The sequence below is a fragment of the Pinus tabuliformis genome, chromosome 9 (assembly GCF_031772625.1).
Source record: "Pinus tabuliformis cultivar Carrire ecotype Pingquan chromosome 9, CPIR1, whole genome shotgun sequence".
NCBI classification, from domain to species: domain Eukaryota; kingdom Viridiplantae; phylum Streptophyta; class Pinopsida; order Pinales; family Pinaceae; genus Pinus; species Pinus tabuliformis.
Window position 1 is genome coordinate 1,842,617,596 of NC_142307.1, and position 144,179 is coordinate 1,842,761,774.

At 38.5% G+C, this 144,179-nt stretch overlaps 2 protein-coding genes across 2 annotated transcripts; one reads left to right on the plus strand and one right to left on the minus strand.

Moving 5' to 3' along the window:
- The first annotated feature begins 26,810 nt into the window (after nucleotides 1-26,810).
- On the plus strand, nucleotides 26,811-109,281 carry RRP4 (ribosomal RNA processing 4). The gene is made up of 8 exons (XM_089437973.1): nucleotides 26,811-27,429; nucleotides 27,758-28,004; nucleotides 28,105-28,206; nucleotides 63,497-63,542; nucleotides 63,954-64,043; nucleotides 107,707-107,772; nucleotides 107,912-107,980; nucleotides 108,567-109,281. The coding sequence occupies exons 2-8, from the start codon at nucleotides 27,850-27,852 to the stop codon at nucleotides 109,032-109,034; spliced, it is 996 nt and encodes a 331-aa protein (XP_089294099.1). The 5' UTR covers nucleotides 26,811-27,429; nucleotides 27,758-27,849; the 3' UTR covers nucleotides 109,035-109,281.
- LOC149156190 (uncharacterized) lies at nucleotides 54,985-57,674 on the minus strand. Its single transcript, XM_089442169.1, has 3 exons — nucleotides 55,840-57,674; nucleotides 55,615-55,756; nucleotides 54,985-55,510 (listed from the first exon to the last, which is right to left on the minus strand). The coding sequence occupies exons 1-3, from the start codon at nucleotides 57,563-57,565 to the stop codon at nucleotides 55,027-55,029; spliced, it is 2,352 nt and encodes a 783-aa protein (XP_089298295.1). The 5' UTR covers nucleotides 57,566-57,674; the 3' UTR covers nucleotides 54,985-55,026.
- Nucleotides 109,282-144,179: the final 34,898 nt, after the last annotated feature.

Below are 144,179 nucleotides of genomic sequence, written 5' to 3' on the forward strand. Positions count from 1 at the left end.
GGTGCTCGCGATATATGGGAATGCACTCTGATATTGCATCCTTGGCACTGTGCTTGCTGGGATGGTTATATTATGTTGTCAAAGGAAATATTGTGCTTGGCACTGTCCAGTTCTTCTGTTGACAAGTTTTTCGACGTTATAATCCATCAATTCTCGTTTCTCTTGTTGCAGATGGCATAATAGAGCTTGGAAAATGTGAACCGCTTCTTAGCACTATGAACTGTGAGTCGGATTCCAACGGAATTGATTGCCCAACTTTGTGTCCCGCCACATGGATCAATTGCTGGACATGATGATGTGTCGTTGTGCATTCAATGGTTGCTCTTGATGTTCGTTTCGTTCTCTATGAGCATGGATTTTCATATGTTAATTTATTATTTGATCTTTCATCGAGTTACAATGGTGGTGATTTATATGTGTTAGTAGTGAGTGTATTGTTTTAGAGTGGAGTCATATGTTATGTGTAAAATTTGTTGGATCTATGAAGGAGGGTGTTTCACATTTCTAGATTTGTGAGATGGTCAAATATGCAGAACCACAAAGAACATACCAACTGTTCAACAGACTAATGTGACTCGTCGTGCTCCGAGAGAATTAGTCACAGGTAGTTCTTAATAAGGTCAAGCTGGTGTGACTCGTCATGCTCCGAGAGTGTCAGTGCATGTTATTTTATAAGGTCAAGTTGTAGAATTGTCTGTTGCAGACATTATGTACCCAGAATGTTATCCTAGATAATTGGTGAATATAGCAAAAGATCATATATTCAATAGATGATGGTAGTTCCATAGGATGGTCCAGTATTGAGAGTGACCCATTTCACTTTGGGAGGTTGAGAAGCATCAATTCTGCAAAGCACATCAACGATGGTCTGAAGTGCTTACGTTTTAAATGGAGATCAAGTGACAACTCGAAGATGTGGTTGTGAAAGTGTGGTGTTTGCAAGATTCTAAGGTGGATGTGAGTATTGATGAAGACCAGCTAGACAAAGATTCATTCATTGTTGTAATAACTATTTTCTATATTTGCTACATGTAAGCATTAAGGGAGGGTGTCAAAAGTAATTCTTCCATGCCATTTGTGGTTGTCTTCGTGAGTCCTTAGGCGCCAACCTATAAGTATTTGTTTTCCAATGTGTGAGTTGTAATAGTTATCTAAATCTGTCATAATAAGTAATCTATATGCTATAAATATGTACCCATTGAAACCGATAAAAGATAAAAGTGTGATTTGTTGTGTGCAATCAATCACTCTCTCTCATTTTTTTTTTCTAACATAAAGAATGGAGGATTGGACAAGCATCTGGAATTCAATACTCTATAATGATGTGGCAGGGCATCAAAGATAAGAGTAATTGTAGAGGATCGATATTATTTGAGGATTGGGAATCCAAGATAAGAATAGTCTTGGAAGGACATACCCTGTGAACACCCGGGTGGAGTATGCTCCTTGAGAGACATTGATGAAGGTGTTTATAAATCATTGGTCTCACCATCATTGTGCTCTGATATTGTGGAGATATAGAGTTGTTAGTCAAGGCCTTGATATGTGACAATGTTGGAAGATATGATGCTATACAGATGGGTTACCAATCTGACTCTTCTTATGAAAATTCTTCTCATCAAGAATGTCCAAGTACTTTGTATGGATTATGAATACCTCCTTAGTTAAGAGGGAGTGTTGAAATATGTAACTAGGTTCAGTCTTCATAATGACATATGTAATCATGATTTTATGTATTTGACGTAATGAGAAAAATAAATTTATTTTTGTTTTCTTGAGGCATGGGTTTCATGCTCAAAAGGAATTTATTTTATAGGTCAAAGCTCCCATTGAGATATTTTAGGGCTTATGAGTCACTATCATGTATGGAAGACCCTTTTAGCGCATGTTACATGTTGTAAGAAAACTTATTTGAGTCAAAGTCAAGTCAAAGGACCCTCCAAGACCTTGTCAAATTGTAATGATCAAGTCAGCCTATAGACAGTTGCAAGTTGACCTCAAATCAAGGACAAGAAAGCATATATAAGGAATGAATCGACCTCATCCAAGGACACACTTCACTCACTAAAGTTCGATCACAAGAAAGAAAAGAAGAGCGAAAAACAAGAGCACGAAGGAGGAAGAAAAAGTCAAATTTTTGGGATTGTTTCTGGGCTAATTCTCTCCACACATGCGAAGGAATTAGGGTTCATTTTGCTGCCGTAAATCCGAGTTGTAGAAGTGAAGTTAGGTCATCAAAAAGAGTTGTTTTGAAAGCTGAATTCTCTAGGAGAGAGAATCTACCTAAGCAAATGAGAAAGGAACAATATCTAAGGTTTCTATAGGATATTTTTCTAGCTAGGTTGAAATTACAGAACAAACTGCTAGAAGTCAAAATTTGCAGAAGTTGCGAGAAGCAAGGTTTTACTTGGTCTTGGAGGGTCTAGGTCTTGGAATTGGTCAATTGAAGATTTTATAAGAAGAAGAATTCTTTTTGGTTTTCCTCTCAATTGGAAAGGTTTTGGCCCTGCCTGATAGCCTACATATTGTGTCCTATTGTCTCATTGTTCTTTATGCTTTGGTAGTTGCTTGATGATAGAGAACACTAATAATAATCAAGTGAAAGAAGAAGCTAATCAAGTTAAGTAAAAATACATCACAAGTAGTTATTAAATGTAAGAGAAATCACCCAATCTAGTTGCCCCTAGATTTCTCAGCAAATTACACCTTCATTACCAAGAAAGTTTGCAAGAAAGACAAAAAAATCGATATCAACATTACCAAGGAGAAATATGGAACAATGAATGTTATTCATCAATAAAGCATCATAAAACGATTATGCAATTGTATGTAATCAATGACTAAACTACAACTAATTTGAGAGGTTACAACAACAATTCATGGAATCAAAGCAAATAAAATTATGCATCAACCAATTATTGAGTATTAAGACAAAAAATGTTTGAATTTGTATGGATGGATCATCACTAATGGCAGCAAGGGAATGAGGATATAAGAAATCACATTACTTGGTTTCATCATGCATAAGGCCTTTTTTTGTAAGGTAAAAAATTGATTTAAAACTTTAGGAGGAGCATTCAAGTAGTTTGTTATCTGTCATGGTTTACCACTTGGAAAACTAGACCAATGATAGAACCATAGTTTTTGCAACATCCACACTTAGAGTTTTTAAAGTTCAACAAAACAACTAGAAAACCATACTGACATCCTAGACAATGTAAGCTAGATTATGGCTTAAAAAACAAAATAGGAGATAAACAAATGAAGAAACTAGATTGATAAAAAAGTATCATTTGGACTTGGAAGAATCTAAGGCTTCCACGACTATTAGCTCTTTTCCAATATTGTGAGAGCATCTAGAATCTAGGGGAATGCCCAAGTGAACTTTAACACACCCTAACATAATGTCCAAATTCTTCATGGTAAGTTGTAGCTCATCCAACATTAGGAGAATTTCCTCCTTGGCCTTATTTCAGTCAATCAATACTCATAAAATTAGGAATTTAAAATCCCAATATATATCAAAGGTGTGCATATATTGATTGTAATCTCTGTTAGCACCTTATAGTCTATCAAGAATTCTCTCTCCCTAGCTATTCACCTTCGACCTAGGAAAATTGCTTCCATATTCCATAAGGAGTGTTGGGCCGATACTTCTATGTCAAGCTATCCCCCCTCTATTGGGCTTGAGAGCCTCCCCATTCCCATAAATATGAAACCCCCTACCTACTCTTAGCATGCTTATGCGACATTGCAAATTACGATTAACAAAAAAACTATTTACATGTGAGAGAGAGCACTCCACAAGCGACAGAAAGGAATGGAACAACAAGCCAATATGGAAAAGGATTGAGGGAACTAGGATAGTGGGCGTGAAGGGGCCTAACATGGAGAGAGATACCCTCAGAGAAACTAGAAATGGATGGAATCCACAAGAGAGTTACTGGCTTCAAAAATCTAGTTAAGCTAGAATTTGGACAACAGACCAGTGAAAAATCAATGCTGAGGGTGGCAAAAGCAAAAGTGACTTGTCATAGAGGAAGCACAAATTAATAGGGTAAACAATAATGGAAAAAATTGAGAACGATGAGATTTAAAGGAATCATATAGAACATGCCCAGAAGAGTGAGTTGAATGGATAGGCAAGGATCCATGAAGATTGATAATGCACCAACTTGCCGACCTAGGCACCTGTAAAGTGCTATGCTCTTTTGATGAAATCATGCACTACACAACATGAATGATCATCCCTGTGAGAAATGACTACATGCATTGGAGGGCTGGTAAGCATTGGACACTTCAGCGGCTGTAGCCTCCCAAATTTGTGAATAATTGAGATGATAACGCCCCACTCACACATTATCATATAATGGATCAACAAACCAACATTAATTGAGATGACAAGCTCGATCGATATTGTGAAGGCATTTAAGGATAGTTATATCTCGATGATGGTCTTGAGGGGTGAGCGCGTGTGGACATGTACTCAACCCGAATGGTAAGCACTGGACACTTTAGTAGCTGCAACCTCCCAAATTTACAAATAATTAAGATGATAATCCCCCACTCACACCTTATCGTTGCATGAATTAACATACCGACATTACTTGATATCACAAGTTCGATCGATCTTACGAAGTAATGAAGTGATAGTTATAGCTTGATGATGGTCCTGACGAGTGGGCTCATGTGGCCATGTACTCTGTACTTAACCTTTAATACTTGGTGGGATGGAGGCCATGACCCCCCCTTCCCCCAAGTCACAACTCTAATACCCCATCGAGGGGAGGAAGATATTTTAGAGCAAACTCTACACACTTTTTCTTGATATTGGAATAAATCAAGGAGTGCCAATAGTAATTGAGTAACGATGTTTGTGCTTTGTAGCCTTTGTTGGAGAAATAGTCAAAAAAATTATTACCTGATATTTGGACATGAAAGGGGATAAAAACAAGGATATGATGAAGGACAATGACTACCCATTCCAAGATGCTTGCTAGATGCTAGATATTGGAGACTTTATTGGGTGTGGTGTCGTGGAGGATTTTAGTGATCATATTCATGATAAGTTGAGAGTCCCCTTCAATTAATTATTTGGAGAAGACTTGAGTTTGGGAAACCAGGAGGCCCATCTCCAAAGCTTTGACTTCCATCGCATTATTTCTATTGTGGCCCATGGGACCAGAGAAGATAAAGTGAATCTTGCCGTGATGATCCCAAAAAACTCCTCCAAAACCAGTGTTCCCATGGTTTTTATTAGACACCCCATCAAAATTCAATTTAAGGAATAATAGAGGATGGGGTTGTCATACCATAGAGCTAGAGGGAGAGAAGGGAGGTGGTGTGTATTGGAAGGATGAAGAACAACGACTCAAATTATAGTCTTTAAGGATTGATGCTTAAGAATCAATGGCCTACTAATCTTGTTCTGACCATTATCCAGAGAAAATTAATACTTGTCCTTAATGTGACTTTGAAGGGAGTCATGAGGGAGTGAGAGATTTAAAAAACATGGTGATTTCTTTCTTTCCATAGAGTCCATAAGATAAGTTTACTAAGGTCCAACCAATGACCAAAATTAGGTCAATCGGACTATTCTATACAAAAGTGTCAATACAAAGTGGGAGAGCTAATGCCATTACTATGAAAGGAAAAGCAAAAGCAAGGCTAATATATAAGAGCTAATCTCCAATGACTCAAATCTAAAGTCTAATATAATGCTTTGAGAGATGGTAAAAATAGAGCTCCATGGCTCAAAATGTTTGTCACATGAAGGAGAGAGAAGGTTGTTCTCCTTTGGATACTTTGAAGTATCCATTGTCAATTATGAAACTCTCATACCATCTAAGATCCAATAGAATAAGCTTTAGATAAAAGATGAGCAAGGAGGGTTGGAGCAAGTATGATAAATGTCTCTCAATTTAGAAGAGGTGGTTGCCCTCTACTTGAATCTAGAGGAGGAGGATTGTTTACTAGTCTAGCATAAATTGTTCTAGGATCTAAGAGAATGACTTAGAAAGGGTCTCACTAGGGGCTGAACTACCTCTCAGGGTTTAATAGATATAGGAGTTGGAACAATATTACTCTCTAATTGTCTCTGAATACCACTATCCCTTAGGAGCAATAAAAAGAAATAAGTGCTCCTTTGTTTTGAGCTCCTATCCATGGAAAAGATGATATAATCTATCCTCTCGTTAATTTGGTACTCAATGTTCTTGTTAAAGTTGTTGAGAGCCCACCCAACAATAGCCTAGGAGGAGCTTGAGCCCATGAATCCAATGCTGGATATTGTAATGGGGGCAAATGATGAAGTAATCCCTTAGATCCATGAAGTGCTTTACATAAAAGGCCATCATGGGCTTCAAGCCCCTTGAAGGGTCGTTCCAAGTGACTTGCATATATTGCATGTAAATATCCTCCTAGCTAATCCCATTCATATCTTTCTTATTATAAAAGAGGTTACCAAGAGTACCAAGCCACACAAAACTACGGGCCTAATGATGAGTCCATGAGATCCAACTCAAACAAGATGCCTTGAAAAATCTCTTAGGAGAATTGCTTCTCTAAAAGGACAAGGGATCTAGATTCCATACCCCTTTTAAACTTAGAGTTGGAGCACTTATCTCAATCCAAACTTGGGTCCTAAAAGCTAGAACCCCAAATATCTCCATATTGTGGTAATCTCAACTTCCACCCCCATGAAGTATAAATGGAAGTCCAGTAGTGCCTTCTTCAAGTAATTATAATTCATGACATTATTTTCCTAATGTTGATTATCAATTGTCAAAGGTCACAAATTCTTAAAATTGCATCCAAATTTCTCTATGAAACCTCAAAGTAGAGGCTAATAGAACCACATCATCATAAAAACAAATATGGAGATCAAGACACAAGGAAGGAAGAACAAATCTGTTGCCTAGATGTGCTCATGTAAGAATGACTCTAACTTGTCAATGAAGAGACCTAAAGAAGGTCATGAGAAGAGGCATCCTTGCATTACCCTGTTGATTTTGTAGCTTTGACAGGTCTTTTACATAGGCTGGGGATTTGCATGCAGGCGAGGAAGTCCTCTTTAAGTGATTGTTCAAGAGAAGCAACTAATATGGTTTCCTTCCTTAGTTTAAGTTAGGAAAACCCAGATTGATTACTTATTTAATTAATGTTGACTTTGGGCTAATGTTTTCCTAAGGAAAATTAATTAATTATTGAGTGACCTAGATCTAATCTTTGCCCTTAATAAAAGAAAGCAATCACTTTGGAGATTATGAATTTGGCCCATGGAGAAATTATAAAGAGAACCTATGGGCAAGGATGAAGAAATGATTACAGTGATATTGTTGAAAGAGTGATTTTTTCAAGGAGTGAGAGACCCCAAGACTGAAGAGAATGGAATATGATTGCAACAGGGGAATTTCGAGAGAATTTTTTTAGTGAGGTTGTGTTAGCTGAAGAGTAGGGCAAAATTTTGGAGGAGGGCTAAAATATCCAGGGGTCGAATCTCTTAAATTCGTAGGGGTTGTATAGGAGGAAAAGGAATGTCTGAGTTGCTAGTGAGGAAGGCTAAATTATCTAGGGATCAAATTCTTCCAGAAGTGTCAATTTCGAGTGGGTTAAATTCCTGAAGGCCAATTTTTTGCGGTGTCAATTTTAGGTTCTTGCAGTTGCAATTTTTTGTGTGTGTATTCTATGTGGGTCTGGGCCCTAATTTTCTCGAGTAATTTAAAGTGAAGGAATATTGCATTGGGAAAAAAAATTCTCTTATGGCATGAATGATTTCCCTATTTTATTTTTATTGCATTTTAATTCCAAAAATTAAAATACTAGCGATTTTATTTTCCAACATTTATGGGTATAAAAGAATTGTCGAGGTATAAATAAATTAGATATGGTATCGGAAAATTAACATGGTATTAGAGCAATATAAATTTTGTGGCAAAGATTATACAACACAAGTGTTTTATGACAATAAATTATTTTACCAACTGGAATTTTTATTTTGTAGCAAGGGTTTTGTGGCTAAAATCAATCTCGTGAAATGACATCATAAAGTTTGAGATTTGAAGACAAGTTAGAGTGGGCTGCAAACTTCAACCCATGGAAGGAGAGGGTCACCATGGTTATGATGGCAAATAGCCCATGGAAACTTGTAGAAAAAGAGACCCATGTTCCTTTGGATTCTACACAAGTTGTTGAACACAATCTGAAAGATGCGTAGACTAGAGGGATCATATTGGACATTTTGAAGGATCACATAATACCTCACATATCATGGAAGCATACAACTCACCAAATATTCTCAACGTTGCTGAACCTGTATCAAGGTAACAACAAAAACATGAAGATGGTGCTAAGAGAGAAACTAAGAAACATAAGAATTAACATATCTAAAACTGTAGCCTCACACTTCACAAGAATCTGATAAGTTCGTGATGAGATGTCAGCTATTGGGGAAGTTGTGAATGAAGGTGAACTTGTTCCAATAATTGCAGTTTTTTATGCGTTCTTTGTGGGTCTAGGCCCTAATTTAACTAAGTAATTTAAAATGAAGGCAAAAGGTATAATGAACTGGAAGTAATAAGTGTCCTTGTGGATCAAGCCGAATCTTGGTCTCGAATCCATGTTTGCCCTCACTTTTTCACTTTAGGATGTCTAATGGAAATCCCTTGTCCTAGTCAAGCCCCCATGTCCTCCCCCCAACCCCCTCTTCCAACCATCTTGCCACATGTTCTACTACACATATTCAACAAAAAATCGAGGGATGGACACTTATAGGGTTAAAGGTGAGTGGGGGTTGCAGGTGGAGCTCTTCAAGCATAAATGTGAACATTAATAAGGTTGCAAATGAGCAAGGTTTATAGGTGGAACTCTTCAAACATGCAATAGACTCATTGGTGGGTCACATTATTGATTATTTAACCATGATGTGTGGTGAGGGTTTCCAATCGCTTGGTCACACCATATTACACACCTGATTCATAAATCAGATTCTAATGTCTAGAGGATGATATGGTGGGATGCACATTCACAAATCTTTATGCCAATATCCTTATTTGAAACTTTTTGAGGAGCTTAAGATGAGAAGCCTTTAAGGTAGAGGATAGACAAGTTTTAGACTAGTGCATCAAGCTATATGTTATATCATCACCTTGTGGACCATGATTGAGGATGCAAAGCACTGTGCTTGGGAAGTATTCTATTGCTTTGTAAAGTTTTGGAAATATTTTGACTCGGTTCCAAGAGACGTCATGTCCTAGAGTCTTGGAGACATTGGTATCACAAAGATTCTCATCGTTACTATTATGCATTTTTGCGGTTGTCCCTCGTCACCTCAATAAAACATATAGGTTTTTAGATTTCTTTAAGAACACCATTGGGGTGTGTTAATTTATAATACCAAATATGATTTATTTACATCTAACCAATTCTTTTATACCCATAAATTATTTACTCAAACAAATACGAAAACTGTTGGAAAATAAAATCTTCCTTGTTAGTCTTTTATCCAAAGCTTCTTCTATTGGACTTCAGATGGTAAGAGAGTTGCATAACTAACCGTGGATACTTCAAAGGAAGAAAACCTCCCCTTTTCTTCATGTGACAAACATTTCGAGACATGAAGCTCTACTTTTACCATCTCTTATTCTTTGAGTTTGAGTAATTGGAGATTAGCTCTCATAGATTAGCCTTGTTTTTGCTTTTGATTTTATAATAGTGGCCTTAGCACCCCCACTTCGTATTGACACTTTTGTACAAAGTAGTCCCATTAACCTAATTTTGGTTATTTGTTGGACATTAATAAACCTATCTTACCTTATCTTATATTTTAATAAACCTATTTTACCTTATCTTATATATTGATGACTCCGTGAAAATCGCATAAATGACTTATGGTTTTTTGGGCAAGCCCCTTTTAATTAAAAAAAACCTGTCACATGAATATGTGTCATATGGAGTAAGTTGTGATTTTCTGGGCACGTGGTATTGATAAATCATGGTATTATAACAAAGCCTATTCCCATATTAAAAATCTCCATGGTAAAGTGGAAGTAAATCTTGATGATTAAGAATCTTGTTTTTTTTTTTTTTTTTCCCGTAGAAAAAAGTCGTAATTTTATTCATAATATGAAAAAATTACATTTTGTAGATGCTTAAGCATATGCAGATGACTGTCTCTGTATTTTCAGGCGAACAGAGATTACACAGTAATAAAAATAAAAGAAAAAGAATGTCAGCTGGTCTATGCTTTCCTGCCCTTCTTCTTCTCCACCCTTCGCCAGCCATCAGAGTTGGAGTTTGGTGCAGTGATAGCCAGCTGATTTTCTGTTGTGGTTATTGGTTGTTCCTTGTCGGATTCCGAGCCTTCAGATCCATGAGTTCGTTTGATGCCACTTGTTGCTGTTTCATATTTTCTATTGGACTTCAGATGGTAAGAGAGTTGCATAACTAACCGTGGATACTTCAAAGGAAGAAAACCTCCCCTTTTCTTCATGTGACAAACATTTCGAGACATGAAGCTCTACTTTTACCATCTCTTATTCTTTGAGTTTGAGTAATTGGAGATTAGCTCTCATAGATTAGCCTTGTTTTTGCTTTTGATTTTATAATAGTGGCCTTAGCACCCCCACTTCGTATTGACACTTTTGTACAAAGTAGTCCCATTAACCTAATTTTGGTTATTTGTTGGACATTAATAAACCTATCTTACCTTATCTTATATTTTAATAAACCTATTTTACCTTATCTTATATATTGATGACTCCGTGAAAATCGCATAAATGACTTATGGTTTTTTGGGCAAGCCCCTTTTAATTAAAAAAAACCTGTCACATGAATATGTGTCATATGGAGTAAGTTGTGATTTTCTGGGCACGTGGTATTGATAAATCATGGTATTATAACAAAGCCTATTCCCATATTAAAAATCTCCATGGTAAAGTGGAAGTAAATCTTGATGATTAAGAATCTTGTTTTTTTTTTTTTTTCCCGTAGAAAAAAGTCGTAATTTTATTCATAATATGAAAAAATTACATTTTGTAGATGCTTAAGCATATGCAGATGACTGTCTCTGTATTTTCAGGCGAACAGAGATTACACAGTAATAAAAATAAAAGAAAAAGAATGTCAGCTGGTCTATGCTTTCCTGCCCTTCTTCTTCTCCACCCTTCGCCAGCCATCAGAGTTGGAGTTTGGTGCAGTGATAGCCAGCTGATTTTCTGTTGTGGTTATTGGTTGTTCCTTGTCGGATTCCGAGCCTTCAGATCCATGAGTTCGTTTGATGCCACTTGTTGCTGTTTCATATTTTCTATTGGACTTCAGATGGTAAGAGAGTTGCATAACTAACCGTGGATACTTCAAAGGAAGAAAACCTCCCCTTTTCTTCATGTGACAAACATTTCGAGACATGAAGCTCTACTTTTACCATCTCTTATTCTTTGAGTTTGAGTAATTGGAGATTAGCTCTCATAGATTAGCCTTGTTTTTGCTTTTGATTTTATAATAGTGGCCTTAGCACCCCCACTTCGTATTGACACTTTTGTACAAAGTAGTCCCATTAACCTAATTTTGGTTATTTGTTGGACATTAATAAACCTATCTTACCTTATCTTATATTTTAATAAACCTATTTTACCTTATCTTATATATTGATGACTCCGTGAAAATCGCATAAATGACTTATGGTTTTTTGGGCAAGCCCCTTTTAATTAAAAAAAACCTGTCACATGAATATGTGTCATATGGAGTAAGTTGTGATTTTCTGGGCACGTGGTATTGATAAATCATGGTATTATAACAAAGCCTATTCCCATATTAAAAATCTCCATGGTAAAGTGGAAGTAAATCTTGATGATTAAGAATCTTGTTTTTTTTTTTTTTTTTTTCCCGTAGAAAAAAGTCGTAATTTTATTCATAATATGAAAAAATTACATTTTGTAGATGCTTAAGCATATGCAGATGACTGTCTCTGTATTTTCAGGCGAACAGAGATTACACAGTAATAAAAATAAAAGAAAAAGAATGTCAGCTGGTCTATGCTTTCCTGCCCTTCTTCTTCTCCACCCTTCGCCAGCCATCAGAGTTGGAGTTTGGTGCAGTGATAGCCAGCTGATTTTCTGTTGTGGTTATTGGTTGTTCCTTGTCGGATTCCGAGCCTTCAGATCCATGAGTTCGTTTGATGCCACTTGTTGCTGTTTCATATTTTCTATTGGACTTCAGATGGTAAGAGAGTTGCATAACTAACCGTGGATACTTCAAAGGAAGAAAACCTCCCCTTTTCTTCATGTGACAAACATTTCGAGACATGAAGCTCTACTTTTACCATCTCTTATTCTTTGAGTTTGAGTAATTGGAGATTAGCTCTCATAGATTAGCCTTGTTTTTGCTTTTGATTTTATAATAGTGGCCTTAGCACCCCCACTTCGTATTGACACTTTTGTACAAAGTAGTCCCATTAACCTAATTTTGGTTATTTGTTGGACATTAATAAACCTATCTTACCTTATCTTATATTTTAATAAACCTATTTTACCTTATCTTATATATTGATGACTCCGTGAAAATCGCATAAATGACTTATGGTTTTTTGGGCAAGCCCCTTTTAATTAAAAAAAACCTGTCACATGAATATGTGTCATATGGAGTAAGTTGTGATTTTCTGGGCACGTGGTATTGATAAATCATGGTATTATAACAAAGCCTATTCCCATATTAAAAATCTCCATGGTAAAGTGGAAGTAAATCTTGATGATTAAGAATCTTGTTTTTTTTTTTTTTTTTCCCGTAGAAAAAAGTCGTAATTTTATTCATAATATGAAAAAATTACATTTTGTAGATGCTTAAGCATATGCAGATGACTGTCTCTGTATTTTCAGGCGAACAGAGATTACACAGTAATAAAAATAAAAGAAAAAGAATGTCAGCTGGTCTATGCTTTCCTGCCCTTCTTCTTCTCCACCCTTCGCCAGCCATCAGAGTTGGAGTTTGGTGCAGTGATAGCCAGCTGATTTTCTGTTGTGGTTATTGGTTGTTCCTTGTCGGATTCCGAGCCTTCAGATCCATGAGTTCGTTTGATGCCACTTGTTGCTGTTTCATATTTTCTATTGGACTTCAGATGGTAAGAGAGTTGCATAACTAACCGTGGATACTTCAAAGGAAGAAAACCTCCCCTTTTCTTCATGTGACAAACATTTCGAGACATGAAGCTCTACTTTTACCATCTCTTATTCTTTGAGTTTGAGTAATTGGAGATTAGCTCTCATAGATTAGCCTTGTTTTTGCTTTTGATTTTATAATAGTGGCCTTAGCACCCCCACTTCGTATTGACACTTTTGTACAAAGTAGTCCCATTAACCTAATTTTGGTTATTTGTTGGACATTAATAAACCTATCTTACCTTATCTTATATTTTAATAAACCTATTTTACCTTATCTTATATATTGATGACTCCGTGAAAATCGCATAAATGACTTATGGTTTTTTGGGCAAGCCCCTTTTAATTAAAAAAAACCTGTCACATGAATATGTGTCATATGGAGTAAGTTGTGATTTTCTGGGCACGTGGTATTGATAAATCATGGTATTATAACAAAGCCTATTCCCATATTAAAAATCTCCATGGTAAAGTGGAAGTAAATCTTGATGATTAAGAATCTTGTTTTTTTTTTTTTTTTTCCCGTAGAAAAAAGTCGTAATTTTATTCATAATATGAAAAAATTACATTTTGTAGATGCTTAAGCATATGCAGATGACTGTCTCTGTATTTTCAGGCGAACAGAGATTACACAGTAATAAAAATAAAAGAAAAAGAATGTCAGCTGGTCTATGCTTTCCTGCCCTTCTTCTTCTCCACCCTTCGCCAGCCATCAGAGTTGGAGTTTGGTGCAGTGATAGCCAGCTGATTTTCTGTTGTGGTTATTGGTTGTTCCTTGTCGGATTCCGAGCCTTCAGATCCATGAGTTCGTTTGATGCCACTTGTTGCTGTTTCATATTTTCTATTGGACTTCAGATGGTAAGAGAGTTGCATAACTAACCGTGGATACTTCAAAGGAAGAAAACCTCCCCTTTTCTTCATGTGACAAACATTTCGAGACATGAAGCTCTACTTTTACCATCTCTTATTCTTTGAGTTTGAGTAATTGGAGATTAGCTCTCATAGATTAGCCTTGTTTTTGCTTTTGATTTTATAATAGTGGCCTTAGCACCCCCACTTCGTATTGACACTTTTGTACAAAGTAGTCCCATTAACCTAATTTTGGTTATTTGTTGGACATTAATAAACCTATCTTACCTTATCTTATATTTTAATAAACCTATTTTACCTTATCTTATATATTGATGACTCCGTGAAAATCGCATAAATGACTTATGGTTTTTTGGGCAAGCCCCTTTTAATTAAAAAAAACCTGTCACATGAATATGTGTCATATGGAGTAAGTTGTGATTTTCTGGGCACGTGGTATTGATAAATCATGGTATTATAACAAAGCCTATTCCCATATTAAAAATCTCCATGGTAAAGTGGAAGTAAATCTTGATGATTAAGAATCTTGTTTTTTTTTTTTTTTTTCCCGTAGAAAAAAGTCGTAATTTTATTCATAATATGAAAAAATTACATTTTGTAGATGCTTAAGCATATGCAGATGACTGTCTCTGTATTTTCAGGCGAACAGAGATTACACAGTAATAAAAATAAAAGAAAAAGAATGTCAGCTGGTCTATGCTTTCCTGCCCTTCTTCTTCTCCACCCTTCGCCAGCCATCAGAGTTGGAGTTTGGTGCAGTGATAGCCAGCTGATTTTCTGTTGTGGTTATTGGTTGTTCCTTGTCGGATTCCGAGCCTTCAGATCCATGAGTTCGTTTGATGCCACTTGTTGCTGTTTCATATTTTCTATTGGACTTCAGATGGTAAGAGAGTTGCATAACTAACCGTGGATACTTCAAAGGAAGAAAACCTCCCCTTTTCTTCATGTGACAAACATTTCGAGACATGAAGCTCTACTTTTACCATCTCTTATTCTTTGAGTTTGAGTAATTGGAGATTAGCTCTCATAGATTAGCCTTGTTTTTGCTTTTGATTTTATAATAGTGGCCTTAGCACCCCCACTTCGTATTGACACTTTTGTACAAAGTAGTCCCATTAACCTAATTTTGGTTATTTGTTGGACATTAATAAACCTATCTTACCTTATCTTATATTTTAATAAACCTATTTTACCTTATCTTATATATTGATGACTCCGTGAAAATCGCATAAATGACTTATGGTTTTTTGGGCAAGCCCCTTTTAATTAAAAAAAACTTGTCACATGAATATGTGTCATATGGAGTAAGTTGTGATTTTCTGGGCACGTGGTATTGATAAATCATGGTATTATAACAAAGCCTATTCCCATATTAAAAATCTCCATGGTAAAGTGGAAGTAAATCTTGATGATTAAGAATCTTGTTTTTTTTTTTTTTTTTTTCCCGTAGAAAAAAGTCGTAATTTTATTCATAATATGAAAAAATTACATTTTGTAGATGCTTAAGCATATGCAGATGACTGTCTCTGTATTTTCAGGCGAACAGAGATTACACAGTAATAAAAATAAAAGAAAAAGAATGTCAGATGGTCTATGCTTTCCTGCCCTTCTTCTTCTCCACCCTTCGCCAGCCATCAGAGTTGGAGTTTGGTGCAGTGATAGCCAGCTGATTTTCTGTTGTGGTTATTGGTTGTTCCTTGTCGGATTCCGAGCCTTCAGATCCATGAGTTCGTTTGATGCCACTTGTTGCTGTTTCATATTTTCTATTGGACTTCAGATGGTAAGAGAGTTGCATAACTAACCGTGGATACTTCAAAGGAAGAAAACCTCCCCTTTTCTTCATGTGACAAACATTTCGAGACATGAAGCTCTACTTTTACCATCTCTTATTCTTTGAGTTTGAGTAATTGGAGATTAGCTCTCATAGATTAGCCTTGTTTTTGCTTTTGATTTTATAATAGTGGCCTTAGCACCCCCACTTCGTATTGACACTTTTGTACAAAGTAGTCCCATTAACCTAATTTTGGTTATTTGTTGGACATTAATAAACCTATCTTACCTTATCTTATATTTTAATAAACCTATTTTACCTTATCTTATATATTGATGACTCCGTGAAAATCGCATAAATGACTTATGGTTTTTTGGGCAAGCCCCTTTTAATTAAAAAAAACCTGTCACATGAATATGTGTCATATGGAGTAAGTTGTGATTTTCTGGGCACGTGGTATTGATAAATCATGGTATTATAACAAAGCCTATTCCCATATTAAAAATCTCCATGGTAAAGTGGAAGTAAATCTTGATGATTAAGAATCTTGTTTTTTTTTTTTTTTTTCCCGTAGAAAAAAGTCGTAATTTTATTCATAATATGAAAAAATTACATTTTGTAGATGCTTAAGCATATGCAGATGACTGTCTCTGTATTTTCAGGCGAACAGAGATTACACAGTAATAAAAATAAAAGAAAAAGAATGTCAGCTGGTCTATGCTTTCCTGCCCTTCTTCTTCTCCACCCTTCGCCAGCCATCAGAGTTGGAGTTTGGTGCAGTGATAGCCAGCTGATTTTCTGCTGTGGTTATTGGTTGTTCCTTGTCGGATTCCGAGCCTTCAGATCCATGAGTTCGTTTGATGCCACTTGTTGCTGTTTCATATTTTCTATTGGACTTCAGATGGTAAGAGAGTTGCATAACTAACCGTGGATACTTCAAAGAAAGAAAACCTCCCCTTTTCTTCATGTGACAAACATTTCGAGACATGAAGCTCTACTTTTACCATCTCTTATTCTTTGAGTTTGAGTAATTGGAGATTAGCTCTCATAGATTAGCCTTGTTTTTGCTTTTGATTTTATAATAGTGGCCTTAGCACCCCCACTTCGTATTGACACTTTTGTACAAAGTAGTCCCATTAACCTAATTTTGGTTATTTGTTGGACATTAATAAACCTATCTTACCTTATCTTATATTTTAATAAACCTATTTTACCTTATCTTATATATTGATGACTCCGTGAAAATCGCATAAATGACTTATGGTTTTTTGGGCAAGCCCCTTTTAATTAAAAAAAACCTGTCACATGAATATGTGTCATATGGAGTAAGTTGTGATTTTCTAGGCACGTGGTATTGATAAATCATGGTATTATAACAAAGCCTATTCCCATATTAAAAATCTCCATGGTAAAGTGGAAGTAAATCTTGATGATTAAGAATCTTGTTTTTTTTTTTTTTTTTTTTTTTTTTTTTTTTTTTTTTCCGTAGAAAAAAGTCGTAATTTTATTCATAATATGAAAAAATTACATTTTGTAGATGCTTAAGCATATGCAGATGACTGTCTCTGTATTTTCAGGCGAACAGAGATTACACAGTAATAAAAATAAAAGAAAAAGAATGTCAGCTGGTCTATGCTTTCCTGCCCTTCTTCTTCTCCACCCTTCGCCAGCCATCAGAGTTGGAGTTTGGTGCAGTGATAGCCAGCTGATTTTCTGTTGTGGTTATTGGTTGTTCCTTGTCGGATTCCGAGCCTTCAGATCCATGAGTTCGTTTGATGCCACTTGTTGCTGTTTCATATTTTCATGCCCCAATTGTGTGTCTGGGGCATTTCCTTCCTGTGTGTATTCCTGTTCCATTGGTGCATCAGGTTTTGATTGTTTTCCTGTAGGTTCTGTCTGCATTTCCTCTTTTTCCCTCCAATTGGTGTGCTGCCATCCTTTCGGCTTTTTCTGTTGTTTCTTGTTCTCTTTGGGGTCCTTCTTTCCCAGTGGGCAGGTGTTTTGGAGATGTCCTGTTTGCATACATCTTAGGCACCTGAATGCTGTGTTTTCATAATCAAGCGGTTGTATCCTCTGTGTATTATTATAGTTCAATGTAATGTGATCCGGTAGCCCCTGACTTAGATCCACTTCTACGCAGATTCTAGCATAGGTGAATATTCCTTGGTTTACTCTTTCTTCATCTATTTTGAGGAATTTCCCCAAAGAATTTCCAATGGCTGATAAAACTTTGTAGTGCCAGAAATGGAGAGGGAGGTTGTGTAGCTTTACCCAAACAGGTACTGTTGTTACCTTCATAGTATTTGCATCAAATTCAGGGAACCAGGGGGTGGTAAAGAGGCCAGCATTGCCCCAGAACCAAGGCCCCTGATTTATAATATTGTCGCGTTCTTGTTCTGTTTTAAAACAGACTATGAAGAACCCCTTTGAAACAAGGTAAATTTCACAGTCAGGTGTCCATGTTGAGAAGATCCAGTGATGCAGTGCATCTGTTTTTGGCCAGAAACCATTAAATCTACATATAACAGCGCGTTTGGCTAGATCAGTGTGTAGATCAGGTACCTCTGGCGTAGTTATTTGGATCGTTGGGGATTCCAGTGTTTGTTCCACTATGTAGGGACCTGGTAGCTCTGGTGCTGGACCTGGTTTTGGTTTACTGTTTTCCCCTTTTCCTTTCACCACGTCCCTAAAGGAGCCTGTATTCTTTGAGCTGGATCCAGTGCTTCCTCCTCTCAGACGAAGGTTTATGATGATTGTTGAATCTGTAGTTATATTGTATTCCTGGAGGGTGTAGTGGTCCCTTAGACTGCGTCCCTTGTAGATCAGATTTTGCCCTTGTTCGGGGATGCCAAGAAGGGTTTGTATTCTGTTTCGTAGTTCTGGGATACTGCTGCCCTTCCATAATCTTATGCAGTAACTTCTTCCTTCCGGTGCTTTTAGAAAGAGTTGTGTGAAGTCTGCTTCCCTAAGGTCCGAGCCCTTCTGAGGTCGCTGTAGAACGGTTGCATGTCCACAGATCTGGGTTCTTTTTAGGCTCCCTGTTCTTCTGGGCGCCTGATCTGGTGATTTAATGTCAGATCTGGGTATCTGATAATCTGCCATGGATGTAATGCCTGATCCAGTTCTTTGCATTGACCCTTGTAATTTTCGTGCTCTGTCTTCATCTGCGTCCGCTTCCTTCAGTGTTTGCCGGCTTCCAGAGCCCTCGCTGCCACCTGTTATCAGTAACCCATAAAAATTGCGAGGCCGCTTGGGCATAGGGGCTAGGTTCACATCTGCGAAGCAGATCTGACCAACCCTTTCGGCGCCGTGGACAACAAACAGTTTTTGGACGGCGGCCATGGTTCGATTTTGCCTTCTCATGAAATTCTTCTCATGTTCTTTAAAATCTTGTAAACCGTATCCAAGAAATACTGATTCTATTTTGGGATTTATAGCTGTAAAATACCAAAGCTCAGAATCATGATAAAGAATATAAAACCCCACCTTCTTGCAAGCCTCGTCGTATCCCAAATCTGCAACTGGGGTTTTCATGGGGTCTTTGGCATCGGCAGTCTTGTATTCTCTGCGTTTCAGCAGAGTTTCTTCTGCGTCTGCTTCTTCGGTGGGTGAAAGGTAGACGAAGGCAGCTGTGGCGCCTTCCCAAGCGAAATGGTAACACACTCTCCCAATGCCCGAATCCCCGTCCGTCGCCACAGCCACTTTTCCTTTCAGTTTTCCTGCAGGTTTGTAAAGCAGAGCCACTGATACGGGGCTCGGCTCCATCAAGTGCGCTGAACCTGCTTGTGTCTCCTGGTGCTGGGGAGGGAACGCCATGGCGAAAATCCACAGTTCTTCGTTTCCCGATTCTTCCGGAGCGTCCAGCTCGCTCTTCCTCGATTAAGAATCTTGTTATATATATATATATATATATATATATATATATATATATATATATATATATATTTCCATTGTTTATAATCATAGTAGTGTTGTTTTTGGTTGTCATTACTGTGTGCATGGTGCGAGGAGTGTCACCCAAAACATTGGACACAATCCTTGCACGATGCACACAGTGATGACCTCCATTAATAAATTACTATATAATTTATATAACTTGTATATATATGTTTAACTTATATATCAATTAATAATAATAATTCAAAACAAAATAAAATTATATATATATATATATATATATATATTAAAGATGTGAAATATATCATAAAGTAAGTGTTTTGAGGTTTTATTATGAATTGATGTCTACCAACCATTTAATTTATATATCTACACTAATTATGATTATATATAAATTTAACTATATGTACAATTACATATAAATTTAATAATTTAAACTATAGTTGTAGGTTTATATACATAAAAATAATAATTCTTATTGAAGTTGACACTGTGAAGATTAAAACGACTTTCATGTATATTGTTTTATGATAATGTATATTATATATCAAATCATGCATAACCAACGTTGGCCCAAGATAGCTATGGAAGATGGATTGGATCATAAGAAGAAAATTTGGATGAAGCAAAACAAAAAGTGGTTGAGTAAGTAGAATATCAAGCTGCATGAATGCCCTAGCACCAACGAAGAAATACAAAAATTTAGGACTGCCATGTGGACCAATCACAATGGTTGGTTAAAAAATACTACGTCAAAGAGTTCAACCCAACTTGTGACCATGGTGAGAAAACATATTTAGGAGCAACTATCAAAGGAAAGAAAGAAAGAAAGAAAGAAATTATTTTAACGTCCACGAGGCTAAAGATAGCCTATGGGACAGATTGCTTCTTCATCTGCTTGATGTATTCGGCCCTTTTTTTGTGAAGCTTCACAATAAATGCTCCCATCTTCTCGACAAACCCCTCGTTAAATAGATTATCCCAAGAGCTAGCTGTCAGCGTATCTGCATAACTTTCCCTGTTGTCTTTGAAGGCCTCACATTCTAAAATGAAATGTTTTTCTGTTTCCACTTTTCCGGAAGAACAAAAAATGCATACCCTTTCCTCCCACACTTCCTTTGGCCTTTTCCAGCGCCCTGTTTCACAACGGAGTTGATGAGAATTAGTCCTTAACTGAGCAATAAGAATTTTTGGCTCTCCAAGAAATATTGGCCTCTATGTATGCTTTTGGTTGACGATTATGAGTGGGATTAAACACTTCAATATAGTAATTTTTCTTTCTTCCTAGCTCCTTCTCCCAAATACATTTGTGGAACTTTTCCATAACAAAAGCTTTTATCCCTTTGCTGTTTATGGGGCACGCGTTCAAGCAAATATCCCATTTACTAAACCATTTGTTATTTTGTTGCATCCAAGTTTTTTTGCTCTTGCACAATCTATCATTAAAGACAACCTTAGGCCATCTACCCTCTTCCATTTGCTCAATTTTTTTTAAATACCTTATGACTCGCACCATAGCAATTGCTTCAATAGGAGCAGTCCCTGTTTCACTTAACAAGATATCATAAGGAACTGCACTTTTAATCTTAAATTTGTTTGTAATCAAACGCTTCTGAATTTTCTCAATTTGTCTCCACTGCATGTCGGAAGTACTGCTAGCCCACAGTTCACAACCATATAGAATCACTGGAATCACTAGAAGCCCAAAAAGAGTTTGAGTGGTCTTCCAGTCCCATAACTCTGCCTCTCTACACCTATTTTGAAAAGCATAAAATGCTTTCCAACCCCCCAAAGTTCTTTTCTTTCTACAACCATTCCAGCTTAGATTTTTGTTGAAGTCAATTCCGAGATATTTGTAATCCGCAACTTCTTCCAAAATGTTGCCTTCAAAGTAGAACTTATGTTGGTTATGTTTTCTTTTCTTAGAGAAGACCACTACTTTCGTTTTGCTGATATTGACTTGCATCCCCACACTTCTACAAAAATGCTCAAGAGATAGTAAGTGCTCTTGCAAACCAAGAGCCGATTTAGCAATCAGAATAAGGTCATCTGCATACAAAAGAAGCCTTATAACAAACTTGCACAAATAGATACCATCACCCCCTTGCGAATTTAACCACTCCTCAAGGTTGTCGATATATAAACCAAAAAGGGTAGGAGACAGTGGGCAACCTTGCTTGACCCCGATATCGCTTCTAAAACTTTCAAAAATGCCTGCTGAAGTTCTAATTTTGACTTTCACCTCTTCATACAGCCTATGCACAGCTGCTCTCAAATGTTTAGGAACCCCAAGTTCCTCCATTCTTTGCCAAAGTTTATCCCTAGGAACCGAGTCAAATGCTTTTCTGAAATCAACAAAAGACTTCTTCCTTCTTCTCCCAAACTTTTTCAATGATGTGCCTTAAAGTTATGCAATGATCAACTGTGGAATGCTTAGGTCTAAAACCTGCTTGCCCTTTAGCACGCTTATTTCTTTCTTCTGCCCACTTGCTAATTTTGTTTTCTAGCATGCTTCCAAATAGTTTTGCAAACAAAGGGTTTATCATGATGGTCCTATAATTGGAGGGATTATTGATGTCGCCGCTCTTGAAAAGAGGTATTGCCAGACTAGTTGTCCAATCTGTGGGGAACCCTTGTTGTATGCTGTTGTTGAAGATTTTTGTAATGTGAGGTGCAAGAATCTTTGAGCCCCACTTTAGATATTCTGCTTGGAATTCAGCTAAGTCTTTTGCTTTTCCAACACCCAACTTCTTGATACCCATCTCTACCTCTTGTACCGTGAAGAGTTTAGTATCATTGTTGACCAAGGGGGGAGGGTCAACCTCGGGAACCTGCTCATAGAGTTGTCTTGCATAGTCAAACCATTTAGAAGCTGTAATATTATTTCCAATTTGTATCTTTTTCGGTTGGAGCTCCTTCCAAAATAATTTGGGAATATTTTTCCCAAGGAAGATTAGTTCTTCCCTGCTTGAAACCATGAAATCAACCTTTTTCTTGTTTAATAAATGCTTGTAAGATTTGAACTTTATGTTATCCTTGTTTGACTCTTTCCACATTCTCCTTGCCTTTTTGCATTCCTCATCAAACCAAGCATTAACCGGAAAGCAATTTGTTTCAGACTTCTTAATTTTTGTTCTTTTGCACTTTGCAAGTGCGCATTGAATTAAATGTGTTAATTCATGACTATGAAGGCTGTGAGTTGTAATTTTCTCCTTCTCAAAGAGTCTCTCTAGCGTCATTTTGAAGGTATTACAATTTTCTGGGGTCAAAAGAATTCTGCCCTGTGGGAGATTTTGTTGGACATGCTGAATTTTTGACTCTAATTGTTTCTTTCCAATCCAAGAGAAACATAAATAAATTGGCTTGTGATCTGATTTCAAATCCCACAGCTGATCTCCAACCAAAACTTCTTCCATTTTCTCACACAAACCATGCGAGCAAATTACATAATCTACCACACTTGCTCCATTGTAAGTATTGCAAGTGAAATTACCAGACTTTGCCCATCTAGTCAAGCCATTACAAATGACTAAATCAAAGGCCCCACATAGAGTAAGCAATTGTTCACCAAAGAGATTGCAGCCCTTGTCCTCTGAAATTCTTTCCCACTGATGATTACTTTCTTCTGTAAGCCAAATAGGGTCACAATCATCTTTACAACAAAGAATGCTAGCTTGCTCACTTGCAGTCCTAGCATTGAAATCACCCACTATAAGGACTTCACCTAGCTGAGAATATGTTGCAATATCCGCTTTTAACGCTGCAAATGGATCTTTGTGGTCAAGCCCTCTACCTTTGTAAATTTTTGAAACCTGTGGCGCAAAATAACATGCTGCAATTCTGATGTGGTTTCCATTTTCTGATATTTTAAACCAAATGAATTGCTTATTTGAGTCTTCTTTTTCTAACTGAATGAGATGACTTTCTTTCTCCCTGACTAAAACCATGATACCCCCGTGTCCTTTGCCATTCCCTGCTGCCTTGTTCCACATTGCCATCTTCTAGTATCCTTCAAACAAAGGTGTCTTGCACCCTTCATGCTCATGTGTTTCTATGAGGCAAATTATGTCTCTATTTTCCGCAATAGGCCCTAACCCAAGTCCTCGTCTCCATGGGTAACCTCTGCAGTTCCAACAAACTAATCTCAAGGAAACCTGGGTATGGCTTGATTGCTATTTATTTTGACATGCAAGACTCACATTTGAGTCTTTGTCCCTGTTTTCCCATACTGACCTTGCTTTCTGATTTCCTGTTGAAGAGTTTGTTGCCTCTTCTTTATTACCAACTTGCTGCTCTGTTCTGGAAGGAGGTCCAAATTGCGCTATCACAGCTTTGCCTTTATAAATCCATGCTCTCTTTCCTTCATCTCTTGCTGCCCTAACCTTTAAAATTTCCTCTCTTCTTTCCTCCTGTTATTTTACAGTTAAATCTTCTTCTAGGAAAAAACGAGAACACCTCAAGAGATGCTTCTTGCTTAGAATAATATATTTATCATGCAAGCTAGGCATAATGACTTTTATGGGCCTGGCTCTCTCCCCGTTAAACTTACCCACCCTCCATGCTTGGCATACTTGTCCTTGCCATAGCAACTTGTCTTTCAAGAAGTCTCTTGCAAGGTCAAGAGTACATTCATTTTTTCCATAGTCTTTCACCCCTTTAATAATTATGTTTGCTGCCCTATTTTGTCTTTCCTTGCCTTCACTATCTTGCATGTTGTCGACCTGAATATTTGTTTCTCCTTCCTTATTAGCAAAATTGCTAATACTTTGAGCCCAAGTTTTGGAAACTTTGGTGGAATCTTCTTTCATTTCTTCTCTTGCGTTCTCTTCATGGTTGTTTATTTGGACAATCATTTTCCCTTTATCCTGGGATGATTTCACATTCACCACCTCTGTACTTTCCACTACAGATTTCTTTACATTTTGCACATCCGCCTTCATGCGTTGCCATTCTGTCTTCCCTATCAGGAGAGCTTCCTGTAGCAATGCCACTTGTTCTTCTAAAATTTTATTGCTTTCTGCTAACGCCTTGTTCTCAGCCGTTATTATATGAATTTTATGATCTCTTTCCTGCCCTTTAGCTTCTAAAACCTCCGACCTTTGTTTTGCATTTAACAATTCTTTCACATAAAGATCAGATGACTAGGTGAGAGGTGTGGATGTGGGACTATATAAGGCCAAATCATCAATGGTTTTTCCTTTGGACTTCTTGTTGCCACGTGCTTGTGGAGGAGACTTGTTTGGGTGCTTTTTGCGAAGGAGTTTCTTCCTTGTTTGCTCCCATTTTAGACGAGCTATTCTTCGTTTTAAAATGCCCCGATATTGTTTGGCATTGACCCAAACCCACTTCCCAACTTTGGCGGATGAGGCAATTTTCACTTGTCCTAAATCATTTGTCTCCACATGTTCTGAAATTTCTAGTTCCTTTGTCATGTTTGAATGCATTTGTTGTTGCTTGCTCGCTGCTCAATACTTCCGCTGCATAAAAACTCCCTGCTTTCACACTGCTCACTGTTCGCTGCTCGCTGCTCTCACTGCTGCCCAAATTGCTCTGCTTATATCGCTGACCACACTGCTCACCACATTGCTCTGCTCATAAATGCCCTGAATATATGTTTGTCAGAGGTGACGCCAGTGTGAGTGCAACCATTTTTCAGAAGTGAATGCCTTATGGGAACTAGGATAGCACATCCCCTTGAGCAATAGGTAATTTTCTTAGGAAAAGTTCTGTTGGAGAAGGATTAGCTCAACCCCTGCTACTGTTCCTGGAAATGAATTTGACCTGTTAACAATAACTTCAATTTCAACAGGAGCACAGATTTGTCCAATTGAGGACAAAGTCACACCGCCTTAGATGTGAGATTGGTATGTGGAAGATCCCCAAAAAAGTTTGGGAAGAGAGAACTTGCATTTTTTGAGATAAGGGTGTGGTGGAGACAAAATGACACTGTGTCATAGAGTGTGCAACATATAAGGATATCCGCATTCAGTATGAAGATAATCTAAAAATTGACAACATGCACCATCTACTTAACAAAAATAAAATCAATTAGATTACTAGCCTTTTAGTCAATACTAATAATAGAAAATCTGACATCGAAAAAAAATTATAAACATATTGTTACATTGTTATTTCCTTTAGTCCCTTAAACTACTGCCCTCTGAAAAAAAATATAATCATATTGTTATTTTCTTAGGTCCTTAAGCTACCAGCCCTGTGGACGTCATTAAAATCATTCATTTAATTTCATTGAAACGGCGCGAGGGCCTAAATGAGAGCAATTTACTTTCATACAATTTTGGTGTTTTAAAATCTCCAAACACTAGTTAATGAGACTCAGTGAAGCGGTGGGAGGGCCAAAATGAGGGGAGTTCACTTTCATCTGAGCGACAGCCAGCAAGGTAGACTCACTAGAGCCCAAAAGCAACTGCTACATCCAACCTCGAAGCTCCCTCCCTCAGTCTGTGTCAATGTGGGCGACACCATTCCCGGCTACCAAGAAGAGGGAATTCTTAAGTAAGTTTAGCAGTATTTCCCCAAGTTCCCCATTTTGATCATTATCTTTGGACATATAGTGAAAAAAGAGGGCAAATTCATTCTATATGTAAACCTGCAGAGGCCATGGAACCGCCGACCTGAATGGTGAAGTGGTGGGCACGCTTTGCGGTGTGGTTGAGGACAAAGTCACATCGCCTTAGATGTGAGATTGGTATGTGGAAGATCCCCAAAAAAGTTTGGGAAGAGAGAACTTGCATTTTCTGCGATAAGGGTGTGGTGGAGACAAAATGACACTGTGTCATAGAGTGTGCAACATATAAGGATATCCGCATTCAATATGAAGATAATCTAAAAATTGACAACATGCACCATCTACTTAACAAAAATAAAATCAATTAGATTACTAGCCTTTTAGTCAATACTAATAATAGAAAATCCAACATCGAAAAAAATTATAAACATATTGTTACATTGTTATTTCCTTTAGTCCCTTAAACTACTCCTCTGAAAAAAAAAAAAATATATATAATCATATTGTTATTTTCTTAGAGGTCATTAAAATCATTCATTTAATTTCATTGAAACGGCGAGCATTTCCATAATCAGTTTCACCGGGATTAAGGAGCTATTATAGCGATATCGTGGCTAGAGCAGTAGGGAATAGAGGAGCCTCTCTAGCTAGTAAGAAATGAAATAGTAAGGGGGGGCTCCGGTGCAGGGGCTTGCATTCTTGTACGCTAGTGATGCTCTCGTGCTGGTTGTTCTTGCTAGTTATTATTCCCGCCAGTGATGCCCGTATGCTCGTGGGTGATGTGGGCCTTCTCACTCGGTTCTGTTGAACGGGGGACTTCTCTTTCGTTCGGTGGATCAACAGGATTCAGAGCAGCATTGGCGGCATTCATAGGAGCCTGAAGCAACACTCGGTTCTGTTGAACGGGGGACTTCTCTTTCGTTCGGTGGATCAACAGGATTCAGAGCAGCATTGGCGGCATTCATAGGAGCCTGAAGCAACACTCGGTTCTGTTGAACGGGGGACTTCTCTTTTGTTCGGTGGATCAACAGGATTCAGAGCAGCATTGGCGGCATTCATAGGAGCCTGAAGCAACTGATCGAGTTCACCCAGTCAGAGCAACTTTGACTCTTCGGCGCAAAATGAGTTTTCATCCTCTAAACCCCAGCCCATTCTTATAGCATCCGAGGAAAGAAAAATGCCCATGGCAGCTCTTAAAAAGATAGGAGAGGAGTGTGAGTCAGTCGAGTCGAGAAGCAACTCATTTATAAGTTAAAAAAATAGGGTTCATTGAAACGGCGCGAGGGCCTAAATGAGAGCAATTCACTTTCATATAATTTTATGCTTTCAAAGTGAAATTCGGTCCAAGGGAAATCGAATATAATAACTCCATAGTAAAACAATAGAAGCCGGATATTTATCGAAGCTATATGGTTCATCTTTGATAAATAGAAGCACACATTTTCGGTTCCTCATTGGTAGGTTACGGCTGCAATTGGTAGACAGACCGAAATAATAAAATTAGTACAGTGATTCGGTTAGGGTTTGGTGCGGTGCTTGCAGGACGCCATAAAAGCAGAATATTTGCTCTGAAGGTGTTTTAAAATCTCCAAACACTAGTTAATGAGACTCAGTGAAGCGGTGGGAGGGCCAAAATGAGGGGAGTTCACTTTCATCTGAGCGACAGCCAGCAAGGTAGACTCGCTAGAGCCCAACAGCAACTGCTACATCCAACCTCGAAGCTCCCTCCCTCAGTCTGTGTCAATGTGGGCGACACCATTCCCGGCTACCAAGAAGAGGGAATTCTTAAGTAAGTTTAGCAGTATTTCCCCAAGTTCCCCATTTTGATCATTATCTTTGGACATATAGTGAAAAAAGAGGGCAAATTCATTCTATATGTAAACCTGCAGAGGCCATGGAACCGCCGACCTGAATGGTGAAGTGGTGGCCACGCTTTGCGGTGTGGTTGAACGTGTCAATAAACTCGTTCTTGTTCGTACGCTCAGAGCCAGGTTGACATATTTTCTTCTTTGCTCCTTTTATTATTTTTGTTTTGTTTTGTTTTGGAATTTATGTTAACGTTAGCTAAACCAAAATCTCTATTTCTTTGTAGCGCTGATTACAGCCAAGGAAAACTTAAAACGACCGGAATGCTTTAGTGAATAGAGTTCATTTAGGTTTTTATTTTTAAAATTTTGGCGAATGTTTTTGGGTTTTTCTTTGAGTGACCAATTTAATTGTGGAGAAAATATATAAAATATGGCTATTGTCGTATAAGCTTTTAGAGTTTTGTCTGCCCTAAACTAGCTCGTTGTACTATTTAAAGAGCTCATTTTACTGGTTGTGTGGCTCCATTTACTACATTTTGTACTTAATTCTATATTATTATCAATTTTTTTTTTGCAAATTTGGGAAAAACTGTTTTACATTAAGTTACAGCTGCTCCTTGTGCTAAGCTAACGTGATATGGCGGACATTTCTGTGCTGTCTAATCAGACAGAACTTGCACCCGGCCTTATCAACACCCACTTGGGAGTTTTGTACACCAGTTTCCGTGACAATACAAGCTCAATTGCCTTGCTGCTTACTGCTAGAGCACACTTCCATGGCGCTATTCATTATTTATTATTTTCAAAGTGTCAACTTTGATTGAAAGCAGTATATTACGAGGAGATTGTGGGATTTTACAATTAAAATGGTTATGCTGCATTGGAGTTTTGAGTACACACGGGCAATCATTTTCAGTTTCATTCTACACCTCCACATTCCTACATAATGGCATCTATGTCATTCAAGCAATTATGATGATGACAAAACTAAGTGATATTGGGTATCTTGTAGGAATCTCGAAAATTGGGCGATTCATGCAAATCCCAACATTCACCTCAACCTCAAGGTTTCCGGGATATATTCCTTGTGAACTTTCAGCCTCAGGGCTGATTTGGATTGTTAAATTACATTGATAATATTTCTCTTCACTTGAACCAAATTTCACCTGGCAGCCAAAGAGAATTAACACCATATGAGTTTACTTCAATACCATAATGCTACATCCCTCAGGGCATACTTATCAAGGCATATATCAGGTCTAGAATGGTTTATTACAACAGATTATAACAGCAGTGAATCTGCTCCTTTTATGTTTTCGTTGTATTAAATTGCTTAATCAATTCAGCTATATGTTATGTCAAATCAGCATGACCAACAAGGACTGAAATCACTGAATCATTAAGATACATATGTTGAAAATCAATCCTGCAAGTACACAATTTTGACAGCCATAAACTTCACACACACACACACATAAAAGATGAAGTACAACTACATACAACCTCTTAATCACAAAGTTGGTACAAGTCATTCTCTCCAAACCCTAGCTAAGGAAACTGTAATAAGAAGGCACCAACCCTCCCAAGTAGGAATTGCTTTCAAGTTTCAACCAAAGATCCTCAAGCTAGGCACTTCAACATTGACAAATCCTCGTTGGCATATACACCAAGGTTGTATAACACAAGCTCTCCACACTAGTGTTCTTGTCTTCCTTAGGGTTTATAAACCCTAGCCATGGTGCATCCACAAGTGCATGGCAAGACAACCTAAATGCTAACCTCCAAATCTAAATGTTTATACTAGGGTTTGAGTCCTCAAACTCTAGGCTTCAGCTCTTGCATCAATGCAATTTCTAAGACCTCGATGGAACATCAAGGATACAAATAACTCAACCTTCTTCCAAGCAAGCCATCACACCAAAGCTCAAGTTTCATTAAGTTAGTCTCTCCATGATTTTTCCCTTGCTTCACATCTCTCAAAGATAAGTCTATAAATCACATAAGGTGTTAGCTATACCCTTCATGCTTTCTACCATGGTATAAATCCTAGTGCTACAAAAAGAGCCATATGAACCATCATCACCTCCAATGTCATGTTCTTCTCTAGGATTTACATGCATAGCTCAAGCTTGAGCATTTCACAGGTGCAAATCCTAACATCTCACAAGAGAGATCTCTCCAAGAACATCAAGATGTCACTCTCTCTCCTTGCCTTCTCCCAGGGTTTCCTCACACGACGTCTTATTCCCTTAATGATTTCTCCAAGGCAATGCAATGATAGAATATAGTATAATGAATGATAGTGATTATTACAAGAGCTCTCTCCTCCCTTTATATATATAATTTGGTGAGGGGGAGAACTTAGAAGGACAAAAGACCATTATCCATACAAGTAAGCAAAAAGGCAAAGCCACATGGAGTGCTTTACAATACAAGAATATACATGTGTTAAACTAGGGTTTATCCAACTCCCAAGGTGGAAATGCCCTCCAAGCATGCTACTCCTTGGGCTCAATGCCCCTTCTCCAACATGGTGCACTCTCCAATAAGATGTTAGTCCAACACTCTCTCTTCCATTGGGCTCTGTTATCCAAGTGTCCTCATGTAAGGCACTTCTACTTTGTGTGCCACATGCACTCTCATGTTCCCAATGTTGCTCTCATGTCTGCTAATGTAATTACCATGCACCAATGCTCCTCAACATATGTGTTGGTCTCCACAACCAATCCACATGAAGCATGCTCCTCAACCCAAGAGTTCTCAAATCAAGTGTCCAACCTCCAAAGTGTATATTACATGGTCTTCAATTGGTAGGGCTAAGTGCACTCCTCCAAATGCCTAATGCCCCTCCTTTTAGGTAGGAACCTCTCTTTATTGAGCAAGTGACCCTCCCATTGTGTGCACCCAATGTATTAGTGATCATACTAATTAGGATAATGACCTCCTAGGTGAGGGTACTATGCTCGCACTTCGACCAAGGTCAAGCATCCACCCAAAATAAGCCCCATCTATATGTCCATGAAGCTTTGCTAAGGGGTGAGGAGAAATAACATTCTCTTAGCAAGGTGAAAACTTTTTTGGAGTAACCCCAAAAGTCAACATTTCCTCTTTATGAGAAAAGTGTTTTTTTGTGAGATCAATTAGCTCCCTTTGAATTTGTAGCTTGTAACATTGGTGCCATCATAAGGTTGAAAGAATACTCCTCCATAATGGTAAAACATCATTATACGCTGCAAGAGTCATACCCACAAGTATGGGTTCATAACTTCATGTACCTTAACATCCAAGCAATTATTGCTTGCAAACATGTGTTTCTATCGAAGCAATTAACCAAGCAATCTGCAATTTGGCCTTTAGATGGTGAACATGCAAAGAGTATACAATAAAGCAATTTGATTAATGCCACCAAACTAAGCTACCCCCTTTCCGCTTTGGTAGGGGCTTTAAAAGAATAATGATCATTTGTGAAACTAAAAGTACATAACCTTGGATCATTGCTTGTCGATGAACTTTGGAATCATTTCAAAATGAGGAAGACATCGATAGTAACATATTAAGAGCAGTGTTCCATGGGGATACATCTCCCAGCGTGGGGGGCATGCTCCACACATTTCCCACACTCCTAGGATGGGGGGATGTTTAGGGAAATATTTCCCTGTGACCCCTTTTGGGGGAACTCAAGGAATTGTAGGGGGGAATGTTTCCCCAATGCGAGAAACCTGTTCCCCCAAAAGGGGTGCTTGTGGGCATCCCCCCTCAAAAAAATAGGAACATTTGGGCATCCCCCTTGAATTTTGCCTAAAAACATTATTTTATGAGTGGGGAAGTCTAATATGTAACCCTAGGGCCCCACTAATGCTACATAACTAATGATAACGTTAAATTTAAGTAAAAGTGGCATTCTCCTTTAACTTTCATTTTCATCCTTTTACTTAAATTTTTAACTTTACCATTAATTGTTTCAAGATGTTTGAGAGTAGTTCCAACCTCATCGGATCTCATATGGAGAAGGTAGAGTTTTAGATCCCACTCAAAATTTAGCAGACTTAACAGTTTTCAGGATTTCAGGATTAGGAGGAGTAATTTCAACGTTTCCATTAGATTCTATCATGTATGAGGGTATGGAACTAGCATTTAATCAAGAGCATGAAGCCCTCTATGTACCTCGATGTTGGTGGCATTGATTGTTGAACTTCTCTAGCATGAACTTAGTAAAAATGTACCCATCACTCAAACAAAATTTCGATTTGACATGTTAAGCTTTTTTTATCTTGTTTTAATGCTTAGAGGGTGATATTGATGATGAGGATCCTAATATAGGCAATGATTTTGATGATACATGAGTATTTGTTGTAGTATTATTTATTTGGATTGTAGAGGCCATTTAGAGCCTCATTTTTTGATGTATTTTTGGTTCAAAGATGGATTGCGCTTTGTACTGTTTTGGTTATATGCACCCTTAATTGTTATATATATGAGAACTTTGCATATTTGTGTATAACGGTATGGATTTATCTGGATATACATGAATATTTATGTATTTTTTCAAAATTAGAGTATTTATTTATTTTTTGTTCGATTGGTTTTTTGCTCTGTTTTTTTTTTTTTTTTGGTTCTCGGTTTTGGGGTCAACCTAAGTAACATGACACATCCCCCCCTTGTGTCACGTAGTTCATGTGTTGGACACGACATGTGTGTGACACGTGTCAAACACTAGCCTTACTGGTGTCTTGGAAATTTGTACACATGTCTAATGAAAAAGCATCTTAAAATCGATTTATTGCCTCATTCTCACGCAATTCAGTCATAGATTTGGAGCTCTCAAAGGTTTTGGAGCGCAACTAAGGGCGATTAAGCATGTTAGAAGGGATTCCAAGTGTTGGGAAGTAGATTTGTCAAGGCCCTACTAATGTTATGCAATTAATGGTGATGTTAAATTCAAAGTAAAAGTGACATGATCCTTTATCTTTCATTTTCATCCTTTTACTTAAATTTTTAACATTACCATTAAATTGATTGAGGATTTTTGAGAGTGGTTCCAACCTCATTGGATTTCATATGGAGAAAGTAGAATTTTAGATCCCACTCAAAATCCAACAGACTTAACAATTTTCAGGATTGGGGGGATTGCAACATTTCCATTAGAGTCTAACATGTATGAGGGTATGGAACTAGCATCTAATTAAGAAGACCAAGTCCTCTATGTACCTCGATGTTGGTGGCATTGATTGTTGAACTCCTCTATCATGACATAGTACCCATAACTCAAACAAAATCTCGATTTGACATGTTAAGCTTTTTTGGTCTTATTTTAATGCTTAGAGGGTGATATTGATGATGAGGATCCCAATATAGGTAATGATTTTGATGATATGCAGTACTAGTTATTTGTTGTAGTTCTTTCTTTTGGGGACTCTAAAGGCCATTTACAACCTCATTGTTGATGTATTTTTGGTTTAAAGATAGATTGCACTCAATGCTTTTTTGGTTATATGTGTTAGTTGTATGATTGAATTTGTATCATCATCATGTAAATGTTTTATATATTTCACATTTTATGTGTAATTCACTAATTTGTTATGTTTTTAAATATATATTATATTTTTTAATTTATAATATATAATGGGTCATCGGTGTCATGTTCAGGGGCATCATAGTGTCATGTGTTGGATAATTGTATTTTTTTGTCCTCTCTGTACCATGTCCTTGTGTCATGTGACTTAGGGGTCAACTAGTTCGATGACTAGTCTGATTTTGATAACATTGGTTCATTGTCCATTGTTCATTTTTAGTTTTAACTTTTGAGTCTTGACTCTAGATATTGATGACTTCAGATTGAGTCTTTGAATTGTCACTCTTTATGATTTTTGAGTTTGAGCAATTTCAATTTACTATTCCAGTATTCAGGCTTTAGTATCTACTATTTTGCTTAGTACTAATTAGATTTTAGAAAAATGAATGATGAATTTAAATCTATGTATACAATATTTTACTATTTCTATTTCAGTGAATCATTTATGATGTATGAATCAATGTATTTCATTATTGCATTTGAATTGGACATGTTTATAATCTCTCTCTCTCTCTCTCTTTCTTTCTACACACACACACATATACACACCTCGACATTCCCCATCACCTTTGAATATATATATATGTGTGTGTGTGTGTACACGCACACACCCTGACGTCCCCTCATACCCCCTGAATTTTCCTAAAATTTGGAGTTACACTCGCATGTTCCCCTTGTGCGCCTCCCCGTTCCAACCCTCGCTGTCCTAGAAACTTGGTGTAACATTTATTACAAGTTTAAAACTCTAACTTCTCTAAAGTAATTATCTTGGGCCAAAATCTTTTGGCAGCACATCAAAAGCTGTTTAGGGCATCTTGCAAAGATAATCACATCTCCAACAAGATCAACACAAGTGGATCAAATCCATCAATAGAACAATACACTTTGTATACACATCAACTCGTTGATCTTGAAAGACCAAGCTCATGGCGAGAGTAACATCAACCCATGAGGGTTATCATTAACAACGAGTGTGAGAATCCTTCTCATCTACCTCATTAACTACGAGTGTGAGAATCCTTCTCATCTACCTCAAAACCTTCGACAATTGTAGTAACCTCAACAAAGTCACCTACCTCTTTCTCAGAGGCTCCTGAAGCAAGAGTATCATCACAATTAGCTCCTTTTGCTTGAGAGTATACAACAACCTCATCACTAGTACTCATCACTATTCCATTTGCCACAAGATTCCAAGAATGGAATTAATCGTTGATACCTCCATGGCCTTTGAACCTATCTCCAAGTTAAGTTTACCACACCCTTCTTCAATGCCAAATGCTCCAAGAAAAATGTACACATATATGTATATAGCCTTTGTGAAGTAAAGGCAAAACAACCCAATTGAAATGAGAGATGCACAAATGAGCTATAGGAGTAAGTAAATCTACATGCTAAACCAATTGCATGGAAATGAAAGTTGCACAAAGGAAATTGAATGTAAAGTCAAATTAGCAAGCAAAGGGAAACTAAACTAATGAGATTATGCAATGGAGATATTGCATAAGTAAAGAAAATCACATTAGACTAAATCGCATGAAGTAGATGGCATAGATGCAAGTAGGAAATTAGGTGCACTAGTTTGATTATCTACTCTACTTTAGTTAATAGATAATGCAAGCAAAAGAACCACTCAAGCAACACACAAGGGTCTTCCCCAAATGGGGAAGGGGATGTGTTAATTTTAGGTATGTTATATGCTTAGAGCAATTTATTTCAATTTTCACAGCTAGCTTAATATCTTTTCCAGATTAGCAATCACACCAGCATAATAGTAAATTGCAGATAGAACGTAAACATGAATCACAGAAGACAAGCCAAGACAAGAAGACACAAGATGTGGCGCTAGCCAGGGACAAACCCCAATGTGGGGAAACCCTTGATCAATTCTTCTTATATGTTCTTCAATAGTTTGCCACAGAGAGAGATAGTACATATACATCAAAAGTCAACATTTTGACTTATCTAAATAAGATCAGAGATCATCTCTAAGAAGATGACACATGAGGTAGCTTAACTGAACTCAGTTGAAGGCATGCTGCTTCAATTGATCCTCCAAGGTGACTCCATCACCATGTGGCACTTGTCATTGTGTTGTGCCATGCTGCAACATGTCCAGCGTCACAACGCTGCACCCTGCTACACCATCATTGTGTCTCACTGAGCTACATCTTTCATACTGCTGCACTATGCATACCATGTTTAGCATCACAGATCTGCACCATGCTGCACCATCATTGTGTCTCACTGAGCTACATCTTTCATAATGCTGCACTATGCATATCGCTGTTATATACTTACAACATTCATCCTAAGATATCAAGGTTGCTTGCTATGATGCTATGGTCCGCGACCTAGCACATAGCAATGCCAATGTAATTGATTTGAGATATGATTGCTGCAACAGTCCTAATAGATTCATCGATTAGGCCCGCTGCCTATCACAGTTCAACTGTCATCTACAACTCACCCAAAAACAGATTTCCTTACCTTGATTGCTGTCCAAACAACCTTGATTAGGCTCCTATAGATACTTGGCCTAACAACCCTACACACAGCTCCTACGCAACCTCTTTTCCCACGCAGTAGTAGCCTCTCTCTGCGGCTCAAATAGAAGTGCCCTAATTGTCTTTACTCTAGCATCTCGGTGCTCTTGAATTGCCTTCAAGATAGGCCTGCGAGGAGCCTCCTTGACTCTGCCTAATCTCCAGCTCCTTGTCCCTTGAGACAACCTTGTTCTTGAGCCTGTTTACATCCTCAAACAACCCTCAAACCAATCCGCATCCTCATAGCAACTCGACCTCTAATCTAGGCTCTCCACGCTGTCCTCACGTTGTCTCTTCTTGCTGCGGCTAGGGCATTTCTCTTTGCTGCGGCTAGGTCTACTAGATCTGCGACTAGGGATTTTTAAGGCCTCCACATGACAACGGATCTTGCTACGTATAGAAGCTCTCCTAAACAGTGGTACATCTCCCTTCTTTGCTGTGGCTAAGTAGCCTCCTTTGACTGCGGTTAGGGCATCCTTTAGGCAGCGTATAAGGCAGGTTTGGGCAGCGTATAGGAGCCTCTTTAGGTTGTGTTTAGGAGCCCTTTTATTGCGGCCAGATCTCCTTCATGACTGCGTTTAGGCTTCCTCTGGACAACATATAGCTAGGGCATCATTATCATCTTCATGTCTGCGTTTTAGACCTTTCTCTAGACAATGTATGGCTTTCATGAGCTAGGGCATCATCCTCTAGGATTGCTTTTTTTCCTTAGAGATTCTTCTTTCCACTAAAACCCAAAACAAGTGGAGAAGAAGAAATCTCAAGAGAGTTGTGTGTACAAATGACTTGCAAGGCACTTGTATTTATACTAAAACGTGGAGCACAAGTTGGGGCAGATGGGTTGCTGGCCGACGTTGACGAATGTCCCATAACACAAATAAATCCATAGCTCCATGAATACTTATCGGAATCAGATGATCTTTAGCTCCCCAAACCCTAAGTCTTTAGCTCCTTACTTTCAAGGCCTTTCTTGAATAGCGTTTTAGCTTCTTTGAAGCATTGAGCCAGAGTTGTGTCTCTCCTTGAATGGGCTTTGTGGAATCACCTCACACCTAAATCATTGATCTATTCATTATAGGTGAATCTCTTCCCGCCGGGACTCCTCCCATCAGTGAAATTCCGTAAAGAGCAAGGGACTTTGATTGAGGTAACAGTGGGTCATTGTCTCAACTCCCATTGTCACTTAGTTTAGTGGTTGCCCCTTAGGTTTCTCCTTGCTGACGGCCTAGCTAGATTGTGTGGTAACATGAACCAAAAGTGAACCCAATGTAGATTAGCTAAAGTTGGTAGTTTAGAGAGAGAGTGTATGTAAGGGTGATGCTCTGTTTTCATTAGGCTAGGGATCCTTTATTAGAGAATTAAATATCACGTGTGTTAGACACCTAGGGATTTGGTGAAATGTAAATATGAAAATTTGACTTTTAGAATAGGAAGAGACATTGTACCTTGGAAGTTGAAGCCAAAGGTTACAACATCTTGTATATATGTGTTTGCTTGATTAATGGAACATCAATGAAATCTGGGAGTTACTGTGCCTGCCCTGTTATGGTATTAGAGCACATGTTTTCTTCTCGTTTGCCTTGCTGAGTAACTCCTTCGTCAGCTCTGGTGTTACTTTCTTAGAGTTGAGCTTTTTTTTTTCCACTTCTACTTGGTTGTTTGCTTTAGTTTTTTTCCTAGCGCGAGATCCAATCTGAGCATTTTTTCACACTCTAGCGCTCACCAAGGCCTATCCCTCTGTCTTTGTGTTAGGTATCTCAAAGAAACCTAACTGTTTTGTCTTGCTTCTATTCTTGGTTCTAGGAAAAAAAACCCTAATTCCCATGTCGTCGTGACGTTCTGGCGATTTCTATTGTCTCTTGTGCCCGCAACTCCGAGACGTCGATCTTCGACTCAGTCTCAACCTTGAAACTTGTCGACAACCTGTTATCTTGGTCTAAGAGATTCTAGTACTTGCATTGACTTGAGAGACTTGAGCACTGGTCCAACCTGAGAGATTCAAGCTCTTGCCATTAGTTGTTGAACCAACGACGCGTTTGCTCAACCTTCCTTATGTTTGAGCTTGGTGATAGTCGACAAAACTTCAATTTAGAAACCTTTGCATATTTAAATGATCGTCACACTTTACATACAATTTATTTTAGAGCATGGAAAGGAATTTTTTTTATAAAGACATTATAACATATAAAATGTTCTTTGGAGAATCTAAAATGATTTTGATTTAAGGTCAAATTCTTTGATGGAATCGACCATCTGTGTTTGTGTTTGAGATATATCCGAGTCTGACAGGGTTTGGTGATGTTGTATGCTTCTTGTCATATGCATATCATATGCTTGTTTAAATACAATAAAAAGTCATTGACGCTTTATGCTTTTTGTTGTGTTAGAGGACGCTATATTTTTGGTGCACAATGGTCATATATTCTTTCCTTAAGAACCTCTCGAGTTTTATGATGAGTTCTCATAGAGGGGGTGGAGCTCACCAAATTGTTGGATTTGCATTTGAGTTTCCATGGAATTATTGGTACCTTGATTCTTGGATTGAAGGGGTAGGCTGTGTCTTGAAGATCAATTTCTGGTCAGTCACTTGAAGTAGCTTGCTTATGCCTGCTTCAGCAAGCGATTATTTTCTCCAAGTAAATTCCTTGTGTTGTAAGGAGTTGTATTATCAAGAGGATGTCTTATTCTCGCATGCAAATATTTTTCATCTAATTTGAATCCCTTCAATGGTTTGTGGTGGGAAGAAACCTCAACTTAGAGCTTTGTTGAAAATGCATTCCCTCGTCTCTATTTTCGTCATCATGTTAACTGGCAAGGAGACTACTAAGAGTGGTCCAGATCCCTTGGGTTTGATTAGTGCCTTTTCATCTTGGAATGCTACACAAAGCCCCTTCTTCTCCATCATAGAGATTGAGAGCAAACTCCACTTGAGTTTTGGCACCCATAGCACAACTTTCACTTCCATCCCACCTCTTGACTCAAGTTGAAATACCACTATTCCAACCCCCTTTACTGCATGTTTGGCATCATCACCAAACTCCACATCCAATTCTAAATCCCACTCGGTCAAGCTGTTGAACTGTTCTTGTGCTCTTGTCATGTCTTGTGGCTCCATTATCTAGTAGCCACACACCATCTGGTAAGGTGCTCGAGGAAAGGTGGGAAACAAGTGATAACTTTGTTTCAAACTTCTTGATAAATTTCCCTTGAGCTTTTGCCGACACAACTACAATTGACTGCATGGCTTTTCCTCCTTTGTTCCCCTCTGGACATTGTGAAGCATAGTGTCCGGTCTTATGACATGAGAAACATTTGACCTTAGTCAAGTTCTTCTTTGGCTGTGAGGTTGACTCCTCACTATTGGTTACGTTTTTTCCTTTGCCCTTTGCCATTACAACCACGTCCTTGTCATCTTTTTGCTTGTTGATCTTGCCCTTTGACAATACCTGATTTACTCTTGTACATAATCATACTTTAGCCTATCAAATATGGGTAGTTTGTCTTGAGCACAAACTCCTCTGATGAATGAATCCAAATCCTCTGAGAACCCATTCAACACCACATTTACTACTCCTGAGTCTTCCACTTTTTCTTCCATTGGTGCAAGTTGATCACGAATTTGTGCGATCTTCATCATGTAACTCATCACTGAGTCAAACTGGGTCATTTGTGTAGTCCAGAGCATATCTTTCAGTATCTCTTCCTATTTATGGTCTTGATTTGGTATAATCCTACCAAGGCTTTGAACATCTCCTTGGCTGTCTGCGTCTCGTTTAAGTGAGAGATCAAATGATCCTTCATGGCATCCAAGAGTACCCTTTATGCCTTTATTTCATTATATGCTAAGATGGCCTTCTCCTGAGTATTTGATGGCTTCAGGATCTCGATCTCAACAATCTCCCAAAGATTGTTTTCCTTGAAAACCAAGGTGACCTTGTCTTTCCATGGTAGGAAGTTTGAAGCTCTGTCTAACTCCTCTTCAAACAAAAGGCATACCGTAGCCATCTTGCCAAATCTTGTCGAAGAATTTGTAAAGATTTTTTACTTTCTCACCCCTGATTGATACGGTCTCCCTCTCTCCCTTTGAGGGATAATCTTCGCTAATTGCACTATCTATGTTAAATTGATGTTTTATGACTCTTTTGGGCGATGCAATCTATTCCTGCAATTTCTTGCTCTGCTTGGCCTATCCTTTGCTTTGTCAATGCCTAGCTTCATGTTTGTTGACCAGTGCACTGACATCCATGCAAGCTTTGTGGACCTAACACCACTTTGCAATCATTGCACTTACCATTGATCTTGTGTTGGTCGGCTACTTGATTGACATATAGCTTACGACTTGTGCATGATCAACAACCTCACTTGGTTGCGACTCGCGATTAACAACTTGGCTCCAATTGCACACTGTGTGCGCCTGCTTCTTTTTACAACACTGAGAACTGCTGGTGGGTACGCCGACCATAAATGTCATGGCTAATGTTTGTTGCCATTGTTGCCTCCATGGTAGTCACACGAACCATTGCTGCCACCACCACCGCCTTTCCCTTGCTCGCGGCATACATAGCCTTGATCTGGTTTGCTTTTATGCGTTCTTGGTTGGCGACTCGACTCACTGACCTATTCACTTGTGCAGGGGATAGCTCTGATAATCTTGTCACGATCGCTGACCACAACCCCTTTTTTCCCCGTTTTAATTTATTTTTATTATTCACTTGTAACAAAAATTTGAATTTGGCCCCTTGTGTTAAAAATAAATTTTCGTGTTTGTACAGTGGCATGGATTTATACAGCCAAGATTATTTTGGCCTTTTAATTTTTTTTTGCCTAATATGCTTGTAGTTGAACCTGGCCTTGACAAATCCTGTACAAACTTGGCACGTTGAAATCGGTTCTTAGATTTATCGCTCTAATACCATGTTAATTCTCCTGTGAACCTAGCACTCGACAATCCATTGACCTTGTAGATTACCAATCTAATGAATGAATGCACAACTAGGTTCTTAACATTAATTAGTGGAAGCAAAAACATAAGCAATCTCACAAAAATGACACAACAAATTTTGTCCAATCAAACCAATTCATCAGAACCTACTTGGTTTCCCGTCTTGGGATAACGACCTGATCGAGGAAATACGTGTACAACAATTGGATCTAATCCAATTGATCAAACCCTCCTTGGCCAATTTGGATCTTCTTGTTGCCCCCTTCCTCACACCCAACACACTAGATCATCACACTTTTCACTGAGATGCCTTTATCAATCTTTTGCTGCTGTATGGTGTGTTTTTTCCTTCTCCTTAGCCTTGGTTTTACAACTTTTCGTCGAGCTAAATCCCTAACCCTAATCACCAAAGTGATTGACGACCAAGATTAGATCTTGCCTCACTTGAGATCAAGGGCCAAGATTAAAACATAATTACTAAACTAAATACTTTACTTTTTCTAATGTTTCTTTAGCTCAATTAGTCAACATAATAATTGTGTGCTTTTCCTAAGTGAAACTTAGGTTAAGTTACAAATGCAACTCGCTCACACTAGAGCAAATGTCTAAGGAGACTTTGGGTGACTCCTGCATTCCTAAACACTTAGGCCTATGCAGGAGTACTTGTGTGAGCTACAAACCTCAACAACCTTAGCCACCAACTCCTCCTAGGTAGGAATCATTCACAATCAAAGCTGGGTACCCCACTGGAGATCCTCAACATGGTAGTACCAAATCTAGTGAATCCTCCTTAGCACATACACCAAGCTTGTATCATGTAAGATCTCCACACTAACACTCTGGTCTTCCTTAGGGTTTACAAACCCTAGCCATGTTCCATACAAAAAGTATAAGGCAAGACAACTCTAGTGCTATTTTCTAAATTGACGTGTCCATCCTAGGGTTTGCCTCAAACCCTAGGTCTTTTACTATTACATCAATGTCAATATCTCCGTGGATCATCAAGGATACATTAGCCAAGTCTTCTTCCAAGGAAGACATCACACCAAGCTCAAGACTTATCAAGCTAGTCTGTCCCTGATCTTTCCCTAGCCTCACATTCCACAAGTATAAGGCTACAAAGTCATACAAGGTGTTAGTTCTACTCTTCATGCTTTCTATTAGCGTATAAACCCTAGCACTACAAAAAGAGGCATAAGAACCATCATCACCTCTAATGTCATGTTCTTCTCTAAGGTTGACATGCATAGCTCATACCTTAGTGTCTCACAAGAGAAAACCTTAGCATTTAACAAAAGTAGACCTTAGCATTTAACACAATGTTATAGGAATTGTTTCTCTCCCACCCACAACATACCAAACCTTGGAAATGTGCGTCGTGCATAACTGTGGCAGAAGCGTCCCGGAATCGCGCTTCCATAAAATGGAATCATGCTTCAGGCTCAATTTGCATGGTTCTTGCAAATTTAGAATTGCCACGTGCTGAACTATTCTCCCATGTGCTAATTTGTGCTCTTGTCATGCTTCCAGGACACTCTAGGTGCTCCCTAGATGCTCACTAATGGTAATGTTAAATTCTTAAAGTAAAAGTGGCATTCTACTTTATCCTTCATTTTCATTCTTTTACTTAAATTTTTAACATTACCATTAATTGACTTAGGATGTTTGAGAGTGGTTCTGACCTGATTGGATTTTGTATGGAGAAAGTAGAATTTTAGATTCTACACAAAATCCAGTAGACTTAATGATTTTCAGGATTTCGTGATACATGTACCTCAGTGTTGGTGGCATTGATTTTTGAACTCCTTTGTCACGACCTTTGCAAAAATGTAACCCTCATTCAAACCAAAATCATTGATCAGGCATGTTAAGCTTTTTCTACTATATTTTAAGGCTTGGATTAGGCAGTTTGATCAAAATTGGGGGGTGTTGATTGATGTCCTCAGAGAATCGACGTAGAGACAAAGGCTAGACAAGAGAAGAATGAAGGGTGATACTAGTGATGGGGATCCCGATATAAGTGATGGTGGAGCATTGTTTGTCAAGGAGTGGTCAAAATGCATGGCGGTGCTACCCCACATAGACAACATTTGGCAACATGGGTGCTTTCACAGTTGGTAAACACTTATTTTGTAGAGAACTGACCCTTTTGGGATGCGTTGCTTCTCGAGGATTTTTGGAAAATGACGGTTCTGATGCTTTGCTTCTCAAAAACACATCCACTTTGTCCCTGCTTCATGCAACATTGATATAACAAGAGCAAACCTTGACATCTCTCAAGATCAATCTCTCCAAAAACATTCAAGATGTCTATATCTCTCTTCTTGTCTTCTCCTAGGGTTTCCTCATTAACCGTAGTGCCCTGCTGTCTAAAGACAATACAAAACTAGAATAGAGTATAGTGAATGATAATAATTATGACAAGAGCTTTATCCTCCCTCTATATATATAATAGGTGAGGGATGCTAACATAAAATAAGGATTTAAGTCCATACAAGTAACCAATATGGAAACCCCTGATGGAGTGCTCTACAATACAGGATATACATGTCTCAATCTAGGGTTTATTTAGCCCCCAAGTTGAATGTCGTCCAAGCACGCTGCTCCTTGGTTTCAACACCCTGCGTCTAAGATGGTGCACTCTCTAATAAGAAATTGGTTTAGCTCACCCTCTTGCATGGTGGTTTGCTATCCAAGTGTCCTCATGCATGGTGCTACTCCTCTAATTGTGTGTCGCATATCATCTCATGTGCGCTAGTGTGCCACTGCCTACCATGCTCCAATGCTTCATCCTCAACAAATGTGGTTTGAGTCCACAACCAACCTACATGAAGTATGCCACTCAACCTAAGAGTCCTTGAGTCATGTGTCAATCTAGGGTTTATTTAGCCCCCAAGTTGAATGTCGTCCAAGCATGCTGCTCCTTGGTTTCAACACCCTGCGCCTAAGATGGTGCACTCTCTAATAAGAAATTGGTTTAGCTCACCCTCTTGCATGGTGGTTTGCTATCCAAGTGTCCTCATGCATGGTGCTACTCCTCTAATTGTGTGTCACATATCATCTCATGTGCACTAGTGTGCCTACCATGCTCCAATGCTTCATCCTCAACAAATGTGGTTTGAGTCCACAACCAACCTACATGAAGTATGCCACTCAACCTAAGAGTCCTCAAGTCAAGTGTCCAACCTCCAAAGTGTATATCACATGGTCCCAAGGTCCTCCTCTAGGTAGGCACCTCTCCTGATCGAGAGATTAGTCATCATGCTGATCAGGGTAACAACATCCTAGGTAAGGGTGCTATACGAGGACTCTAACCAAGGTCAAGCATACACCCAAATTAAGCCATCCATGTGTCCATGAAGTGTCACAAAGGGGTAATGAGACATAGCTTTGTAATGTCCATTTTTCGAAGGTTCACATGTCACATAGGAAAAAAGGGGAGCAAGTAGAAGTGATTGTGGACAATTAAATTAAAAAGTGACTATGGAGAAAAATAAGAAAATTTAATAAAGTCACTTTATATTATTAAAGGGAAATATGAGAAAAATCCATGGTATTTTATGACCCATGGTATTCGACCCAAGGTATTTTGTATGGGGAAAACTTATAAAAAGAAAGAGGAGAGTTCATTTGTGGTTGTGATTGAGTATTGATATTTTGATAATTATTCCGAGAGCCCTAGTAGCTTACGGTGTGGGAGAGAAACCCTCGATATTTTTCCCAGTTTTGGTGTTGAAATACACACCCTAGCTTGTGGCAGTTGGTTTTGGTGGTTGTAAAGCCACCCTAGCTAATCATTGATCTTACAAGGAGTTTGAATTGTTCCACCAGCCGAAGAGCCAAGCTATTCCATCCAAAGAATGAATTTATTGGTCTCAAAGGAGGGTGAAATTATCTCAATTAGAGGGTCGAGCTTGTACCAGCAAGGAGTGCCAAATTGCCATCTGCAAGAAGGCCGATTTATTTAGTTGGAGGACCGAATTACCAAGAAGTCCGAGGACCAACGTTTCTCAAGGTTCATTCACAAGGTTCCATCTACAAAATTTTATGTAAATTTTCTTCTGAGAATTCATTAATAAAAATTGTCGGAGCAACAACATTTTATTTAATTTCTGAGTTTTTACATTGCAAATTTTATTTAATTGCTAGCAATTTCTATCATGTGAAATTGAACAATTTTTATGGTATCTTGGATTAGAAATTCATGATATAATTTTTCTGAAGCAAATCCCCTAATATTTAGTGAAAATAATACTAAGGATACCATAGTGGTATCAGAGCCGGTTTTCCTGCTAGCCTGAAGGGTTATTTAAAAAATGCTTTTGAATTAGCAAGAGACATTGTTAGGAAAATTATTTTAAAAAATTGAAGAATCTAATAGGAATCTCACAAGAATAGTAGAAAGGACGAACACATGATTTTTGTGCATTTGTGAAGACTCTAACAAGAACCTGACAAAGGTATTTAAAGATTACAATAGAAAATTTGCAGATTATACCAAAAATTTCACGAGGGTGATAGGGTAGGTTGGAGCATGGGTATCATTAGAGGTAGTGGAAGAAAAAGGTATTTGCAAATATGTATGAAAAAGCAACTATAGAAGACAAAAGGATCAACTTCACTAGCACCATTGTTGAACAAAATTCCAACACCCATGTCACAAATGCAAGAGAGAGGACTCTTGTTGTCGAAGGTGAAAACCGTGGTCAAACTACCTAGGACAAATTTGGAGAGGTTGCACTAGTTGAGGAGAAATATGGGGTAGAAAGCAACAAAAGTGACCCAACATATTTAGCCAAAAATAATTTGACATCGTTATTGGTTGATGGTTGTATTCAGGAGTTTTATGGCGACTCAGAGTCAAGGCTTCTATGAGAAGAGCAACTTTGATTTGATATTTCCGGATCCATCACATTAATATTTTCAGTCAAAATTTTAATGTGATGTATCTGGAAATATTAGATCAACAAAGTCTTATGGTGACTTGTATAGATACACTTGTAGGGATCAAGACGTTGCCCAAGGAGTATTCATTGTGGAGAAAGTTCAACATAAGAATAGAGACCAGTTTATTGGAACTTGCTTCAAGCCACCAAATTCGTGCATGGTAACAAATAATTCAAAATTGTTAATTGGATAGGGTTCTTATGGTCCAGTGTATCGTGGGATCTTAAAAAATGGCCATGCTTCAACTATTAAATAATTAGATGTCAGAAAACAACCAAATCATGAATTACTTGCACCAGTTTCCATGGGTTCGAGGTTGAAGCATGAAAATCTGGTGGAACTAGTTGGGCATTGTGTTGATGGGAGCATGCGAGAGCTTGCTTATGAGTTTTGCACCTATGGGATCACCTCATGGTAAAAAAGGAGTGAAAGGAGCACAACTAGGTCCTATTCTCACTTGGCTGCAGAAAGTAAAGATTGCAATAGATGCTTCCTCAAAGGCACTATGCATGAAATTGTGGATGAAAAGGTTTGACTGACTTATGCCTTGCAAATTGCAGAGTAAGGGCGATCAATTTTTGTATCGTTCCTATTACCTCTATTGGCAGAATATGAATTCCAACCTTCGGTTAATGATGTTCAATCAAATGTTAACAATGTCAAGGTTTTAATACAACATCTGCATGAAACGCTGAGAGATTCACAGTATCCTTTGGCATCATGGCGAGTAAACCATCAGTAGAAGCGCGAGAATAGTGAGAGAAAGAAAGCAATGGTATATCCACAAGTATGGCATAAATGATTGCTTTTATTTTGTTGTTTTTAAATGTTGTGTAGAGTCTAGTAGGGAAGGTGGAAGCAGGAGCAATGGAAGTATTTGTGCGTTCTGATCCGAATCTCATCATGAATTCTAGTGATTGGGGCAAGGTCGTGTTACAAAGCAAGCATTAGGCAAACTTCTTAATATCCAGATTGCTCGTCGCAAATGTAGTAACAATTGAATCAACCTATGACTCCAAGTAGCTATGCAATCCTAAAACTACCATGGACGCGAGAGCCGCCTCAGGAGGAGGACTCTTGAACGACATCGTGAAAGGCTATGATGTGGAGATCTGTATTCTCTTGTGTAGGGTGAAAGAGGCGATTATTGATATCAAGAGAATCCGAGATTTGAATCCAGAGGCCTTGTGCGAGCTCGAGGTTGTGGAGGGAATCAGTATGCGCACTGTCAAAAAATCGAAAGCATATTTGGGGCATTCCGAGGATGTAATTACGTTTGAATTCGAGTATTTGAGACCTCGGGACGCAGAGACACCAAAATGGAATATGGATGTTTATGAAGAGATTCAGCAAATGTTGGTGGAGAAGTATGGGGCGACACTCCACTAGGGAAAGTTAGGGCGATATCTGTTTCAAGGAATCAACAAGATGGCTATGAATTTGGAGACGGTTCTTCGACGACAAACTGAATCAAAGGCTGCAATGGCAAAGGTGCTAGCCAAACTAAAGCAAGATAGTGAAACAAGTAATGTACTCCTTCGATGTTTCGAAGTGCAAGGCATTCAAGGATTGGGTTACTAGAAACCATGTTGAACACCTCCTTGTGGCCAGGGCACCACAACTATCTAAAGTAGAGAAACGTGAGTGTGCTTTTAGTGGATGTGGCTGTTGGAATCAACTGTGATCAAGGGGTGACGCGGAAAGTTTACTTGGTTTTTTGTTTAACGTTATGACATATTCAAGGTGCCAGTTGTGAGACAAATAACTAGAGGTCAGGGAGATGAAAGAAAATGTTTGTAAGCCTGGTTCTTTATTAAGACATAGTGAAACACAAAGGAATGAATAGGAGAAACAACGATGATTGGAGCAGGTTCATTCACATAATCCAATCAAGAGAAAAACACAAGTGAATTCCGTCGAATCTTATTTAATTGGCAATGTTGCATCAAAACAACCACAAAATGGCATTAACTTTTTAAACATTTCAAATATCTCAAACACACGGAATGACAACTTTCTTGATGATTTATGAAAGGCTTCATGTGGTGCCCAAAATTACAGTTATGCCTATATAGTGATGAGATTGACATCTTAGAGGGGAGGATATGGACATATCAGATGGTGGTCCGTTAGATGTGGAATCAGATGAGGATTGGGCTGAAGATTGGGAAAAACAACAAAGGCACACAATTAAAAGGAATATGGTCCCTTTGGTGGCTGGAGCCCCAAAGCAAGCACCAAACCTTTAAAGAAGAAGTCAAGTGGTAGCTTTGTAAATGAAGGATTGGGTAATGGGTCTACAAGTCATTTCTTAGGTGAGATTCTATGTGAGGAAAATGAAAATAAATGAAAGTCATCGGAGGCAGAGGGTTGTTGTTCATGTAGTGTCAATTTTGTTGAATTTTCCTTACACCCTGTTGTTGCCCAAACTGTACAAGCAAGATGTGACAACGCTCATGGCGGGGACCGTCACTCTGATCCACACCCTCTCCGTTCTAGCTGTCTCCCTACAACAAGCTATGGGGGGTAGTTCCTATGAAATGTGAAGATGAGAGCTGTTAGCAACCAACAAGTTATATGCCTATTCTAGGTGTGTCCTTCCTCTTAACTGTTTTGAAGCTAGTCTCTAGAGTAAGTTGTGAGAGAGAAATTGGGGGAAGCAAGCTGAGGCTTGGTTAACGATACCTCCTCTGGGGTTCTAACCACCCAATGCCTCCGACGCTGCAAAGATTATGGCTTTGATGACTGCAAGGTCAACGTGTTAACTACTTAAAAGTTTCTAGACTCTTCAAGCTAGATGAGAAAAGTGGGCCTATCTCTCTATCGACCAAGCTTATGCTTGGAAGTTAATTAATTAATGCAAGAGGGTAGCCCTAAGATGCAAATGCAAGATTTGAGTGCTCTTAAGGTGAGATTATTTGGTTACTTAAGTACTCAATTACAATGATCTTTAGTTATAAACAACGAAATACTTAAACAACAAACAATCTCAACCACGAGAAAAAGTGCTCAAATTAAATGGTGCCAGAAAATGTTGTGAGTAATATTATTAGACAATTAGCTCGAAAGATAAACAAGACGAGATCAATGCTACTTAATACAATTAGTAATTTTCAAGTGCAATCACCAATATGCGAATTAGATACACAATTAGATCTCTTATCGCAATTAGAATTTAACTTGATTATGAAATCCACAAGAGATATCCAATTTAACAATGAGCAATAAATCCACTTATCCAATGACAATAATGGCAATGAGAAATTAAGAGCATTAATCCACAATGTCACTTAGAGCAAATCTCATCAACAATTACCAATCCAATTAGGGCACTTATGTGTGCGAGTGTGAGAGTGTAACTAGATGCAATGACACAGAAAGAAATATGGATCAGCCAATAACATATGATTGCAGCAATAAGAAAATCATCCAACTACTCAATTTAACACTTATCTAAGATCCACAAAATATAAGAAACAAGAGCTAAATGAGACTAGATGACTTTCAACCACTTTATATCACTGTTATAATTTTTATATCAGACCTTATGCAGTAAATTTCAGACCCTGAAATATTATTACAGCCTTCAGAAAATGATCAAATATGCATAGAGGAGAAAGCCCAATGAGTGCTAGTGACAATATAATGATGAAATATGATTACCAATGAGTTATGCCGTTGTTATGAAAATTTATCACTGCTGTAAGTTTTTTTATGTGGCTGTAGCAAACATATCAGATCTGAAATTAACCAATCAGCCCACAAGAAAACCACTTATATGCACTCAAATTTAATTAGGATTACTTCTTAATGCATTAGATGAATTAGTAATGAATTTAAGCTTATTAAGAATGTGTTTAAGGCCTTGAATATGTTGTTGTCATAAACTATTTCAGAATTCAATTTTAGGACAGTGATGAAACAAGAGGGTTAGAGAGAAAACCAAGAAGCCTTGAGGCCTTGTAGATGGCAATGGAGTTTCTGATGGACTTGGCTACTTGCAATCACCAAGTTAGCTCTAATATTGCTGCAAATCACAATGTTAGATAAAAAATTTAAACCAATGACTGAATAATGGCTGAATGAGGGCTAGAAGGCTTGGAAACCCCAAGACTAGGGCTAGAAGAAACACAAGGCAAGGCTAGAGGCCAAAGAAAGGCAAAGGAAGGGCCAAAGAGCTCGGAAAATGTCACAACAAGGGAGGAGAAGCCCCTTAGGGCTTATGTCAAGCCCAGAAGGGCTGACGCTGGGCAAGAAAAGGCCCTAGGGGCCCTGCAGCTAGGGTTTCAACGGGTTCGAGGGCTCCTAAGGGCAACCCAAGGCTGCGGCCAAGCTGGAAGAGGGGGGCCGATGCCTCTAAAAGGATAGATGACTCCCCTAAAGGGAGGACGAGGCCCTTGGAGGCCTGCAACTAGGCCAAAGAAGAGGGCCGAAGGACCTAAGGGTGATGACAAGCCTAGAATGGGCCACGACTAGGCTAGAGAAGGGGGTTGAGGGCCCTAGGAGACTCCTAGACCTCACGACTATGCCAAGAGCTTAAAAAAATTCCAGAATTGAGAAACCTACAAAAATGCTAGAAAATCACTGCCAAATTGCTAGACGCTGGACTTGGAGGATGAATGGAGGCAAGATATTGCCTTCCGAGGCCTAGATCTCTTGATTAACTTGAACTTCACCTGCACAAATGAATAAAAAAATGCCAAAACCCCAAATATATATGCAAAATATAAAATCTCAAGTGCTGCAAAACAAATGGGTTAGAAATAATTTACAACTTATTTACGAATAATTTACAAATTATTTACAAATATACAATATTTACAAAATTTAAAATCTTTGGAGAAAATAAGTTTGGATAAATAACAATGGAAGAGTATATTTTTGAAAAATAGATATTGGCCAAACCCTCCTGTAAAATTAAATACCATATATAAATCTTGGAGCCCAAACATAGTTAGCTCTTCTCCACAGTTTGTGAACTTGGAGCCCAAGGGCTAGCGTACATGTAAATTTTTATTATATTCTCAAGGAAATTGTTAGATCTATAGTGAATCAGACCACCTAAGATAGAATATATCAATCGAATGTTCTTATCACTGACAAATGAAATTACAATTATTAATCAGTATTCAATGCAAAATAGGATCATACATAGCTAACACATACCACATATCAGCTGAAGAAAAACACCATGAACTGAACCCCAAAGTCTTTCTATTATGATACAAAATGTTCCCAGCAGAGCAACAACTCAATACCAACGTTCAAGAATTTACATCATCCAAAGATATCTCATAGAAGCAAAATGACTTATATTTATAGAGAAATCCCTCTAAGTGGAAACTAACGGCTAGTTGGCTTGATCCCCATCAAAGTAATCTCGAGTGTTGAAAATAGCTTGATCATCTTTTAATCCCCATCGTCGAATTTTTAATTTTGGGGAAAAATGCGAATAAGGATTTTTCTTAAAACCCAGTTTTAATTAATCCAAAAATTAATATTTTGGACTAATCTCTTCAAAAAATTGACTTCGACTTAACCACAAAGGTCCAAGGACTCAAATTTTCTTAAAATATCCATTTTTTCCTTGGTGGGGGACCTCCAAAATTTGAATTTCCTTTGACCCACGAATTTTTGGTTATTTTCCACTTGGAGAGAATTTAATATCTCTATAATTATTTTTTGACTCAAAATTAATTAATTTCTTGGCTTAGGATTTTTATTTAATTTAGCCGCAAAAATTAATTAATTGACAGTAGAGGGGATTAATATTTTTTCCACCCTCAAATATTTTAGCCATGGTGTCTAAGTATGAGGGACCATGCACTAAAATATTTTTTACATCAGATATTACAAATTATTCTACTCTCAAAGGGGGAATACACATTTACACATAAACCGTTATGACATTACCCAATTCTACGACACAATATGATCTAGTATAGACCAAGTGGTTTGTAATAAAATAATTTAGCCAAATGTGCTTAAATTATTCCCAAACACACTTTTACAAAAGACTCGATATAACACTAGGACTCACCTAAGACTGGGGAGGTTAGAAGACTTCCTAGGATGAAATCCGTTGCCAAAATTAGAGGCTTATCTAGGTGTTGTTACATAAACAAACGTTCATACTAGCATCTTTTAATATATATAACTTGCAAAAATTGGGTTTACAATGATAAAACTGTGTTGGCTGATGACTTTGAATTCTGAAAAATATCTTCATGTCTTTGCGTGTTGCTTCCTCGGACTATTGACAAGTGTGGTCAACACACCCTAGGTCTGGTCTATGGCTAGATAACACACAAACACACTAGGAGTGCTCAACCAAAACAACTTTACACAACAAAAATGTAACAACAGTGAAACAATAAAGTACACAAATTTATATGGCCCAAAACTTGTTATTATTAGTCCATCAATAAAACAAACATAGGGCTCTCGTATAAGGGATCATGGCCCTTTATGAACTTGATACAAGACTAGTATACAACAATATACAACTAGGGCTGGAGGTCAACATGGCCCTTTATGAACTTGATACAAGACTAGTATACAACAATATACAACTAGAGCTGGAGGTCAACTCCCTTTGACCTTCAACCTGCCCAAAACAATGAGAAAACAATCTTACTTACTTGTTCATGTAGCCCATCACAATAAATCCTGTTAGTTCTTCTTTGTCATTGCTACTTGGTTGTCCTTTGTCTCCTTCACACAAAGATTTGGCTCCTGTCAAATCTCTGTACAAGTAGCTACCCACAACAAATTCGGTCCTTCAAATTCACTGTATAACTAGCCTCCAATACTGCTATCCAATCCTCCTTTGATATCACTCAATAATAATCTACTCAGCAGAACAACAACCCTTTCATCCTTCATTGGCCTCTACTTAGGCCTGAGGCGCCTCGACCCTGTGCCACAAGTTTCCTGAGGCTTCTCGACCCTCAATTCCTCTGCCTGCGGCCTCCTTAACTCAACTGCAACCCTATTTTCTTCTTGAGCTTGGTCTTGAGGCATTTCGGCCCTTCTCCATAGCCACTTCAGAGGCCTTCCGACCTACCTGTAACAGAAAACTAAGGCTTTGTCCCTCTCTCAAGACAGAGAATAGAACTCGGCCTAGATAGCCTTTCTTCAATAGCAGACAAAGATGCTCCACGACTTTCCTTCTAGCACAAAACCTTACGTCCAATAAACAGACCTAGGAGGATACTCGACCTCCTTCACAAGACAAAGCTCTTCTTTAGATCACAAAAAGCCCTCCTCATTCAGATCTGCGACTTCTCTTCTTGGCTTGTGCTCTTCACAAGATAAGTTGATATGATGTGAAATGACCTCCAAGGTCTCTCAAATATAGAGTTCTCCAATTGATTCTCTTAGGAGCCCTTAACTCCATTAAGGTGTCTCCTCCACAATAATTAGACTAAACAAATAATTTCTTTTGGTTCTAAGCCCACGACTTTGGGTTTAAAACCCACTGGCTTGGGTACTTTGCCCACAAAGTGGGTTTTCTCCTCACAAGTCAAACACCCTAGACTTGTGGGAGTACCTCCCAAGCTACACGATTTTCAACACTCACTATTAGCGAGGGAGGTACTTCCATTCTTTAGAAGTAACTTGTCAGGGACACCATCCCAATCTCTGACATCCATCACTGCAGCATACCCTGTAGAATGAACAACACTTTCCTTGGAAGTGTCCCTGCCACCAGAAGCCTCTTGCTTCTTCTTCTCTTGATAGGCCTTCAGGCCATTCCAAGGTTCCTTCTTGCTAACTATAAAAGTCTCCTTACTTCCCACTATGTGCTCTTCTTAGGTTGTTGAATCTCCCTCCGAGTCTCAGGAACCTGCTTCTTCCCTTGATCTATAGGCTTGCCCTTCAGCTTGTATAAACCACTCTCCCTAACTCTAATAACTGCTCCGATGGAGTTAGAGCCTTTGGGCTTGAGCATCACCTTTCCATCATGAAACAATACTTCAAACCCTTTAGCCTCAATCACTGAGACAAACAACATGCTGCACTTGAGCTCCAGTACCCACAGTACATATTGGACTCGTAGCAGCCCTCTTGACTCCATCCTGAATGGCACCATACCCGACCCTCTGACAGTCTTTTGACTCTTATTGCCAACCTCCACGTGCAATTTAGAGCCCCATTTAGTTAGTCTCAAATACTTCCCATGATTCTGTCATATGCTTCAATGCTCTAGTATCATTGAACCATGCATCCTCATTAATGGTGGCCTCATAGAGTTGAGAGACTAGAGCAAAGTCCTCTTTGAACCTTCTTGCGAAGTCATCCTTCTTGCGCTAGCTGTAGTAGCCATTGCAATCTCTTTTTTCTTCTCATTATCTCCTGTCTTTCAACGCAGACACTTACTAGCATAATGACCATGCTCACCACATGTGAAACACTTCACCTTGTTCAAGTCCTTCTTAGCTATGCCCTTCATCTTACTTGCGAGAGCCATGTTCTCTCCAAATTTCTTCTTATGAAGATCCCGCAATTCATATTGAATGAAGTCATTCCATAATCTGTTCCAATCTGGCAACTTATCTCGAGCATCTGTTCCTTTCATAAATGGCTTCAATTCCTCGATGAAGTCTTTCAAGGCAGTCCTCACCAATGTGGAAAAAGTCGCTGTCGGGATTAATTCGGCAAGGGTCCAAAAGTTGAAAAACTCGGCAAAGTCGGGAGTTTTTCGAAAAAGTCGGCAAAATTAAAAAAACACAAAATTATTCATTTTTTTTAATTTTTTTTAACATCTAGAGTATCCACAACATCAAATAAATGCATTTCCACATAAACATGTAAAGAAAGCTAATATATAATATGTATATGAAGTCTAGTGCTGCATCACATATCAAAATAGTGAATCCACTCCTGAATTTTGAGTCCTGTCTGAGTTTCAACTCTCAAGAGTCAAAATATCAGCAAAAAATATAATAAATGTACATCATGAGTCATCTAAAAGTCATCAAGTAATCACTAATCAGTCACTGAGATCCTCTTCCCCTTTTACGGGAATAGGGAATGGCTTTGCCTTTTCCTCTAGAGGAAGAAGACCCTGCCCCTGGGGATACAAAAGGAAATGGACTCAATCGTCCTCTAGAAGCTGATGGAAGAGGTGGCCTCTGTGCTACGCTGCCGCTGCTGCTGCCCACCCTAGATGGTGTCACCTCCTCCTCAGCATCCTCATCCAGCTCTGCTACTGCCTCCTGACCCTGATGTTGCTCCGCCTCCTCCTCCTCTATCTCTAGCTCTCCCTCCTCTGCAACTGCTACATCCTCTAGATCCACACCTAACCAATCCGGGATCGTGTCCAAGATTGGCCTCTCAGTCTCGACTCTCCATGCAGCGGTGGTATCGATATTGTCCAATGAGATGGCTTCCACATCAGTAGGTTTCTGAAGCTGTCTCACCCACAATCGAAGATTGTAGTAGACGTATACCATGTCATTGAGGCGTTTGGATTCCAATCTGTATTAGGGTCATAGATTGTAAATTAGTACTTAGAAAATTTAAATATTAAAATTAATCAAATGAATTCAAAAAATTTAATTTGAAATCTTTTTAGTTTTTACCTGTTGCGCTTTTTGGAGTGTATTTTGTCAAATACACTCCAGTTGCGCTCACACCCAGAGGAACTGCATGTTTGGCTGAGCACTCGAATGGCAAGCTTTTGGAGATGTGGTACTCTGGCACCATAGCTTGTCCACCAAGCATCTACAAGTTAAAAGAAAAATGAGAAACATGAAAAAAAACATTGAAATTCTAAACTTGAAAATTTGAAACAAACTGAAACTTACCTGGCATTTTGGTCGTCCTATTCTTAATAGCCATGTCAAAACAAAATGTGCCACCTGCCATCCTATAGACCTCCATTTCTTTAGAAATCTCCTCACGTTCTCGCCCAGATGACACCATCCTCTCGACACAAGAGAAGAATCCATCCATCACCTCGGCATCAAATCTGAAACCACAAGCATAAGAAAATGCAGGGTTGAGGTAGACACCTGCAGCATGAATGGGGCGATGGAGGGTATTGTTCCATCGCTGATCAATCACTCCCCATATGACCTGTTGTTTCTCCAACCCCTCGTCTCCCTTATCTGCATAATAAGCACGGATGGCTTCTTTGGCCCTATCCATGGCCTCATACAAGTAGCCCATTGCGGGCTTCTCTCCATCAACCAACCGAAGAACCTTTACCAAAGGTTCTGAAATGGCACACACCTCCTCTACTCCTGCCCAAAAGCTCTGATCATATGAAACTAGTCTGCATATGCCCTCTCCCTCCGGTTTGCGGCTAATAGATAAAGAACGCCATTCCGCTGAGAGAAACATGCTCTTCACCTCCCACATAGAATTCAACAGAGACTGAAGAGATATGAAAGAAGTGGCAAATCGTGTAATGGCAGGCCGCACCAACTCTTTTTTGTTGGTGAATTTTCTCATCAAGCTAAGCACAGATGAATGATTATAAATAAATTTTGTTATGCTCTTGGATGATTCAACAATATCCCTCACAGTAGGAATTTTACCTATATCCTCCAACATCAAGTCAATGCAATGAGCAGCACAAGGTGTCCAAAACAAGTTAGGATACCTCTCCATAAGCATCTTGCCAGCTGCAACATAATTTGCAGCGTTGTCCGTTATGACTTGGACAACATTGCTTGGGCCTACTTCCTGAATGAAGAGGTCCAACAACTCACATAATAAACGTGCATCTTTAATGTGGTCAGATGCATCAACAGATTTCATAAACATTGTCCCCTTGGGACAACTAACCAAGAAGTTAAGAAGGGTCCTACCCTTCTGGTCAGTCCAACCATCTGACATGACTGTGCATCCAATGTGCTCCCATGATGCCCTAAACTCTGCAAATCTAGCAGTGCACTCAGTGTTTTCATCTTGAAGAAGAGGCCCTCTCAACTCTGCAAAGGTGGGGGCTTTGTACCCCGGGCCAACGACAGCAACAACATCAAACATAGGCTGGTAGAATGGGTTTGTCTTGGCAATGTTGAAGGGAACATCACTCCATAGAAGACACCTACTGACCAACTTGTCAGCTTCTGCCTTTTCCTTTTTTTTCATTGATGATCTAATCCCAGGTTGTGAACCAGCTGCTGTTCTAGGAACAAAAAAAGATGAGATAGAAGGATGAGTACCACTACCCAATGTACCCATGGGTGAGGAAGGTGATGCTGCTGTAGAAACATTGCCACTCTCAATTCCCCCCACTCTTGAGCCCCCTGCAATTTGGTTTCTTAGTGTTGCCCTGGTGTCTTTTCCTTCCTCTTTATCCATCAATGATTGAATGGCCCGTCGGATGATTTCTGGAGTTGTCTCTTTGCAAAGTTCAATATTTTGGCCTGGAATTTGCCCCAAATGGAATTTTAATCTGTTGATGCCTCCTGACATATGCTTTCCACACAATTTGCAAGTCAAATACATTCTATTGACCGCCCCAGTTTCAGGTATAACATCAGGCTCACCAAACTCCCACATAGAATCCAAAATCCTCGGCATTTTGTTTTAAACTTTGAGCTGGAATTTAAAGTTTAAACCTGGGCACAAAAAGAATGGAAACAAATTCAAATCAGCAAATTATAATTAGTAATTTACTAATTTGTATTGCACTCAGAATTTAGAAACAAATTAGTAAATATTAAATAATAAATCATAAATGTATGTACAGTGAACATACTCTGAGCGGCTGTTTTGAAGTTTTGAACAGTTATATAAAATTATAAATATTAAATAACAACATACATAATACATATATAACATACATATATAAATATTAAATACATATTACATACATATTACATAAATATAACATATAACATACATTATTATTACAGTCATAAATATTAAATAATAACAATAAAATAAATATAAATAAATGTAAATAAAAAATTAACAATTTAACATACATATTACAAATTTAAATTTTACATATTATAATTATATAACAGCCGCTGTTTTGAATTTGACTGTTGAACAGTTATATAAAATTTAAATAATAACAATGTAACTGTAACATACAATTACATGTAACGTAACAGTTATAAACTTATAATTTATAAACTTATATATAATCGATAATGGGCAGTGGGATCATAATAATCACTGTCTCTCAAATTTCAATTCAATATATCTTTCGGTGGAAGCACTAAACGGCAACGCAGTCAATGAAACTATGAAATACGCACTGTAATAACTGTCTCTCAGTGAAAAAATGTTTCACATACAAACTCGGGTTTCTAGCTATCAATTGCTTGCATCATTGACAACTCTTCGAAGATCTTTAAAGTTTAAAGTTTATAGTTTATACACAGTCAAGTAAAGGAGTGAGCGGCTGCCGCTGGCGGCTCAACAGTTATAAACTAAAATATATATATAATATACAATATTACAATGTACATAAAGTTTAAACCATGGAGTTATAATATACAATGGAGCCGGAGGTAACAAATGGCAAATGCCAAATACATGGAGCCGGAGGTACCAAATGGCAAATACATACCTTGTCACCTTGACGGCGGACGCTTGCGGCTAGCAAATGCACACCCACAACTTCTTCGAACTCGAAACCCTCGTTTCTCCTCCACAGCGAACAAGCCAAAACACAATTAAAAAATAAAACGACGATTTCCAGTTTTTATGCCCGCGGATGAATTTTTTTTAACGCAGCCGATTTTTTGCCATCGACTCCCGATTTAATCGGGATTAATTCGATTTAATCCCGATTTTTTCGTTTTTTAAAAAGTCGGCAAAAAATCGGCCGATTTAATCCTTTTCTTGAAAAAATCGCGTTTTGGGGAATAAATCCCGATTTTATCGGGACTTTTTCCACACTGGTCCTCACTAATTCAGATTCTGGAAGGTTATCACTAATGGAAGCAAGCTCATCACGAACTTGAGAAACCCTTGTGAGATACGAAGCCACAACATCGCCATCCAACATCTTGGTGTTCTTGAGCTTCTCTCTCAATACCAACTGGTTCTCGTTCTTATCTTAGAACAAACCCTGAAGAGCCTTCCACATATCATGTCCAATATTCATCCTGGTAAGATGAGGTATCAAGTGATCCTTTACTCCATCTAGGATGATCAGCTTGGCCTTCGCATCCAACTCTTCAAAGTCAGCCAACTCTTTAAGATCTGTTGGCTTAGCAGTCTTCTTGTCAGCAAACTCCCATATCTTGTTCACCAACAAGACCAGCCTGATCCTTTCTTTCCAAGGACTATAGTTGGACAGCCCATCCAACCTGTCCTTATACCTCAGAATAACAATCAACTTTGCCATGCTGTTAGTTCTTCAACAACAAATCAACCAGCTCCCTCTTTGGCTGCTTCTTGTGCACACTCTGTTTCGGCTGTCCCTTCAAAATAGCTCTGATTCCATGTTGATTTCACTTACACCCTAGGTCTGGTCTATGGCTTGACTAGCACATAAACACACTAGCAGTGCTCAACCAAAACAACTTTGCACAACGGAAATATAACAACAATGAAGCATTAAAGCACACAGATTTATATGGCCCAAAACTTGTTATTGTTAGTCCATCAATAACACAAACATAGGGCTCCTGTTCCATGGATCATAGCCCCTTTATGAACCTGATACAAGACTTGTATACAACAGTATACAGCTAGTGTTTGAGGTCAGCTCCCTTTGACCTTCAATCTGCCCAAAACAATGACAAAACAGTCTTACTTGCGATGTAGCCCTTCACAATCACTCCTTTCAGTTCTTTGTCAATGTTACCTGGCTGTCATTTGCCTCCTTCACACAGATTTGGCTCCTTTCAGATCTCTGTACAAACAGCTACTCACAGCAAATTAGGTCCTTCGAATTCACTGTTTAACTAGCCTCCAATACTGCTGTGCAACCCTCGTTTGATGAACAGACTTCAAGATATCACTTAGCAACCATCTACTCAGCAGAACAGCAGCCCTTTTGTCCTTTGCTGGCCTCTACTTAGGCCTGAAGCACCTTGGCCCTGTGCCACAAGTTTCCTGAGGCTTCTCAGCCCTCAATTCCTCTGCCTGTGGCCTCCTTAACTTAGCTGCGGCCCTCTTTTCTTCCTGTGCTTGGTCTTGAGGCCTTCCGGCCCTTTTCCACAGCCACTTCAGGGGCCTTTCGGCCTATCTGTAACAGAAAACTAGGGCTTTGGCCCTCTCTCAAGACACAGAACGGAACTTGGCCCAGATAGCCTTTCTTCAACAGCAGACAGAGATGCTCCATGGCTTTCCTTCTAGCACAGGACCTTATGTCCAGCAGACAGACTGAGGAGGATACTCTGCCTCCTTCACAAGACAGAGCTCTTCTTTAGATCACAGAAATTCGTCCTCCTTGAGATCTGTGGCTTCTCTTCTTGGCTTGTGCTCTTCACAAGATGAGTTGCGATGATGTGAAATGACCTCCAAGGTCTCTCAAATATATAGCTGTCCAATTGATTGTCTTAGGAGCCCTTATCTCCATTATACAGGTAGTGGAAAAATAGGAAGAGTTGTGATGGCTGCAGCTGCAAAGCACCTTATTCCTGTAACTTTAGAACTTGGGGGAAGTGATAATGGACAAGCATGCATTTCGCTAGATTACATTATAACACTGGAGTCATTTGCTCCTAAACTGATAGATGCTCTTGTTGGGAATTACGATTCCCGTTAAACCAAAACCCGCAGGTGTTAGTCAAAGATCACATCGCCAGAGATAAGGATCCATGAGAGGCAGTTAGTCCATGTTGTGAAACACATGGCGAGCGTTGGTTTATCCAATGTCCAACAATCTCCCCCCAATGCGAGTCGGGTGTGTATCAAACTCATAATCAAAACCTGCAGGTGTTAGTCAACAATCACATCGCCAGAGATAAGAATCCATTAGAGGCGGTTAGTCCATGTCCCGAAACACATGGGGAGCGTTGGTTTGTCCAATGTCCAACAGCTCTAAAGGTTACTTTATAAAAATTCTTTGGAAATGATCCTTTTCAGTTAGCCAGGCTTTTGGATGATCCAAAGGTGTCCAATAAAATGATATATGAGAGTCAGTGAGATGGAAAGCGATTAATTATTGCACCTGAGCTCTTGCTAGATGCTCCAATGGATTCCTTAAGTATGACAGAAGAAATATTTGGTCCCTTGCTTCCAATAATCATGGTGCACAAAATGGAGGAAGCTTTGGAAGTCTTAAGTTCTTTGCCAAAGCCCCTGGTAGCATATCTGTTTACAAAGAACAAAACGTTTGAGCTACAAGTGGTGGCAAGCATTTCTGCTGGAGGAATGGTTTTCAATGACACTGCTTTACATCTTGCAAATCATCATTTACCGTTTGGAGGTGTTGGAGAAAGTAGGACTGAAACATTACAGCTGTATTACAGGGTTCTGGCTTCCATGTGCAGAGCAGAGTCGAACAGATGGCGAAGCTGTAACTTGATTTCTCGATTGACAAATGAAAGGTTCCTTAGGTGCATGCTTGCTTGCTCTGCAGAACTTGTTTTGGCAACCCGTAAGACAGTTACAATGATGTTCCCACAATTCTTGAGCAATCTGGGTTAACTGTAGTTAATTTGAGTAAGAAGCTTGCTACTAGTGGAGTTATGGGAGAACATAACAGCTTTGTTTCGCCAGTGAAGGAGCGATCCTCTGCTTTTTCAGCCTTCCATGTAAAATCAAGACAACAGCCTCCTTTACAATCAGCTTTTGTGAATCCTACACGACCAAATCCTTATGGAGGTGGGGAGACTTGTGCAAAGGACAAAATCAACAAGCTGTTCGAGGAAATTTGAGATAGGAGGAGGTATTGGGGAAACATGTCAATATATTCAGGATCTTATATGCTATTATTTCACCATGGGGTTGTTAAGGAAGCTTTGCTTATGGCAATAGAGAAGAGAAATGACAGGCTGTTGAAATTACTGCAGGCTGGGTTCAGTTGTGTGGAGTTAGTACAATAGCTCTATGCAGGAGCATTCTATAGGAACATTTGGGATCATTCATCGTTGTATTGGTATGCAGGTTTCAATTGCTTGAGGACAAGCAATGGAAGGGAGGACTGTAATGTCCCTTTTCCGAAAGTTCAAATGTCACACAGGAAGAAAGGGGAGCAGGTAGAAGTGACTGGAGAATTAAATTAAAAAGTGACTATGGAGAAAAATAACAAAACTTAATAAAGTCACTTTATATTATTAAAGGGAAATACGAGAAAATCCATGGTATTTTATGACCCATAGTATTGACCATGGTATTTTTGTGACCCATGGTATTTAGATGGAGATAAATTATAAAAAGAAAGATGAGAGTTCACTTGGGGTATGATTGAGTATTAATATTTTGATGATTATTCTAAGAGCTCTAGTAGCTTACGGTGTGAGAGAGAAACCCTCTATATATTTATCGGATTGGGTGTTGAAATACACATCCTAGCTGGTGGCAGTTGGCTTCGGTGGTTGTAAAGCCACCCTAGCTAATCATTGATCTTACAGGGAGTTTGAATTGTTCCATCAGCCGAGGAGCCAAGCTATTCCAGCCAGTGATCGAATTTTTTGGTCTCCACAGAGGGCTGCCTTATCTCAATTAGAGGGCTGAGTTTGTACCAGCAAGGAGGGCTGAATTGCCATCTGCAAGAAGGCCGATTTATTCAGTTGGAGGGCCAAATTACCCAGAAGTCTGAGGACCAGCATTTTTCAGGGTTCATTTACCAGGTTCCATCTCCAGAATTTTATGTAAATTTTCTTCTATGAACCCATTAATAAACTTTGCCGCAGTGGCAGCATTTGGTTTAATTACTGAGTTTTTACATTGCAAATTTTATTTAATTTGCTGGCAATTTCTAGCATGTGAAATTGAACAATTTTTATGGTGTCTTGGATTAGGAATTCATGATATAATTTTTCTGAAGCAAATCCCCTAATATTTAGTGAAAATAATACTAAGGGATACTACAAGCTTTCTTTTAGCAAGGTGAAAACGCTTTTGGGGTAACCTCAAAAGCCAACACTTTGTCGAATACCCCAGTTTGATATTTTGGTCAAGGTTCCACATCCACATGTAAGAGTTTTCAAGTTTCTGCATTCTCTTAAATTATGTCCAGAGTCAAGTGATTCTTGTAGGAACTTATATTTTGTGCTTTTCGGAACTGTACTGTTTTTTTCCCATTTAAAGATGGCGAGAAGCTTTAGTTGCTTTTATAATGTCTAAACACTATCTTTGGGTCTTATACAATCCTCAGGGAATTATAACGCATGCAATGAAGTGATTTTACATCATTAGTAGTTCCAGGAATTCTTCTTTTTTATCTATTTCTGCATTCAGTATTGTACTGAAGTTATACTGACTGGGATTTTTAAATCTTGAGATTTCTTGCTTTCCCCCCTCCTAGTTGTTGAAAATGTTTTTAATTTCAGTTTATGTTGTGTTATATGTTTTTTAAGGCATTTGATTTCTTCTTTGCAGATATAAGCCAGAGAATGGTGACATTATAGTTGGTCGAGTGCTCGAGGTAGGTAGGCTTAGTTCCATTGCTTTACCATCGTTGTAGTCAAAGTAATGACAACTGTATTATAGTAACTGTAAGATTACTATCCAATCAATGGTTTTTGCTCTTCCCATTTTAGAGTATTTGTTTAAGTTGATGCACAGGCCCATTTCCTTTTTAAGTCCTACCAAGACTGGTAGTGTTTAGGTATGTAGACTTGTTCTATAACTTCAAAGTTTTCATTTCACTGTGCATTTCCGGCTTTATAGTTGGTTGTTGGTTGATTGGTTCTTATTGTTGTGCTCTCGATGCTTCATCTAACAGAACCATATTAAGTCTCACAACTTGGATTTAACTGATTCAAATTTGTAATTTGTAGCAATATACATTTACTTTTTTAATATGATCTTTACCTCAGTTTATTTCAAATTTCAGGTTGCTTCAAAACGATGGCTAGTGGACATCAACTTTAATCAGCATGCTCTGCTAATGCTCTCTTCTATGAATATGCCAGATGGCATTCAGGTAAAGAAATTTTGCACACGGAGAAATGGTCATACAAGTTTTTGTTATCCCCAGTGGTTAGGCTTATCTGTAGGATATATGGAACAAGCTGCTAACGGTGTTCTAGAAATTAGAGATAATAATCAAAGTGGTAAAAATGACATCTTTTAAATATCTCTATGAAAGCCCATTCAAAAAATGATGGCAGATTAAGTTGCACATATTAAATTTTTCTTGTGGCAGAGAAGTGTCAGAACCAATTTAGGCTGTATAGAGTCATGTACGAGACTTATTGGAGGCACTGAGGATAAGAAAGATGGTCTGGGCTCTGTATAACTTGATATCATCACAATTGTTGTTTTAGCTTTCCTTAAGAAACTAACTCATTTGAGAGGATCAGAACCACTCTTCAAGTTGAATCTCCAAATTAAGAAACTAAGCACAGTTATATTGCAACAAAATATAAAAATAAGTTTAATGCTTAAGCAAGGCACTTATCTTTCATAAGCAGGAAGAAACTAATAGTCCGTTGAAGATGAGTCGCTAGTTTGTAAAGTTATGTTGTAGTGTTTACAGAATTAATGTACTAAGAGTTGTGCTTCCCCAGATTTTCATTTAGTGCAAAGTGTTGAAGCTTTTGTAACTTTGGAAGGTCTTCCACACTGGCTTGGCTTGGTGTCTTAGCATGTAGAAGATATTTGATTGCCTCTTTAGGTGCTTGCTTGGTGGAGTAAGTGATTTAATAATTTCTTTCCCAAGGTTAACTTAGGAAAAATACAATAATTAATCTAATTAATTATTGTGGACTATGAGGTCAAAGTTCTAATGAGTAATAATAAAGTTATTTAAGTGACTTGGATATAATCTCAAATGTTGATCTCAAGTGAGGCTAAGGATTTAATCCTAGCCATTGATCCCTTAGGAGATTAGGGTTAGGGATTTTGGCTGAATGAAAATATAAAATGAGCTTAAGGGAGAGGTGAAGACACACAATTGTGGAGGAAGCGATTTTCTCTAGAGCAAGAGGTTCAACTAGATTAAAGAGAAGTGGAGCAGGGAATTTCAGGGGTAATTCAAGGAGGCTGATTTTCCTAGTGGGGCCAAGTTTCCAAGTGCCTAGTAACTATATTTTTTTCTATGTATTCTTTGTTGGTCTAACCCAGAATTTTCCCGAGAAATTTAATAAGGAAGACTGTGTTGGGTGTAAATTTGCTATTGTGGTGTGATTGATGTTTTCATTTTATTTCTGTTTCATTGCAATTTTAAGTTAATATACCAGTGTATTTATTTTCGGCAAATGCAGAAATATTTGAGATAAATATTTTCTAGGGTCTTAATAAATTGTTGAAGTAAAATAAATAAGATCTAGTATGAGAAAAAATTAACATGGTATCAGAGCAATACAAACTCCATGGGAGACGTTAGATATCACAAAGGTTTTATGGCAGTAGAATTTTTATTTTGCAGCGAGGGTTTTGTGGCTCAAGTCGATATGGTAATAATCAAGTCTGAGGTATGAAAACAGGCTGGAGGGGGTTGTAAACTTTAGTTCATGGAGGGAACAAATCACCCTCGTCTTAATGGCAAATGGTTTGTGGGAAATTGCAAGCCAAGCGATTCATGTTTCTCAGCATGCTGGCCAAGTGGCTAAACGCAAGTTGAAAGATATAAGAGCCCGGAGCATCATTTTCGATGGTGTAAAGGATCACATAATCCTTCATATACGAAAAAAGATTTAGCCTATTAGATGTGGTTGTTCTTGACTAAGTTGTACGAGAGTGACAACCAAAATAGAAAGACAGTGTTATGGGAGAAGCTAGATAACATCAAGATGAATAAATCCAAGACTGTGGCCTCATACTTCACAAGGATTCTGTAGGTTTGTGATGAACTTTTAGCTGTGGGGAAGAGTTGGTTGAGGTGGATCTTGGCAAAGTAGCACTAAAAGGGTGTACCAAGCAATGGGTTGCATTTGTGACAAGTATCCTAGCAAGAGATGAACTTTTTGATTCAGCCAAATTATGGGATGATTTCACCCAAGAGGAGATTTGGGAGGAATCCATAATTGGTGGACAACGCAAGGGTGGATATGAGGAGAACCTTACTTTCGCTAGGTAACAAAGAAGGGCAAGGGTAAAGCCAAACAAAACCAAATGCTAGGTAACAAAGAAGGGCAAGGGTAAAGCCAAACAAAACCAAACTGGAGGAGTATTTTTACAAGGGAAGAAAGAAATGAGCAAAGTCAAGTGCTTTGCATGTCACAAATTCGGTCATTATGACGGAAAATGTCCAAACAGAAAAGAAAATCAAGGGGGAGATAACAACATCCACATATGGATAAATGGATGAGTTGGCTGACAAATTCGAGAAGGAATTTGCTCTAGTATCCTGTCTTTTTGTCACCATTACAACAGGGGTTTGGTTTGTGGACAATGGAACATCTTGTCACATGATAGGATCTCGTGATAACTTCACTAGTATGGCCAAAGAAAACAAATATCTACATGTGGAGATTGGTGACAATACTGGTATGTAGTAGAGGGCATTGGAAACATACAGTTCCAGTTAGACTAAGAGAGTCTTATGGAGGTGAAGGAGGTGATGTATGTACCTGGGTTGGAGAAGGACTTACTCTTAGTTTCGGTCATGGAGGACAAAGGACTTGAGGTCAGTTTCACGAGAGGTGAGGTAACTGTTAGGATGAAGGGGGATGATCCTAGCGTGAGGCAAGTCATAGGCATGAGGGAGAATAATCTATATCTATTGAGAGGATAGCCAGTGAAAGCCCTAGTACATAGCATTAACAACGAGAGCGAGATTTGGCACAGGAGGATGGGACATCTACACTACAAGGCTCTATCACTATTACATGAGATAGTCATTGGTTTTCCAGAGTTCAATATAGAGTATGATGATGTGTGCAATGGATGTGCACTTGGCAAGCAGGCCAAGACAACATTTCCTAGCAGTAAGACCAAGCCCAAGGGTGTGTTGGATTTGGTATATTTCGACATCTGTGGTCCTATTTGAGTGGAGTCTATCTCAGGGAGCAATTATTTTGTGACATTCATAAATGACTATTCTAGGAGGACATGGATTTACTTCATGAAGACCAAGGTTGGTTTCAATAGTCCAGAGCTCTTATGGAGAACCAGATTGGGAAGAAGATTAAGGTCCTGAGATCAGATAATGGGGGCACATATACCTCCAGTGAGTTTAAGGATTTCTTGCAGGGAAGTAGGAATGAAGAAAGAGCTGATAATATCCTACAATCTATAGCAAAATGGAGTGGCATAGAGGAAGAACAATAGTATAGTGATTAGTCAGAGCAACGAAGGCCATGATCTATGATCATGATCTGCTTATGTTCTTGTGGGCAAAGGCTTGTAATATGGCTGCATACTGGCAGAGCATAAGTCTATTGGGAAATGTAACTAGTGTCAATCTTCATAATTAAATAATGATGTAATATATTTAAAGAATTTTTTATTGACTTATTAAAGCATGGGTTTCATGCTTGGGTCATTGGTCAATAGGTCAAAGTACCCATTGTGTGCTCTAGGATTTTTGTGTTAAGTCAAAGTTAAAATCATTAAGTAAAAGACCCTTCTTGGGGCTCGTTATGTCAAAGAAAGAAAATGTATTAATGTCAAAAATTAGGTCTTGTTTCTCCTCCATTAAGTCGTCCTTGTCTCCTATCAAGTCGGCTTCCTCAAACAGTCAAGTCGATCTCATGAAAGAACATGTCGTCTTTGCAAAGACTATCCGACTTGACTATTTGAGGAAGCCGACTTGATAGGAGACAATGACAATAGGGAAACAATTAGACCTTGTGAGAAAGCACTACGAATCATCCAATCAATCTGCAGAATGAGGAATACGAAGAAGCTTAAAGGAAGAGAAGAAATAAATGAAGAGGATTGAAACTTGCTAACTATCTGTAGGACCGAAGTCTAGAAAATTGCAAGACCGAATTCTAGAAAATTGTAGGATCAAAGTCTAGAAAGTTGCAAGACCGAAGTTTAGATAATTGCAGGATCGAAGTCTAGAAAGTTGCTGGACCGAAGTTTAGAAAAATTGCAGAACTGAAGCTTAGTATAGGACTGAAGTTTTGGTTTAGAATGACAGAGAAAGTCGAGACTCTTGACGAAGAAGATGATTTATCTCTTGAAAGGCTAACTTGATGGATGGAGGGAGTCCTTAGTCTAAGTCAAAAGGGTTTTGGATTGTCTCAACTTGATTTAATTCTGCTGAAGGAAGAGTTTCACTGGGTTTTCCCCTTCATAGGGGTTTTGCCTTGGCTTGGAGTCTGTCTTCGGTGTTTTTGTGATCTTCTTGTTTGGCATTTGTCTTGATGATGAAAATAATATAGTAATAATGATGAAAAACTAATAAATCATAAGAACTTGTTAAAAGTATTAGAGAAATCATGATAAGAAAATCAGTCTACATACTACCCTAGATTTCTCAACATGGTATTAGAGCTTGGTTCATTGGCATAAGGGAAGTTAGAAGGTCACTAAAATGATAGAAGGCTCCAAGACAAAGGAGAAAAATTAGTTACCAAGGACCGAGCTCCTAAAGAAAAGAAAAACAAAATTCTGGGCACATTTGTGAGCTAATACTACAGTGACTAGGCCGTAGGCCTAAGCAAGGAGAGGAAAATAATTTAAAGAGTTAATTAGCATCATTCTTGAAGACCGATAGGCTAGTTTACTAGCCTAGACAAAGCCGAAATCCTTGAAAGGAAAATCACAATTTTGTGGTCACATATAGAGGTTTGAAATCACTATTAAAAATCTAAACATTGTGTCATCTCATAGATCCGAAAAACTTCAGAAGTCTGTGCATATTTGTGAAGAAAAAAAAGAGTGTCTTATTGTGGACAAGAAGAAACCTTTTCAAGCTGACAAAAAGTTCACTTGTTGATTAGTGAGGACCGATATGTTTAGAAGTCTTATAAGCTTAGCTAAAAGGTCGAAATCGAAACTACAGTAACCTAGAAGAAGGAGCCGAAACTTCTATGAAATGCTGGGCATAATTGTACATAAAAGACCCAAGAACGATCATTTAAAGTCTATTTTGGAAGGTCTGTCACTATACTTAAAGAAGCTGAGTCTCTTATGGAAGAAGAACCTAAGCGTATATATGTAGTCAGAACTTGATAAGCTGATCTTTGAAAGACTGCTCAAGCAAGTATCAGATATTGACAAAGCCTATATCAGTCTCCTTCTCCTCCTGGTTGTGTAAGGAAAGTTGAATCTTATGAGTAGCAAAAGAAGAAAGCTGAATCCTTGAATTCTGTGAGAGTAACCAAATTACAAGATTGGAATGTTTCTCACTTGTTAGAAGCTACTATCATAAGGACTATAGTCAACATTGGAAGGAGACCTTTGCACAAGAGAAAGGCAAGCCTTCATAGTATTATAAAAATCAATCTAAATGATTCTCAAATATAGAACTTGTTGAGCAAGCTTGGCATCTTTGTCTTAAGGAAAGAAGTCCACAACAGGATAAAGAATTTGTTCAATTTGACTTGCGCCATCTTGTTGAAGAATCATTGAAGATCTCATCAAAATGAGATAAGTATTATCTCTATTCTTTATATCTCAAATATTTAATGATATGTTTTTAGTTTACTAGAATAAGCAAAAAGCTCTACGGAACACCAATCCTTCATCATGAAAAACAGAGGTGTAATTTTGAGATTGTTTATTAAAGTGTTTGAGAGTTCAGTTCTTGCAAGTTTTCATTGTAATAAGACTTGTTAATATCTAGGAGTGTAAACCTTAGATGGAAATTCTTTTGTTCCTAACTTATGATATCTTGGGTTTGTAGATATATAGAATTGAACGATTTCTAGATTTTCATATAATGCCCTTAGAGCTAGTTAAGGTTTGTATTCAAAATCCCTTGAAATTCATTCTCCAAAAGGTAATGGAAACCCTAGATAATCATTACACTATTGTACTCATATATTTTGGATATGATTGTCAATAAATATTGCAGGTATATATTAAGAATGGTGACTTGTTAAATCGAGTTGGATCCCTGGGCACAAGTTGACTCACATAAAAATGAACCATGAAGATGTTGTTATAATTAAGAGGGAGCCATTTAAAGTTTGTAAAAGAAACAACTCAAGGTATGTATAAAAGTACAATATTTGTAGTAGGTCTTCTCAATTAAAAGGTGCAATCTTTTTGAAATTTTCTTTGTATTACTAACTATTTCATGTCTAGGGTTTGCTATAGAATCATTAAGATTCTATTTTGTTAGGGTGATTATTCGCTAGATTTAATCTACCCTTTGTCATACTATTCTTTGCTATTTGTTCATTTTGGTAAAACCCTAATCTTTAGGGTTTGCTACAAAACCCTAGTCTTTTGGTGTTTAGGGTATGATAATGTTAATGATGAAACCCTAGTCTTCTTAGGCTGTAGATCTCATAATGAAATCCTTCTCTCATGATATTTAGGGTTTTTGGTACTGTTATGGTTAAAACTTGGCCTCTTGGGGTTTGTTGTTGGTACCCTAGATCTTTAGGGTTTGGTAAATTAGGGTTTACGACAAAACCCCTATTTTTTCCTAAGATTGATACCCTAGATGTAAAATGATTTCGCTATGATTAAATTTAGTTGCTGATATCTAAAGTTTAAGTTTTGATAAAAGATTTTAGGGTTTGTAACAAAACCTTAGCATAGATTGCTATGAAAGTTTAGGACATGAAATGTAGAACCCTTCTTGATTGTAAACCTATCTAGATTTAGGTTTTGATATCTAGTGTCTAATTTATTGTGCTCCCATTATGATAACATGCTAACTCTATTTTGTTAACTTCATGCTCCTGTATATTTGTACTTGGTTGCACTCGTTGTTGAGATTTGCAAATACATAATCTTCAAAATGTTGAAGATGTTCACTTACTAATGATTATGTTGAGCATGATGGAAAGAGGGAGTTGTAAGAATCCGATAACATGATTGATAGATGCCCTTGGTAACATAGAAGAAATGATGGTTAATTCTTTGATGATATGATATGGCAAGAAGAATAAAGTTGTTGATGAATTTGTCTTTAGTTGAGAGGAAGCTTGATTAAAGAAAGTGTATATCTCTCCAGTTAAGAGGGAGGGCATTTTGTGACGACTATAATGAAGACCTTGAAGAAAGAATGAGATCAAACATGGATAAAACACTACAGATGGATGTTCTTGATTCATGAAGTTGCAAACAAATACTTGTTTGTGTTGAAAAGTGTTGAGGTTGAGTTTGGTGCTGCTAAAGAAGTTAAAGAAGAAAAACTTCCAACGAATGTGTTTGGATAATATGATAATGATCTAAGCAACATTAGAATGATTGAGGACCCTGAAGGTTTGTGCTATATATATATATATAAAGTTTATTACTAATTGGGGTTGTGATTGTGCAAGATCTCTCCCTAAGAAGGTTGAACATTTTGAAGCATGCTTGAATTGGTGGATATATATGATTTAGTTGATAGGGAGAGATGAAGCATCTTGGGGCGACAAGATACTTGAGAGGACATCTGGTTGACCTATGATGATGACTAGATCCCGAAGGTTGGTCTTGTGGAGCTCTGACCTTGGATACAATACCTAGATCCCTGGGTTGGTGTTAGAGCTGAAGCTTGATGGTACCTGTAATGGCTAAAGCTTGGAACACACCTTAGTCCCAATTGGTTAGATACCTTGGTCAAGTATCTAATCTGTAGCACTGTGTGTGCTGTGACTCTTCGCAAAACATATCATTTTGAGTTCATTCATGTACCTATGCATATGTGTAATTCTGAATACCTCCCTAGTTAAGAGGGAGTGTTGAGAAATGTAACTAGTGTTGGTCTTCATAATTAAATAATGATGTAATATACTTAGAGAAATTTTTATTGACTTATTAAAGCATGGGTTTCATGCTTGGGTCATTGGTCAATAGGTCAAAGCACCCATTGTGTGCTCTAGGATTTTTGTATTAAGTCAAAGTCAAAATCATTATGTAAAAAACCCTTCTTGGGGCTCATTATGTCAAAGAAAGAAAATGTATTAATGTCAAAAATTAAGTTTTGTTTCTCCTCCATCAAGTCGGCCTTGTCTCCTATCAAGTTGTTCTGATGAAAGAACATTGCAAAGACTATATATATATATATATAGGAGCATTCGACCGTGTGAGAAAGCACTACGAATCATCCAATCAATTTGCAGAATGAGGAGTACGAAGAAGCTTAAGGGAAGAGAAGAAATAAGTGAAGAGGTTTGAAACTTGCTAACTAACTGTAGGACCGAAGTCTAGAAAGTTGCAAGACCAAATTCTATAAAATTGTAGGATCGAAGTCTAGAAAGTTGCAGGACCAAAGTCTAGATAATTGCAGGATCGAAGTCTAGAAAGTCGCTGGACCAAAGCCTAGAAAAATTGCAGAAGCGAAGCTTAGTACAAGACTGAAGTTTTGGTATAGAATGACAGAGACAATCGAGACCCTTGACGAAGAAGATGATTTGTCTCTTGAAAGGCTGACTTGATGGATGGGGGGAGGCCTTAGTCTAAGTCAAAAGGGTTTTGGATTGTCTCAACTTGATTTAATTCTGCTGAAGGAAGAGTTTGACTGGGTTTTCCCCTTCATAGGGTTTTGCCCTGGCTTGGAGCTATCTCTGGTGTCTTTGTGATCTTCTTGTTTAGCATTTGTCTTGATGATGAAAATAGTATAATAATAATGATTTAAAACTAATAAATCACAAGAACTTGTCAAAACTATAAGAGAAATCATGATAAGAAAATCAATCTACATACTGCCCTAGATTTCTCAACAAAGTCCTCATAGGGCAGTGGAGGACATGATTCTTAAGGAAGCTTTTACATGAGTGAAACTAGAGGTGAGTCATATGCGCATCTTTGATAGTCCAATGTATGTCCACATTCCTTTAGAGAAGAGGACTAAGTTGGAACCCTCATCAAAGAGGGGCATTTTTTTTGGATATAGTGAGTCTTCAAAGGCATACATGGTCTACTTTCCAGGATAGAGGAAAATAGTGGTCAGGAGGGACATTAGAATTGAGTAGGGTATGACCTTTAGGAGGTCACATGGGACAATCCAACAACGACAGAGGATTGGGAGCGAGAGGCCCCGAAGGCTGAGGAGGGACGAGCATCAGGGACAATCTTCAGATTAGGAGCGAGATATTCCTTCGAGCTCTACTAGGAGAAGGCCGAGATGGGCTGAGCAGACCTTGAGGGATGCAAAGGAGCATGTGGAGGCTCTTAGCGTGTTAGAGCTGAAGCTTGATGGTACCTATAATGGCTAAAGCTTGGAGCACACCTTAGTCTCAATTGGTTAGATACCTTGGTCAAGTATCTAATTTGTAGCACTGTGTGTGCTGTGACTCTTCGCAAAACATATCATTTTGAGTTCATTCATGTACCTATGCATATGTGTAATTATGAATACCTCCCTAGTTAAGAGGGAGTGTTGAGAAATGTAACTAGTGTTGGTCTTCATAATTAAATAATGATGTAATATATTTAGAGAAATTTTTATTGACTTATTAAAGCATGGGTTTCATTTTTGGTTCATTGGTCAATAGGTCAAAGCATCCATTGTGTGCTCTAGGATTTTTGTATTAAGTCAAAGTTAAAATCATTATGTAAAAAACCCTTCTTGGGGCTCATTATGTCAAAGAAAGAAAATGTATTAATGTCAAAAATTAAGTTTTGTTTCTCCTCCATCAAGTCGGCCTTGTCTCCTATCAAGTCGGTCTGATGAAAGAACATTGCAAAGACTATATATATATATATATATATATTCTTAAAGTAAAAATGACATTCTCCTTTATCTTTCATTTTCATCCTTTTGCTTAAATTTTTAACATTACCATGAAATGACTCAGGATGTTTGAGAGTGGTTCTAACCTCATCGAACTCTATATGGAGACAACATAATTTCATATCCCATTCAAAATTTAGCAGACTCAATAGTTTTTAGGATTCCAAGATCAGTGGGATTAGGTAGTTTGATCAAAATTGGGCAATGTTGACTAATATCCCTATAGAATCGAGGTAGAGGCAAAGGCTAGACAAGAGGAGAAGGATCTAGATTCTAGATGGTTGATGATCGAAGAATTAATCATTAATCTACTATGGATGCCATTTCTATCTTGATTTGTGTACAATATGCATGCTTTAATATATCTTATAACTTATTTGGCATTCTGGATATTTTTTTGAATGAATATATATATATATATATATATATATATATATATATATATATATAAGGGTTTTTGGAAAATGATGTTGCCGACGCTTCGCTTTCAAAAAATGCACCCGCTTCATCCCCACTTCGTGCAACGTTGGGTGTTATATATATATATATATATATATATATATATAAGGGTTTTTGGAAAATGATGTTGCCGACGCTTCGCTTTCAAAAAATGCACCCGCTTCATCCCCATTTCGTGCAACATTGGGTGAAGACACACAATTGTGGAGGAAGTGATTTTCTCTAGAGTGAGAGGCTCAACTAAATTGAAGAGAAGAGAGGAGAAGTGCAACAGGGAATTTCAAGGAGGTTGAATTCGGGAAAGAGATGGCTAAATTGCTGAAGAAGAGGGCCGAATTTTGGAGGAGGTTGAATTATCTAGAGAGGCCAATTTCTCTAATGCACAGGGGCCGTATGAGACAAGGAGAAAGGTAGGTGGATTTGTTGGTGAGATAGATTAATTATCCAGGGCTGATTTGCTTCAGGTGGTTCGATTTCCAGATGCCAAATTCTTTTGAGGCTGAGTTTTCAGGTGCCCAACAATTATATTTTTTTTTTATGTATTCTCTGCGAGTCTAACCCAAAATCTTCCCGTGGAATTTAATGAAGGAAGATTGTGTTGGGTTTAAATCTGCTGTTGTGGTGTGATTGATCTCTTCATTTTCTTTACGTTGCATTGCAATTCTAAGTTAATAGACCAATGTATTTAATATTTATTTTTCAACAAATTCAGAAATATTTGAGATAAATATTTTCTGGGGTGTTAATAATGTGTTGAAGTAAAATAAATCGGATCCGGCATGAGAAAAAATTAACACAATGGTGGTGTTACATAGTTGCAACACTGGACAAAACTGCATGCCTTAGACAGTGGTGTGATGTACATTGTATACTTGCTATGTAGGGAAAGTGAAGACTATGAAACATATTTAAGTTGCAAGTATTCCATGTCAGAGAGAGTCACAAGCTCTATATGTGTGTTTGCACCTTTGGCTTTGAGTCACAATATATTAATTGCGACTAGTTGTGTTGGCTTGGGCAGTGGACACACATAGATGGTTAGGATTATAAGTGTCTCCTATTGAAAAATGTAACTAGTGTAGGTCTTCATAATTGTATTTGAGTCATGATGTAATGTATTTGTCAAAAGAAATAAAAAGGAAATTTATTTATAAAAGAAATTAGTCATTAGCATGGGTTTCATTCTTTATTTATTTTATTTCCAGGTCAAAGCCTCCATTGTAGGCTTCTAGGGTTTGTTTCTTGAGTCCTAGTCCTTGTCATCATGTAATAGACCCTTCTTGGGCTTTATATATCAAGAAAGAAAAATTATTTTGATGTCAAATTGTAAATTGAGTCAAATAGGCCTCGTCCACCAAGTCGGCCTCAATAGGAGCCTCAAACCATTATATTTTGGCAGTTACTTGACTCATTTGGTGGAGACAAACAAGCAAGTTCGATCTACAATTGTAGGAGAATAAAAGAAATGCGAAATACCTAGAAGAGGAAGCAAATACCCTAGCAAAGAAGAAGGAACACTAGCTAAGAAGTTTGAAGACCATTTTCTTTCTTTTGACTCACACGTGCGAAAATATGAAACTGCAGGAAGGTCGAAGTTGGATATCTGCAATAGGGCTGAAGTTTTGGTTGTTGTGGGGTCAAAATCTATGGTGGAAGTGAAATTGAAGCATGTTGACTTAAGCTGACTCTTGGTGTTTGGCTAATCATCTTGGAAGGCTGACTTGGTGGAGTAAGGAAAGTCTTCTGGTCTGGTCTAAGGTCTTGGATTGTCTCATTTTGATTTGAATCTACTAGGAGAAGAGTTTGATTGGGTTTTCCCCTTCTTAGGGATTTTTCCCCTTGCTGAGTGCCTAGATGTGGTGTCATTGATCTTCATGTTTTGATTTGATAACTACTCGATGAGAAGAAGATAAAAGAAGAACACAAAGAAAGTTAATAAGAATACTAGAATATCACAAGTAAATATCAACATAAGAAAATCTTTCTGCCTTTTTGATTTTCTAACATCTCCTTCAATTACAACCTTCTATTTTTTTCCTTTTCGGATTAACTTCCTCTTATCATGATGAGGCTTATGCACTCAAATTTAGCATTATGGGGAAACCATTAACACCATTTAGTTCATTGCCTTAGCTAAGCAACAATGGTTGGGGGTATCTATTCTTCCAAAGTTGCCCAGGATTTAGCTGAATTTTAATTCATGGACACAGATCTACACTTTCTTTGAACAAATCCTAAATGGAAACTACCTACACACCTCTTGAGTCTGTGTATTCTTAAGATACAAAAGTGTGGGTTGTACGCGTCACAAGTGCAGAGACTGCATAATAAAAAAACCAGGACAACCTGCAGTTTGTTACTAAATCTGCATATAAATCAGTGTTGGAAGGTATGATAGCAATAAAGAACTCAACACTCAAAATACATATGCTTCCTTTTAAGTCGAGAAAGATGACATAGACAACACTACTAAGATTTCAACTCTTAATCAATAGAAACACTGAGTTGTTAACAAGTAGAGTGCCCTCTCTCTTTCATAGAATAAGGGGAAGGGCTGTAGAGTGGATTTGGACACACTAGTGAACGCTAATTCTAGATTTCCTAGGATTGTATCCCTCATGCAGGCCTTAGTCTAATCTAAGGCAAGGCGTCCATAAGGAAGAGGACAAGCATGCAAGTGAGTCTTTCCTAAGGATATGCCTATGTTTTTTAAGGAATCCTTTGACATATACAATGTTGCAGGAACCATCCTCCCCCACAACGCACCAGAGCCCATAACTGTGCACCATGCAAAATTGTGACCAAAGTGCTCTGGGAACCATGTTTCCAAAAAACGTAACTGTGTTTTGGGATGGATTTGTACGATTCTTGGAATTTTGGAACCGATATGTGATGAACTGTGCTTCTTGGGTGCTCCCTAGGTGCCCCCTTGATGCTCCCTAGATGCTTCCTAGATGTTCACTAATGGTAATGTTAAACTCTTAAAATAAAAGGATGAAAATGAAAGATACAGGAGAATGCTCCCTAATGGTTATGTTAAATTCTTAAAATAAAAAGATGGAAATGAAAGATAAAGGAGAATGCCATTCTCCTTTATCTTCATTTTCATCCTTTTACTTAAATTTTTAACATTAACATCAATTGACTCAGTATGTTTGAGAGTGGTGCCAACCTTGTTGGACTTCATATGGAGAAAATAGATTTTCATATCCCATTCAAAATTCAACAGACTTGACATTTTTCAAGATTTCAGGATCACTGGGATTGCAACATTTCATTAGATTCTATCACATATGAGGGTATGTGATTGACATTTAATCAAGAGCTCCAAGGCCTATATGTACTTTAGTGTTGGTGGTGTTGATTGTTGAACTCCTTTACGGCTTGGATTAGGGAGTTTGATCGTAATTGGGTGATGTTGACTAATGTCACTAGAGAATTGAGGTAGAGGCAAGGGCTAGACAGGAGGAGAAGAATGAAGGATGATACTAGTGATGAGGATCTTGATATAAGTGATGGTGGAATATTGTTTGTGAAGGAATGGTGGAACATGCATTGTGATGCTACCCCACAACTATAACATTGGTAACATGGGTGTTTTCACAATTGGGGAACAACTCTTCTGTAGAGTTGTTTAGCAACTAGCTCAGTTTATTGTTTTAGACCTTTTGGTCTTCCTATTTCAGTGTGTAGATGGCCTATTTTGTAAAAATAAGTATTTGGTCGTTATTGTTGACAGTTGCTAGGTAACCCATTTCATTCCATAAGGTAATGATCTATTTTCTATTATATGACTTGAAAATTTGTATGTTTGTTTGTAATTGATAGAGTCTAGATTCTAGATGGTTGATTCTCGAATAATTAATTACTAATGTTCTATGGATGCCATTTCTATCTTGATTTATGTGCAAGTATGCATGCTTTCATATATTCTGCAACTAATTTGGCATTCTAGATGTTTTCTTTGGATGCTTCCAGGACGCTTTGCTTCCAAGGATTTTTCGAAAATGATTTGGAAAAATGCACCCACTTCGTGCAGCGTTGGACATATATATATCACAATATCCAACAATAGAACTGCTCCTAAACTGAAAGTTTTATTACATTTAAAAAAGCACTCCGAAGATAAAACAACTCCTAGAAAACATATTCTAAATCTGGAAGAGAACTCTATGACACTGCATGAATGCATGTGCTGAAGCCACTAAATGTATTTGTCTTTACTATACCATCATTAATTGTGTCTCTAATATCAACATACTGCTGCATAGGGAATGCTACCCACCATTTTGTGGGTGATATCCCTGGGAGTTTTTTTTTCCAAGATGGTTCTCAGTCAACAACCAACAACCCCTTGCAGCCACCAGCTAGCTCATTGTGCCATTTCTCTGCCACCTGAGCCAACGATGTGGTCCCTCGCCCATCTGCCATGATCGTATGTTTGAAGGTGGGCCTCCCCAACCTAAAGGTATGCCTTGTCATTTGGTAATTGAGTATTGTAAGTTGCTTGTCATGGACACTTTTAGGCATGGATTGATGGGGGGGTTCGGCGGAAAGAATGGGCTAGGTTTGTGCTTTTGTCCCCTAGACCCCTTTTGGATAGTAACCTTGAATTCTAGTCCCTTGGGATCTCTTTTACTAACCATTTGGTTTTAGGGATGGTATTTCACGGGAAACCTTGATTTTGGTTGCATGGTCCTGCTCCCTTATCCTCATATATTACTCCCTTTCCACTCATTATTACCCCATTCATCATTTCTCCCACCTGGGTCCACATTCCTCCACTGGTTCCACATAGGGTTGGCTCACCCCTTCCCCTTGCCCACTCCTTGGGTCAGGTCTGGAATGATGCCTCAGAGGTTGATGCGGCTAAAATGAAAGATAAAAGCATATTTGGCCACATTCAATAGGAAAATGTACTACAAAATGCAAAAGATGGCCGAGACAAACACATTTAGCATGTGGGCAAAAGCCAATACATGAGCTCTACCCCATCACCATAGTCATCACCTTGGTTCCTTCAAGTTCTATGAGCCTCCTTCATCATATAGGAACCCATGATTGGCCCAACCCCTGGCGGGCAATGAATCGCCCTACCCTAAAAGGGGGTATTCGCTGCTATATCTTATGCATCATGCTCTTACCCCTTGAGCCCCGAGTAGTTAATCAAAGAAAATCATAAAAAGGCAAAGACATATAAAGAAGCGTGGAAAAATCAAGGCCGGGCACCTCATGTACCACAATTGCTCCTTCCTATACATTATAAACCCAAGTGTGGGCTTCCCTTTTATTAGCTACCCTTGTACCCCAACATGTGGCCCAGGGCTGACCCTTTTCATCCCCTACTTCATTCACTTGTCACATGCCACTACTTTTTGAAGCATGTACCTTGAATATATTATCCCCTTTAGAAGTAGAAACCGCTTAGTAGGGTACTTGGTTAACCCCATTTGGAGTTTAGGAGACATTGGCACATCTTAAAGCCCATTATGGAAGGGTAGGCCATTATGAAGTCCCCACCTGTGGTCCATGGTTGGTAAGCTCATTTACTCGATTTCTCTAATGACTTGTTGTACTAGAAGGCTAGGGGATGCATTGGATCTTATGCAAGATTGCAGATGGTCTCCATCTTGGGTTTGGTCTCCCTATACGGGGTCCTAATCCTCCAGAGAGCTACATTGGCACATGTAAGTTGTGTGTCGAGAGCCATGGGCCTCCATAGCAGTAGACAACATTCCATGGATCCTCGAGGATGGTCAGAGATGCTCGAGATACTCTCACTGGACGAGGAAGATGCACTTGGTTCACTTTTGCTTCGCCGGCCCCACAGATGTACAATGCACTTGGCAGCTGACCCAGGACTTGCAGGATGGTGTGGCATCCCCTGCACCACCATCAAAGCCCTTGTAGATGATCTACAGGCATCTTCGACTCATTTGGATACCCATGAAGTTATTATTGTGCCCCCACACCCATTAGGAGTACCACAAGTTTATTGTTTGGAGAAGGGCCAACCCCTTGTCCATCACTTTTGAGGGTCCTACTCTTCATTATGGCATCTATGGATCTCATTAGGCCTCTTGGAGGGTTCTATGACATGTATTATTCATCATTTGACCTCTTAAGAGATTTATTCTTTCATTTGTGAGCTAGTGGTGGGCTTGTCACCAAAAGTTAGATTATTAGCACATTATTTTATTTTTGGGGCTTATGTAGGTCGAGGAGACTAATTCAAACTTCTCATTAATGTATAAATACAAGTGAGATGAGTTCATTTGCTCATCATCACTTTGGATTGGATCTCTCCACTCTCTTGAAAATTTCACTCTTTTTCTTGGAGGATGAATTGGAGCTTTATGGATGAATTTTGATGTATGGATTTGGTTTATCTTATTTTGGAGCTTCTCTATTGTCAAATTGTGGATGGTTGGATATGTTCTATTACATGTAAGTACATGCTTTTAATGTTATTCTTGTTTTACTTTGTCATATACATTGGATTGGGATTTTCGCTATTTTTAGGGCTAATTGCTGCATGCATTTACTGCTTAAATTGTGGAATTTTGTCTCTATATAGCATCTCTCAATGTACGGGCCATGTAATTTAAACGAAATGTCCTAGGGATAATTCTATCAACGAATTCATTTTGATAAGCCATCACCTTTTGCACATCGTATAAAAGTTGTGAGATTGCATCTCTTTGCCCTAGAAGGCTAGCGAGGTAGTCTTGATGCCTCCTTGACTAAGAACCGAGGTCGTCATTCATATCTATTATAGACTCCATTCTCCCAAGACTAAGGCACTGATCTACCAAGAGGTGGTCACCTAAAATAAACTCTTTTTTACCTTTTCCTAGGTCTAGCCAAGTTGGGTCACCTAGGGCATCATTTTCCTGACAAAATAGCCCTCCAAAATGTTTGATCTCCTAGCCTCTCCTGTGCAGATGTCTCCTCAAGGCCTCCTCCAATTTTGAAGCCATTCCGACAGTGGAGTTGTGAGAAAAGCCAAGCCCTAGCTCTGAGATCAAACTTTGCCCTAGTATCCCCAAGGCTAGTGCCTCATAGGATCAATTCAACACCTTTAAGTGAAAATTCTTTCTTTGATCCTTTCCCTCTCCTTGTCTGGGTTAAGAACATCATTGGTTGCTAAACTCTTATCTCCTAACCTAGGCTGGGTCCACTTGGTCCCGTGTGGTCCCATTTCTTTGAAAAGACAATTCTTCAAGAACCATCCAAGATACCAATTTCAGTAAGGATTTTAGCGATTAGGAAACTCTTTCATAGGTCATATTCCCTAAACCTAACCGTCAAATCCTCCCATCCTTCTCCTAGAGGACATTGTACCTTTCTTAGAAAGCAAGTAACTTCTATTCTTCAACCTCTTATGGAAAGGGATTATTTGGGTCACTCCATATCCACTCACTGATTTATCCTTCATTGGTGACTCCATAATATACTGGGTCTCCTCCCATCAGTGAAAGTCCGTAAATAGTAGGGGGCATTCGTTGAGGTGACAGTGGGCTAAGTCTCCATTTGTTTCCCTTGGTCTAGCATTTGCTCTTTAGGGATCCCCTTTAGGTCCCCTGCTAGTTTGAGCAGTAACATGGAACAAGGCAACTGTATCTGCTGTGTGCATCCAAGAGGTTTCTTCTGCTGCTCCATCATATAGTGCCCTCACTGCTGTGCACAAAACCTAAGGTAGATCTTCTGTAAATAGAATTCCAAGTGTGCCATGCCATGGAGAACTTTCGGAGCAACCACCTAACAGTAGCAAACATGCACTCACCCTAACTGCCGTTGTATGTGCTGGTGCATCCGCAAGTATGTGCAAAAGCACTTGCATGTCACTTTTTAGAACTTGAACCCTGGTGGGCTATATTAGCTAACCTGCTTTCATTTACTTGGCAAGCCACCTTTAACTACAGGCTGTTTCAAATATGGCTGCACAGATTTCTCTGTCTAGTTCACATATTAATTTTTAGATGTATTCCAATTCACTGTTCTGCAGATGTGCTCCGACAACAAACTAGTAAATTAGCAAGCGCTGAAGCTATATGTACATTATTGAACATTGGACAAAGATTTTCACTTTTCTAATATAGTGGTAGTTAGATTAAACCAGTGTTGATAATATCGGTGATATTTCGTGAAATATTGCGAATATCGTGATATTTTCAGGCAAATGATATTTTGTCAGGTAAATATCGCGATATTTTGAAAATCTCAGCTAAATATCACAATATTTTGAAAATATCACCTAAATATCACCATATTTTGAAAATATCGGTTAAATATCGTTATTGCTTTATATGTTTAAAAATCTGAAAAAAATGATTTTTTATGTTTGTCAATCATTTTCGATATTTTGCGGATATTTTTGCCAATATTTCCGATAAGATGTTTTTAGGACCCTTGTCGATATTTTGTTGATATTTTCGCCAAAATTGTCAATAAGATGTTTTCAGGACCCTCGCCAATATTTTGTCGATATCGATATTTTCAACGTTGGATTAAATAGATGTTTGAAGATGAGGTATCAACAGTAAACAAGACTCATAGAGGTATATTGTAACAGAAAAGGTTGGTTCATAATTTTTTCGCATAGAACCATTGAAACATGAATGGAAAATTTATAATGATGATTGTCTACTAATGATCGTATAAATCTAGTTTCTCTACAATATTATTGAATCACCAACGTGCGATACCTTGTTAATATCCACATCCTCATAAGCATAGTCTTGTGGACCACAAGCTATTTCAAATATGGCTATAAAATCTATTTATCTCACACATGAATTTTTAGTTGGGTTTATGTTAACTGCTCTACAGCTTTGTTGCTTGTAAATCATGAACCAGTAAACATATGATGTTTCAAGTACACTATCCAACATTGGAAATAGAGATCTACTATTCCAATATTCAAAGGATAACTGCTAATTGGGAATTCAGATTAGGGAAATATCTGAAGATTGGGTAAGTTTGGTACAGAAGGCCTATTGCTTCAAAATCTAGCGGGTTTTGTAGAGGGGTACCCTACAAGGCTGACACTATACTAAGTGATAACAATGAGGTATGGCCCACTGTCACCACAGCCACTACCCCCTGCTGTTTATGTGCTTTCACCAATTGGAGGCTTCCCATTATAGAGGTCACCCATGAAAGATATACTAGGATCAAGGATTAAGGTGACACTAGAGGCTTATAGAGGATGGCTTTTCGTAAGTACAAGGCTCAATCAAGGAAATAGAGGCAACTCACATCTAATAAGACCAAATTATGGCACAATTGACCTAGGGCTTGAGATATAACAAGCTAGATGGGATATCCTAGGATCAATTGTGCTAAGAAAAGGTTTCCAATCAACGAATATTAGCAAGCAAATGGTCTAAGAAACATTCAACAAGCCCTCAAGTTGAAGCTTTGCAAACTAGGGTTTTCCTAGGGCAAGAGAATCAGGGCTTAAGATGGAAAGATTGGCCACTAAGGGAGGTTGATTTTGAGGCAACCAAGTCTTTCCTCAATGTTGAATCCTTCCACAAGCCACAACTCTCCCTATTAGTCAATTTGCACCACACACTATTTTGGCTACTTATCCTTATGAAGGTCGAAATTAGAAAAGAGAAAGATAATTTGAGTTTGGGGATGAAATTGGTTGTGATCACCAATTTGACAAGGCCAATGCCTAGTCCTTGGGATAATGGAGTCTATGGATATGAAAGATTAGCCAAATATTGCAAAGGAGTAAGGATATTTTGATGCCCTAACACAAAACCCTAACTATTATCTTGGTGAGCGATCAAGGTCACTTGGGAGATCTATTATAAAGGTTCACAAAGGGGATTGTCATTCACATTTCATGCATGAGTAATCCATACAATGATGATATCTAGATTCTATACAATAGATGTTCAATAATATAAAACACAATAGAAAAACCCTAGATTATTAATTTATTCCACACATTAGACATAAAATCAAAGATATATCAAGTACAAGGTTCATTGACAAGACAAATGCATGAACAATCCTTTATTGATTCAAGATAACTTCTCCAATGCCAAGAAATAGCTCCAATAGAAAAAATACCCCATAGAATCACATCTCTCCAAGTTACAAGCTTTCTCAAGAAGGCCAAATTCAATTCCTAGTGATGATGAATGAATAGAATGATCGTCTTCTCTATTTATATGAGGAGGACAACATCTAATTAGTCTACGAAGCCCCTAAAAGTGAGTTTGATGATAGATAACTTTGGTTTACAAGCCAACCCACAAGCTTTCATGATATATGCCCTAATTAGCCCACACGTGAGCCATTAGCTCTCTAGGGCTAATGTCATGCAATAAATGAGCTCCAAATGTCATGTCCAAGTGAAATGTGGTGTCCAAGTTGATGTAGAAGCATGTCAAGTCTACGATTTGAGGGTTGGCCCTCAAACTACCTTAATGGCTCCTGTGGGGTTCCAATATCTAACTAGGACACCAAAAAGTGGTCTCCATGGGTCTCCAACTGCTCAAAGTGGCCTCCTCTGCTCCAACATTGAGGACTTCTCATGTGCAACTAACCCTCCCTAGTCGCTGAAGGTGAGACGATCCTCATCCGGGCCTTGAATTAACTTCCATCGGCTGACCTGGGAGTGTGCTGGGTCCGAGTGAGTCATCTTGAAGAATCATCATATTCAGTACAAAATGATCCAATGTCTTGGGTGTAGGAGGTGCTCTGGAACATGTGTCTTGTGTTGCTACTGCTAGGAGGTCCAAGAGTCTCAACACTTCACTTGTTTTGTGCTAATATACTCTATAAGGGCCTGGGTACTTGTGGAGAAGGCGCCTAAGACTTGGGCTACTAAACCACCTGACAATCGAAACAAAGGTTCTAATGAATCAACCAATCATTAGGGACAAAGATCATTATTGCATTTAAGTGAACCAAACTTGAGTGTCGTGGGCTATTTAATACTTCAAATAAGGATCCCCTTCCAAAATTAAGACCCCAAACTCGTAATGGTGTTTTCTCCCTAGGTAAGGGTGGCTAAAGGTCAACCCTGTTAGGTGTTTCGAGCCCCTAAGGGTAAGTAGCATTTCCTTGGTCCACCCTTCAATTGATAGGTAATAATGATGGTAAGGGAGGAGATAAGACTTCATGGCCTAGTGCCATGGTCAAAGGGACCAACTGATGGGGTGTCAACATGCTGAGTGTATAGATGTGAGGAGGGAGCATTCATGGATGCATGAGTTACCAACTCAGCCTTTGTTTTTCCACCCCTCTTGTGCGCAGTTTACTTCCTTTTGATTTTTCTTTGTATTATTGCTCATAGCTCAAGGGTTAGAGCTTGCTTTGGATGATATAATAGTTGTATTACCCCTTAATAATGAGTCAGTTAATCGCTCATCGGGGTTGCAACATGCAAGGGTTTGTTCATTTGATGTAATGGAGCAACATGTGCTCATGAATCGACTGATGGCCATAATGAGTGAGGTAGAGCTCATGCTAGGCTTTTTGCCACGTGCTAATCTATATGTCCCTGGCCATATTTTGCATTTTGATTTTTCTTCCTTTAGTTTTGTTGTGGCCATGATATGCTCTTTCTATTTCTTTTAGTTGCATCAACCGCCTAGGGGAAAGTTCCAAGCCCTACTCGGGTATGAGCATTGTGGACATATGGGTGCCAAATCCCAAAGCACTGAGGGCAAGTTGAACTCGAAGAATGGAGGTGAGATAAGAGCTTATAATGTAAGATGGAAAGTGTTAAGTATGACCTATGGGAAGATGGAACCAAGCTATCTCAACCAAGACTTCCCAAGTAGTGTCCCTCCTATACCCATTGGGTCATTAAGGGTGGTCCCTTTGGACTAGGATTGAAGATTGACCCCCTGTGTAAGGTGAGAGAACAAGATCACGATAAAAACCCATCATTCTTCCAGATCACCCCATAATCCATACTAAATGCCCCAAAACAAACAAGTATAAGCACCTGATTGTAAAATGATCAAAGTACCTTTTGAGTGGAAGCCCACCTTCGTTCACATGCTCATGCTGGATGGATGAGAAGAAAATGGCTGATGCAAGTGGTAGAGATATATGGCATATCATCAGCTAGTGGTGGCTGTTAGGGGTTGCTAGCTATGTGGTTAACTAACTGGTTGTCAAGAATAGGAGAGGGTTACCCATTTTGGTGGGTAACAAGGCCACAACAGGATACAATAAAGATAAGGTTGGCACATAAAACTCTTGTTGAAAACGATAGAAAATTGATTGTAAAAATTAGAATGATGATTATGTATAGTTGCTCTACTAAGTATAGTTTCTTCTACAATTGCGTTGTATTGCCAACATATATTACCTTGTCACTATTTAATGTCCATCCTACATATTTGTATGTAGTTCAACATGTTTCAAATGTGGTTTTACAGTCTAGTCACTCACATATTATTCAGGTGTGTTTCAAGTGAGTATGGTGAGTCTTAGCAAATATGGTGAGTTTCCCACAAGTATAGCGAGTGGCGAGTTTCAAGGGCGAGTCTTAGGTGAGTACTTGCCCTAACGAGGAATCATCTAAGACTCATGAGTCTTAGCTGAGTCAAATTACACTGCTTTTAAGGAGATGTCTGAAGAATAGGCATCGATAGTAAACTAGACTTATAGCATGAGATAGTCACTGAAAAGGGTTGCATCATAAAGTCTACAAGAAGGTATTAAAACATGGTTAAGGTTGGGTGATAAACTCTACTAGAAGGCATTAAAATTGGTTAAAGTTAGAATGATAATTATTTACCTACGACCCTACTAAATATAGCTTCTTCTACAAGTTGTGAGTTGGATCGTTATAATGCAATGCATTGTCATTATCTGTCCCCACCCATAGTATTATGCAAGTATATCATATTTAGCAGGGATAAATAATGCTAGTGCGGGTTTGGGTTCGACATTTTGAATATTCAGACTCCCAAGTTCGGGAGTTTGGAGTTATTTTCATTTTGAAAACAGAAATTCCATGAGTAATAACAAATGCAAATGCCAAATTGATGATGTGAGAAAAGAGCCTTAATTATTTTGTTGATTGTAATTTTTTTAACTAATTCATCCTTTAAGCAAACATAATGTTGACTTTCACCTTGATCTACCTGCTTCTTGAATGACCTCACAATTGATTGTCTATTCATTGACTTGTATTTGTCTTTGACCTGATTACTAATAAACCACTAACCTTCTTTCTTTCTTTGGTTGAAATAATTTGAATTCCTCACTTTGTGATGTAGGAATAGTGATGGCTCATAGTTTTAACAACCTCCTTATAGTTTCTTACTAGATTAAAATGATGTGAGGTAAAAAGCAAAAGACTAAAGTAAGATATATCGTTACATTGTACAAGAGGCAACCAACAAATGAATGAGTTGCCTTTTTGGGTTCATCGAGGTTTGATGGCCTACCAAGCTTTCTGAATACTTTGTAGCACAAACAATCCTTCAATCTTCACATGAATCAGTGTAAGTAGGATTTGAAGGTTTATATTGCTCCAACTCTTTTCCCCTGGGTAGAGCTCCACAAAATGCAATTTTGCATTACAAATTTCCAACTTTGAGTCCCTTTCATTGCTTGAATGGCCCACTTTGTACATAAGTCTTACGCTTGTTGAAAGGAGTATATCATACCCATCTTTCCGCAGAGCTTGTGGCTGTAGCTCTACTTAACAGAATGGAAGCATTTTTCCCCTTAAGGGCTTCCCATAGAATGTTTGGAAGGAGTTTCTTGAGCATTCAAAATGCTATAGTAGTAGGAATCTAGTAAGAAAAATAATAGACTTGTCTGAGTAAGGACCTTGGAATAGTATAGACAAGTTGCTGATGTCATTGGATTAGTAATTTGCTTGTTCATTTTCTTGGCTTCATTGTAGAGTTGTTGGCTAGAATGCTTGAAACACAAAGGGGATTTCTGTGAGTTTAAAGCCATGTCCAGGTTGTGACTAAGATCCCAACCCAAGCTGGCCAAACAATTTGGGATGTACCATATCTTAGTTGAAAACTTGGAGGCAATTCCTTGTGTCATCGATTGATTCCTTTTCTTCCAAAATGTTAAGAAAAGAGTCATTTATGAAGTGGTCATTGACGAGTTGGCCACCTTCCATCTTAGGGCGGGGTATGCCCTTGATGAAACCTTGTGAGTCTTATGGTGAAGATTGAAGTAAATAGACTAGAGCCTCAATCAACCTATTAACAATGTTGGTGCCAATTGGAAACCCTTCCTAACAGACATGAACAAACCAATCTCCTATCACTTAGCTTGGTTAATAAAAGGCATATAACAACTTTTGCAAATAGAGTCTCCATTGCTTGAAGGGAGAAATGGGCAAACTCAAGGGCTTTAAATGTTACCAAGATGAAAGGACATTCAACTTGATTAAAGGGTTTCTTGAAGTCAACTTTGTTGAGAAGGGCTTTCATACCCAGGCATTTGGCCCATTCCTTGATCTACTAGAGACCAACTACATCATCTAGGATATAACAAACTCTATTAAATCTTGTCTATGTAGGTTCTTCAACATGATGTATTTGATCCATAGAGCATGAGCTTTGGCTGTAATCTTGTAAGAGGCATTAAACAAGGTAATTGGCCACCATCTTGTGATAAGCTCTAGGTCACTTGCTTTGGGAATAATTTATTCAAACCTTTGTCGACTATAGATTTTTTTTGGACAATTTTCCTAGAGAAGTTTGGGAGGTTGGGCACAATAAATTCACATGCATATCCATCATGCCAATGGGTCTTGTCATTACTAATCATCGTTGAGGATTTTGTCAGTTTTGTTAAAATCCCCTTCTAATCATACATATCTTTCTTGTTCATGAGAGAGTTGTTTGGATACAATGTTAATACATGTCCATATGGCTGCACTACATTCTTCCATTAGCCCTTGTCATCGAAATACAATGTAATAGTGGTTAACGAATTCACACTTAATATCCCCTTTCTTGGTAACTTAACCATCAAGTGTCTCAGGGTCTGCTAGTGGCTACATAGTTTCTTTGGTAGTTAGGGATCTAAAAAAATTGTCTTGTAGGTTGGGCTTTAGTTCTAAGCCAATGAAGATAAGCTTGACCTCCATGGTACGATGAATCTAATTTTCTTTCAAATACTTTTGAGCTTGGACACTCTTGCTTGAAGGTTTCCATTATAAGGTGTAAATTGGAGAAAGAGGGAAAGTTCTTTGAGTTGCTCCTTAATAGTCTTATGGTGCAAACCCCAATCAACCACACATGATTGGCCAAACTTGTGCATGAGCATGGGATCGAACCAATAACATCATTCCATCATTCAATGCATTCATTTCCCCCCATAGTATATCCAACAAGTTCCGATTTCATTTAACGAGCTGGATGTATGTTGGGTCCTGTAGGTGAGAAACATGAAGCATATATCTTGACTTTGAAAATATCATCTTAGTAGCTCCTAAGGAAATGGAGAACGTTGTGGGTTGGTGATCATAGAGGGTGAGCTTCCCTAGCACTTGGATCTTGTTGACCCTTTTCTACTTGAAGAAGAAGGATTTTGCTTCAAGAACGTTACTCTTAACCTTTTCATTACTCTTCTTAGCTTGCTTTGAGATTGGACCAAGTGAACCAAAACATAGGCAATTCATTCATCTGATATTTATTGGGGTTGAATAAGGCAAGTTTGGCTTTAAGACCATTCCATGTCTTCCTTTCCCGTGGGGGCACGTGAACATGATTTAACCCATTTTGTCCTTTGCTAGTTGAACATTGTGAAAGTTCCTACAAATAAGCTAGTCTACTTTTGGGCCTTATTAGGCAAGCCAATTCCAAAAGATGCATGTTCATGAACATCTTTTGGAGGATGGATATTAGTTAGGGAAGGATCTTGAAGAAAGATAATGTACAATCAATAAATGAGACCAAGAGAGAAAGTGGTGGAAAAAGCTCAAAGACATTCTTTTATTCAAATATTGATTTGCAATAAATAGTACAATAATCATGTTGAGAAATCAATGCTAGTAGAATTAGGGTTATATTTCTCTTCCTTGATAATTACTTGTGAATTATGTTAGCTTCTTTTATATCTTTATTCTATTATCTTTCATCAAGCAATTACCAAATTATGTGTGTATGAAGATCACAAGAACAATAGACACAAGATGTAGGCACTTTGTCAGGGCAAAACCCAGTCAAACTTCTTCCTTCAGTAGTTACGAAGAGATAATCCAAGACTCTTCAACCTAGACACAGACCTCCTCCAACCACCAAGTCAGCCCTTCCTTCCAATGACTTTTGATCTAGATCTTCGACCTCCCAGCAGCAGAATCTTCGAACCAACAAACCCAAAATTTCGACCTCCCAGCGGTAGAATCTTCGACCCAGCACTTTCAGAATTTCGACCCTCCCAGCAGTAGAACTTCGATCCAACAAATAGCCTAATAACTTCACATAAAAGAGAGAGAGATAGCCCATAAACTTCGACTTGTACTTCTTCCTTCTTCCCCTTGAACTTCACACTTTTTCTGCACTTCCTTGATGTGTATCGAACTTGTTGAGTTGATGTACAAATAGATCAAACTGCTCTTGTATATATAGCCTCTTTTGTGGGTCGAATTGTCCTCTTGTAGGCCGACTTCATCAGGTTAGGGCCGACTTGGTGTGGAGGTGACAAAATACATTTTTGACTCAATAATAATTCTTTTTACATGATACAAAAGCCCAAGAAGGGTCTCATTAAATGGACAATGACTCTAATGACTCAGTATAAAACCTAGAAGTCCACAATGGGGACTTTGACCTATAAAATGATGACCCAAGCATGAAACCCATGCTTTAATAAGTCATTGTAATAATTAAATTTTTTTCTTTTTTCATTCTTTGACTCAAATATAAATATGAAGACCGAACTTAGTTACTTTCTTCAACAAATCATAACCACTGAATAATGGTCAACCCTAACACATAACTAAGTCTTTAGGATAAAGACTATACCCCAAGGTAACATGGAGGGTGGTCAATGGCTTAGATTAGGAGCCAAAAGGTTAACAATCCCCCCTTTAGTCATAAGTCTGGATAACAATCCCCCCTTAAATGATAGTCTGTACAAGTCTACCAATGAAGCTTCAAAGACTAGTGCAGAAGTTGGTAACATATCCAATTCGTCAACCTGATACTCTTTAGTTTGAAACCTCACGAGTCTTGATGATCATCGACTTGAAAAACCTGCAAAATTTGATGCTCTTTACCAAGTCTGGAAATCTCATTGTGCAACAAATGAGCCAGAAAACCTATTATTGTTCACTGATATGAACCCAACATTGACGAGATCAAACTTGGATGAGAAGTGAATTTGTTGCATGCCCCACACATCCCAAATCTTGGAAATGCTAGACAATCCATTGTGCCAAGTGAATGGGCAGAAGAATTAGTTGTCCTCTGCTAGGTCTGAAGACCATCACTCTAAAGTCTGAAGACTATCAAGTGAGAATATCTATTTGCCCATAAACTGGCACAAAAAATTGTTAATAATCTGGTTGACGGAAAAAGGTGTCGATCAGTCTGCCAACCCTGCATCCTTTAAAACTAGTGTATCCAGACCTGGGAATGATTGAACAATGATTGAATCACAATCTTGCAAAAGACCGCTAAGAAGTAAACCAGGTGAAATGCTGATACTGCCTCAAATCTTGAAATCAAACTATTGATCAAGCAATGTTGAATAACCATGCAAGTCACAAACCTGAGATAAGTGTTTGAATGCTTAAATGTCAAAATTGCTAACCATACCATCATGTCAATATCCTCAAAATCCAGAAAAATCCTTAGAAACATCCATCAAAATATCGTCCATGCTAGTATTCTCAAAATCCCAAAAGTCTTCAAAATTTATCCTTCAAAATATTATCCATGCCATTAGCGTCAAATTCCTGAAAAACCTAAAAATTGCTCAGTGCTAAGATGTCTTGGTTAATATCCTGTAAAAGTCAATCTGACCAATCCACAAACTCCGTGTAAGTGATACATGTCAAAATCATTGAATCCTCGGTCCATTTTGAATAAATGACAATCCTCAAATTCTAACCGAGTAGGACTTGAAATTTGAAGTTTGATAGTTATAATCATTATCTTTCCCCCTATCTATTGAAAGGTGAGAATTCCTGTAAAGTGTGAGTCAACGATATCAATATACACCCCTCAAATTGGAAAAGGGTCGCCGTAATGTCTTTGAGCATGGTCTAAAAACTCGATCCTTATCTCGGAAAAATTACCTCAAATGGGCCTTGTTCATGCTCTAAGTCATTAATTCCTTTAGTAAATACTAGAAACATTCAGGTCCATCTGTTGTAGTAATCACTCCTATTAAATGTTTTTCTACTTGTGTATATATTTGATGGTAAAGACTGTTCTAACAACTTGGCTTCTAAATACCAATGCCATGTAGCTAGCCATATAAATTTACCCATTTCTAATGAACCTTCTTTCACTTCTGACACCTTTTTGAAAGGTGGTTTGCATTCCCACTAATATTGCGTTGACTAAAATCGAAAAAATGCAAATTCATTATAACTCAATTATAGTGTTGGCACTGTCTAGGTGCATTACGAAATTCTTCATTATCATCCAATTTATCATCATCAATTGCATCATCATTACACTGATCCTTAAGTTTGATTGTTTAGAAACTTTACCAAATTCTTCATCATCACCCAACTTATGATCATCAATTTCATCATGGTTATGTTGATACTCAAGTTTCTTCTTCCTAGCTTTAACTCCATTGTCAACTGTATGCAGTTGCAAATCATTATCAAGAAACCTTTCACTCACAAACATATCTGGTTTGGAACTTTGCAGTAACAACTCATTAAGAGTATGAAAGAAGTCAGCCTCATTTTTGTCATATTCTAAACCATATTTGTTCCTTTTGTTCATTTTTAACTTTATTCTCAAATTATCGGTTGGAATATTTAGCAATACTTAGGGGGGTGAGGGTGGGTGGAATTAGTGTTAACAATTCTTAACAATTATGATGATACTAATGTTAAATGGCAACATGGTAAAAAAGAACTCTATAAATTCCTAAAGCATCTTAATGTAATATCCGATGACATAAAATTCACTATGGAACTAGAAGATAATAATTGTATTCCTTTCCTTGATGTATTGATTATGAAAAATGAAAATGGGACCTTGGGTCATCAAGTATTCAGAAAAAAGACACATACCGACAGTTACTTTCATGTAGATTCTCACCATTACCCTTATTGAAATTTTGGGATCCTTAATACATTGGCATTAAGAGCTGTAAGAATATGTGATAATGATCACTTAAAGCAGGAGTTGGACCACTTTAGTAATGTCTTCAAAAGGATTGGCTACAAAGAGAAAGACATTTCTAGAGCCATCAAGAAAGCTAAGGATAAGATGAACACATCTCCAAACATGACTAATGTACCATCCTCTAACAAGAGAGCCCACCTTCCATACATACATGGTGTTACTGATAGAATTGCCAAAGTTCTTAGAAAATGGAATATTGGTTCTACTTTCAAACCATTAGAAACAATAAGACACAAAATAAAATCTGTTAAAGACAACATTGACCAGCATCAGTGAAAATGAGTTTATAAAATCAACTGCTTATGTGGAAAAGTCTATATTGGTGAAACCAGTAGATCATTTAAAACAAGAATTAAGGAGCATTGTGTTGACATTAAAAATCAACGTTCTCGCTCCTCTGTTCTTGTGGAGCATTCCCTCCTCACTAAGCATCACATCTGCTTGGAAGACACTTCTATCATTGCTAAGGAAGAACACTACTTCAAAAGAAGATTTAGAGAAGCCCTTGAGATATTAAGACATCCTAACAACCTCAATCGTGATGGCGGACTCGAAGTTAGTAAGAGTTTTCTCCCGGTAATTTCTCAACTCTAAATTCCTTAAGGTCTTTATCAATTTACTATAGTATAAATCACTGTTTTAAAAAACGATTAAGCTGGCTCGGATTCGACCGAGCTGACCGAGCCAGACCCCTGGCTGGTTGGTAGAAAAACCGGTCTGGGGGCCGGTTTGTTACCGAATCGGCTGAGCTGGTCACCGACTTGGCCGGTTTGGTAACAAATCAGTCGGCTCAACTGAGTCTGTGTTAAATCGACCGAATCGGCCAAAGACGCCCAACGACTTGTTTTGGAGGGAAAATCAGACCCCAAACATAATTATAATTTGGTTTTAGGTTTTCTTTAAGGCCATCTACCTTTCCGAAGCCTATAAAAGCTACCCAACCCCCTCACATTTCCTCACAGCGATCTCATTGCATTTTTGTGAGAATTTGTAGGATTTTGTGAAGAGTTGTGGAGTTTGTTTTTGGAGCAGCAGTGAGGAGTCTTGGGCAATCATTGGAGCAATAGTGAGGAGCTTCTTGGGCAACGATTGGAGCAGCATTGAGGAGTTGGTTTGTTGGAGCAGCATTGAGGAGGGGGTTTGTGCCTAGAGGTATTTTTGTTTTGTTTTGTTTGGTTTTCACTTTTAAAATTTGTTTTTGCTTGTTTTTTTTTGTGCAAATCGGGAAATTGAAAAGAGTAATTTTTGTAAAAGAAATGAAAATTGAAGCATTGTTTTTTTTTTTGGGTTTTCATTTTCAGATTTTTTTCCTTTCATTTCGAAGTCCAAATATCAGAAAATGGCTCCTAGAATGAAAGATGCTGCTTGGGCATATGCTGAAATGATTGATAATCAAATGCATTGCAAATTTTGTCATAGAAAAATTAAGGGAGGTGGAGGGGGCATTCATAGGATGAAACGACACTTGGATGGTGTTAGAGGCCAAATTACTCCATGTGAAGCACCATTGGAACAAATTGGGGAGATTAGGAAGGAGTTGCTAGATAAATTTGAGAAGTTTGAGGAAGAAAAAGCTAGGAAAAAAGAAATAGAGGTTGAAATTGGGAGGAAGAGGAGTATAAAACACATGATGGCTGCCAACCACAATTTTGATTATGAGGGCTTTTCATCTATCCCTTGCACTGGTGCATCCAACCCCTTTCGCTATGTTCCTCCCTCTTTGGATTCTATTCAAGAAAAAGTTGAGGGTAAAATGAAAAAGAAGGGTGATATGAAAAGTCATTTCACACCCTCCTCTCCCTCTTATAATGCACATGGTCCTCAAGCTAATAGAGGTCAAACAAATGTAGTCCACTTTAGATGACCATTGGAAGAAAGAATTGAGAGAGATTGCCTGTGATTACATAGCTAGATGGTGGTATGATGCTGATATTCCCTTCAATACTTCTCGTTCACCATATTATGAACCTATGTTTGATGCCATATTTGCTGCTGGAAAGGGCTTCAAAGGCCCTACTATGCATGAGTTAAGGGGGGATCTCTTTTACAATAAGAAGTTTCCTCTATTGATGAATATTTGAAAGATTTCAAAAGTTCATGGGCAAAAGTAGGATGTACCATCATGTCAGATGGATGGACTGATCAAAGGAATCGTACAATCATAAACTTTCTTATCTTTTGCCCACAGGGAACCATGTTTCTAAAATCAGTGGATGCATCTGATAGGGTGAAAGATGCACACTTGTTGTTTCAGCTTTTGGATGAGGTTGTTGAAGAGGCAGGGGTGACTAATGTTGTTCAAATCATCACAGATAATGCCTCTAACTATGTTCTTGCTGGTAAAATGTTAGAGGAAAAACACAAAACCATCTTTTGGACCCCATGTGCTGCACATTGCATAGACCTCATGCTTGAGGATATTGGCAAAATAGATTGGGTCAAGAACACTGTAGAGCATGCCAAAAACATAAAAAAATATATCTACAATCACTCATGGATTTTGAGCTTGATGAGGAAACACACAGGGGGCAAGGATATTATTAGGCCTGCCATCACTAGATTTGCAACTCATTTTTGACATTGCAATCTATGCTTTCCCAACATAGAAACTTGCAAAGGGTGTTTTCTAGTGATGAATGGAATGAATGTCAATGGTCTCGCAAACAAGATGGCAAAGATGTGAGAAAGAAAGTTAATGAAGAAATATTTTGGAAAAAGGAAGCAAAGATTGTGAAGGTTGTTGAGCCACTGGTTAAGGTTTTGCGGTTGGTGGATGGGAAAGATTGGCTATGGGCTTCATTTATGAGGCTATGGATAAAGCAAAGGAGCAAATAAAGGCAATATACAAGGATAGAGTGGCTAAGTATGGACCCATTTGGGAAATCATTGATCAAAGATGGAACAATCAACTCCATTGTCCTATGCATGCAATTGGGTTTTTTTCTGAACCCAAGGTATCATTATAAAGCTTTGGAGGCAGAAGCTTTGACTGGGGAGGTTAGAGATGGATTGATTGACTGTCCATAAGGAGAGTGATCAACTGGAGATACATCGACATATCACTTGTTTTAGTCGAGCCACAAGTACCTTTGGCAAGAACCTAGCAAAGATTGCAAGGGAAGCAGATGAGCCAGGTAAACAAAAATTTCAATTTTCAAATTCTTATTTTGTTAAATTGTTTATAATTTGAAAGTTGGATATAATTTGTTGAGCTAACTCATTACACAACTATGTTTTTTGCAACACAATGGTGGGAGGCTTTTGGTAGCCATTGTCCTCAATTGCAGAAGTTTGCAATCCATATTTTGAGTCAAACTTGCAATGCTACTGGGTGTGAGCGCAATTGGTATGTCTTTGAGAGGATTCACACGAAGAAGAGAAACCATTTGGAACAAAAACAATGAAATGTTCTAGTGTATGTCCAATACAACCTCCAACTAAGACACAACCAATTGCTGAACAAAATACTTGATACCAATCCCATTGTGTTGGAAGATATTGATCCAACATCAGATTGGGTAGTGGAGAGTCATCCAACAAAGTTTGATTCTGATGAGGATATTGGTCTTGATTTGCATTTACAGATGGAGGCATTAGTTGAACATAATATTAAGTTGAATGCAAATCCACTTGTACCAGCCCCAACCCCAAGTCCTCTAGTTGTAGGCACTTCCTCTACTTAGCCACGACAAAAGCGCATATCTCGTCTATCTCAGCATGCAGTTGCTGCGCCTGCTAGTGCTACTACTTCTACAGTTGCAGTTGGAGATGGTGATGATGAGGAGGAGGACCCATAGGTTTCCCTGTCTGACTCTTATTTAGAGTCTGAGCTAGATGATGTTGGCTTCTCTAGCAGTAGGCAGTAGTACTGGTGACTACTGATGTTTTACAATTTACTTTTGTTGTAGAGGCCATTTAGAGCCTCTTTGGTGATGTGTTTTCGTTTTGAGCTCTATATCATGTATGTTTGGGACAGTGCACTGGGTGCCATTTTGATATAACGGATATATTCATGAGCTTACTTTGATCATATGTTGTCTTCTCTCTATATTCTAATGTTTTTTGTTTGGAAACATGAATGAAAATCTTTAAAATTATGTTTTTTCATAAAAAACTAAATATTTAATGTATTTTTTACAACGACCGAGTCATTGAAATCAAACCGACCGAGTCGATACCGAGTCGAAGTTGGAGTCGGAGCCGACCCTCGAATGGATCTGAACACGAGTCAGAGTTTTAAAACATTGGTATAAATTTCATGCTTAATATCGTACTCCATCAACTCTAATATATTAATTTATCATCTTAATATTTATTACCATATTGTTGGAAAATGTAACTAGGTTCGGTCTTCATTAAATGTATTTGAGTCATCTTGTAATGTACTTGTCAAAAGAATAAAGAAAATAATAATAATTATTATTATTATGACTTATTAAAGCATGATTTTCATGTTTGGATCATCATGTTTTAGCAATGTTCCACCAAGGTTCTGGGACGAGGGGGCGAGGGGGCGCGGGAGCGGCCTATGCAAAAGCTCCCTACCATTTTTTAGGAAACGTGGGGGAGCGTCAGGGTCTTAAAAATTTATAAATATAAAATATAATTTATTTCAGGGTCTTAAAAATTTATAAATATAAAATATAATTTATTAATTGAGTCCACTATGACAATTTAAATTGGTTTGAATTGAAAAGCTGCAAAGCATGATCATTGATATGAATATCATTTGACATTAACCAAAATTTATAATATCATATAAAATAATAAATTTAAAATTCTAATTTATAATCATACATCAATGATCATACATTATGATTAAATCATTAAAGTTTAAAGTTTAAACCATATTGATGTTCCACTTCCTAGTATCCTACTATGAACATCGAATATTGAACAACGAATATTTAATATTAACATAAAAATTTAAAATTATAAAAGTAAAGTTTGATACATCATACATCAAGAGTCCAAATTTTATAGAATTATAAAAGATTAAACTTTAAAGTCAAGTCTGATACATCAAGAGTCAAAATTTTATAGAGTGAGAATCTGAATAACTGATAACGCAAATGATAAGAACTGAGAACATCAACATATCAAAAGATAAACAAGCATAATGCAAAATATGCCTCAAGGTAATGCTCAAGCCTCAAGGTAATGCCCCGCTAGTCTCTGCATCCAGCTGCTGCATGAATAAATCAGGATCAACCATATCACCATCTGAATCTGAATCACTAGCATTCTCAAACATGCTAAGTGGCACACCAACCAACCCCATCTGTCTCTCATCAAGTCTCTCCTCCATATCTACTTGTGCATCATCCTCTGGATCAACATCCCATCGTGTTGCTGGTCCCTTCAAATACTCAGATGTCTTCCTATGCTCAAGACGTAGGGCACTATGCACAACAACTAACTTCTCCCCTCTTCTAGAGGTAAGCCTGTTCCTCTTGATAGAGTGGATGAAGCTATATGTGGACCAATTCCTCTCTGCTGCAGAGGAACTAGCAATCTGAGACAACAAACGCATGGCTAGATCTTTGAGCTCTGGAGCATCATCCCCATGCATCCTCCACCAACCAATTGGGTCATCTTGGGCTAGATCTATGCGATCTGCCCGGGCACCACGTGTGTTGAAGGGCCCACTAAGAGATGCAAACTGAACAAACTTGTCTTTGAAATTTTGACCCCTGCTCCTCACTGTACATCTTTGCAATTGTATCTAGGAAGCCTTTCTTTACCTCTGGATCATCAATAGGAGGCACCCTCCCAGGTCTCTCAACATACCATTTTGGGTTTAATGCATATGCTGCCATGTGCAAAGGTGTGTTCATGCGATCCCACCTACGCTGAATGATGGGTCGAATCTGGGAAGTATAGAACTCTAATGAGGGCTCCCTCTGCTGAATGGCTACCTTCACACGACCCAACATGCTATCAAAGGTCTCATAAATTTCTCCAAGACTAGGAGCATCTGAATCTGTGTAACGAATGACCTCCACAATAGGGCCTAAGAATGACACCAAATAAGAACAATCTGCCCACCAATCATTGTCCAACACCTGAAGCCTGACTTTCTTCCTGGTGTCTGTCTTTGATTCTGACCACCTTCCCCACTCTGAACTCACAACCAAGGATTGTAGAGGTTCTTGTACCTCTATCATCCTCTCCAATAACATAAAATAGCTAGCATATCTAGTATCAGTGGGCTTGAGGAATTCCTTCCTCGTGTGAGCCCTGTACATAGCCAAGGAGGTGTGGTGGTTGCAGATAAACATCTGCACTTCTCTTGCCGCTGACACCAAGTCTGATATCCACTGAATCTTGCCAATGTCCTTCAATGCATTATTGAGTGCATGCACACAACAAGGAGTCCAAAAAATGTGTTGATACTTGTTTTGAATCAATAACCCAGTTGATCTACAAACTGCTGCTGCATCTGTCACAACCTGCACCACACTATCAGGCCCAACATCCTCTATAGCTTCTCGAAGAATCTCAAATTGGAAAGATGCATCCTTGCGCTTTCCAGAACAGTGAACAGCTTTAAGAAAGAATGGACCTTCTGAAGATGTCACTATGATGTTGATTAGTGGGCGTTTTCGGATGTCAGTCCATCCATCCATAACAATAGAGCAACCAAACCTCAACCATGTTTGTCTCATTCTCTCTTTCTGTACATTAATTTTGGACACTTGTCTATCCAAAATTGTTGTTCGTAGTTTATGTTCTCCGGGTGGTACATATGAAGGCCCTATTTTTGCAATTGCTTGGACCATTTCCTTGTAATAAGGAGAACGAACAACATGGAAGGGAATCCCATTAGCAAAAAGAAATTTTCCAATTGCATCATCTGTGTCATCTCGATCTAGAATGTTGTACATCCCAGACACTGTACCAGTACCACCCATTGCAGAAGAACGAGATGCACCAGTGGAAACCTTTGTCTTTTTTGATGAAGCACTGGATGGAGGAATATTTGTAGCTGGATCAATATGTCTACTAGAGAACAATCCTTTTCCAGTGGATGCCCTTTCTAGCCTCCAAAGTTGCTCTCTCAGAGCTGAATCCAGGTTCTTTGAGGGACACATATTCACTCCTTTCCCTGTAATAGCCAAAATGTGTTGCTTCACCCTGGTATAGCTGCCAACAAAGTGATGCCCACAAATATTGCAGACCCAATCACGTGAGCCACCACCAACTTTTGGATTCTTTTTCGGCAGTCTAGTTGCATAGATTAGAAGTGGTTTTAGAGGATTAAATGTCCCCTTTGCAAATTTTTCCAGCTCTCTTGGCGGGCCTCCAGAATCTACACCATGCCTATTCTGGTGTCTTGCCCCCTTGTGACCACTTTGAACTTCTTCCTGTGCATCATGTGGCTCACTATAGTGGTAGCTACTATCACTGTTCTGATTCTCACTGTTCCCAGAAGAAGTTTGACTTTGACTCATAGTTGTAACTTGTAACTTTGTAAGTTGCAAGTTGAATGACAAGTCAAAATGTAAGTTGCAGCCTGTAGGTTGCAACCTGAAATGAAAAATAAATAAAAAAATTAGAAACATTACAGCCATAGCAGTGTAGCACATGCCACACACATTGAAGTTTTCAAGTTTTGAACACTGATTTTTTTTTTTAATTCACATAATGATAATATATTATTTCCGGCCATTAATTTACATAAATTATAATTCATTAAGATTCAAAAATCCAGAGAATTTGGTGGCTGGAAATTTAGTGTACTAACTTGTTCACTATTAATTACATATTGCATGCCCCCATACAAGTTTACAACAAAGATGATGAGCAGTGCATACTGCATATTGTTTCACAATTAGGCAACAAAACAACTTTAATGTTTAAAGTTTAATTTGGGCACAGTACAAGCATACTAAAACTGATTATAGTAATGATGACTAGAATCCAAAAAACTTGACAAGGGACACAGAGAATAAAAATAGGCATTATAGTAATGATGACTAGAACCCAAAAGACTTGACAAAGACTGACAGAGAGAATAAATATTAAATATACATTCTTCCCACTAATTTACCCCTTGTGAAGTCATTTTTGACATTGTGACATAAACCATCAAGGTAACTCTTGCTCAGGAGTCAGAATAAGCTTTTCAAAATTTAAATGTTAATTATATATATATATTATATTCATCTCATTCATGCCCGTTAGTCCATTCCTTCATCCTTTTGGAGTCTTGGTTCATCTCCTTTATAACAGTTCAAACCTCATTCCCTTTTAGTACATACACTTCAGATCTGGGAGCTTTATTGACTATATAGCTGCTGGTTCAAGCAAGCAGCAGAGATCATCTTTGTCAGCAAAGAAATGGAAAGCTGATTAGGAGGAGAAATCTGTGTCTTTTATTTCTTCCATCGGTCATTTTCGGCTTTTGTGTGACTGATGCAAAGTTCAGAAATTTAATTTTCTGTCTTTAAATAAATTATGTTTTGGAGTTATTTAATGACAGCACATTAGGAGAGCAGTCACCTAAGCTTGAAAATTTTACACAATGCACAGTGCAGAGGGATACATGTCCACCATGTCCTGAGGGGTTACCAGTGACTACTGTCGCTAATGGTTGATACCGCCCTCCATCAGGAAACTTGGGGAAGAGGAGGCAAATCCATGGGGCATTGGCAAGGAACCAGCATCCACATTCTGAATACTTAAGTGCAGGACGGTGAGGGGAATCTATTCCCTTGGAAAAAATGAATGTGGATGCACACACAATTCAAATCAAAACTGAAAAAAGGATCCTTAGGGTGCCCAAAGGTCCATAACTAAGGTAAAACCATATTCCTCATTAATGGTGTATACTCTTACAAGCAAAACTCAGTTGGCAACTATAAATATCATACTGCAGAAGTCTAAAGTGATTGTAGGATGAAAGCTCCAGCTTAGAGATAACTGTTGGAAAACAATTCAACCAGCATTTCATTCAGTGGCTCCATACTTTAGTCTTAAAAGCCAAACAAGTTTTAACTGATTTGAAAATTAATACAAGCATCTTAACAACAAAAGCCAAGGACATTTTTAGTGATTTAGTTTAGCACAACGCAGAAGTGGTGTACAGAAGACGGTGGATTTTAGTAAAAAAGACTCAGCGTCAACCAATTTGAATTTCCATCCCGATTTCTAATCAGTGATAACGGCCAAGAAACAGTTGAAATGTTTGCAGAAAGTTATAATTTATTCTTTGCGTGCTGCGTCGGCGTAAGAAAAAAAATAACCGTGAAGAAATTTTCAGACTTTTCAGACTTCAACCCAAACAAAGGCACGCAAAAAATTATTGAACTGTTAGCGACATTGAACCGCATTTCCCCTACTTCATCATCGAGCATTGAATCTACTTCATTATAAGGGCTATTATACACTTGAAAACTTTCCGCATAAACTATCAAATTTTCGCCTCACTTATTAATGATACCTACAGTTTAAGGTAAATAGAAAGTATAAGTCGCATTTGTTAAGAAATTCTAGGTCGCATTTGTGACAAGAGCTGAAGATGAAATGGCAGAACAGGAGCTGAAGATCGCAGTCGTTTACTAACCCGTTAAGTTTTACGCTGTAGCAGTCCGCTCCTCAACACGCAGCGCTGCGAACGATGGGTGCTGCTCGACCAGACAGAGGGCGGAGTTCTCAGTTCTGGAATGATAAATTGTTGACGGAAATCCAGTGAAACACGCTCAGCAAAGACGGAAATCCAAACAGTGAAACACGCTCAGCAAACTTGCAAACGCTGTGTTGTTCATGGTGCAGGGTGCGTGCCTTTTTTATAACCTGAAACCAATCCGCCATTTCCCGCCATTTTCCAAGGACCAAAACCCTAAACGTTAATTAAGTTATTAACCCCTTATTAAAGATTAAATTCAGATTTTAATTAATAAAAATGGTTCTTAATGCATTAACGCCCCCCCACGCCCCCTCTCGCCCCCCCTCGCCCCCCCACGCCCCCCTACGTCCCCTTTTTCGGAAACGACTCCTCAGGGAAGGGAGCGTGGGGAAACGTCCCCTACTCGTCCCCAAGTCCCCGGAGCGCGAGGGAGCGAGGAAACTAGACCCCTAGGGGGGGGAGGCGAGTCCCCGTGGAACACTGTGTTTTAGGTCAAAGTCCCCATTGAGGACTTCTAGGATTTATCCTGAGTCAATAGAGTCATTGTACTTTTAAAAAGACCCTTCTTGTGCTTTTGAATCATGTAAAAAGGTTAAGTATTGAGTCAAATATGAATTATGTTGTCTCCACACCAAGTTGGCCTTAAGATGATCAAGTCGGCCTTAAGGAGGGCTATTCGATCTCTCCAAAGGACTATAAATAGATCATTTCAAATTCCATTTGAAGCACATTCTCTCACAAGCAAGGTCGATCTCTCTTGAAGCCTGAAGAAGTGCGAAATAGGAGGAGGAGAAAGAAGTGCGAGTTTGGTCTAGGAGAAAGAGAAAGGGAAAATCAAACCTTTGGTGCAACTATCTTTTTCTCTCGTGCCCTAGTTTGGAAGATCGAAGTTCTCTTATTGACGCCGTAGCCAGTTGTTGTGTGATGTTGTTACCTAAAGAAGTTGTATTGGGCCAAGATCGAAGGTTCTAAGGCAAGGTCGAAGTTGCTGGGTCGAAGAAAGTGATGCCATTGCTGGTGCTACTACTAGGTCAAGAAGGACCATCTGTGAGTAACGAAGAAGGGTGACTTGGTGTGGAGGAAAGTTTGTGTCAAGGTTAAGGGTCTTAGAATATCTCTGGAAAACTATGTTGCATGAAACTTATAGGAACTCGACGTTTCAGAACGTACCCGTACCCGAAACTCTAAAACTCAGCGGAAACTCGACCATAATGTAATCATCTATGAGAGTTAATATATACTTGGTTTTCCTTCTAAATTGTCATCTATGCGTATTATTCCTTTATTTCTTGCAAAATATCATGTTATTCGCTTATTTATACATTTATCTTTATATCTATAAACATATATGACGTTTCAGACGATGTTTCGATCGACGTTTCCATTTTTGGGAGGTGATGTTTCTACACGTACCCGTTTCAGAAACTCCAAAACGTTTCGGCGCTTCGTGAAACTTAGCTGGAAAACTATTGAAGGAAGAATTACTGACTGGGTTTTCCCCTAGAGAGGGGTTTTGCCTTGGCTGTGAGCCTACATCTGGGGTCTATTGTTTATGTGCTATTGCTTTGGTAATTGCTTGATGAACTAAAAGAAAGAAGATATAAAAGAAACCTAATAAGAAGTCAAGAACATCAGAAGTAATTATCAAGTATAAGAAAATCTTTCTATCTTTCCGATTTTCTAACACCTATTTGGTTAAACAAATTACCTTATGCTTTAAATATAATATTATTTCTTATTTAGTTAGAAATAGTATTATATTAAAATTATTTATTTATTCATTTAGAATTAATTAATTATTTAATATAATACTATTTCTTATTTAATACAATTCTTGTTTATTGATTTATGATAAATACTATATTAGTGTATTTATTTATTTAAAATTAATTATTTATATGGTATTAATTATTTAAAATTATTTTTATGATTTCATACTTAATATCCTACTACATCAACTCTAATATATTAATTTATCATCTTAATATTTATTATTTATTACCGATGTTGCATGAGTTTTTGGAACGTGGGAAACGTTGGGAATTTGGGTATGGGTGTTCAAAATGGCTAGAGGTTTACCCAAAATTGATAGGAAATGTCTAATCGGGAGAAAATATTATATAATATAAAAATAAAAAATATTTGTTTAATTATATAATTTATATAAAAATCAAAATTAATATTGATTCAAAATATTCAAATGTTAAAATCAATTTAAATTTATAAATAATATATATATAATCTCTCTTATATATAAATATATTCTTTGGCTATCCCTCTCCTTGAGTCTCTCCCTTATATATATATATAATGTCAAGTTCATTATCAGTGCTCTGACATGTTTCTCTAGTTATTCTTACGAGAAAGAACAACTCTAATGTTTAAGCATTGACTGCCACATACAATATGCACACACAATCTTCTGCTATATATATACATAAACATCAAAATAAATACTCATCAACATGACATCCCAGATATCGCCCTTATGTCGAGGTGTCACACACTTCCTTAAGCCATCAAGAGATTGCTCCAGTGTCTCAATTAAGGATATTGGTGTTAAGGATGTTTTTGCGTTTCTTCTTGCGAAGGTTTCAACATAGGCTCATGTTTTATAGGCAGTTCAACATATTTTTCTACAGAATTTGTATTCCTCAACCCTAGGGAATGCCGGAACTCCAAAAAAAAAGTCTTCAAAGCTCCCAAAACTTTTCCCAGCTCCCGCCGAAAAGGTAACGTTCCCATATAGTGCCAAAGCTCTTGGGAGCGTGGGAATCATTAGAACGGGTTTCCCACCTCTCGGGAATGGTTCCGGTGTAACAAAGTTTATTACCCTATTAGGTTAAGCAAATTACCTTATGCTTTAAATATAGTATTATTTCTTATTTAGTTAGAAATAAGATTATATTAAAATTATTTATTTATTCATTTAGAATTAATTAATTTTTTAACACAATATTTATTTATTCATCTAGAATTAATTTTTTTTTAATACAGTGCTATTTCTTATTATTTATTTATTTAAGATAAATTCTGTATTATTGTATTGTATTTATTTAAAATTAATTATTTATATGATATTAATTGTTTATTTACTTAAAAATATTTTTATGATTATTTTAACGGTATCTCTACATAATTATTATTATTAATTTCCATATTGCCTTTTCAGATTTTAGGTTTTTCTCTCAGTCAGCTCATTTTTTCCTTACTTTTTTATTATTTATATTACACCTTTCCCTCTCCTCTCTAAACAATTTTTCATCTAGATGATGGGCCCTGGTCTGGATTCCAAATGTCCATAAAAAAATGTTCACTGTTCACTGTGAATATAATTCCGGAAGCTATTTCTTCAAAAATTTAACTTCAAAAACTTGTAAATGCATCCACCGATATAAAGCAAAGCACATAAATCATTCATCATTTGGGTGCCCCCATTTTATCATAATCAAATTCTTGTCACTTGATCAAGTCATTATTTGATATATCATTACAGTATTCGCATGTTCTCTAACGTGTTTACTGTTTACAGTTCTCAGTTCTTGCTTTTAAACATATACTGTCATTTATGACTTCATTCCTACGGTTAATTGCATCGAAGGAATGAAGGAAACAAGGAGGGTTGAATACTCAATATATTGCATGGATATGTCAACATCTTTTGGAAATTATCAATCATTTTTCAATCCTTTCTTTTGAATCAACTGAATTTAACCTATTTTGATCTATTGTTTTATCTTTCCTCCCAAATATGACGATTGGGATCACGAATCTTAGATTTTTTTTGCACTCCATTGCGGTATTGTGCTTTAATTTTGCACATTCCAAGAATCCAAACCTCTAAATAGATAACATGATGTTCTTGAGGTTTCTGAAACTATCAATCATTTTTCAATCCTTTCTTCAGAATCAACTGAATTTAACCTCTTTTGATTCACTGTGTTAGCTTTTCTCCCAAATAAGAGTGTTGTGGTCACGAAGCTGAAATCGTGTTTGATCTCCATTTTAATATCGTGCTTTATTGTTGTCAATTCCAAGAATCCAAACCTCTAAACATATACCTTAGACTTGGTTCAATTTTTAGGGTGATGTCTAAATATACACCGCCTTTTATCTACTACTTGGATTAGTATAAATATGATAAGCATTGAGATTGAACTAAAATTTTATGCATACACACTTTTACAGAGCCCCGTGACAGGCACAAGTTAATATCAAGTAGAACTAATGCTTTAAAGTTTTAAGCTCCATTAAAGTCTATTTAGATGTGGTTTACAGTTTCATATGTTCTCTACCTTCACCCCTTCATCTGTTATTCAGAGTAACCTTTCTACCCGATTAATCCTGTTGCGTTCAAAGCATGCATGTTCTAAGAAATGAGTAAATGTTTATATGCATTTTATATGACCATTGAATGACATTTTGTCAGAGACGTCGCACAGCAGTGGATGAGTTGAACATGCGGACCATGTTTGAAGAAAATGATGTTATCTGTGTAAGTACTAAACTACTCTGGTTCTTCACAGATGAGATAAATATATTTTAAGGAAATTTTAATTCTGCAAGGGAAATTGACGCACATAATTTTTTTTGAGTAATGAAAAGGTAGTGAATCTTCTCCTTGTAATGGTCAGGCTGAAGTTCGTGGTTTTCAGCATGATGGAAGCTTGCATCTTCAAGCACGAAGTCTCAAGTATGGCAAGGTTGGGTTCCATTTCATGAATTCTAAGGGCCACATTCGTTTTGAAATAGAATCTAGTTAATTTGTTTGTTAGCTAGGAATGCTGCCTTATGTTTTTTCACTGTTGTTTTGGGAAAACCAAATGTTTAAAATGGGAAGCAGTATGACATGGCATGTAAGTGCAGTCTAAATAGGTTCAACAAGAGCTGTTTTTGTATAAAGGGATCCTCATTGCAGGCTAATCTTTCACATTGCCTTACAAGGCACGATGCTAAGTGCATAAGTTGCGACTCTTGCTAAGTTGAGTTTATCTTTCACTGTAAATGATTGTGATCTCCCACTGATGGTTACACTATTTTGCTGTATTAGCATTCACTATCTACACTCTGGAATGTTGAGTGACAGAAGGCTGATGCACGTTTATTACATATGTTGACAGACACCAAGCTTCCACATGCGAAGTCTTTCCATAATTTCTTATGTATCAAATTTCTATCTTTTGTATGGGATGGTTTGAGGAAGCTGACTACAACATCTTTATCTGATTAATTTGTGTTGTATGGTGGCTGCTAAAATCGTTTTGATGCAATTCTTTTTGATTTTTACAGTTAGAAAATGGTCAGCTTATTACAACTTCTGCTTATCTAGTTAAGCGACGGAAGCAACATTTTCATCACCTGGAGCAATATGGGGTTGATATGATTCTGGGTCTCAATGGTTACATATGGGTTGGTGTACACACGGATGTGCAAAATCTTGAGGGACAGGGAGAAGAAGGAGATGTCTCAGACCAGTCAACTAAAAGCATAGTTAAAAGTTCAGGGGCTGCAACTGATGGGAAAGAAGATTCCACTCCCTTGAGGGTTAGGGAAAACATTTGTCGGCTTGCCAATGCAATTCGTGTACTCTCTGCATTGGGTTTTACCTTGTCGTTGGAGTTGATCCTCGATACGTTTCAAATGAGTATTGACTGGAATATTGACATAAAAGATATGCTTGCTGGCGAATTTTATGTGAGAATAGCTGAGAGGGAAGCTGAACGCAGAAGCTCAAAGCTAAATGTGGAAGTTTGGTAAAATTTTTATATGTTGTCGTCTACATGGTGCAACTAGAATACTGGGACGCTGAACAATTCTGTAATTTGGTAACTTCGAATTTGTCGTTGGCTTAAAGCAATTGAACAACCGGCTTCTCGTTGATTGTGTTTACTTAGGGCCGGGTGTAATTATTGAGTGATTTTGACAAATATTTTCCTTGTTAGAGACTTACCAAGCTCGAGGACTAACTATTAGGCTTTAATGAAATTGCTTTTTGCATTGTTCCTATTAGGCTTTAATGAAATTGTTTTTTGGGTAGTTCCTATATGCGAAAAAAATCCATGTCCAAGTTGCTTCGACATTGGCGAGTGCTTACCAAGCACATTCAAAGGACTGCAGAATATGAAATTTTACTGGATATCCCGAATGAATGTTTTTGAAGATTCAACAGCAATGAACAATTATTGGGATCTTGATTACTTTGTTCATTTTTTTTTTGTTATGTTTAGCATACAGATTTCACTCATCATTAGTGTACCAAAAAATAGTTTACACATTTCTAATTATTTGTAGCCAACACATTTCGATTTATTTGTAGCGTACACATTTCGAGCAGATGCTCTTTGCTTACAGATTTCACCATCAGTAGGGCATTAAAAAATGAATTCAGTGTTAAATTTTTAATAGGCAAGAAGGCTCTTCTCATCAGTAGGGCATAAAAAAATGAATTGGCAAGATGCCTTTTGTCAATTTGAGTGTTTGAAGTGTTGAACATTGACCGTCTATTAAGCAATGTTTCACAGAGTTTTCTGGAACGGGGGACGTGTGAATGGGAGAGATGCACATGGGACATGTGGGAGCATTCCCAAATTTTAGAGAATTTGGGGGAGATGAGGAGACAAAGTATATATGATTCAATAAAATAATGAAATACATTGGTTCATACATCAAATGGGACGTGTGAATGGGAGAGATGCACATGGGACATGTGGGAGCATTCCCAAATTTTAGAGAATTTGGGGGAGATGAGGAGACAAAGTATATATGATTCAATAAAATAATGAAATACATTGGTTCATACATCAAATAACAATAGAATAATGAAATAGAAATAGTAAAATATTGTATATTTTGATTTAAATTTATCATTCATTATTCTAGAATGGAAAATCAAAAGTATGAAGATTGGAATAGTAAATTAAAATTACTTAACTCAAAAATAGTAAATTAAAATTACTTAAACTCAAAAATAGTAAAATGTGACAAGTCAAAGACCTGGTCTAATGTGATCAGTATCTAAGGTCAAGACTCAAAAGATAAAACTAAAAATGAATAATGGGAAATGAACCAATGTTATTTGGATCAGTGATAGAACTAGTCAATCCGAAAATTGGGAATTGGAAAAAAATTGGATCAAAAATCAATTGACCAAAAAATACATAAATATTTAAAGTTTGAAAAAAATTACATAAATATTCATGTGCATCCATATGAATCCAAACCATTATATACACACGCAAAGTTTCTTGTATATATAGCAAGGGTGCATATAGCCAAAATAACATGGTGCAATCCATATTTGAACCGAAAATGTATCAACAAAGAGGTTCTAGATGACCTCTATAGTCCAAAAAACTCATGTTACAAATACCTACATATCATGAAAACCAGTGTATATTTGGATCCTCATCATCAATATAACCCTCTGAACATTGAAATAAAATAGAAAAAACTTAACATGTCAAGTGGAGATTTTGTTTGAGTGATAGGTACAATTTTACGAAGGTCATGACAGAGGAGTTCAATAATCAATTCTACCAACATTGACATACATAGAGGGTTTGTTGCTCTTGATTAAATACTAGTTCAATACCCTCATAAATGATATAATCTAATGGAAATGTTGTGATACTTGAAATCTCGAACATTGTTAATACTTTGCTAGATTTTGAGTGGGATCTAAAATTCTACTTTCACTATATGAAATCTAATGAGGCTAGAACCACTTTCAAACATCAATGGTAATGTTAAAAGTTTTCGTCTTGTTAGTGTCCTATATTATAGTAATCAAAATCAAGCTTAGTCTTTTCATTATTGTTGTCGATTTGTAAATTTTGCTATGATCTCTTAGAGATCAAGTTATTAGTATTTTGAGAGAAGTGTGAGATCATGTAACTAGTTTGAGTCTAAGTTAAGGTGATGTCAAAAATGTTTCAAGTGAGGATGAAAGTAGTCATTGATTTCCTAATGTCTAAATTTAGTAACTTTAGGAAAATGTGTCAATTAAGTCATGAGTGAAGATCATAACAAATTTGATTTTTCATCATTGGGTTGAGTTCAGTGCTGTCTTGTCAATTCGGCTTATCATCATCATTTCAAGCTGTTGTTGCGCTTCTCCATTATGTCATGCTTTTGCATTTCAAATTAGAAAGTCATTATTACAGTTAAAGGGAGTCCTGGGGCTGCGTGGAGGATTGTAAATACATGCATTGGCTCCCAAGAAGGCATTGAACAAGGTTCTTGTCCTCAGATACTATGAAAAGCAAAAGAAAGTTGTTGTGCTTTGTCTGCAGGGGTGTTGCTGTGCTTCTGCAAATTGGAGATTTTCTTGTACCACGATCACTCTCAAATTCTAAATTTCTCTTCTCTTGCATAATTCATGTTGTGTGCTGTTAGTTTCATCTTAAACAACCAAGGAGAACACCCAAATGAGTTTGCAACTCTCATAAACTTGAATTCGCTGTGCTTTTGCTATAAGTGATGATTTTTATGGGTGGAGGTTTACAGTATGAACAAATGTTATCCAATAGGTATTTGATAAATTTCAGGTTGTTTTTCACGTGTGATACATTCAGAAACCTAGGAGGTGATCAAAAGCATGCAAATCATGATTCCTTGCGCTTTTGAAGTAGCGCAACGAATGCGATGCGTTTCCACACAGTCAACAATTTGACCTTCTAATTTGATTCCAACCCTCTTGAAATTGATTTATATGGTATTACAAGTGTCATTGAGTGTCTTGCGAATTCAACATTCAAGCATTGATTATATAGTATGAAGAGGAAGCTCGCTGCGCTTTTGCTGTAGGGGATTTGCTGTGTGTTTTCATTGTTTTAGTAGTTAACTTCAAGATTAGTTTATGGCCAAATGGAGATGAATTTTGAAAAAGTAAAAGAGGTTTTTGTCAAACACGAGTTGAATAACAAAAACCTCTTTCAGTTTTTTCACAGGTGTAATAGATTAGAAGATTCGAATGAATCTTTACAGTTTATTTTTCAGATTTTTGTTATTTCTTGTTTTAGTCATGATCTTTGGGCGCGGATTCTGAGGATCTGGAGAATAATTTTCGAAATTTGAGAGAGGTTTCTCTGAAGCACAAGATCATCTACAAAAACCTCCTTTGGTTTTGTAACAAATGTCATGATTCGAGAGATACGATATACTTTTTGACCCCTATTTTCCTGAAATTCAGTGCTTATATCCTAGCAGATAGTTTCTAAATCTAATGTAACTGACTCTATCTTGGGGAAATGGTTGAGCTTGACCCCCTAAGTCCAAGGATGATTTAATTGTATATATTTCAAATTTTAGTGTGCAAAAGGTTGGTTGGTTAAGGCTAGAGAAAGAAGACACTGTGCATTGTATATCTTTATTAAAGTTTCAGTGAATGATGAAGGCTTAAGTCGAGTTTGACATGGATTCATGTGTCAATTGCTTATGGTGATGTTTCCTCCATATGTGAATTTCTCTCTTGTTATAATCTTGTTTGATTTGTTATGTCTTCATGTTTAGCTAAGCAAGGATTTATTTCAGAATTCACTGTTAAATGCTTTGTTATAGCTTACTGAACATTTAATGTTTTTCTTCCATTGTGACATCTAGAATTCATCCTCAGTTAGATGCTTTAGATGTTATTATTTACACTATTCCTTTGCTCACCATCTCTACAATGAAATTTGACAAAAAACACCAGAAGGATTGCCTATCTTGGCCCTGTCAAAGGTTTCCTAAATTTCCCCATCATATAATTGAAAATCATTAGCTCCATAGGGCCGTATGCTCAATGGATTTTCCCTCTTCCCTGCCTTCAAATTGTTAAACTTATTCCTCTATGATCTCAATACCTACCCTAAGTGTTACCGGGAAAAGTGTCTATTTAGAACTGCTCTATCCCACTAAGGTGTGACAGCTGCCTTAGAAACAAACAGAGAAAACTACTTTTGTATTTCCTTTATGAATTAAAGATAGAGGGGGATAGAAAGAACCGACCTGTGTCTTGCGCTAATCCTTTGATCCAATCCCTCTCTTCTTTGACAGCTTCCAGCTACTTGCTTCCTTGCCCAGCTTCACCAAGTTCCTGTAAGATCACAGAAGAAGAAAACTATACAAAGACATGGATCTATATTCATAAACAACTTAGGATCATATTTAAGCTAAACATACAAATGTAACAAGCATCAATTATACACAAGCATGTAGGAGAAACTCAAATAGTTTTTATTGATATACAAGAAGATCCAGGAGGAGTTACAACCGATGATTCCTGAACCAGCATCAACCTCCCAGTAAAGAAGCCCCTTCTTCACCTCCAACAAAGCATAAATCACCCAATACTCTGATATCTATCTCAAAACCAACAACAATTCCTTGCAATGTACAAAATTCCAGCCTCTGGATCTCTGGGATGAGGGATCCATATATAGATGTATGCAAGGAGGATGAGTCAGCCTGTGATTTGATTAGTGTCTTCTCTCTGTCAGTTTTTGCTTCCACTTGGAGACTGAAAGCCTCTTACTCATCCTTGGTCGAACTCAGTGAGGCAAGTGTCATAGGAGAAGATTCTGGAAGCTTCCATTGTCTTTCCACCTTGCGGAATGGCACTGCCATTTGTCATTTCCCGCTCAACGCACCTTGATAGTGCATTTAGGTGTGTTGCAACGCACCCAGCTAGTGTATTTAGGTGCTATGCAACACAGCTAGCCAGTGGAGCAGCTGAAATGATCCTGATTTCACTGATTCTGAGCAGTTTTTGGTGGAGAACTTCTGGGAGAAGCTGTAATTTGTTGACCTTGTTCCTTTAGGGGTTGGAACAACACTTTTAGGGACTTAGGAGCCCTTGGTTTATGGACATTTCATGCTTGGAGCTGCAAGGCACAAAAATGTCTATAACAGTTGCCCCCTAAAGTATGAGGCCGTTAATCGGGTGAAATGCTTTATTATGAGGATCCGAAGTTCTTTCAGTGCTGGGAGGAGACCTGTAATAAGATACAATACAATACATTATCTTCATACTGTTTTTCATGATCTAGCTGAGGCGGGCATTCCCATGCTCAGCTTTATAAATTTATTTTCATGTACATAGGATAGACAATCGTCTGAGTGTAGACTGATGATTCTGATAGAGCCACCATCCTTTTGGTAGGATGATTATCTGTGCTGCAATGATGTACATTTTAATGTATTTATTTTCCTGAATATATATTGCGGCCCGGATGGATGAAACTAGATCCGGGGTCTTCAATCTCGTCCGATCTTCACTCGAAGTACAAGTCGATCCATGTGAGAAATGCTCTGAAGTCGAACATGGAAAGACATCGCTTGATTACCAGTCAATGATGTAAACTGTTAACAAGCGCGAGAAGAATCACCGATAATGATAATGACCCTCAAGGTACTACAGTACAATTCACGTGGTGTGAATAAAGGACTTGGCGTCGAACACCACGCAAAATCTTTCGGTCGAAGGTCATTGATGTAAACCTGTCGCCGGAAGTGAGAAACTTGCCATTGAGGCATGCAAGCTTCAAAGTACTGAATGGGGTGTTCCTAGACCAACTTCTTGGATAATGAGCTGATGTCGACAAGAAGTGATCCGTCAAAGGAGGGCCTTAATGAATCCCACATCAATGACACGGAACGGAGCAAATGATTTTGATGGAGGTGAAAACAATCTGATGATATACGGTTCAAGGTGGCGGTCATGAAAGTATGGAGTATAATGTATGGTAGTGGGTGGGACACAGGTGACTTCTCTGGATGACTTCTCTTGAACATGTCGGCGACACTTATGTGATGGATTGGTAGCATTAACCCCAAATGTGGATGGTATGGCGTGACCATGGCGATGTGACCGGTGAATGAAACAACCCAACTCGACTCGGACACAGAGTGGAAGCGTCATGTTCAAGAGCGACTTGCTACCAACAAAGATTCTTTGAGTTTTCTTCCCAATTTTTCCCCAGTCATTGCTGACCAGTACCTCTTTATTTTTGTCAAGCTTGAGGAGGATAACATATGCTTGTTCTATAATTTGCCCTTCGGGCAAACCCATCGCTATGTTTTAACGAGCCTAGCGATAGTGAAACTCGTTCTCGTCTAAAGACAAGTTTTTCGCTATTAATATTTTTAACGAGTTTAACGACAAAGATAACTCGGTCCTTTTCATTTTTAGAGAGTCTGAAAAAGTACGTAAAGGTAACTCCAAAATTCTTTTTTCGTCATCTAATCCCTTAAGTCCGAAAAAGTATAAAACAATACAGAAGGGATGGATTTTCGATAGTTTTAACGAGCCGAACAAAACAAGCGCTCGATCTTTTTGTGCAATAATCCCTCAGGTCCAAAAAGATTAAAATCTAGAGGAGGGATAGCACTTCCTGTCCCTTTAACGAGCTGGAAGGCCAAGGACTCGACAATCTTTTCATATTTTACGAGTCAGTTGAAAAGAGCTTAAAGGAGACTCGTCTTTTGAGGAACGAGTGATAAAATGGGTAGCATCTGATTCCAGGTAAGGTTTGGAATTTTCCAATCACGGCAGTGTCACAAGGATGGCTAGTGAAATCACTCTTCGCAGCTGTTCCTCAAAATGGGTAAACAATCAAATGGAGGTGGATGATCGGCCAATGGAAAAGTGGAGGTGACGGTGCAAACACGACCAAGGCTTTAATGGCTGAAGTACTACATTCACTGTGGTTATTTACCGGGGAATAGTTCATTTTTTAACGAGCTTAAACGCGGGTGGAAACATTTGCTCGGTCCGGGTTTATTTTTTAACAAGCTTGAACCTCGCGATAACACTGCTCGATTAATCCAGTCATATGATAAGAATGTCTCATATAAAAACGACAACTTTTAGAGTTTTGCCCCACATCCTTTCTTTATGCAAGTTAGGTAACGATTAATCTAAAAAACAGATAAATAATTGCTCTTTGCTTGCACTCCAAAAGGTTTGCATGCCCCCAGGTATAAAACAGAGTTTCAAGGTTACCTCTACTTCTCTCTGTCAAAACACTTGTTTTGACGAGAGAGGCCTGCCTCTTACAGGTTACCCAAAGATTGTTCTATTCACCCCGCAAACAAAACACTTATTTGGCAATGTCTACCTAGATAAACAAAGGTGAGTGGCGGTGCTCGCCAACTCTCATAACTTTGACAAGAGAATCTTGTTCTAGAATAACCCCTCTTCCAATCACGGACGGGGTACAGACTAGTCATATTCTCCCGCGGAAACCTACCCTATACCCAAAGTTTTCCTGCCGAAGCAAACCAGGATGCATGCCCCCTGGGTTTCAGTCATATCCCTCCGAATTACTCGCGCTCATCGGGAGGACGGACTGGAGATTGAGACATTTCTTGCGTGAAAAGACCATTCAGGGATGGTATATGACTATTTGCTCTGTATGATCCGGGGAATGAAAGCTGGTCCACGAGCTTGACCACTCTTCCTTCGTTCGGAAAACACATTACTCTAAAGAGTGAGGAGACAATCGCTCCCATGCAATAAATATAGTCTCGTCCAAGTAGATTGTAATCTAGGGGTCCTTGAACTACCATTACATTCATGCGAACGATTTTCCCTCTCAATGTTATGGGCACATTGGGAAGGATCCCTAAAGGTCGACTGGTTCCTTTATCAAAGCCTGTCAGATTTCTCATCTCAGGCAAAAGCGATGGCGAACCAAGCGGTTTCCAAGCAGTCGAAGAAAGGATACTCACAGAAGCCCCCTCATCTATGATGGTACCAGCCATAACCATTCTATATATTTGGACGATAATTCGGAATGGTATGCTAGCTGGTAAACAGGGTCTGCCTAGTTGATTCCAGTCGAAGGAGACGACTAGGTTGCTTGGAGGTGGGACCGAATAGACGGCGGGGTACGACTCTGACGAACTTCCTTCCTGCGGTAAAGGAACGGGTATATTGCCCCCATGTTCATTGGAGTCTGTGCTTATGAAGAGAATTTGGACGGTGTCATCCTTGTTCTCCTCAGTGAGTGTATCATCTGAAGATGAAACCTCTGAAGGCAAGACCGGGTCAACTGCCGCCTCGACCTTTTGACTTTCGTCTGGTATGGATCCAGATGGTTTATCTTCAATGATAGGTGCTTCAACCGACCACCTGAGCGGGCCAGCCGGATTTTCAACTAGTGACGGACTTGGCAAGAGTTTTTTATATCCAGGAGGAAGTCGTAACGGTGAAACCGGATGATCATCCAAAACTCTTTTAGCTTCGTCTAAGAAGGGACAACGGTGGACGGCATGATCGCCTTCGCACAGTTTACAAGGAAATCTATATTTTCCTTTTTGTCTTGGGACTTCACTTTCACTAGTCGACGGTGTGCTTTCAACATGATCATCAGAGGTTGATGACACCGGGTTGTGCAATCTAGGAGACCAATCCTTTAATATCCGAGGGATGCAAGGACAATCTCTGTGAAAGTGGTATCCTTTGCAAATGACACATGGCGATTTAGGCTTGGTCGGTGCAGTGTGTGAATTTTCGTTAGACGACACTCGTTTTCCCCCATTCGCCTTTGGCTCCTTCTTCTTCTTCTCTTTCTTCTTCTTTTCCCTCTTCTCCTTAGGAACTTGACTTTTGGCTTTACCAGCCCCATCAAGCGAAGAGGAAGGAGGAGAAGAAGAATTAGAGGAAGTAGAAAGCTGGTGGGCAACTCTGGACTCGTCTAATTGCTGATTCGATTGTTCAGGAATAGTGGTGTTCTGAACGACAGAGGTTGAGAAGAGCCATACAGGCAAACCAATTGTCAGTCCTGGAAGCGACAATGTGGCCATATGGGGTGCACCAACATCTCCCCAAGAGGAGAAGGGACTAGGATTTCCTCCAAGTGGTTGGTAGACTCCATTTTATCAACCCAAGATCAACATAGGAAAGGGGTAATGAATATTCCGTTTAAAATAAATTTTTAGACGCTTTAACAAAATTGTTTTTTTCAGTTTTTAAGAGTCGAGAAAAAACAAAAGATGACTCTAGTCTCCTTCGATTTTTAATGACCCTGAAGTGACAAGTGCTCAGATGGACCTTTTCCGTTAAGGAGTCTGAAAAAGAACGAAAGGGACTGCTCTGGAGATCTAGGTAGAGGGAGTACCAAACCAATCGCAAAACTGCAGAATACTTTTTACGGTACGGCAGTCAATCTTCCCAAATGCTGTGTTCAGTGCATTGCGATCGATAGGGCGGCCGACACGGCTTCCTATGGATAAAGGATTTTAAGCCTATAGGGGTCTCCCAAAATATACTCGACAGTACGTGGGAGCACAAGTCTGTACTGGCACTTATCGTCTCAAAGTGGAGGAATCACCCAACCATCAGTGAGGACAACAGTTACCAGGCTTTACGACGTCAGAATACGTCTCTAGCCTAGACCTCTAAACGTTGTGCGTTAAGTTCCAATGCGTTGTTAGATTCATTGAATTTATTTTAAGTTGATCTTTCTTATGAAGTTTGCCTTTTGGGTTCACCACGATATGTAGATGTAATTCCTAAAATGCAATCTAAAGATGATAAACAAACTTTTATCTCTTTTCAGCAATGAAAATCCTAGCTACTAGGGGAAAAGAAAGACACAATCTTTTCACAAAGAGCAAAGAGCACACTGTAAATGCACTTTCCTAAATCAAGCCAAACAGACTGTCAATATGCAAATGCACATGTGCATGTATTTGTTTTTCACTTTCTTAGTATTGATGCTAAAAAGAAAGTTGATGTACAAATCTGAATTTGCTTTCAAGCGACAAACACAAACAAGCTTCTTTTCGAAATAAAAAAGGTAGAGATGATTACGACACTTTATAATTTTGAAATAAATACTCGTTTTTGACACTAGAAAGTCACAAATTCAGACCAAAGGCAAAAGTAAAAGTATAGTCGACCATCAACAGCAATCAAACTTTCTCCTATGATCGAAATCGACACTTGCGACAGATCTAAATCAAAGGACGACAGTATGACTATTCTACTTTTGCAATGGAAAGCTGTAAACGACGCAACAAACACACAAAAACATCTACAGTTCTTTTGTACAAAGGAGGCGGAATAACAGCAAGGAAAATGGATTTTTAAACAGACACATATACTGATCACAGGGTGCAAAAATCAGAGACAAAACTGGAAAGAATGAAGCACAAGAACCTCAGCTGCATAGGGCTAGTCTGATCAGCGCACCTGTAACACAGAGAAACTGGATTGCAGCGCAGGTTGCCCTTTCGGGAACTGTGCTGAAATGCAGGAACTCTTAACAGTACCTGCGCTGGGCCAGAAACGAGAATCTGTCCGGGTTCTGGGTCACGGTTTGCAGTTTAGTCTTTGGTTTTTGGCCGAGTAAAAGCAATCAGTAATGCACAATCAGGGGTAGATCTAAGGAGGGTCTAAGAGCTATCACAAAGGGCAATCAGATCATTTGTGAATCAGTTGTTCAAATCATAAATAGATCCAGTGAATGGATTGAAGCAGCAGATGTCTACTTTGCATTTGTTATGGCAAATGCAGTTCGAATGCTACTTATAAAGATACACAAACAAACTAAGTAGACAATCGTCCCCAGTCGAGTCGCCATTTTGTTACCGGGAAAAGTGTCTATTTAGAACTGCTCTATCCCACTAAGGTGTGACAGCTGCCTTAGAAACAAACAGAGAAAACTACTTTTGTATTTCCTTTATGAATTAAAGATAGAGGGGGATAGAAAGAACCGACCTGTGTCTTGCGCTAATCCTTTGATCCAATCCCTCTCTTCTTTGACAGCTTCCAGCTACCTGCTCCCTTACTTGCCCAGCTTCACCAAGTTTCTGTAAGATCACAGAAGAAGAAAACTATACAAAGACATGGATCTATATTCATAAACAGCTTAGGATCAGATTTAAGCTAAACATACAAATGTAACAAGCATCAATGATACACAAGCATGTAGGAGAAACTCAAATAGTTTTTATTGATATACAAGAAGATCTAGGAGGAGTTACAACCGATGATTCCTGACCCAACATCAACCTCCCAGCAAAGAAGCCCCTTCTTCACCTCCAACAAAGCATAAATCACCCAATACTCTGATATCTATCTCAAAACCAACAACAATTCCTTGCAATGTACAAAATTCCAGCCTCTAGATCTCTGGGATGAGGGATCCATATATAGATGTATGCAAGGAGGATGAGTCAGCCTGTGATTTGATTAGTGTCTTCTCTCTGTCAGTTCTTTCTTCCACTTGGAGACTGAAAGCCTCTTACTCATCCTTGGTCGAACTCAGTGAGGCAAGTGTCATAGGAGAATATTCTGGAAGCTTCCATTGTCTTTCCACCTCGCGGAATGGCACTGCCATTTGTCATTTCCCGTTCAACGCACCCTGATAGTCCATTTAGGTGCATTGCAACACACCCAGCTAGTGTATTTAGGTGCTATGCAACGCAGCTAGCCAGTGGAGCAGCTGAAATGATCTTGATTTGACTGATTTTGAGCAGTTTCTAGTGGAGAACTTCTGGGAGAAGCTGTAATTTATTGACCTTGTTCCTTTAGGGGTTGGAACAACACTTTTAGGGACTTAGGAGCCCTTGGTTTATGGACATTTCATGCTTGGAGCTGCAAGGCACAAAAATGTCTATAACACTAAGACCAAAGATTGAAGTTTCATACAGAGAGAGTCCTCTCTGAAGTTGGAAGGGCTAAATTCAGTTTTAAAGTGGTTTTTCATTACCTTTGGGTTCCTCTCCTAACCCTGGAGGAATTACAGAGTGCTAACACATCCTTTTACTTTAAGAATTTAACATTACCATTAGCCTTACTAGGGTCCTCGTGTTGAATATTAGACTTCTTCACTAATAAATTATTGTTTTCAGGCAAAATTCAGGGGGGAATCCTAACCTTTTTGAGGGGGGACACCCACAAGCACCCCTTTGGGAAACATGTTCCCCACATTGGGGAAGCATTCCCCCCCCTGTCTCCCCAAGTTTCCCTAAAGGGGGGACGTGGGGAAATGTTTCCGCAAATTCCCCCTGTCTTGGGTGCGTCGGAAATGTGGGGAGTGTGCACTCGAATATACTGGAACTCCTTTTCCTCTTAGTGGTCCAGTTATAACACATCTTGATAACCTACTAGTGGTTAGATTTGACTCCTTCAACTCTTAACTAGAGTTACAATATTGAGTCTTCTGTAGCATTCTTCATCATGATCACATGGCTAGCCACTTTTCCACGAATAATGGGGTTTGACATGGTATTCTCTCGAATCATGGTGGTCAAAATAGGAAGGTCAACTTTCAAGTGGCATAAGTTTTTCATATGCACTAGTATTGAGGTGATTCTTGCACTGTTGGAAAGGTGTTTGTGTCCATAATATTGCTAGGGGATGTGACACTTAAGCGAAAATTTTAATGAGGAAAACAATGCTATTTGACGCTTTAAACTTCTTTTGGATGGTTTCAAACCCCAATGTTCCAAATTGGGACCCATTGGTATAACTGGTCCCGTGAGTTGATTCCTCAACCTTTTCCACTTTGAAAGCATCAACATTGATGATAAATAATATAATGATCAAATCCAGATGAACTTGACATAATTGCGCAACCTTATGCATTTTGTGAAAATTGACTATCACATTTTCTTAAGCATATCTTAAATTCTATTGTAACTGTATAGAAATGTTCAAATTGACTCATTATCCTTGCGATGGATGTTACATTGGCTTTGTGATCTCACTTCCCTCATTCTCTATGAATCTAGCAACCTAGAAAATGTTGATTGCATTTATAAGTTTATGTACCATGCTATTTGAAATTCTTCCTTAGCACATTCTGTCAAGTAATTAGTGCTCATGTTTCCACTCTCATAATGGACAACATTAAATAGCCCCCCAACTTCTCCTCTTCTTGTTGTGTAAAGAGATTAATTTTTGCATTTCTATTCTCAAAATGGGAAATATTAACTAGCCCCTAATGTAGGACATCTAGCGACTTTTTCATTCTTGTAAATTTTTTATTTTACATCCCCAAATTAATGAAAATCAAATTAATTTGACTAAAAAGCCTATTATAATCCTAAAAGTAAAAATTATATTTAAAAAAAATTATTTAATTTAAAAATAATATTTAATATAATTCCTCGATGATGGAGATGTAGTCCTACCAAGCTTACAAATATATATATATATATATTTAATATAATAATTTTAGAAAATTAATTAAACTTCCTAAATTTAAAAATTATTATTTATTTTAAAAATAATATTTAATATAATAGTTTAGAAAATTAATTAAACTTAATACTTTTTTTGTTATATACTATAAATAGTTAAAAGTCAAATTAATTGCACTTGAACTATATTAAAACATAGTTGAAATTTTATTGAAATATATTTAATTGGATTAGTGATAAATTATAATATGTTGTTGTTGTTGTTGTTGATTTTTTAAACCTTGGTGTTAGTTAACACTGTGTTTCCTCAAAATATCACGCAAAAGACATACATCAAATCATTAACATTTTCAAGCCTGTCACTAGGTAGGTGGTCTTGTTGAAAAGTGTAACTAGGTTCGGTCTTCATAATGACATGTTATTGTGACTTTTGTAAATGATGAAAAGAAGAGAATAAAATTATTTTTGTAATGCATTGCTCCATGCCTTTCATGAGCAAGAGTTTTTATATTTAGATGGCTCCCATTGCAAGCATTAGGATTTGTCATTAAAGTCAAAGAATTGATGTCATGTATGAAGAGCTCTTCTTGAGCATGTGTCAAATGTATATATGTCAATAAGATTGTCCATAGCCCTCCAACGATAAGCACAAGTCCTACTCTTCCATGTCGGCTTCAAGATGGAGTAACAAACTCATGTTGGCTCACAATTTGAAAACACACATATTTATAAGTTCATGTCGGTTTAATATGACAAACAAACCACTATAAATAGGCACCTCAACCTATTCCACAGAGAAATTTTTGGTCACATCTCTGAGTTTTTCGGATGGGTAAAAGAGAGATGAATTCAGATCTCTAGTATAGAGACAGTTCTGATGGAAGAGACATTGAGGAAGTGATGAAAGGGACAACAAGGAAGAGACTAATCACAGGAATGGCAGGTTAGATTTCAAAGGAGAAGGTCTTGGTACTTCAAGAGAGAAACAATATTCAGTCAAGGGTATACATATTATAAACGATGCTACGAAGAGACCACAATTCGGTTATGTAAAGGAACTATCGTTTAGTGATAGAGCACAATGTTTTAGTGTTGCTACAACAATCACATTTTGGTGTCGTTCTTCGGTAACATCTCTAGTGCATCTACAACTTCTTGTAGAGAAGATCTTAGTCGAAGAGGAAGAAAAGTCAAGAAGAAGAAAGGAGCAGAAAGAACTTGTGTCTTGGTCTTGGAGTGGCTAATAGGTTAAGGGTCTTGGTATTCGTTAATTGGGATCTCTATAAGAAGAATTTGTGCGGGTTTTGCTCTCAAGAGTGAGAGGTTTGGGCCCTAACTCATAGCCTACATTATGTGTCTCTTGTCTATTTATGTGCATGCATTGGTAGCTGTTTGATGATGAACGCTAATAACTTAAGCAAAAGAGAAGATCCTAATCTAATGAAGAAAACCACACAAAAGTAGTTACTAATTAAGAGGAATCACCTAATTTATGATGCGCTAGAGTTCTCAACAGGTCTCAATTTGCTCAACGAGAAACCAAATATTTTTGACCACCAATAGAGTAATTTGTCCAAAATTCTAAAAGTTCCAACAATTCTAGCAGGAATAATGTATCAACCACTATACTATAATACAAAAAATTGCAAGCTAACATTAAGAAAATTAGGAATCTGAGGAGGTGACAAGAGCTGGATCTCTGACACTAGAACAAGGTGGAGTAGGAGGAGCATGCCCGCACTGGAAGTGGAGCTCTATGTGTCAATCTTGCATCCATTCTCTCTAGGCATACTCTTTGATTTCAATAGACATATTTAACATCTTCCAAACTAGCAAAGATATTATATATTTTTTCTTGGTTGTTCTTCAAAACCCTCCCCAATAGGGTCTTCATCCACCAATACAAGGAGAGAGCACTAAAATACCACTTCTTTCCCAAGTATGCCCAGGGCCAGAAATCTATGTAGAATTATCTTCTAGGATCTTTGAGTCTAAGAATACTTTTCTGTCACGAGCAACAAGTATTCCAAATGGCGAATCTCATTTTGGGTTTCATGGGGGACAACCACATGATAAGTTTCAACTATTTCCTAAGCTCGCTGTTGGGCATGACTGTGGCCCTAGAGACCACAACCTCCCCCTTCTCACTCACTTCTCATTCACTGACATTGCATGTCAAGAATATAGATTTTACACCAACGATTTATACACATAATACTTGTGGAGAAAACCTGAGACTGGCTATACCACAAGACCCAAGACAACGATAGACTAGGGGGCAAGGAGAACTAGTAGACTAATAGTAAGCACATGACGAAGAGGAACAACCCACAAACAAAAGGGTAACTTTGGATGGAGCAAACTATGGTTTTCAAACCAGGAGACATGTTGAAGCGAAAACACAACAAACCCTTCAAGAAATTAAGAGTGTAGACATAAACCCAGTACCAAATAATGCCATCTCTAAACCAACAAAATAGCTATTTTGAAAATTAACATAGATGCAAATAGAGTGTAAAGTTACCTAGGTCCGATAGGTTGAGAGAGACACTGGGCTCAAAGACTAGTAGGGGGTAGAAGAATATGAGGTATCAAAAACACGGGGAACATCTGAGAGGTCACAACCCACTACAATAATGTACACTCCGCTCGCTGCTATCTTTCTAAAACCTGAACTCCTCCGCTCCAATTCCGAGAAATCAACCAAACTACCGACGTGCAGAGCCAAGGTATAAGACTTTCCTCTAGAGTTCGCTATAGAAATCACCACATAAATTCCCAAATTTGACAGTGCTAAGGAGTTATCCAACCACACTCTACGCCACCTTCCCTTCGACCATACCTCTTGCGTCAAGGGGTCTGGATTCTTCCCCCTTCTCGGCACTGAGCCCAGATAACCACACTCCAATCTCGGAGAAAGCTGTATGTCCTCATCCTATGCATAGTAACTTTTTTTTTTCCACTGGAAAAATTGTAATCTTTCATTATGATTGAAAAATTACATGTTGTAGATGCTTTCAGCATATGGTGTATTGTCCTTAGCCACTGAGGGAATTTCAAAATTGTTGTTCAGTTTGCAGTCATCACCACGCAGGGTGTTCAGTCACTATCTGATATAATAGTATAAATAAAGCTATAAATATGTCGGTCATCTACAATAGTTCCACATACACCACACAGGGTGTTGTCTTTGCTGAAGGTCTAAGAATATATACAAGAAATATAGCTTGTGTGAAAATATATACAATGTATGAGCCATGCATATCCATAAAAAATAGAGCCAAAAAAACTGTAATCTAGGGGCTCTCTGCCTTGTGGTAGTTTTGATCATTGTAGGGCCGATGATAGTAGCGATATTCATTGGAGCCTCTCTGCTCCTGTATCATCCACTCTCCTCGGGGAAGTACCGTGGCCTCCTTGGAAAGCCCGTCAGCACTGCAGTTATGTTCCCTGTAAATGTGATTACATGAAATAGTGTTAAACTGAGCTTTGAACAAATTCACTTCATCCAGAATATTACTGAGTGTGTGTGAGTGACAGACAGTAATATTATTGAACCAATTAACTATGATTTTTGAGTCACCATATATGTTTAAATCCATGCAGTTATGACCCAATGAAAAATGCAGTAGATGACGGAGTGTAATGAGCTCTGCAAAATTATTTGTTCCCTCGCCAAGCCCCATCTTTACTTTGTAGAAATGTTGTTCATTAATGTATAGTATGAATCCACCGCCACATCCATGGTGCTGTGCAGCACCATCAAAGAATGCCCAAGGAGAGTTTTTGTCAATAGGTGCAGGATCATGTGGTCTACGAGGCCGAGGTTTGTGTGGCTCAGGCAACTCGTGATAGGAAGATATGATTCGGGGTAGTAATATGCGGCCAACAAACAGGTCTGTCCTAAAAAATAATTCGATTCTGAGCCAGCCATAGATGCCAGCAGATGATTAAGGGTAGACATTGTAATCTAGTGCCATGATGAAGATTGCACCAGTTTTCCCATGCTCGACCAATGTTGTCACCCTCCCATTTCCCGGTAATATGAATTGATGAGGAGATATTCTGCCATAGATTGATTAGAGAATTACATTGAAGGAATAAATGCAATGTCGATTCAGAAGAATTCTTGCATAAGACACACCAGTGAGGGCCATGGAAAGATCGGTGAGATAGTGACTCTCCCGTGGGAACTTTATCTCTGAGAATACACCAAAAGAATAGTCTTGTTCTTGGGGGCGATACAAGTTTCCATATACTCTTCCACCAAAACGCTGTCTGCTCCGGCTGTTTGTGTGAGATCAGATTGAGATATCCGGCCTTTGGAGAATAAATGCCATTCTCAACAAGACTCCAGACGAGTTCATCTGGTCCTTCCTTGATCCTGATGTGTGATTCACACAGTGCATTTGTGTAATCATGCCATTCCTGATGCCACTGTGGTGGAATATCAAGCTGCAGGGCAGATTTCCATCCTTGTGTGAATATGTTGGTGTTCAGTGGATCCACTATGTGTGCTATAACCTTTATCTCATGAGAATGAAGGTGTTGGATGAGTTCTCTTGATAGCTGGAATCTACCTCCTCCCCCAGTCTAGGGATCCATTCCAATGCGAGCCTTTGATCCGTCATTTATTCTCCAAACGAGATTGTTTCTGATGCTAGGCAGGGAGTGTAGGAGGGCCTTCCACACTGATGAAATACCAGTTCTAGGCCAGCTCGGCATACAGACCCAATCCATAATTTGATGTGGCCAAATGTACTTGTGATATGAAATTGTAGTCCATAGATTCTGCCCAGTCAATAGAGTCCATCCCATTTTTGCAGCCAGGGCTTGTGCAAATAGGGGTAGGTCTTTTAGCCCCCATCCTCCCCATTTTTTAGGCAAGGCGATCTTATTCCAGCTGACCCAGGCAAAGATCTTTTTGTCTTGGTGGCCGTTCCAGAGATATCTGCTACAAAGTTGTTGCAGTCGGGCCAGAATGTTTCTGGGGATCCATGCTAATGCCATCCAGAAAACAGGGGTGGCCTCAAGAATAGATTTGATGAGTACTAATCTGCCAGCTCTGGATAAGTATCTATGACTCCAGTTAGAAAGCCTTTTTTCTAGCTTGGTGACAAGCCAGACCCAATCTGCAATTTTCTGGCTGAGAGGCTTAATCCAAAATCCCAGATATTTGAACCCCCTGTCCAGAGGTATGATGCAATAAGGGAAGTGCTGTTGTGCAAGTTGTGACTCCTGGATGGAAGTGAGGGCTAAGGTAATGGTAGATTTCCCATGATTAGCCTGCATACCTGTAGCCAACGAGAAGAGGGAGAGAATTTTGGAGAAAGTGAGAGTGTCTCTTATGCTCCCATCCAGGAAAATGAGAACATCATCCACAAATAGGAGATGAGTGAGGAAGCAGGAATCAGATATCTTGAGACCATGAAGGCTGCCATCTCTTTTAGCAGTAGCTAGTAAATGGCTAAGCCCATCCATAACAATCAGAAAGAGTAGGGGGGAGAGGGGACAACCTTGTCTGAGACCCCGCTCAGCATGAAAGAAATGGGAGGCAGATCCATTGATGAGTACACTGTAGGTAGGGGAGGTGATGCAAGCCATAATCCAAGCAATGAAATCATGGGGGAAGCCCAGGTGTATAAGGAGCATCTTGATGTAGAGCCAACTGACTCGGTCAAAAGCTTTTGCCAGGTCGATCTTTAGGATGATACCTTTTAGGTGTTTAGTCCAGATCGAGTGGATGGCCTCATGGGCCGAGCCAATAGCTTCATGGATCTGGCGATGCTCGAGAAAGGCAAATTGCTGGGGGGCGATATGGCGAGAAAGAATGGGCCGAAGACGATTTGCAATGACCTTGGAAATAATTTTATACAGACAGTTGCATAATGAGATAGGCCTATAGTCATTGAAAGAGGAAGGGGAATCAGATTTCGGGATAAGGGCAATAAAAGTTGAATTGACAGCATTGTACATGGATCCAGATATTCTACACTCTTCCACAACTTTTAACAGATCATTCCCCAGAAGTTCATAGAATGCAAGATAGAATTCTATCGTCCACCCGTCTGGCCCAGGACTCTTGTCCTTTTTGAACCATTTCAGCATTCCTTCTAGTTTGCCAGCAGTAACAAGGGCGATTAGCTCCTCGACCTCATCATCATTTACAAATCGGGGAAAATGTCCTGCCACATTGATGATATCAGCCAGATTTGACCCAGGAGGGTTTTTGAAGAGATTCCTGAAATGAGAGGTGCCAAGATGGGAGAGTTTGTTAAAGGTGTCAGCTACTCCCCCATCAGGTAGAGGTAAGTTCCATATTGTATTTGAAACTTTTCTACCTTTTGCATAGTTCTGAAAGAATCTTGTGTTGTCATCTCCTGCTTTTAACCATATAGCTCTGCTTCTGAGGCGCCAAGATTCCTCTTTCTCCTTCAAAATCCTTGCCTTTTGGTTTTCTAGCTCAATTAGGTGAGCTTTGTCGTTAGCTGAAGTAAATCCCAGGTTTCGGTCATCGAGCAATATGCTCAACTCAGCTTCAATTTGTGATAATAATAGCTCCTCCCTCTGATGTTTCTCTTTTGCCCATTTGATAGATAGATGCTTGAGCTGGGACAGGTTGTGGCAGAAACCCTTTGTCAAGGAATCATGTCTATCAATAGGGTTGGCATTCCAGTAATCCGAGACCATGTTTATGTACTCAGGGTCCTGAAGCCAGACATGATTAAATTTAAATGGAGCTTTTGGTTTAGGATGGGGGCCAAACACTTCAAGATAAATGGGGGAGTGATCTGAGATGCCCCCTGAACCCACCCATTGTTTGTAATGATGCAGTTGATTCATAAGGGGGACCTTTATCAGAAAACGATCTAATCTCCTTGCTAGTGCAGCATCCCCCACCCTTCTGTTTCGCCAAGTAGGGAGTGGCTTATTCATGGGGATATCCACCAAATTGTGTTGTTCCAGAAGGTTGGTCATATAGCCAGTGATAGAGTCCACTTGTGCTTGTGACCCCCAAGATTCTCCAAATCCCATAGAGAAATTGAGATCTCCCCCAAGAATGATGTGATCAGGAGAAAAAATCGATAGATTTAACAGATGTTGCCAGAAGTTTTCCCGCTGATGGCAGGGACCATATATATTAATGACCCTCAGGTTTAGACCAAGCTCCGCTGAGAAAAGATCTAAGCCAATAAATCCATGGCCACCCCAGGATGCTAAGACCCTGATGTTGCGAGGATTGTAGCCAATGGCTAGGCCCCCTGATCGACCCACAACATCCGTGGCCAAAAAATTCCATCCAGGAGATAAGGAAATTAATGTGCTGGTGATGTTATCGGCCTCACCTAGGGTTTCTTGCAGCATGATGATGTCAGAAGGCTCTACTTCGAAAAGTCTACGCAGGGCTAGTTTCTTGGAGGCACTAGCCATGCCTCTGCAATTGAATGAGAGACACTTCATGGGGGAACCCTGCCCGGGGTGTTCAGTGCTCTGAGGGGTAGAGGCAACCTCTACCCCAGCCCATTTGATGGCTATGGATAGATTTGATTTTCTCCCGCGAGATGAAAGGATGACAGAACCAGGTTGGGTAAGTCCCAAACCGGAGATATGAGACGGGGGACCACCAGAGTGAGAACGAGAGCGGAGGTTGTAATTGTGAGATGATGACTTCCCGTTTGATGATGGGGAGGTGGAATTGGATGATAGAGTGGGCAAAGATGGCGCGGTGGTGGCGATGGAAGGTAATGATGGAGCCATAGTGCAATGAGCCACCAATGTGTTAATGGTGGATGAAACAAGAGATGAACAATAAGAAAATGAGGTAGGGCAAGAGGTCAGAGAAATACCCGATAATTTTGCGGCCTCAGCTGCAACACGAGCTCTTGTGAGGGGGGCCAATGGCGCTCTGTGCACTCCTTCCACCATCCTCGGGGTGATGTTGCTGACCGGAGGATGTGGACCCGAACTAGGAGAGCGATTTAGAGCCGATGCTTCATTCCCTGTAGAAGTGGTAGGTGCCCTCGGAGGATCCTTGTTGAAAATGCAACAAGATGATGGAGCTTAGTGAAAAGGAGTCGCCTTCACTAAGTGGGTCCGCAGGCTATTTTTGGCGCAAATTCTATTTTTAGACTATGTCTATTTTGAGACATATGGATCATGGTCTATGAGTTGTAGGATGCTATTTGTGGATGATTTGTCATGTTGGTAAAAATATGGGCGGACTTCCCTTTTTTAGACATATGGGCGGATTTTATTTTTAGACTGCCAGGCTAAAAATAGAACAGTCGAATATTATTAGCTCATAATAATATTTGGACTATAAACATTATCTTATCCTCTTGGAGCACTTCAGTTCGAGCTACAGATGTGGCACATGCAACTTTCAGAAGGAAATACGCTTTTCTTATGAGTCAGTTGAGCTATTGCATGGTGGACTTCAGTTAGAACTCATGTGATTGAGTTTGGTGGAGTTGATTGAGGAGTTGATGGAGTTGTGTTTAGTTTGACTTGGTTGAACTAGTTGTATTTAGTCTAACTGCAGAATACACTAGTGATGAGTGATGTGAATTGATTGTTAAATTAATTCAATAATTATTAACTCATAAAGCAACTAAAGAATACATCAGTTAACTCAGTGCATGGACAGTTCAGTGGAGACAGGTGTTAGAGGTTGAGATTGCTATCAGTTGTGACTATAGTTGTGCATGAGATCTTGCACAATCAGTGGGATTGAGTAATGCCAATGAGGATTGCATGGTTCAGCCAAGGAAAATACGAGTTTGGATCAACCATACTCATCTATTCTCATGCAGGATTGCGCAGTGGAGGCAGGCAAGCAGTGGAGGAGATTTGAACCTGTGATTGATTCAGATCTGAGCTAGTTTGTGTGTAACAGGTGGAGATAGTACTAAGTACTTGGGAGGAGTATTGTACTATGTATTGTTACATGTTCTCAATAAATATAATATACAGATAGTGTGGGGTTTTCAGCTGTATGCTTTCCCCGGGTTACATACTGTGTTAATGTGTGCATGCGATTGATGTTTCATTGATTTTAATGCTGCTAAATTGATGATCAACGTAGAGGAGGTTATGTATTATGCATGTATTCCGCAATAGTGTATAATCGGGATAAAATCTGTGAATAAGTGTCATATTATTCAAAATTTATACATGGTATTAGAGCAGAGTTGATCATCAGATCTATTATTCAGAAAGTGTTTACATTTTATTTCTTCAGGCAGAGTCTGTAATCGGGCCAGGTAGCCTCTGGATTCATCCTTCCTTTGGAAGGTAAGATATCCGGTAAAAGCCCATACAGTCAATCTCTCTACGAGAAATACTTTGTTCTCACGAATTTTAGATCAGAAGTGGTTGAGTTTTGAGCTGGTGGAATTCGAATTTGTAGCAGTGTTTTCTTGGTGTCAAAGTTGAAATGTATTTCAACGGATTGCGATTGGAGTATGCTCTTGAAGGCAGCTTGAACTATTGCATGGAAAGACAGGATGAAGGCGGTGTTAGATGACAATGGGTTTAAGGAGTTCATAGAGGCTGAGGTCCCAAAGCCTACTGATGCTGCTCACGTTGAGGCTTGGCAAAAGAAGACAACAAAGTGTCGAAGGATTCTGTTGGAGGGCATGAAGGAACATATTGTATCCAAACTGCATGGAAAGGCTTCCCCATACTTGATGTGGAAAGCGTTGACAAATCTATTCCAAAGCAAGAGCAACCAGAGGAAGTTGGCACTCAAGGATAAACTCAGAAACATTAAGTGTGAGAATGGAGACAGTATGCCCAAGTATCTCACGAAGTTCGCCCAATTCTGGGATGACCTGGGAAGTGTGGGGGTGACTGTCGATGATGAGGACTGGGTGAGCTTGGCTCTCCTTGGTCTTCCGAAGAGTTGGCATTCCTATCAGGACTCTGTCAATGGTCGGGAGAAATTACCAAGATGGGAGAGACTTTGGTCGGATCTTGTGCAAGAGGAGATCAGGCGGAATACCAGGGACGGGCCTTCATCAAAGGCATTTGATGAAGAAAATTGCGCTTTGGCTGCCAAAGCAAAGAAGGGGAAGGAGAAGGGTTCTCTTTCCGAATCCAGTTCTTCCAATGATGGGAAGAAGGTTGACAAATCAAAAGTGCGATGCTTTCTTTGTCATGAGGTGGGCCATTATGCTGCAAATTGTCCATGGAGGAAATCCAAGAATGGATCCGGGGAAGGATCTAAAGGTGAGGCACTTGCTTCACAGTTTGAGTTGGATTTCACACTCTTCGCATGCATGGTTTCATCCATGGTGGGAAGTGGTTGGTTTCTTGACAGTGGAACTTCTTTCCACATGACTGGTGACAAGAGTTTGTTCAGTACTTTGGAGGAGAAAGATCTCCAGATACTCATAGCGATGGGTAATGATGAGAAGTATAGTGTCTCAGGTGTAGGCACGGTTATTTTTCAGAGGGAGCATGGAGTTCGCCTTACCTTGACCGATGTCAAGTATGTACCAGGACTGAAGAGAAACTTGGTGTCGATCGCAATGCTGGAAGACGGAGGCTATGATGTAGTCTTCAGTAAGGGAAAGGTTTTCCTTGGACACATCATCATTAGACAGGTGAAGAAGATTGGTTCACGGGTCAAGAACCTGTATACTCTTGATATTCAAGATGCATGCAAAGCCTTGAGTAGCGAGGCAACTGATGGAGACTTGGTGGTTGAGAGGGAGCGTATATTACCTCTCAACATGCAGAGCTAGAAGAAGTCTCAGACAATTGTGGAGGAGCCACGATTGGTGCAGCAGCTTCAGGAGGTTGTGGAGCAGCCACAACAAGGGAAGCTGAGAGGAGATCGAGTAGAGACATCTACTCATGCAGAGACTTCTAGTAGGGGGAAACTTTGAGCCAGGTGGGCTAAGGGATCACATGCAGCCATAGCTCCAGGTAGGAGGTGGGGCGATATAGAGTGATCGTCCCAAGGAGGAGGGGCAGGATTCTTGAGGTACCCAACCTCTTGGATGAGACCTTGCTACAGGAGCGCCAATGTGGAGTAGCAGGAACTGACTGATTGGGTAGAGACAGGTGCGGATGGAGCGGAAGAGAGAGCGACAGTGTAGGGAATCCCAGGACAACGCATAGCTAGCAGGCTGCAACAATGCGAGAGGCACAAGTGTTTTGCACAGTTCTAGGTGGTACAGAGAAGTGTGCAATGGTGCAAGATGCATGGAGATGTTGCAGTAGTGCATATGTTAGAGAGGGAGCACTTGTCAGCAGCAGGTAGAGCTTCAACATCAGAGTATTTTCCTAGCCCAACAGAGTGGTCAGTTGGGAGTGTTTTTGTTCCAAGTGTTGTTGGAGCAAGTGGACCGGGCAAATGTGTTGCATGCAGAATACCACCGAGGCAGGATAGGGGTTGTTGATAATCCATATCTTGTTGAGAGGGAGTGTTGAAAATGCAACAAGATGATGGAGCTTAGTGAAAAGGATTCGCCTTCACTAAGTGGGCCCGCAGGCTATTTTTGGCGCAAAGTATATTTTTAGACTATGTCTATTTTTAGACATATGGATCATGGTCTATGAGTTGCAGGATGCTATTTGTGGATGATTGATCATGTTGGTAAAAATATATGGACTTATATTTTTAGACATATGGGCGGATTCTATTTTTAGACTGCCAGGCTAAAAATAGAACAATCGAATATTATTAGCTCATAATAATATTTGGACTATAAACATTAGCTTATCCTCTTGGAACACTTGAGTTCGAGCTACAAATGTGGCACTTGCAACTGTCAGAAGGAAATACGTTTTTCTTATGAGTCAGTTGAGCTATTGCATGGTGGACTTTAGTTAGAACTCAAGTGATTGAGTTTGGTGGAGTTGATTGAGGAGTTGATGGAGTTGTGTTTAGTTTGACTTGGTTGAACTAGTTGTATTTAGTCTAACTGCAGAATACACTAGTGATGAGTGATGTGAATTAATTGTTAAATTAATTCACTAATTATTAACTCATAAAGCAACTAAAAGTTACATCAGTTAACTCAGTGCATGGACAATTCAGTGGAGACAGGTTTATTAGAGTTTGAGATTGCTATCAGTTGTGACTATAGTTGTGCATGAGATCTTGCACAATCAGTGGGATTGAGTAATGCCAATGAGGATTGCATGGTTTAGCCAAGGAAAATACGAGTTTGGATCAGCCATACTCATCTATTCTCATGCAGGATTGCGCAGTGGAGGCAGACAAGCAGTGGAGGAGATTTGAACTTGTGATTGATTCAGATCTGAGCTAGTTTGTGTGTAATAGGTGGAGATAGTACTGAGTACTTGGGAGGAGTATTGTACTATGTATTGTTACATGTTCTAAATCAATATAATATACAGATAGTGTGGGGTTTTCAGCTGTATGCTTTCCCCGGGTTACACACTGTGTTAATGTGTGCATGCGATTGATGTTTCATTGATTTTAATGCTGCTAAATTGATGATCAACGTAGAGGAGGTCATGTAATGCATGTATTCCGCAATAGTGTATAATCGGGATAATCTCTGTGAATAAGTGTCATATTATTCAAAATTTCTACAATCCTCTGGTTTTTTGATGAATGGGCATTCCTTAAAGATGTGCCCCACTCTGTGACATCTTCTACATCGGAAGGGAACTCCTTTGTAGTCCAGGATCTGTACCCGAGTGTATTTCCCCCATTGAAGAGTGATTTTCTCTTCCAAACCTTCGCGAGTGTCCAAATGGACCAGAATGCAAGCTAGGGTTCTGTTCTTCGATTGCACAAATGTTCTGTCATGGTCTAGGTAGGTGCCTAGGGCATTTCCAATTCTGACGAAAACCTCCTCACACCAATACTACAGTGGAAGCCCTGGCAAGCGAACCCAAAGAGGTCCCGCCCCAATTTTCTCCCTCTCTGGGTCGAAAAGGGGACTCCATCTCTTGAGGAGTACAGGGGCCATCTCAATATGCCAGTATCTTGCGAGGACCAGATCTGTGTAATTTTCTTTTGCAAAATGAAGAGCAAACCAACCCCTGGGCAATACCTGCACCTCAGGCAGTTCCTTAAGCATACTTCCCCAAATCTCTCGGACCCATAAGGTGAGCCTGTCTGCTGAGTATGCTCGGCCTCGAACATGTCCAACCAGCACAATGTTAGCCATGTATGCAGCTTCCCCAATAGCAGAACTTTCGCCAAAACGTATTGTGATGTCCTTTGTGGTAGCCTTCACACACTTCGTCTTTCGTTTCCCAGTTCGTGGGGCAGATGGATGGTCCGAAAATGGATTTGGTGAGCCCTCCTGAGTTGTATGAGTTGCTGATTTGACCTTCACCACAGGGGTTTCAAAATAGCCCGACAGGGAGTTTGCAGAGATGGGAGGGTTTTGACCCCCGGATGCCTAGAGGTCCTCTGGCGGAGCTGTGAAAAGAGTCGAACTGGACGGATGGAGGTGGTCTGTCGGTGGATTCAGATCAAAAGAGGGTGAAGGTGGAGTGTTTGCAGTGAGAATGTGAAGAGTGCCCGGTGATAAAGGAGGGCAGTCAAGTGCGGGAGAATCAATGGAAAGTGACCCGAAGAACAACGGAGTTGTACTGTGACCAGGATAGGTAACCACCGACACAGTGCTTGATGGAGTAGGAACGGACGGGGGAGATGAGCCAGATGCCAGCGATATGAGGTTAGGGTTTCCAAATATGACGCGGTCGGGGAAAGGATCCTCGGAATAATCAAGCTCCTCGACCTCCATAACATCACCCATGCTGTTAGCTGTTACCGCCGGCAGATGGAGATAGATGCAGTTGCAACGGAAACAGAGATCTGTCGGTCGTCTGGGTCTGGGTGCCTACAGGAGGGTGCTACAGTAAAACCTAGGGTTTTTACCCTAAACCCTTACGGTGGCCTCCTAATTTCGTGCTTCATATTTCTCCTCCAATGGGAATTGCATAGTAACTAATCACATTCTTGTGCATGTATGAGGACGGTCACACCACCCTCGACATTTACTATTCTATTCGCAGTAGAGTGGTAGACTTATGAATAAATTATAATATATTGTTAAAAAAGTTTCAATTTAATTTGAGTAAAAATATATTAAAATATACTTAAATTATTAACCATAAATCATAATATGTTATTAGGGATAGATATGATTAAAGCATTGTATCAAAACAATAATCATTCCAAAATTCTCTTCCCTTTTAGTGAGAAACCAATTTTCTTAATGTGAATCAATTCAAAATTATTTTTTAGAATAGGAGAAAGGTTGGTTAGAAATGTTCAATAAAGTAATAATGATTTAAAATTCTTTTGTTATAAATGTGGTAGTTTATATATATATATATATATATATTTCGTTATTTAAATTAAATGGTATTTTTGTTTTAAATTTAATCAAAACCATTTTGAATAAATGAAAGTAATAATTATATCACTATAATGGTTTTGGAGAATTTTAAATTCATTTTTAAATTAAAAATAATAATTTTAATATTAAAAAATTGTAGTTTCAAGGTTTTTTTTAAAAACTATATTCCAATAATGATAAATATAAAAAAATTCAAAATTGTAAATATTTAATTTTTTTCCAATTACAAAATATGCATGTTTCAAAATTATTTTCTCCTCTTAAAAGACAAGGTCCAATAAAGTTAAATAAAATAGCAAATTCTCATTAAAATAAAATAAAATGATAATATTTCACAATTTATGTTACTTGATTGTAAAATGTTTGTCATTCATTTTTAGGTGCTAAAATGATCACTTAAATGTTGTCTTTCACATAATGATTGAAGAATATATGAAGAATATACTACCACTATTAGCTTAGATCCATTTTATCTCTTTTTCACTCCAGATGGTGCTCCAATAGAACACATTATAAAATATGTGATTACTATTAACATAGATCTATCTTATCTCCAAATCTACTAAACATCAAGGAAATAAACTAAGAGACAATTGAGATGCAATTATCCATATGCTTAAAAAATGTAGTTAAGATGGATCTTTGTTGGTGTTTGGTGTTTTACACACACATTCTATTTTGACAAATTGAACTTATTATTTGAGGGCATTTGTTTGCAAATGACCTAGTTATTTGATTGCTATTGTAATGATGAAACCCAACATTTTAATTTATGGATGAGTAATTTGAGGATACATTAACTGTATAATTACGAAATTATGTGAAGTATAGACATGTTATGCATTAACTAGATGAGATTAATGATCATGATTTTATTTTATTGAAGGGTTTAAATAAGATTTTGAACATTTCAAATTGCAATTATTATTAGTAGTTTAATGAACATGATAGGAAAATATAGGGATGCATTCATGTGAACTTTGTGACAATTAATAGACTCCAAATTGAGTCATAAATAGTAATTATTTTGATGAATACACTTTATAATTGATTTTAATTCTTGAAAGTATTTAATGAATTGATATACTGAATGTAGGGCCCATAGGAAACATGCTTATCAGTGATTTCATATGTGGGTGACAAAGTTATATGGAGCTATAGTGAGCTTTTTTAGGAAAGGTGGAGCGACATCCCTATTCCCACTTACTAGCACTCTCATCACAACCTTGGTTGAAAAGTGGAACACGTTTCCCTTAAGGTTTCATGTTACTATGAAGTTAGCCCATCAATTTGATCACTCATGAGGATCAACTAAGGGGTATACAATAAAGTGAAAACTTTATTCCTAAACACCCATTAGTCTATCAACAAATACGAAATTGAGAGTTAACAATGTCTCTGTTGTTGCCCCATTTCCCCATCGACAAGGTCTAATACTTGAAATTCATGCACTCGTGGCACCATTCAAACTACAATAACTAAATATTGAAAGCTATGATGTACCCAAAATAGTTGGTATCATTGATTAAAAATGTCACAGAATTAATTATAAAGCAAATGAAAATTGTTAAAAAAAATCATTGTATATTTTATTTAAGAGAAAATAATATTATAATACATTTTAACTTAGAAAAAGAAATTAATTGACTAAATTTTAACTAATATACTATACCCTTAATACAATATTACAGTAAAAGTCTACTTAAAGTAAATAAATGGCATTACCTTAACAAGAACACAAAAATTAGAAAATTTGTAAATGAATTAATTTAAATAGCCATGAGGGTTAGTTCAATTGGTCAAGATCTCGTTGCTAAAGTATATCGCCATTGGGAGGTCACGGGTTCAATCCTCCTCGACACCCTTAGGGTATGAATTTTCTATGTTGGCTAGTGGGATGTGATCCCTTTGGGTTGATCTACTCGGATTTTCCTCGGAAAAAAAAAGGTGGAAGAAGATATGGAAGTTAAGATTTTTAGTAAAATACAAACTCTTTCTATGGTGCATTTTAGAAAATAAGATCCCCATGGGTGATAACTTAAAAGAGATGATTTTTTGGACCCAACGAGTGTACAATATGTAAAAGTGCAGAGGAAACAATGGAACACCTATGTAACAACCCTTGGTTAAAAGTTCATGTAATAAAAATTAATAAAAGCAAAATAAGACCAAGGTCAAGGGAAACTTATTCCACGCCGAATGTTGGGAAAAATATCCTAGTGGGTATCACTTGTTGTGTTTAAGGCTAAGGGAAATTGGCAAAGGATTTAAAAAGGAAAATAGGCATTATTGACATTTATTTTATGAAAATAAAGGAAATAGGAGAAAATGGAGGTGAAAGGTCACAGGTTGCATGTGAGGAGGAAATTGAAGGAAAATAATGGAAAATTGAAGAAATTAGAGGAATCAATAATAAAAAGACATTAGAGCATCAGTTGGTAGCTTTTTGTTAGTTCAGTTTTGGAATTAGTCTCATAAAGGAGAAGAGCACCAAGAGGAGAAGGAAAGAAAGAAAGCAAAGGAAGGATAAGGAAAACAAAGGAAGGAAAAGGAAATCAAGGAAAGCAAGGATTAAGCAAGGAAATGTTGGATCAAGAAACTTCAACAAGAATACTTGCAGGTAACATGTTGGATGTATGATTTCTTAGTTGGTTTTGACATAAAAGGTATGTGCATGTTGGTATTTGGTTCTATTGTTGTCATTGGCATGGAATTTTCTGGATTTCGACAGTGAATTTTAGCCTCGCCTTGCCATTTCCGGATAACCATGGTGTGATGGGACTTTTCTTAGTTTGAGCTTTGGATTGCTGGAAGATTTTGGATCCGGGTGAGGTAGTCTCAGGAAAATTCCCAAAGGCCTAGGAATCCCTTGACTGGTAATGGAGGGATACATGGTAAAGCCTGAGTATGGAGACGAGAAAATTCCTCAAGGTATTGGAGAAGAAATTCCGAGGCATCTAAGCTCTGTTTGGTTTTGTGATCTTGGTACCGATTTAGGTGAGATCACAGTATGGTGAGGGTGGAGGTGGTTTAACCTTTGGATTCCCTTGGTTGTTATGGATTGGTTTATTCCATGAGATCCCACATTCATTCTTGGAATATGGCATGGGGGTGATTGGCCGAAAGAAAGATTTGGTTCAACCAATCTATGATCGGGTGGTACATGGAAGTCCCGAACTTGGTTGGATTTTTCCTATGTTTAATAAGAGCTAAGTTTCTCTTTATTTTGATGAGTAAATGTACTTGCTATTATGTGGCCTTAATGGCTGTTCTATCATTCTTATTTATCTGGTTATATGCTGGTTATAAGCATGGTTGTTTGACAGTTCTTAGTCACGACTCTTTCTATGTTTTTACTTGTAATTGAATGAATAATGAATGCAAGACCTAATTGATGTTATGAAAACTATTGTGAGAAGGAAATGATCCTTCTTGTTAGACCTCAGACCAATTTTTAGCTCCTTATGTTCATACTTGCATTCGTGACCTGTAAGTTGCATGCTTACCAAGTGTTTGACATAATGTCAGTCTTGGTTGGGGAAGGTCAAATCAAGTCTTGGTTTCAGTTTTGGGTTTAAAAATATTGTTTCTATGTAATTTTTCATCTTTGGAAGTTTCACTAAGTTCTGGGCAGAGGCTTGAGTTCTAACCCTGAAAAAGTGGCTCAGAAATCGGGGTTGCTGGCATAGAACTGATTGGAAAAGTCCACAGTCGTATGGAGACAGGATTATCAGTAAGACTGGAGGGATATAGTCTCTAGCATGCCTTAGAAAGGGAGCATCTGGGGCTTTAGGTCAGTGAAAAAGAGATTTATCTCATGGTTGGACACTTGGAGGGGTTGGGTTGCTGCTGGAGGTCCTATAGCACTTGAGGGAAGTTAGTAAGGTCTCAAGTTGTCGACTCCATTTCCTTAAGGTAATATAGGAGGTTGAGTCTTATCATAGTGACCCTCAGCTCATGTTTACCTCGGGTAAACCGACGAAAGTGGGTAAATGTGGGAGGAGGCGTTACAGGGTGGTATCAGAGCGGGTTGCACTCTCTTTGGGTAAAGTCTGATGTTGTCAAGGTTATGGTTGTCATGCATGGGGTCATGGTATACAATTGGTATGGTCATGCATGATGTTGTTTTGTTGTTATGCTGATGTGCTGATATGTTGATTATATGGATATGCTTATGATTATACATGTACATGCTAATGTGGACTGATCTTGCAGATGAGATAAGCCTCCCATGAACATCACTAAGGCATGGACTTTATTTTGGTATCTATTTGGTTTATCTGACATGGTACACTTGTAAGAAGAAGAGAATCAAAGATGGTGAGAAAAATGGTAGCCTATAGTTCCCGTGGCTCTTCCTACAGATCAGTTGGGCAATAAGGAGAAGAGTATTCTCCTGGTGTAGTAGATACATTGAGGATCTTGAGGGCAGAGATAAGAATTTTCAAAGTGGAAAATGACAGGTTGGTTGAGGCTTAGGAAAGACTTGCAAGGGCTTAGGAGAAGCAGGTAGAGGTCAATGCAACGATCCTTTAGATCTTGTCAGAGTTGCAAAAACAGGGATGGATGAGAATTAGTCAAGAACATGAAGAGAAAACTAATGGAGCCTATGGTAGCAGGTCTTGGTTCAGATACAGGTTGGATAGAGGGGACACAATTAGAGGTGGAAAATCACTGGATACACCTGACAGGAGGACTGGTATGTATGGGAATCATTCTAGTTCCTCATCCAGGAGACATCATCATAATCATCACCGTCATCATCCTTATAGGAGGGGTGAGTATTTACCTGAGGAGTTCAAGAAAGTGAAGCCTCCTACATTTGATGGAGAGATGAAGAAGTTAGAAGATGCAGAGGCATGGTTTCTTGGGATGAAGAAATTATTCAGATTGCATAGCTACTTAGAGAACATGAAAGCCAAGATAGCCACCTTCAGTCTTAAAGGGAAAGTAGACATCTGGTGGGAAGATGTGAAGAATGTCAAGGGTATTAGGGAATAAGAGTTAACTTGGCATGAGTTCGAGAGACTCTTAAAAAAGAAGTATTTGTCAGAGAGGTACTATGATGACAAAGCTAAGGAATTTTATGAGGTACAAATGGGTTCTATGACAGATGCTGAGTATACTAGCAGGTTCTTAGAGTTGTTGATATATGTGCCATATCTCAAGGAGGAGAAGGCTAATATTAAGAGGTTCATCAGTGGGTTTCATGAAACATATAGAGACCAGATTGAGTTTGATGAGCCTATATCGCTATAGGAATCCATCCGGAAATTGAAGCATTGTTATGAGCAGTCAAAGCGAAAATATGAGCCTAACGTGATGGAGGGAAATGAGAAAGTTAAAGGGAAGTGGCTATCGAAGCAGGGAAGACCTCAAGATGTAGGTGAGAAAGAAAATGTGGTTCCTTACAAGAAGTTCAATCCAGTTGAGAAGGGATATGGGTCACATCTTAGAGAGTAGCAGACTAGAGGTGATGGCAGAGGACCGTTACATTGCTGGATATGTGGCAAAGATCATCGTAAGGAGGATTATCCATTGTACTAGGGTGGTAGGTGTTAGCTACCTATACCAATAGGTTTCATATTTCATGATTGGCAAGGGAAGGTCCAAATATGCTCTGCTTTGGTCATGCAAAGATCACATATTTCCAAGGAAGTGCAAGGTGTGTAAATAGATTAATACATCCCAATTTTGATGGAGGGTCCAACAGTCTAATCTGGATCATTCCATGGTTTAAATTTGCAGTTGAAGATTAGAGAATAAAGTCTGTCCAAACTGTTTAATCTTGGCAGACAAGTAGTTCAGGTAGAGAAGAAAAGGCTCCCAACAGCTTAATCTGGGACCTTGGAAGAGATAAGGGTAGAAGTAGATAGCAAAAACAAAAGAAAAGCCAAAGAAAAGAAAAGGCAAGTAAGGGTCTGCAAGTCCAAGTGCACCCTCCAAGAAGAAATAAAAAATGCTAGGCAAGTAGCTGGGTAAGTAGTTGGGGTTGCAGAAAGGTTATCTTTACCATTGCAAATGTGTTAACTATGTTTACCAGAGCAAAGTCAATCAGGTGACAAGGTGTTCTTCTTCATCAAGTTGCAACAGAAAGCATGACTAACTTCCCTTTTCCCTTTTTCATGTCATTTACTAACATCCTCTCATCAGCTGAGATTCATGGAAAAATTATGGTTTCATGGTGGTTCTTAATCTTTTTAGAAGCCACATTTCTTGTCTAAAATCTTTTCATTTTGATCTACTCCCTAAACTAAGTGAGTTTCAAGTAAACTTAGTATTTTCTCCCTCCATTCACTCCCCCCATCCATATTAACTTTAACTCTACTATGTAAATCCCCTATATTGCCTTTCCCCTACTAGTATTAACACCATGGTGTATAAACCCCAAATTTTGTATAAATACCCACCCCTTGGTATTATAGCCAATAAGTCCTGTGTCAGGGATCAAATGACACCTGGTCATCTTGATAAACCTAAGCCCAAAACCCCTTTCCCCTTTACAAATCCATTTTCTCACTTTTAACCCCCATTTACACATAAAACCTCCTAAAAAAGCTTTGTTTATACCCTTACCCGCTTCAAATGGCTAAAAACATGGAAAACCCACTTTTTCCCTTTTACCTAGAGTCCAAAGGGCGGAAGCATTTCCACAGAAAATTCGTGAAAACCCACTATACCAAAGTTTTCCGCCCATGCGCAGATCCCCATAATAATTATTAAAATAATCCTCGCCCCTCCCCTTACCTGTCGATCCCTTCGTCCTCCCGACGACCGTCCGATTAAAGAATTGAAGATCCAACGGCTCTCAAGGCATCGGACCCTTTCCGACGACCGTTGGTTACCCGCCCTATCCCCCTATCACATCAACCCTTCGATAGCCATCCGATCATGCCCCCCATATCTGACGGCCATCACTGCATCGGAGCAGATCCTCTGTCCGGGCGATATCTTCCGACGGCCGTATTGTTGGCTACGTCATGCGGTAGCCACGCGTCCCCTCCACGGCTCATCGGAGGTACAACTGACACTTACCGCCACCGTACCGTAAGCGGTGCGATATGAAACTGCCTCCGGTTTCCGGTTTCCCCCATTCCATTTGCATTACGTCATCACCACGTCATTTCCCCGTCACCCCACGTCACTGCCACTTACGCCGTCACGTCATCCCTTGCGCTCAACCATTGGCCGATCTGTCATGCCACCTCACCATCCCCGTGGACCAATCAGAGCCCGCCACCTGGCCTGATGACGTCATGCTGACGTCATCCGACCCTGACCCCACCTATGACGTCATGCTGACGTCAGCACAAAAACGCGCCAAAATCCATATTTAGACCGAAAATTTCACGTTTTTTGCTATTTTTGGCAAAAGCTGCACTGTTTGTTCTGCATGCAATTTACGTATAAA

Excerpts from the sequence above, each read along its gene's own strand:
- LOC149156190 (XM_089442169.1), bottom strand. The coding sequence starts at position 57,565 with ATGCCGAGGATTTTGGATTCTATGTGGGAGTTTGGTGAGCCTGATGTT. Across the intron at positions 55,757-55,839 it reads TAGGACGACCAAAATGCCAG|ATGCTTGGTGGACAAGCTAT; the intron begins GTAAGTTTCAGT and ends TTTAACTTGTAG. Across the intron at positions 55,511-55,614 it reads CACTCCAAAAAGCGCAACAG|ATTGGAATCCAAACGCCTCA; the intron begins GTAAAAACTAAA and ends ACCCTAATACAG.
- RRP4 (XM_089437973.1), top strand. The coding sequence starts at position 27,850 with ATGAGGGGAGTTCACTTTCATCTGAGCGACAGCCAGCAAGGTAGACTC. Across the intron at positions 63,543-63,953 it reads TAGTTGGTCGAGTGCTCGAG|GTTGCTTCAAAACGATGGCT; the intron begins GTAGGTAGGCTT and ends TTCAAATTTCAG. Across the intron at positions 107,773-107,911 it reads AAGAAAATGATGTTATCTGT|GCTGAAGTTCGTGGTTTTCA; the intron begins GTAAGTACTAAA and ends TGTAATGGTCAG.